We start from the raw sequence: 144,179 nt of genomic DNA, 5'->3' as shown, positions 1-144,179 counted from the left end.
TTTTTTTTTACCTTGATATATTATAGATTTAGGGCATAGAAATGTGGTTTTGTTACCCTGGAGGCCGTTACTTTAATTGAATCACGGAGACACAGAAAGTCAAACGCAGCGTGTTCTCACTTCTGAGTGGGAGCTGAATAATGTGTCCAAGTAGACACAGAGAGTGGAATCGTAGACACACCGCTGCTTTTTTCACACGTACCCATATCCCCATCCTCCTTCCTGCTGGAATTCCAAGCTGCACTTTTGAACTTGAAAGTTTACCTGGTGAGGCTGGGTGCGATGGTTGATGCCTATATTCCCAGCACTTTGGGAGGCAGGTGGATCACCTGAGGTCAGGAGTTCGAGACAAGCCTGGTCAACATGGTGAAACCCCATCTCTACTAAAAATTAAAAAAAAAAAAAAATAGCCAGGAGTGGTGGCAGACAGCTGTAATCCCAGCTACTCGGGAGGCTGAGGCAGGAGAATCACTTGAACCCGGGAGGCAGAGGTTGTGGAGATTCTGCCGAGATTGTGCCACTGCATCCAGCCTGGGAGACGGAGCGAGACTGTGTCTTGAGAAAAAACAAGTAGGCCGGGCGCGGTGTCTCACTGCTGTCATCCCAGCACTTTGGGAGGCCGAGGCGGGCGGATCACGAGGTCAGGAGATAAAGACCATCCTGGCTAAGACGGTGAAACCCGATCTCTACTAAAAATACAAAAAATTAGCCAGGCGTGGTGGCGGGCCCCTGTAGCCCCAGCTACTCAGGAGGCTGAGGCAGGAGAATGGCATGAACCTGGGAGGTGGAGCTTGCAGTGAGCCGAGATCGCGCCACTGCACTCCAGCCTGGGCAACAGAGTGAGACTTCATCTCAAAAAAAAAAAAAAGAAAAAACAAAAAAACGGAAGGAGCCCAGGATGGTCACCGTGACACAGGCCATACTCAACAGGGAAGTTTGATTTTTTTGCCTAAAAGAGATCCTGAGATCACAACTGAACACATGAGGCAAATCAGTTCAGAACTAAGTGTCATAAAGGGGTATGAATGAGAGAATCACACTTTCTCACTCCTATTTTGGAATAAATCCATTATTTTTCTGTTCCGCCAGGTGGAAATGAAATTCCTTGTGGATTTTTTATTTTTATTTTTTATTTTTTGTGAGACAGAATTTCACTCTTGTCACCCAGGCTGGAGTGCAATGGTGCGATCTCGGCTCACCACAACCTCCGCCCTCCGGGTTCAAGCAATTCTCCTGCCTCAGCCTGCTGAGTAGCTGCGACTACAGGCATGTGCCAACACGCCCGGCTAATTTTTGTATTTTTAGTAGAGACAGGGTTTCTCCACGTTGGCCAGGCTGGTCTTGAACTCCTGACCTCAGGAGATCCACCGGCCTCGGCCTCCTGAAGTGCTGGGACTACAGGGTTGAGCTACTGCACCCGGCCTACTGTGGATATTTTAAATGACCCATCATGAGATAATAATCCGAATCACTAGAAAGGGACTGAACACAAAATGCCCTAAATCACAAGATGAGAGAGACAAAGAGAGATTAAAATAGAGATAGGGAGAGAGGGCAAGCAGAGGTAAAGCTGGGCGAGAGGAGAGAAGGAAGGATTAAGAGAGGAGGAGAGACAGGCTGGGCGCGGTGGCTCACGCCTGTCATCCCAGCACTTTGGGAGGCCGAGGCGGGTGGATCACGAGGTCAGGAGTTCAAGACCAGCTTGGCCAATATGGTGAAACCTCGTCTCTATTAAAAATACAAAAAATTTGCCAGGCATGGTGGCACGTGCCTGTAATCCCAGCTACTTGGGAGGCTGAGGCAGAGAACTGCTTGAACCCAGGAGGCGGAGGTTGCAGTGAGCCGAGATCGCGCCATTGCACTGCAGCCTGAGCAACAGTGAGACTCCGTCTCAAAAAAAAAAAAAAAAAAAAAAAAAAAAAAAAAAAAAAAAAAAAAAAGAGAGAGGAGGAGAGACAGAGACAAAAACAGAGATTGGGAGAGAGGACAAGCAGAGGGGAAGCTGGGCGAGAGAAGAGACAGCAGGGAGAAACGGGAGAGTCTGAGGGGGGTTGAGAGAGGGAGAAGGGTAGGGCACGCACACACCAATCTCCTATGCTCACCCCAGAAATCTGCGGGGCAATATTCCTCGGGTTGAATGCTTCCCTTTCTTCCTTCCAGGCTCAAGCGTAAAGATAAAATCTAATCAGTAACACCCTTGCTTCAATTAATCTCCATTCTCACCTATCAGCCGCTACTTACTGCTACTGACCCCTAGAGCAAAGAAGAGAAGTTTCAGCCGGGTGCGGTGGCTCACGCCTGTAATCCCAGCACTTTGGGAGGCCGAGGCTGGTGGATCTCCTGAGGTCAGGAGTTCAAGACCAGCCTGGCCAAGATGAAGAAATCCTGCCGCTACTTAAAAATTCAAAAATTTTAGAATTTTTGAATTCGTCTCAAAAAATAAAAAAAGAGAAAGAAATAGGAAGGAGGGAAGAAGGAAAGAAAGGAAGAAAGAAAAAGAAAAGGAAAGAAAAGGAAAAGAAAAAAGGTGGGAGGGAGGGAAGGAAAGAAGGAAGGAAAGGGAGGAAAGAGAAAGGATGGAAGGAAGGAAGGAAGGGAGGAAGAAAGGGAGGAAGGAAGTGGGGAGGAAGGAAGGAAGCAGGGAGGGAGGAAGGAAGGGGGGAGGGAGGGAAGGAAAGAAGGAAGGAAAGGGAGGAAGGAGGAAGGAAGAAAGGGAGGAAGGAAGTGGGGAGGAAGGAAGGAAGCAGGGAGGGAGAAAGGAAGGGGGGAGGGAGAGAAGGAAGGGGGGAGGGAGGGAGGGAAGGAAGGAGAGAGAGAGCACGAGCGATAGAGAAAAGAGAAAACAGAGTAAGGGAGTTCAGATTCCTAAATCTCTTCCACAGACACCCAATTCTATATGCCTGGGGGTGGTGCTCTCCAGCTTTCCTAGACCGCCCACCCACATCACAAGGCAACACGCATTCAAGTTCTGCCACCTTCTCTCCCATCACCCCCTAGCCCAGTCCACCAGCACACCAAGCAGCCACACTCATCACACTCCCAGCTAACAGCCCTCTTGCTTCTCGTCCCAAAAGTCTGGAGTGGGTCAGCCTCGTGAGTGCGATCAGCTCCATGTCCACCTTTCCTGCTTCTTTTCTGCCTACTCCTTTCCCCAGCCACGTTCACTTCTTGACCTCAGACACCACGTCCACCCTTCTGTCTTGCGCACACAGCTCGCTCGAGAAGCTGTCACTGGGACTTCTCATCCCTCTTATCTACACATTCCTCAGCGTTGCAGGGACTGCTGTCTTTCCAGCACCATATCCCAGGTGCCCAGAGCAGCATCTGGTCCTGGCAACTTTGGTTTTTTTTTTTTTGAGAGGAGTCTCGCTCTGTCGCCCAGGCTGGAGTGCAGTGGCGTGATCTCGGCTCACTGCAACCTCCGCTCCCCAGATTCAAGCGATTCTCTTGCCTCAGCCTCCCGAGTAGCTGGGATTACAGGTGCCCATCCCCACGCCTAATTTTTTGTGTTTTTAGCAGAGACAGAGTTTCACCATGTTGGCCAGGATGGTCTTGAACTCCTGACCTCATGTGATACACCTGCCTCGGCCTCCCAAAGTGCTGGGATAACAGGTGTAAGCCACCATGCCCGGCCCTGGCAACGTTCTTATAACTACTGAACAGGCAAAAATCTCAGTGCTGGGCTGGACAGACTGACAGATACACAGACTTTTTTTTTTTTTTTTTTTGAGAGGAGTCTCGCTCTGTCGCCCAGGCTGGAGTGCAGTGGTGTGATCTCAGCTCACTGCAACCTCCGCTCCCCAGATTCAAGCGATTCTCTTGCCTCAGCCTCCCGAGTAGCTGGGATTACAGGTGCCCATCCCCACGCCTAATTTTTTGTGTTTTTAGCAGAGACAGAGTTTCACCATGTTGGCCAGGATGGTCTTGAACTCCTGACCTCATGTGATACACCTGCCTCGGCCTCCCAAAGTGCTGGGATAACAGGTGTAAGCCACCATGCCTGGCCCTGGCAACGTTCTTGTAACTACTGAACAGGCAAAAAGCTCAGTGCTGGGCTGGACAGACCGACACAGATACAGACTTTTTTTTTTTTTTGAGAGGAGTCTCGCTCTGTCGCCCAAGCTGGAGCGCAGTGGCGTGATCTCGGCTCACTGCAAGCTCCACCTCCCCGGTTCACGCCATTCTGCTGCCTCAGCCTCCCGAGTAGCTGGGACTACAGGTGCCCGCCACCACGCCCGGCTAATTTGTATTTTTAGCAGAGATGGGGTTTCACCATATTAGCCAGGATGGTCTCGATCTCCTGACCTCGTGATTCACCCACCTCGGCCTCCCAAAGTGCTGGGATGACAGGCGCTCAGTGAGCCACCGCGCCCGGCCAGATGCAGACTTCTGAGAGGCCCATGTTTGCAAACACTCTGTGTCTGGGCACATCTTGTCTGCTGGTCTCAGGCCAGCCAGAGCCATTTGAGAGACAGGTGTGTGTGTAGTGCTCATCTGTGTGCTAGTGATATGAGCTTGGGGATGGGACAGGCACGTGTCCAGCCCTCCAGTCCCGAAGGAGGCTTGTGTTTTAATTAAACAGAGGCACAGACTATTCCACCCTGGGTCAAGCAGGCAGCGCCGACACTACCTGTGACCACTACTGTAGGTGGGGAAAAGAACCGTCTTTGGCCGGGCGCGGTGTCTCACGCCTGTAATCCCAGCACTTTGGGAGGCCAAGGCGGGCAGATCACGAGGTCAGGAGATCCAGACCATCCTGGCTAACATGGAGAAACCCTGTCTCTACTAAAAAATACAAAAAAATTAGCCGGGCGTGGTGGCGGGTGCCTGTAGTCCCAGCTACTCGGGAGGCTGAGGCAGAAGAATGGCGTGAACCCGGGAGGTGGAGCTTGCAGTGAGCCGAGATTGCAGCACTGCACTCCAGCCTGGGCGACAGAGCAAGACTCCATCTCAAAAAAAAAAAAAAGAACAACCGTGTTTTAAATTTGCTTTAAAAACAGCTCCTTGGCTTTAAAAAAGATTGGTTTTGGGAATTTGGCTAAGTTTATGTTCTCAGCAAACAAATTAGATGCCTCTTAAGACCCAGGATCCTCCTCTCAGAAGGTTACTACCGTACGGCCGCGGGAGAGCTGTGTGATGTATGATCGTTGAATCAGCAGTTCTAGGAAAAGCGAACAATTTCTACTGGTTTTGGTTTGACACACATTTGGCTAGCCTGAGCCGAATAATGCAGTCCAAGGAACATAAAAACACAAAAATCGTAAGCGTGAAAAATTTTAGTTCATTGGAAAAGGATTTTATTTCACCATAAAAATGCAAACTGGAATAAACACCATCTTTCCTAACGCAAACGTTACAGCTATTTTTAAGTATTTCTGAGCTTCACTTGGAGAAGCAAACGATTATAAAACTTAACAAGTTTGCAGCCTGAAATCTGTTTGAAACATTCCAAGTAAAAATAATTTACCAAAACAGCTTCTTAAAAAAACCACACACACTAACCTTTACTAGAAACCAAAGCTTTTAACCAATCTTTTTTATGCTTAATTCCTTGAAGTTGTAAAAAGTGAATGTTTTTGAAGTTAAGGAGCATCAGACCATTTTGTACCACTCCCCACATACCGACACCTTAGAAAGAACGGCCCGTTTGAGTTTTGATCTTAAAGGACTTGTACCTCCCTCACCCGTGACTCAATGTCAGCATGACGATTCGGCATCCCACCCAAACTGCATTTCCCGATCAGTTAAAATTACAAACGGGGGGGGGGGAATCACCAGGGCAACGCTTTTTCTTTTTAGTGCTGGTGTGACTCTGGTGGCCCACACCTTTGGATGAGTCTCCCCTGCCGCGTTACGTGCACCTCCTAGGCCGTGCACGTGGGGAGGTTGCCAAGCAGACACAGAAATCCCCGTGTGGGGGAATGCAGCAGCTCTGCCATCCTCACGACTGTCGGTCTGTGCAATTTTCCTGACTGAGAGAGGACTGGCCGCATTAAAGCTATCGGATCAAGTTTTAAAGGACTACGTGTTTGAAACTGAAGTGCCAAGTATGCTGTGGTGAGTGGAGAAAGATGGATCTCTAAAGCATGGTGTCTTCCTTCCTGCCAGCGGGCTCCTCGGACATTCGTGGCTGGAGAAGGGTCTTGGCTTTGCAGGGGTGGACGGAGAGCGGCCAAGGAGCGGCCAGGACGCTCGAGCAGGTCCTGGTCTTTCCCGGACAGGCCGTGGGGAGGCCGTGTCCGTCATTACCTGTTCCAGGTACTGCGGTGCCTGCTCGGGGACCGGGAGCGCGACCGCTCGCTTCGGCGGCGGTGGCGACTGTGCTTCCTGCTGGAGCTGCCTCTCCGCTCCCGGCTCCGCTCCCTCCGGTGCCTGTCTTTGCTGTGGGACCTCCGGGACCGGGTGTGGTCCGGGCTCGTGCTGCGCCGGCGGGGGCTGTCATCCTTGTAGGCGTGCTTCTTGTGGGGCCGCCGCTCCTTGCGTGGCCTCCCGTCCTCCCTGCTGCCGGCCTGCCTGGCCCGGCTCCTCTCCCGCGTGTGCCGGTCATCGAGACCGTCTCCAGTGGCCCGGCCCCGGCCCTTGCTGGGCTCCCGGTTGCACTTGTCCTGTTCCGACCGGGTGTCCTTTTTGGAGACATTCTGCTCGCAGGCAGGGATGCCCTTGGCCTGTTGGTTGTTGTCAGGAATGCACGAGAGGACGCCGCCCGGGCACCTCTTCTCTGGAGAGCCATCCTCGGGGGCCACACGACAGGAGCTCTGACCCTCCTTGCACGGGGCCTCCTCGGCCACGCTCCCGTTCACGCTTTTGGGGGCGCCGTCGGCCTCTGGGTGGGCCGGGGTCTCCTTGGGGGCACTGGAAGGGGGCTGGCCCCCGAGGGGGTGCAGCGTGGTGGCGCTCACACAGCCAGACGACACGGTCTGCAGGATGTCCAGGACGGGCTGCAGCAGGTCGGCGTGTGCCACGCCCAGCTCGTCGTGTGCGTGGCTGTCGTCCGGCTTCTTGCTCAGCAGGATGCTCAGCAGCCGCTCGCGCAGCTCCCGCTCTTTCCGCTGCAGGCCCAGCGCGCGCTCCTTCTCCTCCTCCACCCGCCGCAGCTCGGCCTCTTGCAGCCGCCGCCGCTCCTCCTGCTGCTGGAGCCTCAGCTTCTCCTCCTTCTGCTCCTGTTCCTGTAGCTTCACCGCCTGCAGGGAAGAGGAAAGTGCAGCTGAGCCCGACTCCTGAGCCTGGCCGGACACGTGGGAAAGGAGCTGGGAAGGTGTTTGGAGGCCCCATGGTCTGGGGATGCAGGATCAGCGGCCTGGCTGGACTCCAGCCCTGGGGTGGGGGGCGTCTCCTACGGCGAGCCAGGTCCAGCCCGTCCATCCCTGGGCTCCCGCGGCCACACCTGGGGCCATCATGCGTCTGAGTGAGAAGGACACCCCTTGGCAAAGCGACTCGGCGCAGCCCTGGGGCGGGCCTCTTGGGCAGAGCCGGGCCTTGCCGGGAGCCCCACCACGTTGCACACAGGCGCCTGCGGTTAGGTCACAAGCGGCCGCCAGCAACAGGGAGCTGAGATGACGCCGCAGACACATGCCGCCGCCGTAGCTGCGGGGCGAGCCTGGCCTAGCCTGGGTTAGTGTCTTCAATATTCACCATGAGGTAAGGACTGGGCTGCCACATGTCTCAGCCTCTTGTCATGCTCCTTCCCGGGGACTTATCACAACTGTAATCAGACAACAGGTTATGGGGTCGCCCCGCGTTGGACTCCAGGGGGACGCAGCCCTCCTGAGGACAAGGAGCGTGCCGGGGACGTCTGTCCTGGGAAGGTCTGTCTGTCTGTGGGCCCTGGCCCCGGGCTCATGGGAGTTACCAGTCGCGCCTGCAGGAGGAGCAAGGAGGCTCTTGGTGCTGAGGGGGTCGTCAGTACCGGCGCTGGTGAGACCTGTCAGGTTCACACTGCGGAGGAGGGACCCGGGCCCATGGCAGGCCCCCTCTGTGTGCTCAGCCCTCCCTCCAGCCCACCTTGCCCCTCTGCTCTGGGCCACTGGTGAGGTCACAGCCAGGCCAGCTGACCACACACAGAGGCACGGGCCAGAGAGAGCGGCCCCCTGCACTCTCTGCCACTGCCCCGACCCAAAGGAAACACACAGCCTCTGCCCCGGCCCCCGGGAGGCTGCCAGCCTGCTCGGGGAACCTGGATGCACCAGCTTTGCAAAAGGAAACTGTCACAGCTCTGAAATCATCGGGAACGACAGACAAGCGCCACACCCTCCCGGGCAGGAGCCGTCATCCTCGGCCTTAAAGCTGGTTTTGCGGGTACAGCTGCAGCCGGCGGGGAAACGGCGCCGTGACGCCGCCCGCATTTCAGGGGAGGGCACCGAGGGCAGCCCGGGCGCGGCTGGCGGCTGTAGAGGGAGCCCCCGGGTACCTTGGCTCTGCTGAGCAGCTCGGCGATGAGCCGGATGGACTGCAGGTTCCTCTGCGCCAGCAGCAGCTTGCGCTCCTCCAGCTTGATCTTCTCCTGCAGCTGCTTCTGCTCCTCCGCCTGCAGCTTCTCCAGCTTCTTCTGATTCCGGCGCAGCTCACGGTCCCTCTGCTTCTGTTCCCTCTTGCGAAGCTTCTCTTCTCTTTTCCTCTCTCGCTCCAGCTCTTCCAGCTCCTTCTGTTTCCTGTGTGGAACACACCGGGGGCTCGTCACGGCGCGCTGCAGCCAACACACCACACACCATACACCACACACCATACAAGTGGCTTTTCACACAAGGTGGAAAAGGCTACAGTCGAACGATTAAGCATTTAACTCTTTGTCCCAAAGTGGACCTCGGTTGACTCAAAGCAGCCCGAGAGGTGGAAGGAGTGAGCTGGGCGAGGACGTCCGCGACCTTCCAACACACCGGCCTGCTAAGTGTGAGCCAACCCGGAAACCACGAAGAAAACGACCACTGGACCGAACACATCAAAAGCCACACCCCCAGCCAGGGGAAAGACAGACGGACGGATGGGTGAAAGAGGAACCCCAGCAGGCCCGACGAGGCCCTGGGATGCACAGCGGCGTGGAGGAGGCCGGTTCTGCCCACCAGGAACTGCGCTGGGTGACTCCGTGTCGTGCAGGAATCCTGTGAGGGCACCACACGGCACTGGCACAGGGGGACCTCTCTCTAAACAAATCCAACCATAGCCACGCCACTCACCTCCTTGCACTTTTCCTGTGGAGAGGGGCGTCCAGGAAGTGAGGATGAATGTGGCCGGGGAGGGGCACGGTCCCCAGAGAGAGTCCACAAGACACAGTAGGGAGTTCCCTAGCTCACCCTCCCCTGCCCTGCAGCTCTCAAATGCATTTAAACCAACACCGGACATGGGAACAAGTCACAGCTGTTCCTATGGAACACAACACGGAGGCGGAGACTTCTGAAGCCTGGGTGGGTGCCGCCAACTGCCTGATGAGGCCACAAAGCCCGCCGGGATGACACAGACCCACGCAGACACCAAGGCGAGAGAAGACACGGGGATGAGGAGGAGCAGGCGGGGAGAAAAGGCATCCCGCTCTCTGCCACCCCAAGAAGGGGGCTGGGCCACGTGCCGACGCCCAGGCAGTGATCCACAGGGTCCTCAGGCAGGAAGGTCCTCAGGCAGTTTCATGTGCTGAAGGTTTAACCGCCCTGTGAGCTGTCACCGCCCCACGAGCTTGGAGGGCGGCTCAGGGAAGCCCAGCACATAGCACGCCCTTGGGCGGGACTCACACCGACGCCTCAAGGCTGGGCAGCTTTCAGAGGACAGCTCTCATCAAGCTCCAAGTTACACGTGAGGGCCGAACAAGCAAACACGCCTCATCTCCACCCACCAGAAAGAAACGCCGGAGGCTGCCCTGGGCCTCCCCTCATGCTCAGCCTCTGAGGAAGGACAGTGGGGGCAGCAGGGGCAAGTACGGCCCTGTGTGTGGAGCCCTCCCGGCCAGCTCCCCCAGACAACAGGCCTGCCCCTCCCCAGGGCTCTGGACACCCCGTCCTGCTCTCGAGAACCTCATGGCCCAGCCCCACTTCCTCCGATCCCTCTGTGGTCTGGCCAGGCAGACGGGATCCCTTCCCTGCAGAGACACACCCCACTTCTCCAACGTCCATCTCTCCTCAGGGAAAGATCAAGGGTGCAGCTTCTCCTCACCCCCAAGCTGCTTTCTGAAATGTTGCAGGGACACTCCTGCAACACTGAGAGGTCCGAGGCTCTGAATCCCACTCCACACTTCCAGAACACGGACAGGCACATTCATCTAGGCCTGGGCTGTGTCTGCACCCTAGAAGAGTCCCTATAACGTCCCAGGACTGTCTCCCACCCCAACTGTCCTGGTCGGCCTGACAGCGGCTGGCACAGGGGACCCTGACTCAAGCCCACATCCGAACCGCCCCTCCCAGGGGCCACCTCCCAGGATGGCGACGCAGCAGCATGTCCCTCCCTCCCAGGGCGTCTGCCTCTCTGTGCTTCCTGCCTTGGGTCCCGGGACTCCTGACGGCTGACATGGGCCCCCCGCAGCACATTCACAGCCACTCGCTTACACGCTGCGCCTGCCTCATCTAAGGAGCCCTCGGGGTTCAGATTCAGAGGCTGACAGCCCGACTCTCCCCTGGGGAGGCAACGGGGGCTATGTAAAGAACACCAGGGGCAGGATGGACCTGCTCCCAGTTCAGTGCCAGGACTCTCGTGCAAACATCACCAGCCACACACATCAACACACTGGCACCAGCGTCACATAAAGCAGTGAGAAACGGAAACAAAACGGACCAACTTGGTCCCACCAGAGGCTGTCCAGGAGACCCCCAGCCAAGTCCAACACGTCCCAGACTTGATATCGGCGACATGAAGCGCAACAGACGTGCAGGACGCACCAAAGTCGTCAGAGGACACGGCGGGAGGGACGGAAGAGGAGGACTCCGCCTTACTAGGAGGGCACAGCGGGAGGGATGGAGGAGGAAGAGGAGGAGGAGGAGGAGGATTCCACCTCACGGGATTCACAGAAAGTTGTTGGTTCCCTCCTGCAATGCTAAGAAGATAAAAGGGGCTACAAAGAGTGACCTGAGGTTGTCTCTGGTACCCCAACCACAGTGAACGACCCAGACAATTGCTTTAAAGGCCTCTTATGTGAAAGTGGGTTTTTGTCTATCATTGGTTTTTTTTTTTTAAATCTGGCCATCACCATCAACCCTCTACTTCATTTTGTAAATGTAGCCTCAACCTAAATGCAAACTTGCAAACGGCCAAGGCATTCTGCTTGTTTCAGCAGGATGTGTGAACAGCGTGTAGAGGGAGAAGAGGTGGCTCTGCAGGAAAGGCGCAGTCCTGGAAGCCGGCAGAGATCGTGTCAGACCACGACGTGTGACAGGAAAAAGAAGAGAAACGTGCATATTCTGCTGTGTCTCAAACAGCTACTCACGCAGGACCTCACATGCACAGCTGCACACCCACAGGCAGGCACACACACCCATACATGCACACACAAGTACACACACGGGTTCACAGGCACACACGCATGCACACACGTACATATGTGCTATGTGCACAGATACAGAGGCACACACACGTGGGCACACATGCGCACATACACACACAGGTACACACATAAGCTCAGACACGCATGCACACACAGGCACGTGCACACAGATGCAGAGGCGCACACACACGTGGGCACACATGTGTACATACGCACACACGCACACAGGTACACACATGAGCTCACAGGCACGCATGCATACACACGGGCACGTGTGCATAGATGCAGAGGCACACACACGGCACACATGCGTACATACGCACACCGGTACACACATGCACACGGGTACACACAAGCTCACAGGCACGCATGCACACACCCACAGGCACGTGTACACAGACGCAGAGGCACATACACATGGACACACATGCGTACATACACACAGGTACACACATGAGCTCACACACATGCACGCACACACACATGCACGCACACACAGGCACGTGTGCACAGATGCTCAGGCACACACTCTTCGGCACACATACATACATACAAAGTACACACACCAGTTCACAGGCACGCATGCCTGCAGGCACACATGCATCCATGCACACAGGCACACACACAAGCTCACAAGCATGCATGCACACACACACGCACAGGAATACATGCAGACACAAGCACACGGGTCTGCACACACTCCCAGGTGCCGGACACCAACACCGAGGGCCCGCTCCTGCAGAAGGTACCTTTCCTCCGCTCGCTGCCTCTCCTCCGCTTCCTTCTCTCTGCGCTTTTGTTCTTCTCTTTGCTGCTCCAGTTCCTGAAGCTTCTGCCTCTCCAGCTGACGCTTCTTAATTGAGGCATCACTCAGATGTTTGGTCGAATCAAAAGAAACCTTTAAAAGCAAAAACAGTGTCAGACGGCCTTCCCCCAAAGCCCCCCAGACACACGGCCAGGCACCCTCTCCCGGGCCGTAGGGCCGAGTGGACTCAGAGCCTGAGCGCCCGCTCACCACTCACGTCCGATGCAGACGCAGACAGTGGGGCCCAGAAGCCGAACCAATCCCTTCAAGTCACCATCAGTGGCTCAAGACTTACCTCATCCCACAGAGTTACGACTCAACGAGGAACACCAACTAGCCCTTGCCACTTACTGAACACAAGTGACACACCACCGCTGCAAGACACGGCTCCCCTTCCGCTACCCGACTCCACCATGCCCTGTGGCCACGATCACTGAGCAGGCCACCCCGGGGCCGCCTGCCCACACCCACGGGGCACATCTTAAGGCCACAAAACCCCCTCCAGGAGGCTGGCTCATTTGTCACTGTGAAGCCAACACAGGTCAAAACACATGAGGCTAGGCGGGGCGCGGTGGCTCACGCCTGTAATCCCAGCACTTTGGGAGGGCGAGGCAGGCAGTTCACGAGGTCAGGAGTTCGAGACCAGCCTGGCCAATACGGTGAAACCCTGTTTCTACTGCAAATACAAAAATTAGCCGGGCGTGATGGCACGCGCCTGTAGTCCCAGCTACTCGGGAGGCTGAGGCAGAAGAATCGCTCGAACCCAGGAGGCGCAGGATGCAGTGAGCAGACGTCGTGCCACTGCACTCCAGCCTGGGAAACAGATCGAGACTCTGTCTCAAAAAAAAAAAAAAAAAAAGCACATGAGGCTAAAGGGAACATTCAGCCCTGGTTTCAAGGCGCATTCTGGGAAGGCCAGGTTCTCTTGGTTCTGACACGGTTCAAATCCCTGTCAGAGTTCCTGAGGCTCCACCCCTCACCTACTATACGACCTGTGTCTCCTCCACATCTTCCTTAAGATACCAAATTTCCAAAACCACAGCACGGGACCCCTACTCAACCTCACACCTGTGCCTCTGAAATTGGACAGGCACAGGATTGTTGCTGTCATTTTACTTAGGGGAGGTCCCCACAGCCTCAGGGGTGTGGCTGGGAGCGTGCTGCCGACCCTACTGGAAGGAAGCCGCCAGAGGGAGGAAACGCGTGGGTCTGGGCGCCCAGGGCTCACCTTGATGTTGCAGGCCACGGCCTTGCCGTCCTCGCCCTTGTACATGAGTTTCATCCCGCGCAGGGCGCTCATGGCCTGGATGAAGCCCACGTACTCGCGGTACTGCACGTAGGCCTCGAAGTTCAAGTGCCCCCCGAAACTGAAGGTGTGGAAGTTGCGGCCCGTCATCTCCTCCCGGTAGGGGTCCAGCATGGGGATGTCCACGTTCCGGATCTCCCCGAACTTCTCAAACACCTTGACCAGGACGTCCTCGCTGGGCTTCTCGGAGCCCGACTCCTTCAGGGCGAACCACTTGCAGGGCAGCCCCTCCAGGTGGATGGTGTCCGGCCGCTCCCCCGGCAGGGTCTCGTTCATGTCCTTCGCGTCGCGGAAGAAGGAGTCCCAGTCGTGGCGGGTGGGGAAGTCGATCTTGAACTCGGCTGCGCGCACCTTCAGGATGTCGGAGAAGCCGCTGAGCTTGATGGTCTTGCCGTCCAGGCAGGCCAGGAAAGACTTGACCAGGCTCTTGTTCTCCACCTCCCCCTCGAAGCGGATGAAGTCCATGGTGCTCTTGGAAATACGCAGCGTGGAGAACTGGTGGTTCTGCACCATGCCCTTCAGCCTCTCCATCACCTCCCAGTTGGAGATGGACTTCCCCGGCTGCTTCAGCTGCGGGAGCGCCACGCTGATGGTCATCTTGGTGATGGGCTTCAGGTACAAGCCGTACGCGGGGCAGAGCTCCACGGCCTCAGACGTGTCGTGCACGATGGTAGCCGCTGCCATAGCCTCCGGGACCTTGGGCCTGAAACATAAGACGCAGACGGTCAGCACCAGCACCCCCCACCTCCCCCGCCAATGAGGAGGGGCCACGCCAGCCGGCACTTTCTGGACCCGGAGAAGAAGGGAAACAGCAGTGTCTCTCTGCTGTGTCAGAGACTGGTCTCCACTTTGTTAAAAGCCATCTCAACGGAGTTTTTTACTTTTTGAAATCATTAAGACTACACCAAAGGAGAAAAAGTCGAGCTGATAAAGAACAGGTTAGCGTCAAAGCCTCGGTCAGCACTGCCCGACACGCTACAGCAAGCAGCCAGCAGCTCCCAAGGCCTGCAGAATAGGAAGCTGAGCACGACCAGGCCCCTTACAGAGGTCAAGTAGGGACGGGGACGCTACAAACGTGGGGAAGCTACAAACGCCTATCTGCACGGGAACGGAAGGGGCCAGGGAGAGCACAGCTGCAGGCATCTGGAAAGGTTTTGTGGAGGAGGCGGCGGCCCTGTCCTTGCCCTGATAAAACAGGAAGTCTCGGGCTACAAAAACAATCCAGAACCATGAACCCTAGTAATCTCCACGAAGGCCAGACGTATCCCAGCTTTAACCCACTCAAAGCCAAAAAAAAGTACAAGGAACTTTCCACAAGTTAGGGGTCGGAGTCCCCCATCTGCGCCTTCTTCCTGCACCCACCTTCTGTAACCCACCTCTTCCCTGCTGAGTTGACGGGCAGCCACCTCCTGACGGCCAAGTCCAAGCAGAGGAAGCTTCACTCACAGAAACCCAAACATCTCAGGTGACCGCCTCTGGCCCGGCCGCCCACCACATCCACCTGGAGGCTTCCTGCCGGGCCCAGGAGAGGGCCTCCTCGCCCAAGCCCCAGGTGGGAGGTGCGAAAGAAGGGAGGGAGGGTGGAGAAGCTACCAGAAAAGGTCAGTGGGGCACCAGGGAGGGGCTCCAGCCTGGACGGAGACCAGTGAACTCCTCCCCCAGAACCCAGGCGGCCCCAGCAACTTCACCACCGAGGAACCCTCCCCACTGTGGCGTCCAGCGCCCTCCGACCACCCCGGTACACCTGGCTGCCCAATCCCCACTACGCAGCATTGCTCCTGGTACTGTCACCTACCGCAGCCCCCCAGCATAGCCTCAGGCTGCCGCTGGCACCCCTTGCAGGGCCCCACACACGCTCAGGCCCTTGGCCACTCGGTACCCCCAGCTCCTCAGTCCCCCTCCGCCTCCACCGCCCTCCTGGATGAGCCCCAATACCCCAACCTACACAGCACTGCCCCAGCCTCCGAAAACCCCGGACAGCCCCTTGCTTCCCACTATAGACCGAGGAGGGACCGCAGCGCCACGTCCCCTAGTCCCAGGCCTCCTAGTCTCCCGCGCATCCGATCCCCCGAGCTCCCAGCCCTCCGACACCGCTCCAGGCCTCAGCTCCTTCGGTGGAGTCCCAGGAGCCGCTCCAGCCCCCAGCCCTACTTCCGGGGACCCCCGGACCCCGACCGCAGACCTCCCCAGCCCCCGATTCCCCCGTACAGCCCCAGGCGCTCCCAGCCCCCCCAACCCCACGCCCCCCAACCCCAGCCCCGTCACCTCCGAGACCCCTAGGCCCCGCCTCCCAAGCCCCGGCCCCCCGGGCCCGGCCCGAGAAGCGAAGCGCTCGCCGCTTGCAGCCAGGCCCGGGCGGCACGGGGGCGGCACTCACCTGCGCGGGGCTCCGCCTGCGTCCCAGGCCGCCGCCGCCGCCGCCGCCGGCCCAAGCTCCCGCCGTCCCCCGACGATCCCTGGACAGGCGCGGCCTCACCGCCGGGCGCCGCCACCGTCCCCTGGAGGCGCCTCCGACGCCGCCACCGCCGTCGCCGCCCGCCCTCTATGACGCATTTCCACTTCCGGCGCGCGGGCTCGCGGAAGAGGCCGCGCGGCAGCACCCGGTTTCTCCTTCTTGCCCTGGCTCCGCCCCTGGGAGGCGGGACTTCCGGGAGCCCGGCCTTTTGCACTGCGCGTGCGCGAGTCCGCTCCACCGCCCCCCGCCCCCCACCCCACCCATGGTGCCACCTGCCTGCGGGTAACCAGGGGACGTACTTGGGCCAGGGTCTGCGGTCATAGCCCTTAAGCCAAACAGGATAGGGGCCGGTGTGGGGTGTAAATTCCAATTTCGAAGCAAATATATATATTAAAATTCTAAAATGTAATAGGATCCTATAACGGGATTCTATACTATACTTGCAAATTATGGGTAATACACTTGAATAATATAATTTATGTATAAATTGGATATCATACTCGATGACGTGATTATAGAATTACATATACATTGCTAGTTAACTATTAATTGAATTGTTAATTATTTTATTAATAATGCGTACTATTACATAATGTAATTATGAAATAATAAATTATAACTTATAATGGTATTACGAAATTGATGATTTATATTGTAATTATGAAGTAAATGATAATTTGTAATTATAAAATAATAATTTATAATGTATGAAATAAATGATAATTTATAATGTAATTTAAAAATTAATAATCTAATGTAATTATAAAATAAATGCTAATGTATAATATAATCATAAAGTAAATAATTTATAATTTAGTTATGAAATAATAAATGATAATCTATAGTGTAATTATGAGATAAATGACAATACATAATGTAATTCTGAAATGAATGATCATTTATAATGTAATTATGAAATAATGAATGACTATTTATAATGTAATTATAAAATAATAAATGAGGCCAAGTGCGGTGGCTCACGCCTGTAATCCCAGCACTTTGGGAGGCCAAGGCGGGCAGATCATAAGGTCTGGAGTTCAAGACCAGCCTGGGGCCGGGCGGGGTGGCTCATGCCTGTAATCCCAGCACTTTGGGAGGCCGAGATGTGCTAATGATGAGGTCAGGAGATCGAGACCATCCTGGATAACACGGTGAAACCCCGTCTTTACTAAAAATACACAAAAAAATTAGCCGGGCATGGTGGTGGGCACCTGTAGTCCCAGCTACTCGGGAGGCTGAGGCGGGAGAATGGTGTGAACCCGGGAGGTGGGGCTTGCAGTGAGCCAAGATCGTGCCACTGCACTCCAGCCTGGTTGACAGAGCGAGACTCCATGTCAAAAAAAAAAAAAAAAAAAAAAAAGACCAGCCTGGCCAGCATGGTGAAACCCTGTCTCTACTAAAAAGACAAAAAACTAGCTGGGCGTGGAGGTGGGTGCCTGTAGTCCCAGCTACTCAGGAGGCTGACGCAGGCCAGAGAATCACTTGAACCCAGGAGGCAGAGGTTGCAGTGAGCCGAGATGGCGCCACTGCACTCCAGCCTGGGCAACAGAGCGAGACTCTGTCTCCAATAAATAAATAAATAATGATAATTTATAATGCATTATTCATTTTTTATTTATTATAATTTATTGTTTATTAAGTATGCCAGGCTCTATGTGAGAACTACATGCTTCTGACATCCCAAATGTGTCACAAGTCCCCAAACTGGATATCTAGGGTCAGATAATCAGAACAGGAATCTTGCATTGCTCAACATCAGCTGTCAACAAAGGAGAAAGCCAACACACCAGGGGCCCGAGCGAGGCGGACCATTCGGTAAACCCAGGCAGGCTTCAGAGAGGCTGGGCTGTGTGAGGGGGTTGCTATGCCTTCCATGTTTCTGTCCTTCCAAAACTCAAGTTCAAACTGAGTTCCCACTGCAAGAGTATTAGAGGTGGCGCTTTTAGGAAGTGGTTAGGTCATGAGTGGGCTTTGTGCTCTTAGAAGACGGGCCCCAGAGAGCTCCCTCGCCCCTTCCACCATGTGAGGACACAGCCAGAAGGAACCATTGGTGAACCAGCAAGCGGGTCCTCACCAGACACGGAACCTCCCACCCACTGATCTTGGACTCTCAGCCTCCAGAACCATGAGACATAAAAGTCTGCGGTTTAGGCCGGGTGTGGTGGCTCATGCCTGTAATCCCAGCACTTTGGGAGGCCGAGGCGGGTGGATCACCTGTGGTCAGGAGTTTGAGACCAGCGTGGCCAACATGGTGAAACGCTGTCTTTACTAAAAATACAAAAATTAGCCAGGCATGGTGGCGGGCACCTGTAATCCCAGCTACTCGGGAGGCTGAGGCAGGAGAATCGCTTGAACCCGGGAGGCGGAGGTTGCAGTGAGCCGAGATCACGCCACTGCACTCCAGCCTGGATGACAAGAGGAAGACTCCATCTCAAAAGAAGGGGAGGGGAGGGGAAGGGAGGGGAAGGGAGGGGAGGGGAAGGGAGGGGAGGGGAAGGGAGGGGAGGGGAGGGGAAGGGAGGGGAAGGGAGGAAAGAAGGGAAGGGAAGGGGAGGGGAAGGGAGGAAAGAAGGGAAGGGAAGGGGAGGGGAAGGGAGGGGAGGGGAAGGGAGGGGAAGGGAGGGGAGAGGAGGGGAGGGGAAGGGAGGGGAGGGGAGGAGGGGACGGGAGGAAAGAAGGAAAGGGCAGGGGAGGGGAAGGGAAGGGAGGAGAGGAGAGGGGAAGGGAGGGGAGGGGAGGGGAGGGGAGGGGAAGGGAGGGGAAGGGAGGGGAGGGGAGGAGGGGACGGGAGGAAAGAAGGGAAGGGAAGGGAAGGGGAGGGGAAGGGAGGGGAGGGGAAGGGAGGGGAAGGGAGGGGAGGGGAGGAGGGGACGGGAGGAAAGAAGGAAAGGGCAGGGGAGGGGAGGGGAAGGGAGGAGAGGAGAGGGGAAGGGAGGGGAGGAGAGGGGAGGGGAGGGGAGGGGAAGGGAGAGGAGGGGAAGGGAGGGGAGGGGAAGGAAGAAGGGGGCTTGTGGGTATTTGGGGGGTGTTTGCATTGTGTGAGACATGATGTCCATAAAGGCTAATATTAATATGATTATGAGTCCCTACTTGCCCAAGGAGAAAACAAACACACCAGGGTCCCCAGGACGGGGACCACTCTGTGAACCCAAGCAGGCTTCTCAGTGAGACACACCCCTTTGCTGCCTGCATGTACATTCTCCTTCTTCTTAGGGACACGAAAGCGTTTGGGGTTCTCTTTAAAGTTCTTCTCGCAGCTGCTGCTTTACATACCATTGGTGTGTGTTTCCCCGGGGGAGCTGTTAAATTCGGAAACCACTTTGCCACTCAGCTAGTTCCCTGAAGGTATTTACAAAGCAAATTCAGAAGAAGATATTCAGTCCTTCAGAATCAGCAAGCACCAAAGGATGGTTATAATAATCTGGAAAATCTTTAAGGAAAATGCTTGGCCTCCTAAAGCATTTTGGAGCGAAACATCCCTCTCCTGAATGTACCCCAGAAATAAAAAAACAAAGTTCTCGGATATCTGCAGCCATAATTCTTTGTCATAGGGAGGTAACCATGAGTCTTTGTTGTGTACCCAGTCTGTATCATTTCCATGAATTGAGCATGAAAGGCAAATAAAAAGACTCTGAGATATCAGTCTCATGATGCTACGGCAAAGGTGCCGGAACTTTCCAGATGCAATAAGCTCTCTAGTCAACAGACTTCAAGATAATCAAACAGGAGAGTATTCTAGGTGGGCCCGACCTCATCAGGTGAGAACTTTAAAAGAAGGTCTGGGGCTGGGCACGGTGGCTCATGCCTGTAATCCCAGCACTTGGGGAGGCTGAGGCAGGTGGATCACGAGGTCAGGAGTTCGAGACCAGCCTGGCCAAGATGGTGAAACCCCGTCTCTGTTAAAAATATAAAAAATTAGCTGGGCATGGTGGCACACGCCTATAATCCCAGCTACTCCGGAGGCTGAGGCAGAGAATTGCTTAAACCTGGAGGGGCGGAGCTTGCAGTGAGCCGAGATCGTGCCACTGCACTCTAGCCTGGGCGACAGAGCGAGACTCTGTCTCAAAAAAAATAAATACATAAAAAAAAATAAGAAAGGCTGGACGCGGTGGCTCATGCCTGTAATCCCAGCACTTGGGGAGGCTGAGGCAGGTGGATCACGAGGTCAGGAGTTCGAGACCAGCCTGGCAAACATAATGAAACCCCGTCTCTACTAAAAATACATTAACCTGGAGGGGCGGAGCTTGTAGTGAGCCGAGATCCTGCCACTGCACTCCAGCCTGGGCGACAGAGCGAGACTCTGTCTCAAAATAAATAAATAAATAAATAAACAGGCTCAAGCCTGTAATCCCAACACTTGGGGAGGCCGAGGCAGGTGGATCATCTGAGGTCAGGAGTTCGAGACCAGCCTGGCCAACATCGTGAAACCCCGTTTCTACTAAAAATATGAAAATTAGCCGGGCGTGGTGGCATGCACCTGTAATCCCAGTTACTCGGGAGGCTGAGGCGGGAGAATCGCTTGAACCTGAGAGGCTGAGGTTGCAGTGAGCCGAGATCACGCCACTGCACTCCAGTCTGGCAACAGGGCAAGACTCCCTCTCAAAAACAAACAAACAAACAAAAACAAACAAAAAACAAAAAACACAACAACAAAAACAAAAAAGCAAACAAAAATAAAAAAAAACAAGAAGAGTCCACAGCACATTCCTCAGACATTCAGCCTCATTGCCTCTGCTCTAGCTCTTCCAAAAGCATCTAGAAGATCCGGAAGCACCTAGAAGATCCGTGTGCATCATCCTGCTTGTCTATTCTTGGGTGACTTGATGCCTCTTAAGGAGCTGATTTCTGTGAAGTCCTCTTGGACTCTCTGCATCTCTTCACCTAAAAATGGAGAAAAAAGGTTTTCAGCTGTTTTGGGTTGACCTGGACGAATGTGAGGAATTTCTGCATGATGCTTCTGAGGTGGGCTGTTTCCCTGAAAAAATCTATTTTTTTTTTTTTTTTTGAGATGGAGTCTCGCTATGTTGCCCAGGCTAGAGTGCAGAGGTGCAATCTCGGCTCACTGCAACCTCTGCCTCCTGGGTTCAAGCAATTCTCCTGCCTCAAGTCCCCAAGTAGCTGTGATTACAGGCACGCCACCATGCCTGGCTAATTACTTTTTTTTTTTTTTTTTTTTTGAGACGGAGTCTTGCTCTGTCACTCAGGCTGAAGTGCAGTGGCGCGATCTCGGCTCGCTGCAAGCTCCGCCTCCCGGGTTCACGCCATTCTCCTGCCTCAGCCTCCCGAGTAGCTGGGACTACAGGCGCCCGCCACCATGTCCAGCTAATTATTTCGTATTTTTAGTAGAGACGGGGTTTCACCGTGTCAGCCAGGATGGTCTCGATCTCCCGACCTCGTGACCCACCCGCCTTGGCTTCTCAAAGTGCTGGGATTACAGGCATGAGCTACCACGCCCGGCCCATGCCTGGCTAATTTTTGTATTTTTGGTAGAGATGGGGTTTCACCATGTTGGCCGGGCTGGTCTTGAACTCCTGACCTCAAGTGATCCACCTGCCTTGGCCCCCCAATAGCTAGGATTACAGGCGTGAGCCATGGCACTCGCCCTGAAAAATCTGTTTCTTTCTTTACTTTACTTTTCTTTTTTTTTCTTTTTTTTAAATAAAGATGGGGTCTTGCTATGTTGCCCAGGCTGGTCTGAAACTCCTAGGCTCAAGCGATCCTTCCACTTTGATCTCCCCAAGTGCTGGGACGGCAGGCATGGAGCCACCGTGCCTAGCCTGCAAAGTCTGTTTCTGACTCTGTCCACCTGTTCAGAAGTATGCAATAGAAATGGCCCTTTTTGCCATTGAAAGTAATTAATTGGCATTACTTTCAATGGCAAAACCCACAATTACTTTTGCATGGACCCACAGAAACAGGAGAGCAGGTGCAATAAGCCTTTTCCTTCATGGTTTAACTGCTTGCTTCTGACTCTGCCCTTTGAAAGGAGAAATTCAGTGGTGGTTAGTGTACAACACACTGGACACTGACGAACTCACAGACAACCACATACACCTCTCTGTCTGCACCTTCCATCTGTAATACCTTGCCAAGATGGGGTACCCAGGCCTGTACCCCCAGTGCTGTCAGAGGCTGAGGCCAGAGGATCACCTCATCCCAGGAGATCAAGACCAGCCTGGGCAACCTAGCAAGACCCCATCTCTGCAAACATAAAAAATTAGCCTAGTATGCTGGTGCATGCCTGTAATCCCAGCTACTTGGGAGGCTGATTTAGAAGGATTGCTTCAGCCCAGGAATTCAGCACCAGCCTGGGCAACACAGCAAGACTCCATCTCTACAAAAAAAAAAAAAAAAAAAATACAAAAAGTTAGCCAGGTGTGGTTGCATGTGCCTGTAGTCTCAGCTACTTGGGAGGCTGAGGTGGGAGGACAACTTCAGCCCGGAAGGTCGAGGCTGCAATGAGTTATGATCACACCACTGCCCTCCAACCCGGGCAACAGAGCGAGACTTTTCTCAAAACAATAATGAAAATAATCATAATAACCACAATAATAATCATGCATTTTCTTCCAGAGACTTATAGAGGGGACGCTGGTACACTTCAAAAGAAAATTCCAGCTGGGCACAGTGGCTCATGCCTGTAATCCCAGCACTTTGGGAGGCCGAGGCGGGCGGATCATGAGGTCAGGAGATCGAGACCATCCTAGCCAACACTGTGAAATCCCGTCTCTAATAAAATACAAAAAACTTAGCTGGGCATGGTGGCATGTGCCTGTAGTCCCAGCTGCTCAGGAGGCTGAGGCAGAGGAATCATCTGAATACGGGAGGTGGAGGTTGCAGTGAGCCTAAATCACGCCGTGCACTCCAGCCTGGCGACAGAGCAAGACTCCATCTCACAAAAAAAAAAAGAGAGAGAAAGAAAAGGAAAGAGAGAAAGAAAGAGAGAGAGAGAGAGAGAAAGAAAGAACGGAGGGAGGAAGGAAAGAAAGAAAGAAAGAAAGAAAGAAAGAAAGAAAGAAAGAAAGAAAGAAAGAAAGAAAGAAAGAAAGAAAGAAAGAGAAAGAAAGAAAGAAAGAAAGAAAGAAAGAAAGAAAGAAAGAAAGAAAGAAAGAAAGAAAGAAAAGGAAGGAAGGAAGAAAGAAAGGAGAAAGAAAGAAAGAAAATTCCAGTCCTCATCTTGCTAAATGTTGGAAGAAAGATGGAGATTTAAGGAATACTGTCCAGAAGTCCCAGAGGAGATTTTAAGGTGTGGGACACTGACCCATTTGCCAAAAGAAACAGCAAACCATGCTGAAAATGCAGACTCTGTCTTTGAACCAGAGGAGGGCACTCAGTAAACAAACATTCCACTCCGGGAAGCGGGGTAATTCTCTCCACCATCGCGTGAGATGCCGTGCGGGCCAGAGGAAATGACAGATAAAAACAGACTTTTAACTCAGCACAACACAACCACAGGCTCTACCTGGACGCTATGAGCTCATGTATGACTCAGAGACTCATCTAGACCCACGGCCATTCCATCCTTCTACAGCAAAGCACTTTCAGCCCTGCCCCGAGAGCCCAGCCTCCCTTCAACTTCCTTCCACAAGCTCTTATCCACCCCCCGCTTAATATCCCTTCTCTGTCCTCCTCAGCAGACCACACCCTAGTCATTTTTTTTAATATCAGCGTTTTGTATTTTTCTACAAAGTGCTTATCATCAGCTGAAGCCATTTGTGCTTTGCTTTTCTGCAGTGAAGATTTCAGCATGCCCTTGGCCCGGTACAGTGTCTCACGCCTGTAATCCCAGCACTTTGGGAGGCCGAGGGGGGAAGATTATTGAGGCTGGAAGTTCAAGGCCAGCCTGGGCAACATGGTGAGACCCCCGTCTGTACAAAAGAAGAAAAAGAAAAAAATTAGCTGGGCGTGGTGGGACGCATCTGTAGTCTCAGCTACTCAGAAGGCTGAGGCATGAGGATCACTTGAGCCCAGGAGTTCCAGCCTGCAGTGAACTACGATTTTGCCACTGCACTCCAGCATGGGCAACAGAGTTGGACTCTGTCTCAAAAAGAAAAAAAAAAAAGAATTGTAACCATTTCCAAACAGACGTCTACCTCTTTTCTTGGAAGGATTGCTGGAGCTCAGGAATTCAGGACCAGCCTGGGCAATATAGCAAGACTCCATCTCTACAAAATAAATAAATAAATAAATAAATAAATAAATAAATAAATAAATGAAATACAAAAAGTTAGCCAGGTGTGGTCATCTTAAGCAGGCTTTGGCCCCAGAAGGGTCTAACAATGTAATTTATCAGTCAAGAAAAGAGATGCATAAAACAGAGACTCTACCTCAAAATCTATCAATCAATCAATTAATTAAATTAAATAATGTCAGCCAAGAAAAAATATATGAGAGACCCTGCCTCAAAAATCAATCAATTAATAACAGCCAAGAAAAGAGATGCCTAAGACAACAGTGAGACTGTGCCTCAAAATCAATTAATTAAAGTAAATAATATCAGCCAAGAAAAGAGATGTGAAAACAGAGACCCTATCTCAGAATCAATCAATCAATTTATTAAAGTAAATAATATCAGCCAAGAAAAGAGACGTGAAAACAGAGACCCTACCTCAAAATCAATCAATTCATTAAAGTAAATAATATCAGCCAAGAAAAAATATGTAAGAGAGACCCTGCCTCAAAATCAATCAATTAATTAATAACAGCCAAGAAAAGAGATGCCTAAGACAAGAGCCAGACTGTGGCTCAAAATCAATTAATTAAAGTAAATAATATCATCCAAGAAAAGAGATGCGAAAACAGAGACCCTACCTCAAAATCAATCAATCAATTCATTAAATAATAATATCAGACAAGAAAAGAGATGTCTAAGAGGTGGGCATCTTGGGACATGCAGTATCAGTTTCAACCTCCAGGAGGGACTGGAGAGTAAAGCTCAGTGGCAGAGACAGAAGGTGGTGGTGGCCCCGGTAAAAACCAGACACTGAGGATCTGAGCAGCTTCCCTGGTGGGCTGACTTGACGTCTGTCATCTCACATTGATGCTAAGAGGAGGGAACAGCACCAATGAGTCCTTGGGGAGAGGACTGTGGAAGCTGTGGGTCTCAGCTCCTCCTTGACTCTCTCTTATACATCTCTTTGCTTGGCTGATGTTACTTAATTAAATTAATTAATTGATTTTCAGGCAGGGTCTCATTCTGTCTTAGGCATCTCTTTTCTTGGCTGATATTATTTAACTTAATAATCGATTGACTGATTGATTTTGAGGTAGGGTCTCTGTTTTATGCATCTCTTTCCTTGACTGATATTATTTATTTAATTGATTAATCGGTTGGTTTCGAGCAGGGTCTCACTCTCTTATACATCTCTTTTCTTGCCTGATATTATTTAATTTAATTAATTGATTGATTTTGAGGTAGGGTCTCTGTTTTATGCATCTCTTTCCTTGACTGATATGATTTATTTAATTGATTAATCGGTTGGTTTCCAGCAGGGTTTCACTCTCTTATACATCTCTTTTCTTGCCTGATATTATTTAATTTAATTAATTGATTGATTGATTTTGAGGTAGGGTCTCTGTTTTACGCATCTCTTTTCTTGGCTGATGTTATTTACTTTAATTAATTGATTTTGAGGCACAGTCTGTCTCTGTCTTAGGCATCTCTTTTCTTGGCTGATATTATTTAACTTAATTGATTGACTGATTGATTTTGAGGTAGGGTCTCTGTTTTATGCATCTCTTTCCTTGACTGATATTATTTATTTAATTGATTAATCGGTTGGTTTCAAGCAGGGTCTCACTCTCTTATACATCTCTTTTCTTGCCTGATATTATTTAATTTAATTAATTGATTGATTTTGAGGTAGGGTCTCTGTTTTATGCATCTCTTTCCTTGACTGACATGATTTATTTAATTGATTAATCGGTTGGTTTCCAGCAGGGTTTCACTCTCTTATACATCTCTTTTCTTGCCTGACATTATTTAATTTAATGAAATGATTGACTGATTTTGAGGTAGGGTCTCTGTTTTACGCATCTCTTTTCTTGGCTGATATTATTTACTTTAATTAATTGATTTTGAGGCACAGTCTGTCTCTGTCTTAGGCATCTCTTTTCTTGGCTGATATTATTTAACTTAATTGACTGACTGATTGATTTTGAGGTAGGGTCTCTGTTTTATGCATCTCTTTCCTTGACTGATATTATTTATTTAATTGATTAATCGGTTGGTTTCGAGCAGGGTCTCACTCTCTTATACATCTCTTTTCTTGCCTGATATTATTTAATTTAATTAATTGATTGATTTTGAGGTAGGGTCTCTGTTTTATGCATCTCTTTCCTTGACTGATATGATTTATTTAATTGATTAATCGGTTGGTTTCCAGCAGGGTTTCACTCTCTTATACATCTCTTTTCTTGCCTGATATTATTTAATTTAATTAATTGATTGATTGATTCTGAGGTAGGGTCTCTGTTTTATGCATCTCTTTTCTTGGCTGATATTGTTTACTTTAATTAATTGATTGATTTTGAGGCACAGTCTGTCTCTGTCTTAGGCATCTCTTTTCTTGGCTGATATTATTTAACTTAATTGATTGATTGATTGATTTTGAGGTAGGGTCTCTGTTTATGCATCTCTTTCCTTGACTGATATTATTTATTTAACTGATTAATCGGTTGGTTTCGAGCAGGGTCTCACTCTCTTATACATCTCTTTTCTTGCCAGATATTATTTAATTTAATGAATTGATTGATTGATTTTGAGGTAGGGTCTCTGTTTTACGCATCTCTTTTCTTGGCTGATATTATTTACTTTAATTGATTGATTTTGAGGCACAGTCTGTCTCTGTCTTAGGCATCTCTTTTCTTGGCTGATATTAATTAATTGATTGATTGATTTTGAGGCAGGGTCTCTCTTACATATTTTTTCTTGGCTAATATTATTTAATTAATTGATTGATTTTGAGGTAGAGTCTGTTTTATGCATCTCTTTTCTTGGCTGATATTATTTACTTTAATTGATTGATTGATTTTAAGATAGAGTCTGTTTTATGCATCTCTTTTCTTGGCTGATATTATTTAACTCAATTAATTGCTTGATTGTGAGCCAAGGTCTCACTCTGTCTTAGGCATCCCTTTTCTTGGCTGATATTGATTGATTGATTGATTTTGAGCAGAGTCTCACTCTGTCTTAGGCATCTTTTTTCTCGGCTGACATTATTTAATATAATTAATTGATTTTCAGGTGGGGTCTCATACTTCACTTTCCTTAGCTAATATTATTAAATTAAATTAATTAATTGACTTTAAGGTAGGGTCTCTGTTTTATGCATCTCTTTTCTTCCCGATATTATTTAATTAATTAATTGATTGATTGATTTTTGAGTCAGAGTCTCACTCTGTTACCCAGGCTGGAGTGCAGTGACGCAATTACAGCTCACTACAGCCTCAACCTCTGGGGCTCAAGCAGTTTTCCCAACTTGGCCTCCTGAGTAGCTGGGATGACAGATGTGCACCACTAACCCTGGCTAATTTTTTATTCTTTGTAGAAATGAGGTCTCGCTCTGTTGGCCAGGCTGGTCTCAAACTCCTGGGCTCAAGCGGTCCTCCCACCTCGACCTTCCAACGTGTTGGGATTACAGGTGTGAGCCACTGCGCCCAGCTTGGCTGTTTTAATTTGTATCTATTCAGTATAATAAGACTTTATTCACAAACACAGAGTTTTTCTGAGTTCTTGTGAGTCATTCTAGGAAATTATTCACCCTGAAGGTGGTCACTGGGACCCTACAAGTTTTAGCCACCTGTTCTGAAGAGAGGATGCTTCCCTGGACCCCTGAATTTGAATTTGCGGCTGATGACCAAAGTAAAGGGAATTGGTGGGGACCGCAGAAATATAGGATCATGTGTTTAATGGGTGCTTGAATGCCCTGGGGCTGCCCTAACAATTTGCCTAAAACTCAAGGGTTTAAAACAACAGATGTGATTTAGCTCATGGTTCTGGAGTCCAGAAGTCTGAGGTTAAGGTGTGGGCAGGATTGTGCTCGCTCTGGAAGATCCAGGGAAGGATCTTTCCTGCCTCTCCCAGCTCCTGGGGGCTCCAGGAGTACCTGAATTTGTGGCTGCATCACTCCAGTCTCTGCCCCCGTCTCCACGTGGCCTTCTCCTCTGTGTCTGTGTCTCCTCTTCTGTCTCTTAGAAGGACACCTGTCACTGGATTAAGGGCCCACCCTACTCCAGGATGATCTCATCTCAAGATTCTTAATCACATCTGCAAAGACCCGATTTCCAAATAAGATCTCATTCACCAGGGGGTAGGACTTACATATGTCTTTTGGGGGACAAAATTCAACCTATTACGGTGAGTAACTGGAGATTGTGGAAACAAGTTTAAAAAAAAGCATTGGCCTTAATCAAACACAGATCTTAGAACCAAGTAGGGGACTTTCATTTGGAGATACAGAGTCCTAGGGGTGGTAGACAGGAGAGAGAAGCCATCCCATCACTGCAGATGACTTGGATGTCTTACTCATGTGTCTGTCACTTTATTCATCCATTCATCTATCCACCCACCCAACCATTCGGCCAATCATTAATCTGTCAATCTGTTCATCCATTTGTCCACCCATCCACCCATCCGTCCGTCCATCCATCCATCCGTCTAACCACTCACCCACCCATTCAGCCAGTCATCAATCTATCAATCTGTTCATCCATTTGTCCATCCATCCATCCATCCATCTATCCATCCATCCATTCATCTATCCACCCACCCACCCATTCAGCCAGTCATCAATCTACCTGTTAATCTGTTCATCCATTTGTCCACCCATCCACCCATCCATTCATCCATCCATCGATCCATCCATCTAGTCATGCATCCATTTATTCACCCATCCATCCATTAATCTACCCACCTATCCATCCATTTGCCCACCCATCTATCCATCCATCCATCCATCCATCCATCCATCCATCCATCCATCCATTCACCCACCCATCTATCCGTTCATCCATCCATCCAACCATCTATCCATCCAGTCACTCATCCATTTATTTACCCATCCATCCATTAATGTACTCACCCATCCATCCATTCATCCGTCCATCCATCCATCCATCCATCCATCCATCCATCCATCCATCCATCCAGTCACCCATCCATTTATTCACCCATGCATCCATTAATGTACCCACCCATCCATCCATTTACCCACCCATCTATCCATTCATCCATCCATCCATCTAGTCACCCATCCATTTATTCACCCATCCATCCATTAATGTACCCACCTATCCTCCATTCATCCACCCATCTATCTATACATTCCCCATTCAGACATTCGCAAATCTACCTATCAATCTATTCATCCCTCACTGCAAATGGCTGGATGACTTCTCTCTCCTATCTAACACCCCTTGGCCACCAGCAAAAAAGGGGAAGTCCAAGGCCAGCCTCATTCATAACATCATAAGAATCAAATACCTTCCAAAAGAAGGAACAGAGGCTACTACTCAGGTTTATCTGTGATAACCAGTGAGGTTGATACTCAGTTATTGGGCAGAAAATTTCATTGAAAACATAGCCTGCTGAGAAAATGCTGCTTTGTGGCGTGGGATGCATTTATTAAATGTTGATGTGAAAATGATATTTCAAGGAGATATACCACTGCACATCAGCATGTTATCTCCCATGTGAAGACTACAGAAACAGACGTTGTAAAGATCAGATAAAACGGCAGCCTCAAACAGGAAATAAAGATACAAAACAAAGATATGGGAGTGGGCCTCCCCCTTGAGGAAAATTACTTCCTTGCATTTCTTCTCATGCAATGGCCTTCCCTTTTCTCCTTAAAGTAATTGAGATTTAATTCAGAAAAGTGTGTACGATGCCAGGACAGGGTGAGCCACTCTGTGCAGAGCAGGCCATGCAGGGAACAAATCATCTGGAAGGTCCTAGCAGCAGGTGACAATGAGGGAGGCCCAGGACTGTGGTCCTTATCAAGATGCTTCCAAGGAGTGGGGTCTTCCATCGAGAGACTCCCAGGCAGGGTCCAGCACTGTGAGGTCAGTGAGCAAAGGCCTGACCCTCAAGCATGGGGACTCTTCTCCTAGAGCTACACCTTGAGGTAGGAGGTGGAGGGTTTTGCAAAGATTGAGAATCCCAGGGACCAGTTCACTAAACTAGAATCCAATGTCAGAGATCTTAGTTCTCCCGCGTTTATCATATCCATCCATCCATCCATCCATCCATGCTTCCATTGGTCAGTTCATCTGTTCATTCATCTATGCACCCATCCACCCATTCAGCCAGTCATCAATCTGTCAATCTATTCATCCATCCACTCATCCATGTATCCATCTACCACTCATTCATCCATCCATCCCTCCATCCATCCATCCATCCATCCATCCATCCATCCATGCTTCCATCGGTCAGTTCATCTGTTCATGCATCTATGCAACCATCCACCCGTTCATGTATCCATCTACCCACTCATTCATCCATTCATCCATCCATCCATCCATCCATGCTTCCATCGGTCAGTTCATCTGTTCATGCATCTATACACCCATCCACCCATTCAGCCAGTCATCAATCTGTCAATCTATTCATCCAACCACCCAGTCATGTATCCATCTACCTACTCATTCATTCATTCACCCATCCGTCCATCCATCTACCCATCCATCCACCTTCCATCCGTTAAACCATCTACCTGTTTATCTATATACCCATCCTCTATCCACCCTCCGTTTATTAACCCAGCTATCAACCTACCCACTTTCTACTTACCCATCCATTCATTAATCCATTAATTTATCCTCTATCCATTAATCCATGTATCCATCCACCTATCCAGCCATCCATCCATTCAGTCAGCCAACCCTTCATCCATTAACCCATCCATTCATTAATCCATTCATTCATCCTCTATTCATTAACCCATGTATCCATCCACCTAGCCAGCCATCCAGCCAGCCAGCCAGCCAACCCTTCATCCATTAACCCATATATCCATATATCCATCGATCTGTCCATTCATCCTTTCATCTGTCCACCCATGCACCCACTCAGCCGACCACCAACCCATCCATCCATTAACCTACTCATCGACGTATCCACTCATTCACTCATCCATCCATCCACCCTCAATACATTAACCTATCTATCTATCCATCATCTATCCACCCTCCATTCATTAACCCACCCATTTAACCACCCACCCATCCATCCATTCATCCATCCATCTATTCTGTATCCATTAATCCATCTATCCATCCATCCATCTACCATCCATTAACCCACTCATCCATCCATTTATCCACCCTCTATCCATAACCCCTATAATCCATATTATAAAATCAAATTCACTCAATATTTTAAAATCAAAATTAATTCAAATAAACAACCATGAATAAATCATCAGTATTGTGAACAAATACCAGATTCAGCAGTGCTCTGATAGTTTTGATTGAAGCCTGAAGCAAAACATATGGAAAAGGAAAAATTCATGCCCCTCTAGACATACTTCATGTGTTTTTTTCCAGAACATTGAAATAGTTGGAAAAATATTACAACAAGGAAACATGGGTATATGAAAATTCAGAGTATTACTTTAACTTTAAAATTTTTTTTTTTTTTAATCAAAACCAGACTTTTTGTGGAGTCATTCTACTTTTCTGGCTTGAATGAAAGCGTGCTTACCAAAACACTCTCAAAGTTTCATTTTTGCTTGTATCACTGTCAATGGATAGGATTGTCAGGTTTGTCAACTTCTCTTGACCAAGTGAACATCAAGCTTTCATGTTTAATTACCATCAGCATACTAGTCCCATCCTTATTTAAAATTTTTATGGTTTGTTTCTCATGGCATTTTTGCCTTAATATTTATGCCTATTTTATTTTATTTTATTTTATTTTATTTTATTTATTTGTTTGTTTGTTTTTTGAGACAGAGTTTCACTCTTGTTGCCCAGGCTGGAGTGCAATCGCGCCATCTTGGCTCACTGCAACCTGCACCTCCCGGGCTCAAGCGATTCTCCTACCTCAGCCTCCTGAGTAGCTGGGACTACAGGCATGCGCCACCACGCCCAGCTAATTTTGTGTTTTTAGTAGAGACACGATTTCTCAATGCTGGTCAGGCTGGTCTCAAACTCTCGACCTCTGGTGATCCGCCCACCTCGGCCTCTCAAAGTGCTGGGATTACAGGCGTGAGCCACCGCGCCTGGCCTTTATTGCTGTTTAAATATTGCATGAGGTTCGGGCACGGTGGCTCACGTCTGTAATCCCAGCACTTTGGGAGGCCGAGGTGGGTGGATCACTTGAGGTCAGGAGTTCGAGACCAGCCTGGGCAACATGGTGAAACCCCGTCTCTATAAAAAATAAAATAAAATAAATATTGCATGATATGATCAGTTATGTTGGTTACTGGGTTTGGGGAACTCCCTCAAGTTTTATATCATAGGCACATCCCTCAGTTCCCTCAGGCTAGTCCCTCCTCAGTGTGTCCCACCTTCCTGGAGTTCCTTGTTGTAATCCTCAGACATATTTCTTTGCCAGAGATGCCAGAGATTCCAGAGCTTGACCCCAAGGGTGACACCTTTTTTTTTTCTTTTTTTGAGACGGAGTCTTGCTCTGTAGCCCAGGCTGGAGTGCAGTGGCGCGATCTCGGCTCACTGCAACCTCCGCCTCCCAGGTTCACACCATTCTCCTGCCTCAGCCTCCCGAGTAGCTGGGACTACAGGCACCCACTACCACGCCCGGCTAATTTTTTGTATTGTTAGTAGAGATGGGATTACACCGTGTTAGCCAGGATGGTCTCGATCTCCTGACCTCGTGATCTGCTCACCTCGGCCTCCCAAAGTGCTGGGATTACAGGTGTGCACCACCACGCCTGGCTACTCTTTGTATTTTTAGCAGAGATGGGGTTTCACCATGTTGGCCAGGCTGGTCTCAAACTCCTGACCTCAGGTGATCCGCCCACCTCGGCCTCCTAAAGTGCTGGGATGACAGACGTGAGCCTCCACATCTGACCCAAAATGCCATTTTTGAGTTACAAGACAGAGAGACAGTGGAGAGATTTACCTTTTTCCTTCTTTTCTTTTTTTTTTTTTTGAGACAGAGTCTCACTCTGTCACCCAGGCTGCAGTGCAGTGGCACGATCTCGGCTCACTGCAAGTTCCATCTCCTGGGTTCACGCCATTCTCCTGCCTCAGTCTCCCCAAGTAGCTGGGACCACAGGTGCCCGCCACCACGCCCGGCTAATTTTTTGTATTTTTAGTAGAGACGGGGTTTCACCGTGTTAGACAGGATGGTCTCGATCTCCTGACCTCGTGATCCAGCCGCCTTAGTCTCCCAAAGTGCTGGGATTACAGGCATGAGCCACCGCGCCCCGCCCCAAGGCGACATATTTTTATGGCTTCCCCAAGGAGAGGCAATTGGAAAACAAGGAGAAATTCTCACCCAGTGCTTCTGGATTTGGGGTTTTTCAGCAATTGCATGGCCGTCCTTCTCTGCCACCTGGCTTTTCATGACTGCTGCGATGTGATTTTCACCAAGGTCAGAGGCAGTGATTCCTGGTGTGCAGCTCCTCCAAGGTGAAACACTTATGTCTGTTTTGCAGATGAATGAAATGGAAATGCATGTGTGTATCCTGGGTCATCCTATGTATGCATTCATCACTCTAGGATGAGGTTAGAAAACAAGTTGGAAGGCCAGGCACGGTGTCTCACACGTCTGTAATCCCAGCACTTTGGGAGGCCGAGGCGGGTAGATCACGAGGTCAGGAGTTCAAGACCAGCCTGGGTGATGTAGCAAGGCCCCGTCTTTAAAAAAGACACAAAAATTAACCGGGAGAGGTAGTACACGCCTGTGGTCCCAGCTACTCAGGAGGCTGAGGCAGGAGAATGGCTTGAACCCAGGAGGCAGAGGTTGCAGTAAGCTGAGATCATGCCACTGCACTCCAGCCTGGGCAACAGAGCGAGACTCCGTCTCAAAAAAAAAAAAAAAAAAAAAAAAAAAAAAAAAAAAAAAAAAACAGGCATGGTGGCTCATGCCTGTAATCCCAGCACTTTGGGAGGCTGAGATGGGTGGATCACGAGGTCAGGTGTTCGAGACCAGCCTGGGTGACGTAGTAAGGCCCTGTCTCTAAAAAAGACACAAAAATTAACCGGGAGAGGTAGTACACGCCTGTGGTCCCAGCTACTCGGGAGGCTGAGGCAGGAGAATGGCTTGAACCCAGGAGGCAGAGGTTGCAGTGAGCTGAGATCGTGCTGCTGCACTCCAGCCTGGGCAACAGAGTAAGACTCTGTCTCAGAAAAAAAAAAAAAAAAAGGCCAGGCACAGTGGCTTATGCCTGTAATCCCAGCACTTTGGGAGGCCGAGGCAGGTGGATCATGAGGTCAAGAGATCGAGACCATCCTGGCCCACATGGTGAATGAAACCCTGTCTCTACTAAAATTACAAAAATTAGCTGGGCGTGGTGGCGCGCACCTGTAGTCCCAGCTACTCGGGAGGCTGAGGCAGGAGAATCCCTTGAACCCGGGAGGCGGAGGTTGCAGTGAGCCAAGATCGTGCCACTGCACTGCAGCCTGGTGACAGAGCAAGACTCCATCTCAAGAAAAAAAAGTTAGAAAGCCAGCAGCCCGCAGGACAAGCTGTAAACTTACCTGTGAATTCTCATTATTTTATCAAGGAGTTTACTTTTGCATGGCTACATCTGGCACCATGATGCAAGGATTACATTTAATGGAGCCTGGGTTTTCTTTTTTCTGGTTAAGCAGCGCATGTAATACCGATCATTCAACAGGGGAAAACGAGCTTCCTATCATGTGTGTCATGTTCACAGCGGTACCCACTATACTGCTATGTTGCTATGTTGGGTTCATAGGTTGTCTTTCTCACCTGTCATCCTGCTGTCATCCCTCTCCCTTGACAAATGACAAAGCTGAAATCCCCCTGCAGACCGGGCATTGGGATACATGGTGTCAGTCGGAATCAGAGGTCTGGGCTCCGGACCCTTCCCTGCAGGCTCAAGTGCAAGAGCTCAGGCGCTTCTGTGAAGGCGCAGGTGTCAGGCTGGGGTAGCTGAGCAGGCCCCCATGGGGAGTTTCTTCAGATGTGCCTGTGCGACGAGGCAGGGGTATCAGAAGACTAGGAAACTGGCTGGTGTCACGACTCAGGCACGGTAAGCATTGACCCCTTTTACGGGAAGAACACGGGAAGGTAGGATGTGGCCCCCAACGCCTCGTTACAGATGTAAATGTCTCTACAATTCTGCCTGCCCATCTCAACACACAGGCTGCAGGATGCCTGCAGAATGATTCGGTACAAATAGGACAGGAAGGAGTCAGGAAACGGTTGGCCAGCAGCCATCCTCCCCTACAGTATTGCTTACCCTGTCCTCCAAAACTTTTTTGTATTGTGGTAAAATATACATGACTTAACAACGATCATCTTGTCCTTCTTTTGTGTGTGTGTGTGTGTGTGTGTGTGTGTGTGTGTGTGAGATGGAGTCTCACTCTGTCACCCAGGCTGGAGTGCAATGGCGCGATCTCAGCTCACTGCAACCTCCGCCTCCCAGGTTCAAACAATTCCGCCTCAGCCTCCCGAGTAGCTGGGATGACAGGCACCTGCCACCACACCTGACTAATTTTTTTTATTTTTTGTAGATATGGGGTTTCACCATCTTGGCCGGGCTGGTCTTGAGCTCTGACCTCGTGATCCATCCACCTCAGCCTCCCAAAGTGCTGGGATTACAGGCAAGAGCCACCGTGCCCAGCCATCATCTTGTCCATTTTTTTGTGAGTCTTGTCAGGTTTCTACAATTTTTTTTTTGAGACAGAGTCTCACTCTGTCACCCAGGCTGGAGTGCAGCAGTGCAAACTTGGCTCACTGAAGCCTCCGCCTCCCGGGTTCAAGTGATTCTCCTGCCTCAGCCTCCTGAGTAGCTGGGATTACAGGGGTGCACCACCATGCCCCACTAATTTCTGTATTTTTAATAGGGATGGGGTTTCACCACGTTGGTCAGGCTGGTCTTGAACTCCCAACCTCAGGTGATCCACCCCCCTCGGCCTCCCAAAATGCTGGGATTACAGGCACAAGCCACCGTGCCCGACCCAATTTTTTTTTTTTATTGTGGTAAAATACACGTACCTTAAAAACCATCATCCTGCCCACTTTTGGAGAGTCTTGGGACACTTCCGCATTTTTAATAAACTTCAAACTGCATCATTTCAAGTTAGCTTTTTTTCCTTTTTGATGTTTTAACTTTTATTTTAGGTTCGGGAGGTATGTGAGATGGGGGATTTTGCTATTGATTATTTCATGACCGAGGTAGTTAGCCCAGTGCTGAATAGGTATTTTTCCTGCTCTTCTCCCTCTTCCCACCCTCCACCCTCACATAGCCCCCAGCGTCTGTTGTTTTTTAATTTGTGTCCAAGTGTCATCATTATTTACCTCCCACTTATAAGAGAGAACATGTATTATTTAGCTTTCTGATCCTGTTAGTTGGCTAAGGATAATGGCCTCCAGCTCCATCCATGTTCCTGCAAAGGACGTGATCTCATTATTATTATTATTATTATTATTATTATTAATTATTATTAGATGGATTCTCACTCTGTCGCCCAGGCTGGAGTGCAGTGGCACAATCTCGGCTCACTGCAAGCTCCGCCTCCCGGGTTCACGCCATTCTCCTGCCTTAGCCTCCCCAGCAGCTGGGACTACAGGCGCCCACCACCACACCCGGCTAATTTTTTTGTATTTTTAGTAGAGATGAGGATTTCACCGTGTCAGCCAGGATGGTCTCGATCTCCTGATCTTGTGATCCGCCCGCCTCAGCCTCCCAAAGTGCTGGGATTACAGGCATGAGCCACCACTCCCAGCCCACATATATATACTATTTACAGTACAAATGCTTCTCACATAAACATGTATTCTATCCTCTATACATATCTAGCATATATACATATACATGCTATTTACAATACAAATGCATCTCATATATACACATTTTTTTTTAAGACAGGGTCTCTTTCTGTTTCCCAGGCTGGAGGGCAGTCGTGTGATTTAACGGCTCACAGCAACCTCAACTTCCTGGGCTCAAGTGATCCTCCCACCTCAGCCTCCCAAGCAGCTGGGACTACAGGTGCATGCCATCATGCCTGGCTAATTTTTGTATTTTTTTTTTTTAGGAGAGATGGGGTCTCATCATGTTGCCCAGGCTGGTCTCAAACTCCTGGGCTCAAGCTATCCACCCACCTTGGCTTCCAAAGTGCTAGGATTACAGGCATGAGCCACCTCACCTGGCACGTATGGAGGTGTTTGAACCAGAGAAGGGACCTCACTTATATATTCTATCCTATGCACTCAGCCCTCCATATCCACATGTTCCACATCTGCAGATTCAACCAACCTCAGATCAGAAATGTTTGAAAAACATAAAACTATAAATAAAAAACACAGTATAACAACTATATATACACACATATACATACATATATACACACACATATATACATATATACACATATATACATATATACACATATATACATATATACACATGTATATATTACATGTATATATATATATATATATATTTTTTTTTTTTTGAGACAGAGCCTTGCTCTGTTGCCCAGGCTGGAGTGCAGTGGTGCAATCTCAGCTCACTGCAACCTCCGCCTCTCAGGTTCAAGCGATTCTCCTGCCTCAGCCTCCTGAGTAGCTGGAATTACAGGTGCACACCACCACACCTGGCTAATTTTTGTTTTTTGTTTTTGTTTTTGTTTTTGTTTGGAGACAGAACCTCACTCTGTCACCAGGCTGGAGTGCAGTGGCACGATCTCGGCTCACTGCAACCTCCGCCTCCCTGGTTCAAGCAATTCTCCTGCCTCAGCTTCCCAAGTAGCTGGGACTACAGGTGCACGCCACCACACCCAGCTAATTCTTATATTTTTAGTAGAGATGGGGTTTCACCATGATGGCCAGGTTGGTCTTGATCTCTTGACCTCGTGATCCACCTGCCTCGGCCTCCCAGAGTGCTGGGATTACAGGCGTGAACCGCCACACCCAGCCTAATTTTTGTATTTTTAATAGAAACAGGTTTCACCGTGTTGGTCAGGCTGGTCTTGAACTCCTGACCTCAGGTGATCCGCCTGCCTCGGACTCCCAAAGTGCTGGGATTACAGGCGTGAGCCACCATGCCCAGCCTATAACAACTATTTATATAGTATTTACATTATATTCGGTGTTATAAATAATTTACAGATTATTTTAAGCATACAGAAGGATGTGTGTAGGTTATATGCAAATACTACACCATTTTATATCAGGCACTTCAGCATCCCTGGATTTTCCTGTCCTGAGATGGGTTCCAGGACCAATTTCCCAGCGTTACTGAGGGATGACTGTACTCGTAGCTACTACATATATATATATATAACAATTGAAACATAAATTTATCTCATGTATACATATATCATATTAGATATACACATCTACCATATAGGCAAATATATTTGCAACATTAATTCATGTCATGTATACATATATCATATATAGTATCTACCATATATAGCATATTTACAACATAAATTTATACCATGTATACATCTATTATAGCATATATACATGTCTACCACATATGTTATATTTGCAACATAAATTCATCTGATACATACATATATATAATATCTACCATATGTAGTATATTTACACCATAAATGTATCCTATATAGATACATATCTACCATATCTGTAACATTTGCAATATAAATTCATCTCATATATAAGTATATCATATATAGCTACCATATATGTTATATTTGCAATATAAATTCATCTCATATATGTGTATCATACATAATGTTTACCATATATGTTATATTTGCAACATAAATTCATCTGATATATATATATACATATATCATATATAATATCTACCATATGTGGTATATTTACAACATAAATTTATCCCATGTATAGAAATATTATAGCATATATAATATCTACCATATATGTTACATTTGCAACATATTCATCTCATGTGTACATATATTATATATTCACATATACACACATCATGTATCATATGTAATATCTACCATATATGTTATATTTGCAATATAAATTCATCTATATATAAATATATCATGTATAATATCTACCATATATGTTATATTTGTAACATAAATTCATCTCGTATATAAATATATCATATCATGTATAATATCTACCATATTGTTATGTTTGCAACATAAATTCATCTCATATATAAATATATCATATCTGTATAATATCTACCATATTGTTATGTTTGCAACGTAAATTCATCTCATGTATACATATATTATATATACAGATCTCCCATATATGGTATATTTTCAACATAAATTCCACAAAGAGAATAGAGCAGAAAGAATAATCAAAGAAATCAGAGAGAAAAATATCTCCGCAGTGAATAACACCATACAAACAAAAAGCCCTTTAAGTATCTTAATGAAAAGATACACATGGAAATTCCTGGAAATTTGTTTAAATATTCAAGATAAATCACATCCTGTAATGCCCAGGAGAAATAAGCAGATTATTTTACAAAGCAACACATCGTCAGCCGTCTACAGAGCAAAATAACTGAAGGCCTGAAGCGATAAAAAACAAAATAACTGTACTGAGGTTTATTTAACATACAAAAAGCTGTATATATTTAAAGTATACAAGCTGATAACTTGGGAGAAAAAGACACATCCTTGAAAGTCATATGTCACCTATGTCATAAACATATCTATGTCATAAACATATCTATCACCTCCAAAAGATTCCTCTTCCCTTTCGATATGATGATGATGTATTTTTATTATTGTTGTAATAAGAACGCTTCACATATGATCTACTCTTTTAGCACATTTTTATGTATACAATACAGTGTTGTTGACTCTGCACACTATGTCATATACAGTATATCATTTTGATAGAGAAAATTTCCCCTCCCCAAAATCCTACACTGAAAAAATCTGTCATCTTAGAGGCATGTATTTTCAAGGATGCAAATATGTTTTTTATATCCCCCAACTCCTTTTTTTTTTTCAGAGAGGGAGTCTCCCTCTGTCTCCCAGGCTGGAGTGCAGTGATGTGGTCCTAGCTCACTGCAGCCTGGGACCCCTGGGCTCAAGCGATCCTCCCACCTCAGCCTCCTGGGTGGCTGGGACCACAGGTGTGTACCACCACACCTAGGTCCCCTTTTGGGGAAAAAAAAAGTGACTTAAAAATAATTCCATCCAGTATTGCTTGAGAACAGGTAATCAAGGCTGCAGTGAGCTATGATGGCATCGCTGCACTCCAGACTGGGCGACACAGAGACTGTGTTTTTAAAAGCAACAACAGGCTGGGCACGGTGGCTCACACCTGTAATCCCAGCACTTTGGGAGGCTGAGACGGCTGGATTACCTGAGGTCAGAAGTTCGAGATGAGCCTGACCAACATGGTGAGACCCCATCTCTACTAAAAATACAAAAATTAGCCAGGCGTGGTGGTGCATGCCTGTAATCCCAGCTACTCGGGAGACTGAGGCAGGAGAATTGCTTGAACCCAAGAGGAGGAGGTTGCAGTGAGCTGAGATTGTGCCATTAGCCAGGCATGGTGGTGGGCGCCTGTAATCCCAACTACTCCGGAGACTGAGGCAGGAGAATTGCTTGAACCCAGGAGGAGGAGGTTGCAGTGAGCTGAGATTGTGTCATTGCACTCCAGCCTGGGCAACAAAGAGTGAATCTCCATCTTAAAAAAAAAAAAAAAAACCAATAACAACAGCCAAAGTAACTCCAGCCAAACCAGAAATGAATGAAATTAAGAATTTTAAAATGGGGAAGCTGTGGTACAAAATGATTGGCAGTTAACCATAAAACATAAGAAGGTTCATAAAAAATGTTTTCAAGGCAGAATGTATGAAAATTAGTATTAATTAGTATCAGCACAATACATTCTAAGACAAAATATATTTTTAGAAAATAGAGTTTGGAAATCAAAGATGTGAAATGCTCAAATAAATACAGACTCCGGCAGCATCGGAGAGAAGGAGGGTGAGGAAGCAACCCACACCATTGTAAATCCTTATCTCAACCAATGCAAATAAAGAGTTTCAGTTTTCACCATAATGTTTAGAAAAACATGAGTTTTATACAGTTATTTTTGCTGCATATGTAACTATTAGCAAAGAAAGGTTGCTATTTGCAGAATGCTGCTGTAGTCATTACTGAAAAACAATTCTAGCAAATGTAGCATTATCCATAGACAGTGTGCAACAATGTAACAATTCTCAGGATTAAATGCAAGGTTGTCTTAGTCCTTTTGTGTTGCTGTCACAGAACGCCATACCCTGGGCAGCCTATCAAGACAGACCTTTATGTCTCTCGGTGCTGGAGGCTGCAAGTCCAAGATGAAGGTGAGGCTGATTCAGTGTCTGGTGAGGACCCGTCTCCTGGTTCATAGGTGGTGCCTTCTCTCTGTGTCTCACATGTTGGAAGGGGCGAGGGAGGTCTCTGGGGTTCCTTTTATGAGAGCATGATTCCCATTCATGAGGCTCCACCCTCACAACCTCATCCCCTCCCAAAGCCTCTTAACATCATCTTGTTGGCAGTTACATCAATGTGGAAACTGGGGGAGGACATTGACCTTCTGACCACAGCGAAGATCCACTGGAAGAGCTGAGGCTGTTCATGAGCTTCCCCACCCACACTCTCAGCCCCAGTTTATTTTTATTTTTTTTATTATCATACTTTAAGTTCTAGGGTACATGTGCACAACATGCAGGTTTGCTACATATGTATACATGTGCCATGTTGGTGTGCTGCACCCGTTAACTCGTCATTTACACTAGGTATATCTCCTAATGCTATCCCTCCCCCCTCTCCCAATGCCCCACGACAGGCCCTGGTGTGTGATGTTCCCCACCCTGTGTCCAAGTCTTCTCATCGTTCAATTCCCACCGATGAGTTAGAACATGTGGTGTTTGGTTTACTGTCCTTGCGATAGTTTGCTCAGAATGATGGTTTCCAGCTCCATCCATGTCGGTACAAAGGACATGAACTCATCCTTTTTTATGGCTGCATAGTATTCCATGGTGTCTATGTGCCACATTTTCTTCATCCAGTCTATCGTTGTTGGACATTTGGGTTGATTCCAAGTCTTTGCTATTGTGAATAGTGCCGCAATAAACATGCGTGTGCCTGTGTCTTTATAGCAGGATGATTTATAATCCTTTGGGTATATACCCAGTCATGGGATGCCCTCAGCCCTAGTTTTTGTCCACGTGCATTCTTGTTACAATCGAAAGAAAGGTGGGAAAAAAAAAAAAAAAAAAAAAAGAACCAGAGAGCAAAACAAGCAGACAAAAGGGAGATGCTGAGGCAGAGGAAGTGATTGTGGAAAAGCGTAATCACCATCAAAACCCTATACAATTGCAAATATTACTATAAACACTTTGTGTTTTGTTTTGTTTTAGAGTCAGGGTCTTGCTCCATTGCCCAGGCTGAAGTGCAGTGGTGCAATCTCAGCTCACTGCAGCCTCCACCTCCTGGGCTCAAGCAATCCTCCTATATCAGGCTCCTGAGGACCTGGGACTACAGACATATACTACCATGTAGGGCTAACTTTTTTTTAAATTTTTTTGTTTTTAATTTTTTGATAGCAAGAGATGGGGTCTTGCTATCTTGCCCAGGCAGGTCTGAAATTCCTGGCCTCCAGCTGTCTTTCTACACTGACCTCCCCAAGCACTGTGATTACAGGCGTGAACCACTGCACCTGGCACTATAAACGTTTATTCTTTTCTTTCCTTTCTTTTCTTTTCTTTCTTTCTTTCTTTGTTTCTTTCTTTCTTTGTTTCTTTCTTTCTTTCTTTCTTTCCTTCTTTCTTTCTTTCTTTCTTTCCTTCTTTCTTTCTCTTTTTTTTTTTTTTGAGATGGAGTTTCACTCTTGGTGCCCAGGTTGGAGTGCAATGGCACGATCTGGGCTCACTGCAACCTCTGCCTCCTGGGTTCAAGCAATTCTCCTTCCTCAGCCTCCTGAGTCGCTGGGATTACAGGCGCCCACCACCACACCCAGCTAATTTTGTATGTTTAGTAGAGACGGGGTTTCTCCATGTTGGCCAGGCTGGTCTCGAACTCCTGACTTCAGGTGATCCACCCACCTCGGCCTCCCAAAGTGCTGGGATTACAGGCATGTACCACTGCTTCTGGCACTATAAACATTTTTTCTTTTCTTTTCTTTTCTTTTTTCCTTCCTTCCTTTCTTTCTTTTCTTTCTTCTTTCCTTTCTTCTTTCTTTCTTTTTTTTTTTTTGAAGGCATTTCGCTCTTGTTATCCAGGTTCGTGTTCAATGGCGTGATCTCAGCTCACTGCAACCTCTGCCTCCCGGGTTCAAGGTAGTCTCCTGCCTCAGTCTCCTGAGTAGCTTGATTACAGGAATGTACCACCAGGCCCAGCTAATTTTGTATGTTTCGTACAGATGGGGTTTCTCCATGTGGGCCAGGCTGCTCTAGAACTCCTGACCTTAGGTGATCCACCCGTCTTGGCCTCCCAAGGTGCCGGCATTACAGGCGTGAGCCAATGCGCCCAACCATAATCTTTTCATTCATTCCTCCAAAGCTTATTTTGGAGATGTCATAAATCAAAATCTTATGCAACTTTTAGTGTAAAATAACTTAGATCTTTCATCATAGTTATAGTAAACAAATATAGCTCTTGTTTTCTTTCACTTTGATGAAGTAAAAAAATACCCAACTCCGTGGATCACGAGGTCAGGAGATCGAGACCATCCTGGCTAACACGGTGAAACTCTGTCGAAAGAAAGAAAGAAGAGAAAAGAAAGAAAAGAAAGAAAGAAAGAAAGAAAGAAAGAAAGAAAGAAAGAAAGAAAGAAAGAAAGAAAGAAAGAAAGAAGAAAGAAAGAAAGAAAGAAAGAAAGAAAGAAAGAAAGAAAGAAAGAAAGAAAAGAAAGAAGGAAGGAAGGAAGGAAGGAAGGAAAGAAAGAAAGAAAGAAAGAAGGAAAGAAAAAGAAAGAAAGAAAAGAAAGAGAGAAAGAAGGAAGGAAGGAGAGGGAGAGAAAGAAAGGAAGAAAGAAGCAAGGAAGGAGAGAGAGGGAAAGAAAGAAAGAAAGAAAGGGAGAGAGAGAGAAAGAAAGAAAGAAAGGAAGGAAGGAAGCAAAGAAAGAAAGAAGGAAGGAAGGAAGGAAAGAAAGAAAGAAAGGAAGGAAGGAAGGAAAGAAAGAAAGAAAGGAAGGAAGGAAGGAAAGAAAGAAAGGAAGGAAGGAAGGAAGGAAAGAAAGAAAGAAAGGAAGGAAGGAAGGAAGGAAAGAAAGAAGGAAGGAAGGAAGGAAGGAAGGAAGGAAAGAAAGAAAGAAAGAAAGGAAGGAAGGAAGGAAAGAAAGAAAGAAAGAAAGGAAAGAAGGAAGGAAAGAAAGAAGGAAGGAAGGAAGGAATGAAGGAAAGAAAGAAAGAAAGAAAGAAGGAAAGAAAGAAAGAGAAAGAAAGGAAGGAAGGAAGAGAGGGAGAAAGGGGGGAGGGAGGGAGGAAGGAGAAAGATAGAGAGAGGGAGGAAGGAAGGAGAGAGAAAGAGAGAAAGAAAGATAGGAGAGACACAAAGAAAAAGAAAGAACAAAGAGAGAGAAAGAAAGAAGAGAGAAAGAAAGAAGGAAAAGAAAGAAAGAGAGAGGGAGGGAGGGAGGGAGGAAGGAAGGAAGGTAGGGAGGGAAGAGAGTACGGGCCAGGCACAGTGGCTCACACCTATAGTCGCAGCACTTTGGAGGGCTGAGGTGGATGGACCACTTGAGCCTAGGAGTTCGAGAACAGCTTGGGCAACATAGTGAGATCCCATTTCTATAAAAAAATACAAAAATTGTGTGGGTGTCGTGGTCTGTGCCTGTAGTCCCAGCTACTCAGGAGGCTGAGGCGGGAGGATCGCTTGAGCCCGGGAGGTCAAGGCTGCAGTGAGCCGAGACTGCACCACTGTACTCCAGCCTCGGCAACAGAGTGGGCACACCTTCACAAGGTGGCAGGGGAGACAGAGAGAGAGAGAGACCAACCACAGGGGGAACTGCCAAACACTTTTTTCTTTTCTTTTCTTTTCCTTTTTTTTTGAGACGGAGTCTCGCTCTGTCGCCCAGGCTGGAGTGCAGTGGCGCAACCTTGGCTCACTGCAACCTCTACCTCCCGCGTTCACGCCATTCTCCTGCCTCAGCCTCCCAAGTGGCTGGGACTACAGGTGCCTGTCACTATGCCCAGATAATTTTTTGTATTTTTAGTACAGATGGGGTTTCACCGTGTTAGCCAGGATGGTCCCGAACTCCTGACCTCGTGATCCGCCCGCCTCGGCCTCCCGAAGTGCTGGGATGACAGGCATGAGCCACCGCACCCAGCTCTTTTTTTTTTTTTGAGACAGAGTCTCACTCTGTCACCCAGGCTGGAGTGCAATGGCATGATCTCGGCTCACTGCAATAGAAAGCAGGCTGAGGCGGGAGGATCGCTTGAGCCCGGGAGGTCAAGGCTGCAGTGAGCTGAGACTGCACCACCGCACTCCAGCCTGGGCAAAAGAGTGAGATCCTGTCTCCAAAAAAAAAAAAAAAAAGCATACATTGCTTTGCAAGTGCCGAGCTCTAGGGCCCAAGTGCCCGCCAGTCCCTCATCTGCTGTCCTGATAGAATCCGTGAATCCCTGAAGCTCAGCTGCTCCCCCTAGTTGCACTCAAAGACGCAGCCTGAGGAGGCAGCCTAATGTCCCACCTGCTGGGTCTCTATGACAATAGCCTCCAGTGGTGGGTACCTGCAGCAGCCTCTCTGCTGAGAGCCGTGGGACCCCACTCTCTCCATCCTCTTTTCCAGCACATCCCTTTTCCACCCCTTCGTGCCTGTTTGGGGTCTCCGCACTCACAAACCTGTAGAGTATCCTACAAACAATACTGCATGATTATAAGAAAAACTAGGCCGGGCGCGGTGGCTCACGCCTGTCATCCCAGCACTTTGGGAGGCCGAGGCGGGCGGATCACGAGGTCAGGAGATCGAGACCATCCTGGCCAACGCGGTGAAACCCCGTCTCTACTAAAAATACAAAAAATTAGCCGGGCGTGGTGGCGGGCGCCTGTAGTCCCAGCTACTCGGGAGGCTGAGGCAGGAGAATGGCGTAAACCCGGGAGGTGGAGCTTGCAGTGAGCCGAGATCGCACCACTGCAGTCCAGCCTGGGCGACAGAGCGAGACTCCTTCTCAAAACAAACAAAACAAAAAAACAAACAAAATAAACTAAACAGCATTCAACTTTTCTGTAGTTTTACTGTGTGGATGAACTCCCCCAAACAATGGGGACATAAATGTCTTGATTTCTAAATAGCAAGGAACATCGGTGGCCTGGGTTTGTAGCCCAGACACCATCTCACCATATGGGGACCTGGGTTGGTTGCTCAAACTGTCCCTGTAAATCGGAGACAACGTAGCACCCTCCAGCAGGTACAAGGATACAGGGAGATGCCTGGTGGGTCTGTGGAAGCCATCCATTCCCCAGATGGGTATGATGGGGAGTAAGCAGAGGGTGACCCTCCTCAGGAGCCTGGCAATGGTTAGGGGCTGCCCATGGTGATCTGTGCTGGGGTCCAGGACAGAGGCATTCCTGGGAACTCAGAGGGAAACTCTCTACCCAGATGGTCTCCAGTGTCTTCATTCACTCATCCCCTACTTGAAAAGATGATGAAGGCAGCCACAACAGGGCATCCTGGAAAGGATGTGGGGAGAGGGGGTTATCCAAGAACACACCAGCCCTGGAGCTGCTGACATTTGAGGCTGGAGGAGCCTCTGTGGTGGGGCCGTCCTGTGCACTGTACGATACTGAGCAGCGTCCCTCAGCTCCACTCACCAGATGCCAGGAGCACCTCCTGCTCCAGCCAGTGGTGACAACCAAGGATGACTCCATATTTTACTGATTGTCTCATGGACAGCAAAATCTTCTCCAGTTGAGAACCACTTTAATACAGAAGATAGATAGATAGATAGATAGATAGATAGATAGATAGATAATAGATGATAGATAGATAAATAGATAGATGATAGGTAGATAGATTAGATACATGGATAGAGGATGATAGATAGATGATAGATAGATAGATGATAAATAGATAGATAGATAGATACATAGATACATAGATACACAGATAGATACAAGATACTCCAGTGTCTTCATTCACTCATCCCCTAATTCAAAAGATGATGAAGGCAGCCACAACGGGGCATCCCAAAAAGGATGTGGGGAGAGGGGGTTATCCAAAAACATGCCCGCCCTGGCACTCCTGACATTTGAGGCTGGAGGATCCTCTGTGGTGGGGCCATCCTCTGCACTGTACGATATTGAGCAGCATCCTTCAGCTCCGCCCACCAGATGCCAGGAGCACCTCCTGCTCCAGCCAGTGGTGAGAACCAAGGATAACTCCATATTTTACTGATGTCTCATGGACAGCAAAATCTTCTCCAGTTGAGAACCACTTTAATACATAAGATAGATAGATAGATGGACGGATAGATAGATAGATAGATAGATAGATAGATAGATAGATAGATAATAGATAGATTAGATGATAGATACATACATAAATACATATATAGATACATAGATAGATACATAGATGATAGGTAGGTAGATAGATAGATGATGGATAGATAGATAATAGATAGATGGCAGATAGATACATAGATACATAGATAGACACATAGGTTAGATAGATAGATGATAGATAAATAGACACATAGATAGATACATAGATGGATAGATTAGATAGATAGATAGATAGATGATAGATACATAGATACAGAGATAGATACATTAGATAGATGATAGATAGATAAATGATAGATAGATGGATACATACATACATAGATACATAGATAGATACATAGATACATAGATAGACAGATACGTAGATAGATAAGATAGATGATAGGTAGGTAGATAGATAGATAGATGATAGATAGATACATAGATATATATATATAGATAGATAGACAATAGATAGATGAATGAATGGATGCATGGATGGATGGATGGATGGATGGATGGATGGATGAATGGATGAATAAATGGATGGATAAATGGATGGATGAATAGAAGATGGATGGACAAATGTCCAAGTCTGGACATTGTGGCTCGCACCTGTAATCCCAACACTTTGGGAGGCTGAGGTGGGAGATTGCTTGAGCTCAGGAGTTGGAAGCCAGCCTGGGCAGCATAACAAGACCCCATCTCTAGAAAGAAAAATTAGCTGGGCATGGTGGTGTGTGCCTGTAGTCCCAGCTACTTGGGAGGGTGAGGTGGGAGGATAGCTTTAGCCCAGGAGGTTGAGGCTGCAGTGAGCTAAGACTGCACCACTGCACTCCAGCCTAGGCAACAGAGCAAGGCTCTGTCTCAAAAAAAAAACCCCAAAAAACAAAAAAACAGCTAAAATGGAAAAGATGTTTGATCTAAGGGCAAAAACAAACAAACAAACAAAAAAACCATGCTCATTCCGACAGAATGAGTAAGCTGAGGAGATCTATGGTACAACACAGTGACTATAATGAATAACATTGAATTGTGTACTTAAAAATCTCGCAGACCGGGCGCGGTGGCTCACGCCTGTAATCCCAGCACTTTGGGAGGCCGAGGTGGGCGGATCACGAGGTCAGGAGATCAAGACCATCCTGGCAAACACGGTGAAACCCCGTCTCTACTAAAATAAAAATACAAAAAATCAGCTGGGTGTGGTGGCGGGTGCCTATAGTCCCAGCTAGTTGGGAGGCTGAGACAGGAGAATGGCGTGAACCCAGGAGGCGGAGCTTGCAGTGAGGCAAGATTGCACCACTGCATTCCAGCGTGGGTGACAGAGTGAGACTCCATCTCAAAAAAAAAAAAAAAAAAATCTCGAAGACAGTGGATGTTAAGCGTTCTCACCACAGACACACAAACAGATCATGTCTGGCTGGGTGCAGTGGCTCAGCCTGTCATCCCAGCACTTTGGGAAGCCGAGGCAGGTGGATCACTTGAGGTCAGGAGTTTGAGACCAGCCAGACCAACATGGTAAAAGCCCGTCTCTATTAAAAATACAAAACTAGTGGGGCGTGGTAGTGCATGTCTATAATCCCAGCTACTTGGGAGGCTGAGGCAGGAGAATTGCTTGAACCCAGGGGGTGGAGGTTGCAGTGAGCCAAGATCGTGCCACTGCACTCCAGCCTGGATGGCAAGAGCGAAACTAAAAAAAAAAAAAAATGCAGCTGGGGAAACAAGAGCATTGGCCCCTTGCTCAATTTATGTGAATACCTGAAACAATGAAAACAGAAGCAGAGGGAGAAAATTGTGGTGTCCTGATAACATTTTTTGTTTGTTTGTTTTTTTAAGAGACAGAGTCTCCCTCTGTCACCCGGGCTGGAGTGCAGTGGTGTGATCATAGCTGCCTGCAGCCTTAACATCATGGGCTCAAGCAATCCTCCCACCGCAGCCTCCTGAGTGGTTAAAACCCTAGGTGCACACCATCATGCCTGGCTTTTTTTTTTTCCTTTTGAGATGGAGTTTTTGCTCTTGTCACCCAGGCTGGAGTGCAGTGGCACGATCTCGGCTCACTGCAACCTCCGCTTCCTAGGTTCACGCCATTCTCCTGCCTCAGCCTCCTGAGTAGCTGGGACTACAGGTGCACCCCACCACGCATGGCTAATATTTTGTATTTTTAGTACAGACGGGGTTTCACCGTGTTAGTCAGGATGGTCTTGATCTCCTGACCTCGTGATCTGCCCGCCTTGGCCTCCCTAAGTGCTGGGATTACAGGCGTGAGCCACCACACCAGGCCAAAATTAACCATTTTGAAGAGTGTGATTCAGTGGCATTTAGCACATTCAGAACATTGCGCAACCATCACTGCTCACATTCTCATCACCTAAAAGGACACTCTGTACCCATTAAGCATGAATTCCCAATCCTCACTCCCCAGCCCCTCACAACCACAAATCCACTTTCTATTTGTGTGGATCTGCCTGTTCTGGACATTTCACAGAAATGGAATCCTACAAAGTGTGTCCTTCTGTGTCTGGCTTCTCTCACTGAGCATGATGTCCTAAGGTTCATCCGTGTGGCAGCCTGTGTCAGAACGTCATTCCTTTTTCAAGGGTGCATAGTATTCCATTTTCATGGATGCAGAGTATTCCATTGCATGGCTGTGTAATATTCCATTGCATGGATTTATCCTGCATATCCACTCCTGTGTGTGCATGGATATTTGAGTTGTTTCCACCTTTCAGCTATTGTGTGCTGCTATGCATATTCCTCAGTGGTTCTGCCTCTTGATAGATTTAATTTAAAAAGAATAAACAACCATAAAGTGTTTTCCTCCTGAGTTCTAAATCACAGACTTGCTTGCCTGGGATCCTACAAAGTGTGGCCTTCTGTGTCTGGTTTCCCTCACTGAGTGTGATGTCCTCAAGGTTCATCCATGTGGCAGCCTGTGTCAGAACCTCATTCCTTTTTCAAGGCTGCATAGTATCCCATTTTCATGGCTGTGTTGTATTCCATTGCATGGGTTTATCCTGCGTATCCACTCCTGTGTACATGGAGTTGTTTTCACCTTTCGGCTATTGTGTGCTGCTATGCATATTCCTCAGTGGTTCTGTCTCTTGATATATTTAATTTAAAAAGAATAAACAACCATAAAGTGTTTTCCTCCTGAGTTGAAGGTCACAGACACGCTTCTCTTTTTTGACCCCCTTCCTGACACTGGAGCATCACGTTCAAATCAAGACCCCAGAACTGAGTTTATAAGGAAATGAAATTGGTAGCCTGGGCCTCCTGTAGCCAGTACTTTGGTGTTTTGTTTTGTTTTCTTCAAGATTGTAGTGCCAACTTCTGCAGAAAAACAGCACCCCTAGATGAGGAGGGTCAGATAGGGTTCGTGATGCAGAAAGTTGGAGGGTGTGGTACTTCCTCTTTCCGTATCACCTTTGTAGTCAACAACAGACCTACCCAGGGCTGCCAACAGCCAGAGAGACAACTGGGCTACTGAGGAAAGCCTCATGAGAGGTGAGAGGCGGTGTCTACACAGCCCCGGCAGAGTTTCACAGGGTTCCTGTGAAAGCCAGGCACTGGGTCCCAGGACGGCCCGAGTGCCTGGGTCTTTACGGCACGGATGAGAAAGCGTGCCCATCTCCATTCCCCCGTACACATTCTCTACGCACGGCATCTGGCCCTAAACGCCAACTCAAGAGGGCCCTGGTAGCATCGGCTTCAACCCTGACCCTCCCTGGACGTGGATGACTCTTTCCTTTCCCTCATTTGCTGGGGCTGGAACCTTCACATTTCAGGAAAGTGTCTTAGTTCGTATGTGTTGCTATCATGAAATACCACAGCCTGGGGGCCTTATCAACAACAGGCATCTATGTCTCACGGTTCTGGAGGCTGGAAGTCCAAGATTAAGGCGTGGCAGATTCAGTGTCTGGTGGTCTACGAACCAGCGGCTTCCTGGTCCACAGACAGCACCTTCTTGCTGTGTCTTGTGTCTCACATGGTGGTGGAAGGGGAGAGGGAGCTCTCTAGAGTCCCTTTTATTTTATTTTATTCTGTTGTTGTTTTTGTTTTTTGAGATGGAGTCTCGCTCTGTCGCCCAGGCTGGAGTGCAGTGGCACGATCTCGGCTCACTGCAACCTCCGCCTCCCGGGTTCAAGCGATTCTCCTGCCTCAGCCTCCCAAAGAGCTGGGATTACAGGCACCCCCCACCACGCCCTGCTAATTTTTTTGTATTTTTAGTAGAGATGGGGTTTCGCCATGTTGGCCAGGCTGCTCTCAAACTCCTGACCTTGTGATCCTCCTGCCTCAGCCTCCCAAAGTGCTGGGATGACAGGCATGAGCCTCAGCCTCCCGAGGAGCTGGGATTGCAGGCACCCACCACCACGCCTGGCTAATTTTTGTATTTTTATGTAGAGATGGGGTTTCACCATGTTGGCCAGGCTGCTCTGGAACTCCTGACCTCGTGATCCACCCGCCTCGGCCTCCCAAAGTGCTGGGATGACAGGCGTGAGTCACCGTGCCTGGCCTGGGGTCCCTTTTATAAGGGCACGAATCCTATTCATAACACTCCACCCGAATGACCTCATCACCTCCCAAAGCCCTCACCACCAAATACCATTGCCTTGGGGGCTGAGGATTTCAACATGGGAATTGTGAGGGGTTACAAACTTGAGTAAGTAAACATCATTCCCCCATTCCCTGGGGCTGGAAGTTTCATGTTTTAGGATGACATCTTAGTCCGTTTGTTTTGCTATAACAGAATACCATAGCCTGGGTGGCTTAGAAACGACAGACATTTGCCGGGCGCGGTGGCTCACGCCTGTAATCCCAGCACTTTGGGAGGCCGAGGCTGGCGGATCACAAGGTCAGGAGATTGAGACCGTCCTGGCTAACACGGTAAAACCCCGTCTCTATTAAAAATACAAAAAAATTAGCCGGGCGTGGTGGTGGGCACCTGTAGTTCCAGCTACTTGGGAGGTTGAGGCAGGAGAATGGCGTGAACCTGGGAGGTGAAGCTTGCAGTAAGCTGAGATCGCACCACCGCTCTCCAGCCTGGGCAACAGAGCAAGACTCTGTCTCAAAAAAAAAGAAAAAAGAAAGAAACAACAGAGATTTGTTGCTCACAGCTCTGGAAGCTGGAAGTCCAAGATCAAAGCGTGCCAGATTCAGCATCTTACTGAAAATCTGCCTCCTGGTTCCTAGATGGTGCCTTCTCACTGTGTCCTCACATGGTAGAAGCGGCGAGAAAGCTCTCTGGGGTCTGTTGTATGAGATCGCTGATCCCATCCATGATGCTCCATCTCCACGACCTCATCACCTGCCAAAGGTCCCGTGTCCTGACACCATCACTTTGGGAGTGAGGATTTCAACATGGAAATTTTAGGAGGACACGTTCTCCTAAAGAAAGAAAGAAAGAAAAGAAAGAAAGAGAGAAAGAAAGGAAAAAAAGAAGGAAGGCAGGAAAGAAGGAAGGGGAGAGAGAATGAAAAAGAAAAGAAAGAGAGAAAGAAAAAAAGAAAGAAAGAAAAGAAGGAAGGCAGGAAGAAAGGAAGGGGAGAGAGAATGAAAAAGAAAAGAAAGAAAGAAAGAAAAGAAGGAAGGCAGGAAGAAAGGAAGGGGAGAGAGAATGAAAAAGAAAAGAAAGAAAGAAAAAAAGAAAGAAAGAAAAGAAGGAAGGCAGGAAGAAAGGAAGGGGAGAGAGAATGAAAAAGAAAAGAAAGAAAGAGAGAAAGAAAAAAGAAAGAAAGAAGAGAAGGAAGGAAGGAAGGGGAGAGAGAATGAAAAACAAAAGAAAGAAAGAAAGAGAAAAGAATGTAAGAAGGAAGGAAGGGAGAGAAAGAAAGAGAAAAAAGAAAGAGGAAAAGAAAAGAAGGAAGGAAAGAAGCTCACACAGGAGCAGACAGGAAGCAGACCCTCTCTCCACTGGAAAGACCCCAAGTGGATGGGCCTTAGGATTTCAGATGAGCGAGGCTGTGCTGGTGGCTGTATGGCCATCCGGTCATATGCTGAAGCTGTCTGTAGCAACCAGGTCACCCTACACCGTGTGAATACTGAAGAACCAAATTCTCTGTTGCTGAGACTGGATGTGAAAGGAAGTCCCTGGACTCGTGTGCGTTGGGAAAATCAGAGACTCTTTTCTGTCCCAAATCAGTTTTCTCCCATGTCACCCTTTCTCCCACAAACTATAGGAAGGTACTCCTGGAATAAACGATTTTTTGGTGTTCCATTTATAGAATGTCTTCATTTCTCCCACAAACTGTAGGGGAAACCTGGTGGAGGAAATGATTTCTTGTGTTCCATACTTTCTCGCATACAAAACGTCTTCACCCGTCTGCACTCACTTTACCGTGAAAAGGTGTGATGCATGCACCGTTTCCAAGATGTACCAGGTTAATGTTCAGCCCGTCAGTCTGAGGAATAGTCCCCGGGGGGTGCCTCCTACGCAGTCAGGGCCCTTCCTTCCTTCCTTCTTTCCTTCCTTCCTTCCTTCCTTCCTTCTTTCCTTCCTTCCTTCCTTCCTTCCTTCTTTCCTTCCTTCCTTCCTTCCTTCCTTCTTTCCTTCCTTCCTTCTTTCCTTCCTTCCTTCATTCCTTCCTTCCTTCTTTCCTTCCTTCCTTCTTTCCTTCCTTTCTTCTTTCCTTCCTTCCTTCCTTCCTTCTTTCCTTCCTTCCTTCCTTCTTTCCTTCCTTCCTTCTTTCCTTCCTTCCTTCTTTCCTTCCTTCCTTCTTTCCTTCCTTCCTTCCTTCCTTCCTTCTTTCCTTTCCTTCCTTCCTTCTTTCCTTCCTTCCTTCTTTCCTTCCTTCCTTCCTTCCTTCCTTCTTTCCTTCCTTCCTTCTTTCCTTCCTTCCTTCTTTCCTTTCCTTCCTTCCTTCTTTCCTTCCTTCCTTCCTTCCTTCTTTCCTTCCTTCCTTCTTTCCTTCCTTCCTTCTTTCCTTCCTTCCTTCCTTCTTTCCTTCCTTCCTTCCTTCTTTCCTTTCCTTTCTTTCTTTCCTTTCTTTCCTTTCTTTCCCGTTCTCTCTCTCCCGTTCCTTCCTTCCTTTTCTTTTCCTCTTTCTTTCTCTCTCCTTCCCTCCTTCCTTCTTGTATTCTTTTCTCTTTCTTTCTTTTCTTTTTCATTCTCTCTCCCCTTCCTTCCTTCTTTTCTCTTTCTTTTTTTTCTTTCTTTCTTTTATTTTTCATTCTCTCTCCCCTTCCTTCCTTCCTGCCTTCCTTCTTTTCTTTCTTTCCTTCCTTCTTTCTTTCTTTCTTTCCTTCTTTCTTTTTCTTTCTTTCTTTTCTTTCTTTCTTTCTGTCCTTCCTTCTTTCTTTCTTTCTTTTTTCTTTCTTTCTTTCTTTCCTTCTTTTTTGTTCTGTCTCTCCCCTTCCTTCCTTCTTTTCTTTTCCTCTTTCTTTCTCTCTTCTTCCTTCCTTCTTGTATTCTTTTCTCTTTCTTTCTTTTTCTTTTTCATTCTCTCTCCCGTTCCTTCCTTCCTGCCTTCCTTCTTTTCTTTCTTTCTTTTTTCTTTCTCTCTTTCTTTCTTTTCTTTTTCATTCTCTCTCCCCTTCCTTCCTTCTTGCCTGCTTTTTCTTTTCTTCTTTCTTTTCTTTCCTTTCTTTTTTGTTCTCTCTCTCCCCTTCCTTCCTTCTTTTCTTTTCCTCTTTCTTTCTTTCTCTTTCTTTCTCTCTCCCTCCTTCCTTCTTGTATTCTTTTCTCTTTCTTTTCTTTTTCATTCTCTCTCCCCTTCCTTCCTTCCTGCCTTCTTTTTCTTTCTTTCTTTCTTTCTTCTTTCTCTATTTCTTTCCTTTTTCATTCTCTCTCCCCTTCCTTCCTTCCTTCCTGCCTTCCTTCTTTTCTTTCTTTCTCTCTTTCTCTCTCTTTCTTTCTCTCTTTCTTTCTTTCTCTCTCCTTCCTTTCTTGCTTCTTGTACTCTTTTCTCTTTCTTTCTCTTTTTATTTCTTTCTCTCTCTTTCCTTCCTCCTTTCTTGTCTCTTTTTTTTTTTTTTGAGACAGAGTCTCACTCTGTCACCCAAGCTGAAGTGCAGTGGCGCAATCTCAATCTCAGCTCACTGCAACTTCCCCCTCCCAGGCTCAAGCGATTCTCCTGCCTCAGCCTCCCAAATAGCTGGGATTACAGGCACCTGCCACCACACCCAGCTATTTTTTGTATTTTTAGTAGATACGGGATTTCACCTTGTTGGCCGGGATAGTCTCGAACTCCTGACCTCAGGTGATCCACCTGCCTCGGCCTCCGAAAGTGCTGGGATGACAGGTGTAAGCCACTGCGCCCGGCCGACATGCTCTATTTCCTGCTTTATTCCCATGCAGAAATTAGTGATGGGGTATCTCTGGCGTGCCAGACACTGTTCCGGGTGCATAGGGAAGAGTGGAGAAATATTTTGGCCTCCACCGGCCTGAAGGATGTGTTTGGGGGTAGAAGAAAGCACATAAGTCATTTACATCAGCCAGGCATTAGCAGAGGCTATGGTTTGTCTCGGTGTCTCCACCCAAATCTTGTCTCTAATTGTAATTCCCACGTGTTGAGGGAGGGACGTGATTGGATCATGAGGGAGGTTTTCCCCACTCTCTTCTCAGCACAGTGAATGAGTTTTCGAGAGACCTGCTGGTTTTATAAGTGATTGACAGTTCTCTCTCCACATGAGCTCTCTTTGCTGCCACCTTCTGAAGCAGGTGCCTGCTGCCCATTCACCTTCTGCCGTGACTATGAGTTTCCTGAGGCCTCAGCCGTGTGGATACGTGAGTCAACGTAACCACTTTGCTTTTTTTTTTCTTTTTTTTTTTGAGACGGAGTCGCACTGTGTCGTCCAGGCTGGAGTGCAGTGGTGCGATCTCGGCTCACTGCAGCCTCCACCTCCCGGGTTCATGCCATTCTCCTGCCTCAGCCTCCCGAGTAGCTGGGACTACAGGCACCCTCCACCACACCCGGCTAATTTTTTATATTTTTAGTAGAGATGGAGTTTCACCATGTTAGCCTCTCACCTCCTGACCTCATGATCCACCCACCTCGGCCTCCCAAAGTGCTGGGATGACAGGCGTGAGCCATTGTGCCCAGCCCTCTTTTGGGTTTGTTTTGAGACAGTCTCGCTCTGTTGCCCAGGCTGGAGTGCAGTGGCTCCATCTCGGCTCACTGCAAGCTCTACCTCCCGGGTTCACGCCATTCTCCTGCCTCAGCCTCCCGAGTAGCTGGGACTGCAGGTGCCCGCCACCACGCCAGGCTAATTTTTTGTATTTTTAGTAGAGATGGGGTTTCACTGTGTTAGCCTCTCGTCTCCTGACCTCATGATCCACCCGCCTCGGCCTCCCAAAGTGCTGGAATTGCAGGCGTGAGCCACCGCGCCCGGCCTGCTGGTTTTATAACTGACAGTTCTCCCTCCACACGCTCTTCCTCTGCTGCCACCTTAAGAAGAAGGTGCCTGCTTCCCGTTTGCCTTCGGACAGGACTGTAAGTTTCCTGAGGCCTCCTCAGCCATGTGGACCTATGAGTCAATGCATCCTCTTTCCTTTATCAATTACCCAGTCTCAGGCCAATCTTTATAGCAGTGTGACAATGGACTAATACTGCAGGCACAGAACAGGGACCCCCATCCCAGGAAGGAGATACGGAATGCCAGGGTGGGGTTCTGTGGGACCTTGGAGTGGGATTTGCCACGAGAAAGGAAATCACGCCATTAGAAAGAAACAGACTTTGGGATCCACCAGGGCTTTGGGCCAATGGCACAACAATTCTGAGTGTTTTTGTTTTTGTTTTTGTTTTTGTTTTGAGACAGAGTCCTGCTCTGTCACCCAGGCTGGAGTGCAGTGGTGCGATCTCGGCTCACTGCAACCTCCGCCTCCCAGGTTCAAGTGATTCTCATGCCTCAGCCTCCCGAGTAGCTGGGACTACAGGTATGTGCCACCACACCTGGCTAATTTTTGTAATTTTAGTAGAGACGAGGTTTCATCATGTTGGCCAGGTTGGTCTCGAAGTCATGACCTCAGGTGATCTACCTGCCTCAGCCCCCCAAAGTGCTGGGATTACAAGCATGAGCCACCGCGCCTGGCCTTTTTTTTTTTTGAGATGGATTTGTGCTCTTGTTGCCCAGGCTTGGAGTGCAGTGGCGCGACCTCGGCTCACTGCAACCTCCACCTCCCGGGTTCAAGCCATTCTCTCACCTCAGCTTCTCAAGGAGCTGGGGTTATAGGCGCCTGCCCCAATGCCTGGGTAATTTTTTGTATTTTTAGTAGAGACGGGGTTTCACCATGTTGGTCAGGCTGGTCTCGAACTCCTGACCTTAAGTGATACGCCTGCCTCGGCCTCCCAAAGTGCTGGGATTACAGGCATGAGCCACCGCACGTGGCCCTGAGCGTTCTTGTAACACAAATGTTTGATGACAGAAAGTCTGTGCATTCACCTGGCACATCAGAGGCCAGTAACTATCGGTAACCAATACCGCCTCACTCACACGAGGAACGGCCCCAAGGCATCGTACCTCCAAAATACACTCGGCTTCTCACCCCACAAGCATCCACCAGCCTTTCGCTGCAATAGGCTTGGCCCTCAATCATGCAAGATTAAGAGGTTAATAGTGCACACAGATCGGTAAAGATTCATCTCATAAGACAAGGATCCCAGAGGCTCAGTGAGACCTGCGTCTGCCAAAAACACCCCCGGGGTGACCTGCAGTATGGTGCCAGATAGGCCTCGCATAGTCACATCCATCTCTTCTGCTGCCCCAGGTTCAGAGGAAACCAGCTCAGCCCACAATGTCCATCCTTCACTTGTCTCAGAGGGAGAGCTCTGAGGCGGGTCCCACATGATCCCTCAAAGGTCTCAGGGCGATGGAGCCCTGGGTGACTCTTTGGACCCCACCCATGCTGTGTTTTCTTCTCTTTCTCTTTCTTTCCTATTCCCCATCTCTATCCATGCCCAGAATCTTTTTTTCTTGTGTGTCAGTGTGTGTGTGTGTGTGTGTGTGTGAGAGAGAGAGAGATAGAGTTTCACTCTTGTTGCCCAGGCTGGAGTGCAATGGTGCAATCTGGGATCACTGCAACCTCCGCCTCCCAGGTTCAAGGGATTCTTCTGCCTCAGCCTTCCGAATAGCTGGGATGACAGGCACGTGCCAACATATCTGGTTAATTTTTGTATTTTTAGTAGAGATGGGGTTTCACCATGTTGGTCAGGCTGTTCTCGAACTCCTGACCTCAGGTGATCCACCTGCCTCGACCTTCCAAAGTGCTGGGATTACAGGCGTGAGCCACCGCACCCGGCCTTTTTTTTTTTTTTTTTTTTTTTCCTTTTTGAGACTAAGTTTCTCTCTGTTGCCCAGGCTGGAGTGCAATTGCAACCTCTGCCTCCCAGGTTCAAGCCATTTTCCTGCCTCAGCCTCCTGAGTAGCTGGGATTACAGGTGTGCGCCAGCACGCCCGACTAATTGTTGTATTTTTAGTAGAGACAGGGTTTCGCCATGTTGGTTAGGCTGTTCTCAAACTCCTGACCTCAGGTGATCCACCTGCCTCGACCTCCCAAAGTGCTGGGATTACAGGCATGAGCCATCCCACCTGGCCTTTTTTTTTTTTTTCTTTTTGAGACTAAGTTTCACTCTGTTGCCCAGGCTGGAGTGCAATGGCATGATCTCGGCTCACTGCAACCTCCGCTTCCCAGGTTCAAGCCATTCTCCTGCCTCAGCCTCCTGAGTAGCTGGGATTACAGGTGCATGCCAGCACGCCCAACTAATTGTATTTTTAGTAGAGACAGGGTTTTGCCATGTTGGTCAGGCCGGTCTCGAACTCCTGACCTCAAGTGATCTGCCCGCCTCAGCCTCCCAAAGTGCTGGGATTACAGGCGTGAGCCACTGTGCCTGGCCTATTCCCGGGATTTTGCTTAGGACGTGTTGCAGGAAGAACTGAGCCTACAGCCCTCTAGATCCTAACCTTTCTCGCATCTACAAAGACCCTATTTGCAAATGAGCTTCATTTCCCACATTCAGGAGGTGAACCTACAAGTATTTTTAAAAAGGGGTATGAGAAGCAGCATTAAACACACTCTCCATCCCTAAACCGATTGCTGCAAATAGACTAACATCTCCACACTTGGCCTGCACGGGTATGCTTTGATTTTGGGACTGGGATTCTATTCCTGGGACTGCCTGGGCCACCCAGGCCTGAGTGAACACCCCCCAAAAATTCAGGGCATACTCAGCCCTGAAACCTTGCATACTCAGCAGAGAAGCTGGCACGATGGCTTGGGCCCCACCACAACCCCAGGCCACCTTGTCTCTCTGTCCCTTGGGTGGGCACATTGGGAGGGCAGCTGCTAACAGCCAGGAACCTACGGGTCAACAGCAGGCTTTACAGGATCCCCTGGAAGCAGGCAGCCTTGTTTCCCAGGGCAGACGTGGGGGCCTGGCCGGGGCTGCTATTTCTGTCCCTCTCTTCCTCCAGGCCCTGTCGGTTTTCCGTTCCTCTCTCAACATCAGGCCCTCAGCTCTCCTGGGACATGAACACATCCTGTTCCTGGTTTCCTTCAGAGAAACAGCTTCAAACAACCTTACGGCGGTCACTAAACTCACTGGGGTTCAGCTGGCGTCCTCGGATCAGCTCAGATTGGCTCAGACACCTTCAAACCCCATGTCAGAGAGATGAACACATTTTTCCCTGCAACCTGCAACCTGGACTCACAAAATACGACGCATGGCCCCATGAGAGGCTGAAATGAGCCTGACTTAACCACATCAGTCTGTAGCACCCGGCCCGAGGATCTGCAGCTGCCCCACAGAGAGGTCAAGCAGGTGGACAGCTATGCACAGCCGTCTCCCCAGAAACTAAGAGGGAATTCCTTCTGCCTGATGGGCTTTCAGCTGTGACGTTGGTCTCCCTAGGCCTTCAGACTGGAACTCACACCCTCAGTTATCCTGGGTCTCAGGCCTTCAGACTGGAACTCACAGTCTAAGCTCTCCTGGGTCTCAGGCCTTCAGACTCACACTAGAACTCACACCCTCAGCTCTCCTCGGTCTCAGGCCTTCAAACTCAGACAGGAACTCACACCCTCTGCTCTCCTGGGTCTCAGAAATTCAGACTCACACTAGAACTCACACCCTCAGCTCTCCTGGGTCTCAGGCCTTCAGACTCACACTAGAACTCACACCCTCAGCTCTCCTGGGTCTCAGGCCTTCAAACTCAAACAGGAACTCACACCCTCTGCTCTCCTGGGTCTCAGAAATTCAGACTTACACTAGAACTCACACCCTTAGCTCTCCTGGGTCTCAGGCCTTCAAACTCAGACAGGAACTCACACCCTCAGTTTTCCTGGGTCTCAGGCCTTCAGACTCACACTAGAATTCACACCCTCAGCTCTCCTGGGTCTCAGGCCTTCAGACTCAGACAGGAACTCACCACCTCTGCTCTCCTGGGTCTCAGAAATTCAGACTCACACTAGAACTCACACCCTCAGCTCTCCTGGGTCTCAGGCCTTCAGACTCACACTAGAACTCACACCCTTAGCTCTCCTGAGTCTGAGGCCTTCAGACTCACACTAGAACTCACACCCTTAGCTCTCCTGAGTCTGAGGCCTTCAGACTCAGACTGGAACTCACACTCGGCTCTCCTCGGTCTCAGGCCTTCAGATTCAGACTGGAGCTCACACCCTCAGCCCTCCTGGGTCTCAGGTCTTCAGACTCAGATGGGAACTCATATCCTCGGCTCTACTGGGTAGAAGTTCAGACTCAGACTGGAACTCACACCTTTGGTTCTTCCAGGTCTCCAGCTTTTCACCCAGCAGATTGTGGGACACCTCAATCTCCCATAATGCTGTGAGTCGATTTCTTCCAAGAAGCCTCATATATTGTATAGTTGTTAAAATATATATATGTATGTATTTATAAATAAGTAAATATGTGTAGAATTTATAAATATTTATAAATTATATAAAGAAATATATAGGCATATGTCCTTATCTACCTAAAGATATATATAATAAAACACATATATTTATATATATAAACCTTGCACACACAGATAAAAATTTATCTCTTATGTATATATAAAAATATATTCTATTGGTTCTTTTCTCTGGAGAACACCAATTCATGTAACAATATATCTTTTTTGGGGGGGTAAACAATTTTATTTTTTAAAATGTTATGCTGCAACATTATATTACGCACATGAAAAAATAATAAACTTGTCTTTAGGACATTATCAGAATTTTTCACCTGACTCACATACTTTTTTCTTTTAACTTGCTATTGGGTTAACTGATATTTAGCACTTTGATGAAAAAGAAACACATTAATCTATTACGAGACAGTTTACATCTTTTGGTAAGTGTTCTGTTGCTTACACATACTCCTGACCAAACAAAACACCCTTGGCTCCATACTCTAAACTATTTTTGTAGCCTACGTTATGAGATAGTGAAAATCAACACTAATCTTTTTTTTTTTGAGATGGAGTCTCTCTCTGTCACCCAGGCTGGAGTGTGATCTCAGCTCACTGCAACCCTGCAACCTCCACCTCCCAGGTTCAAGCGATTCTCCCACCCCAGCCTCCCGAGTAGCTGGGACTACAGGCGCCTGCCACCACACCCAGCTAATTTTTGTATTTTTAGTAGAGATGGGGTTTCACCAGCCAACATGAGTCTTTTTTTTTTTTTTTTTTTTTTTTTTTTTTGAGAGAGAGTCTCGCTCTGTCACCCAGGCTGGAGTGCACTGGCGCGATCTCGGCTCACTGCAAGCTCCAACCCCTAGGTTCAAGCAATTCTCCTACCTCAGCCTCCCGAGTAGCTGAGACTACAGGTGCCTGCCACCACTCCCAGCTTATTTTCGTATTTTTAGTAGAGACAGGGTCTCACCAGCTAACATGAATCTTTAAGATTGGAAGGACCCTTCAAACACCATGACGGAACATTTCATAGTTTATCTTTAGACTTAGAGAAGGAAAATAATAATAATAATTAGTCCCATACTGCATTTCACAACTCTGAAAAATACTGTTTTAGCAGCTTAAGACTTTTTAGTTATATAACCTACTACACTAAGCTCTATCTTGAAATATGGTTTATAACCAAATCAAGTATTACATACATACACTGGCACTTTAGCACAAGGGCAAACTTTAGAAACAAATGATTTTGGACTTTTAAAATTAGACCACAGGGCTGGGTGCAGTGGCTCACACCTGTAATCCCAGCACTTTGGGAGGCCGAGGCGGGCGGATTACCTGAGTTCAGGAGTTCAAGACCAGCCTGGCCAACACAGTGAAACCTCATCTATACTAAAAATACAAAAATTAGCCAGGTGTGGAGGTGGGCGCCTGTAGTCCCAGCTACTCAGGAGGCTGAGGCAGAGAATCACTCGAAACCAGGAGGCGGAGTTTGCAGTGAGCCAGGATCATGCCACTGCACTCCAGCCTGGGCAACAGAGCAAGAAAGACTCCATCTCAAAAAAATAAAAATGAAGAAAGGCTGCAGGACTTTCACTACCTGTCCTCTTGTTTGCTGCCAAGCCCAGGATAATAGCTGTTGCTTTCTGGTGAGTCCTTTCCTTTGTTAATACAGAAGTTTTCACAGGACGACCTGTTGAGTTCAGCCTAGGAGCTAAGCCCGTCTGAGTTTCCTCAGCACAAAGCTTCAGAGGTGTCCTAGCAACTTCCAGCTTGGAACAATGGCAGCAGTGGCGTTCTCAGGACTTTGAAGCCTCCTTCCTTTTCTTTTTTTTTTTTTTTTTTTTTGAGACAGAGTCTCACTCTGTCACCCAGACTGGAGTGCGTGATCTCTGCTCACTGCAACCTCCGCCTCCTGGGTTCAAGTGATTCTCCTGCCTCAGCCTCCCCGGTACCCGAGATTACATGTGTCTGCCACCATGCCCGGCTAATTTTTGTATTTTTAGTAGAGACGGGGTTTCACCATATTGGCCAGGCTGGTCCCGAACTCTTGACCTTGTGATCTGCCCGCCATGGCCTCCCAAAATCCTGGGACTACAGGCGTGAGCCACTGCGCCCGGCTGCCTCTTTCCCTTTCTATGGGGAAAGAAGAGGCACGGATCCCACAAATGGCACCAATGAGCCAGCTGCTGACCACCCCAGTACCTGCAACTGGATCTCCTCTTTCTGCCTCTCCCGACACAGTCCAGGGTTATGTATCTTAGAGACCGTGGATCTGGGCTGGGCAGCCCAAGCCCTCCTGGTCATACTCCTCTTCCCTCTGAATGTCCAGCCCGTAACCTCCACAAGCCATAAGCTTCGTGTCTTTCTGACGGGAGCTGTCCCATCTGTGCACAGCTTTGCAAGGCGAAACTACATGATTCCATTACGTAATTACACGATTTCGAGGTGCAAGGACATTACTTCGTTCTTTTTCACTGCTGCATACTATTCCATGGTGTCTATGTACCCCATTTTCTGATTTATTTATTTATTTATTTATTTTTGGACAGAGTTTCACTCTTGTTGCCCAGGCTGGAGTGCGATGACGCAATCTCAGCTCACTGCAACCTCCACCTCCCAGGTCCAAGTGATTCTCCTACCTTAGCCTCCCTAGTAGCTTGGATTACAGGCACCCGCCACCACACCTGTAGTCCCAGCACTTTGGGGGACCGAGGTGGGCAGATCACCTGAGGTCAGGAGTTTGAGATCAGCCTGGCCAACATGGCAAAACCCCATCTCTACTAAAAATACAAAAAATTAACCAAGTGTGGTGGTGGGCACCTGTCATCCCAGCTACTCAGGAGGCTGAGGCAGGAGAATTGCATGAACCCAGGAGGCGGAGGTGGCAGTGAGCTGAGATCACACCACTGCACTCCACCCTGGGTGACAGAGTGAGACTCCATCTCAAAAATAATAATAATAATAATACATAAGTGCTGGGATTACAGGCCACATCCTCCTACTCCATCGGTCATCCTCACAGGAAGCTGAAGAAGGTGTCCAAATATTCCTATGACATCCACTTATTTGAACAACACTTGGGCAGAGAGAACATCGTAGCTTTCGCTGTGAAGAGCCCATTTTCAAAGGACTCTCTTCCAAATGCCCTGTGACCCTGAGTCTGCCTTGGGACAGCTGTTTCACTTCTTTCTGATTTCTGGTTAGCAGTAAAGATAATCAATTCTCATGATTCAGTCCATCCAGTGCGGTGGCTCATGTCTGTCATCCCAGAGTTTTGGGAGGCCAAGGCAGGAGGATGGCTTGAGCCCAGGAGGTCAAGACCAGCCTGGGCAACACAGAGGATCCCATTTCTACAAAAAAATTTTTTTTTTTTTGAGACAGAGTCTCGCTCTGTCGCCCAGGCTGGAGTGCAGTGGCACGATCTTGGCTCACTGTAAGTTCTGCCTCCTGGGTTCATGCCATTCTCCTGCCTCAGCCTCCCGAGTAGCTGGGACTACAGGCGCCTGCCACCACGCCCAGCTAATTTTTTGTATTTTTTAGTAGAGATGGGGTTTCACCGTGTTAGCCAGGATGGTCTCGATCTCCTGACCTCGTGATCCGCCCGCCTCAGCCTCCCAAAGTGCTGGGATTACAGGCATAAGGCATTACGCCCAGACTCTACAAAAAAAATTTTTTTTTTTAAATTAGCCAGGTGCGGCCGGGCAAGATGGCTCACACCTGTAATCCCAGCAGTTTGGAAGGCCAAGGCAGGTGGATCACCTGAGGTCAGGAGCTCAAGACCAGCCTGATCAACACGGTGAAACCCCGTGTCTACTAAAAATAAAAAAAATTAGCTGGATATGGTAGCACATGCCTGTAATCCCAGCTACTCCAGAGGCTGAGACAGGAGAATGGCTTGAACCCTGGAGGCGGAGGTTGCAGTGAGCCAAGATTGTGCCACTGTACTCCAGTCTGGGCGACAGAGTGAGACTCTGTCTCAAAAACAAAAAAAAATTAGGTGTGGCGGTATGCTCCCGTAGTCCCAGCTACTTAGGAGGCTGAGGAAGGAGGATCACTTGAGGCTAGGAGTTGGAGGCTGCTGTGAATTATGATCACACCACTGCACTGCAGCCTGGGTGAGACAGACTGAAAAAAGAAAGAAATGCAAATTATCCTCGAATTCTGTATCTGTGAATTCCTCCACGCACTAACATTTATTTGGAACCCCAAAACCAGGACTCATGATGGTTTTGCAAACGTTCAAAAACAGGCACACAGTGGTGAAAAATGGGGGCCTTCTGGGATCAGCTCACATTGCAAACAAATGTCCTTTTGGGGGTATACTGAGTGCCAGGTGTTTTTACATTTTTGTGCATTTTGTTGGCGATTTCTGCTTCAAATGCCCCACAGGCTGCAGAGCTGCCTAGCATCCCTAACTCCATGAAGACTGCTGTGCATCTTATGGAGAAAAGAGGTGTGTTAGAGACACTTTGCCCAGGCATGAGTTATAATGCCGTTGGCTGTGAGTTCAATGTGAATGCATCCACAATATCGACTCCGGAAGGCTTTTTAAACAGAAACACACGTAAAATCAGGTTATGTATGGATCGGCTGTGAAAAATTTGGGGACCAGAGGTACAAAAGTTACAGGCGTCTAAGTGTGGACTCTTTGCAGGATGGTTTGTATTTGTTAACTCAGTGTTTGCTCCGACTTTATTGACTACGTCTACCGTGAAGAAGGAGGGACTACTGTAATCCTGAAGACAAACACTTCATAAACTGATGAATAGACTCTGCCTTTGATTTTCTTTCCTTTTTTTTTTTCTGAGACAGAGTCTCACTCTGACGCCCAGGCTGGAGGGCAGTGGCGCGATCTCGACTCACTGCAACCTCTGCCTCCCGGGTTCAAGCGATTCTCCTGCCTCAGCCTTCCGAGTAGCTGAGACTACAGGAGTACGCCACCACGCCTGGCTAATTTTTGTATTTTTAGTAGAGACTGCAACCTCCACTTCCCGGGTACAAGCGATTCTCCTGCCTTAGCCTCTGGAGTAGCTGAGATTACAGGTGTCTGTGACCACACCCAGCTAATTTTTGTATTTTTAGTAGAGACAGGATTTCACCATGTTGGCCAGGCTGGTCTTGAACTCCTGACCTCGGGTGATCCGCCTACCTCGGCCTCCCAAAGTCCTGGGATTATAGGCATGGGGCACCATGCCCGGCCTTTACTTTATTTTAGATTCTGGGGGTACATGTGCCGGTTTGTTACAAGGGTATATTGTGTGACGCTGAGATTTTGGGTATGAATGATGTCTGTGATGTAGCTACTGAGCTCAGCACCCAATAGATAGATTTTCAGCCCTTCCTCTCCCTCCCTCCCCTCTCTAGCCGTCTGTAATACCTCTTGTTCCCATCTTTTTTCTTTTTTTTGAGACGACGTTTTCTCTGTTGTTGCCCAGGCTGGAGTGCAGTGGCGCGATCGTGGCTCACTGCAAGCTCCACCTCCAGGGTTCAAGCAATTCTCCTGCCTCAGCCTCCTGAGTAGCTGGGATTACAGGCATGCACCACCATGCTCGAGTAATTTTTGTACTTTTAGTAGAGACTGCAAACTCCGCTTCCCAGGTTCAAGTGATTCTCCTGCCTCAGCCTCCCGAGTAGCTGAGATTACAGGTGTCTGTAACCACGCCCAGCTAATTTTTTTTATTTTTAGTGGAGACAGGGTTTCATCATGTTGGCCAGGCTGGTCTCAAACTCCTCACCTCAGGTGATCCACCCACCTCGGCCTCCCACAGTGCTGGGATTACAGGCGTGAGCCACCACGCCTGGTCTGTTGTTCCCATCTTTATGTCCACTAGTACCCCATGTTTACCTCCTGCTTATAAGTGAGAACATGTGATATTTGGCCTTCTGTCTGTGTATTAATTCACTTTGGAGAATGGCCTCTGGCTGGATCCAAGTTGCTGCAAAGGAGATGATTTCATTCTTCTTCATGGCTTCACGCTATTCCTTGGTGTCTATGTACCCCATTTTATTATTTTTATTTTTATTTGTTTATTTATTTATTTTTTGAGACAGAGTTTTGCTCTTGTTGCGCAGGCTGGAGTGCAGTGGCGCCATCTCAGCTCACTGCAACCTTCACCTCCCGGGTTCAAGCGATCCTCCTGACTCAGTCTCCCAAACAGCTGGGATTACAGGTGTCTGCCACCACGCAAGCTTATTTTTTGTATTTTTAGTAGAGACGGGGTTTCTCCATGTTGACCAGTCTGGTCTCGAACTCCTGACCTCAGGTGATCCACCTGCCTCGGCCTCCCAGACTGCTGGGATTACAAGCGTGAGCCCCTGCACCCACCGGTCACGGACCCTATTTTCTTTATCCAATGCACGGTGGATAAGCACCTGGGTTGACTCTGTGTCTTTGCTATCCTGAACTGTGAGTGTGGGTGTCCTTTTGCAGAACGATTTCCTTCATAAGGTGTTTTCAAACAGAAACGCACATAATATAAAGCTGCTTATTGATCTGTTGAAGAAAACACTGTGACCAGGGGCCTGAAGGATTATTTCGATTTTTTTGTTTGTTTGTTTGTTTGAGACAGAGTCTCTCTCTGTTGCCCAGGCTGGAGTGCAGTGGCATGATCTCGGCTCACTGCAACCTCTGCCTCTCTGGTTCAAGTCTTTCTCTTGCCTCAGCCTCTCCAGTAGCTGGAACTACAGGCGCCCACCATCACACCCAGCTAATTTTTGTATTTTTAGTAGAGACGGGGTTTCGCCATGTTGGCCAGGCTGGTCTCGAACTCCTGACCTCAATTGATCCTCCCGCCTTGGCCTCCCAAAGTGCTGGGATTACAGGCATGAGCCACCAGGACTGGCCTTTTTTTTTTTTTTTTTTTTTTTTGAGACAGTCTCACTCTGTCACCCAGGCTGGAGTGCAATGGCCTGATCTTGGCTCACTGCAACCTCCACCTCCCAGGTTCACGCATTTCTCCTGCCTCAGCCTCCCCAGTAGGTGGGATTACAGGCATCCACCACCATGCCCAGCTAATTTTTGTATTTTTAGTAGGGACGGGATTTCCCTATGTTGGCCAGGCTGGTCTCGAACTCCTGACCTGAAGTGATCCACCCGCCTTGGCCTCCCAAAGTGCTGGGACTACAGACGTGAGCCACCACACCCAGCCTGGCTTGAGGGATTCTCCCATGTCTTTTCCCTGAGCATTGGTTCAATATTCGCTCATTCTTTGTCGGTGACAGATCCTTCCCTCTCAACCTCCTCCCACGAGCGACAAGAACCAACCGTTGCTCCTCACGAGCCAGGATGCCAGAGCTCGGAAACCTGGTTCTCACTCGTGAAACTGGCCGATCCCCCATGGGATGTTGAGGATATGAGCCCGCAGCACCCGTGACCAACTGTGAGAGCCGGAATGATCAGTGCCCAAGGTCTGTTCGCTTGTCACCGTCTGGCTGTGTACCAAGAGATGTCGCAATGAGCACAGCTTTAGAGTCTAAAAGGAAACGTGTGCTGTTCTTGTTTTGTTTTGTTTTGTTTTAATTTCAGAAGAAACAGGAATCTGTTCTGGAGAATGCCACAGCTCTTCACCGCTGGTTACAAAATTTAGGAAAATCATTCTCCCTCTTTTCCTCACTCTCAGGGTTGTCTTAGAGCAGGGCCCCCCTGCGAGCCAGTGATACGGAGGTGGGCCGTTAACGGTACTGCCCAGAGACAGAGCGACGTTACTCCAGTGGGCTCAGCCCTGCACATGAGTGTTCAGACGGTTACAGAGGAAATTTCACAGCAGACTTCCTTTCCACCTAAGCCTGAGTGGCAACCGTGGTTGCGCGCTCGGAGGTGGAGTTTGCAGAATTTGCATTCGGAGACGGTTGTGCCAACTGGTGGGTCACCCAGTGAAGCAACCGCCTTTGCAAGGTTGCTGCACAGATGGAACTGGAAGGGCAGCCGTCTGCTGCCTGCGAGCACTTTCTCAAGCACTTTGAGTGGCTACGGCTTGCAAGCTGGTGGCTGGCCCCCTGAGTCCCGGGCTCTGAGGCACGGCCGTAGACTTAAGCGTTGGATCCTGCTACCTGCAGACCCTCTGAGCTCTCACCCGCTACTTCTGCTGCTGCTTCTGCACAGGTGAGCTGCTGAGCTGGCCTTTTATTCTTGTCCTGCATTGTCAGGGGAGAAGAGAGGGTGGCTGGGAGGGTCCGTGTAGGGTGAGAACATGGGGGAAGACGGTGCAAACTCCATGAGGCATGTTCTCCTCACGCTAGAGCAGAGCAGGAGTGCAAATTCCCTGGGAGGAAGACTTTGCACAGCTGCTTCATCACTTAGGGGAGAAATGCTCAAATTTTCCAGGGCTGCAAGCCACCCTTCCTTTAAAAACTCATTCCATGAACTTTGGGAGGCCGAGGCAGGCGGATCACGAGGTCAAGAGATCGAGACCATCCTGGCTAACACGGTGAAACCCCGTCTCTACTAAAAATACAAAAATTAGCCGGGCTTGGTGGCGGGCGCCTGTAGTCCCAGCTACTCGGGAGGCTGAGGCAGGAAAATGGCGTGAACCTGGGAAGTGGAGCTTGCAGTGAGCCGAGATCGCGCCACTGCACTCCAGCGTGAGCGACAGAGCGAGACTGTTTAGAGAAAAAAACAACAAAAAAAACCTCATTCCATGAAATGCGCCTCTCTTGAGGTTAACCTTAGAGAGGGTAAGCAGCTGCGGCTGCCACACGTAACCCATTTATGCCTGAGGTTGCCGGTTTTTTAATGTTTGCAATGAGACCTTGGCGATGACCTTGAGCCGTGGGATATAAATAACTCCCAAATGCTTAGCGTTCCAATAATGGAACAGTAGGCATAAATTAAATGTGTTTTAAAGCCATTTATGGGTGCCTGGATGAGCACGGTGGCCCCTAGTCACCCCCTCAGTGCCAGGGAGACCCCAGACCCGGGTCTCACAGCCACCTCAGACCTCATTTGTATAGGTCCACTTAGAAACCCCAATTCCTTGGGCCTTGTCAGATCTGCCCCCTAAAAAGCTGAGAAAAGGCGGAGGGAGCTCTTCTGGGAATCCCAGGCCACACACACAAGGCCGGCTGTGGCGCTTTAGGTCCCATTTCTATAAAGAGGAACCATGGTCACGTGGCTCTGTTCCCAAAAACAAAAGGGTTTGTGTGTGTGTGTGTGTGTGTGTGTGTGTGGTTGTTTCTTCCCATGTTGTTATCTTTACGTAACGTGGATGAGAAGTCTGAAGCGCGAGAGCCCTAAGTGAAAACCACTGAGGAGCTGAAGCCCGTGGGGAAGCAGGTGCACCTGACTCTGCCGTTCAATCTCTCCTTCCCGTTCCGTTCCTCCTTGCATAGCCCAGTTGACTTTGGCAAGCAGCGCCAGATAGTAGCATATTTTGTGTTTATGGCGGTGACACACGCCTGTAATCCCAGCACTTTGGGAGGCCGAGGTGGGCGGATCACTTGAGGTCAGGAGTTTGAGACCAGCCTGGCCCACATAGTGAAACCCCGTCTCTACTAAAAATACCAAAATTAGCCGAATGTGGTGGCGGGCACCTGTCATCCCAGCTACTCGGCACGCTAAGGCAGCAGAATCACTTGAACCCAGGAGGCAGAGGTTGCGGTGAGCCAAGATCGTGCCACTGCACTCCAGCCTGGGTGACAGAGTGAGACTCTGTCTCAAAAAAAAAAAAAAAGGAATTATCCCACGTTGGAAAAACAGTACTTTCATTTAGGCACTGCCAGACAGGTGCCAGCATCCTACGTGCACCAGGATGCTGCCCCCTTTCCCAAATATTGGCGTCCCCCACCCCCAGGGGGACAATTAGGTCAGAGGCTGAGAGAGGTGTGCATGGGCCTCACAGGACGGTGGGCAACCCTGTGTTAGTAACAGCACGTGCTTTTCAGATGCCTTCTGCCAGGTCCTCACCTGGCTGCACCATTCAGACTGACCAACCTTGGGGTGGGTGGGAGAGGTGAGGTCCCCTTGGAGAACCACAGACACGCTCCCTCCCTCCAACCCTACTCACACTGCAGTTCTGAGTTTGTCCCTTAAGGTTCTGGGGGAGAAGCGATGGCTTAGGATTAACAACAGCAGAATAGCTGTTGACAGTAGCGCATAGGTACAGCCCAGGGCTTGGAGAGGCCCCTTCCCTGGGCAGATGGCCCCCTCTCGTCTGAATCTCTCTCCTGCAGCCCTCTCCTTCAGCCCTGCCTCTCCATCAGCGCCTCCTTGTTGGCTGTGTTTGGGCATGGTCCCCAACCTCCCTCCCACAGCCCCTCTTCTGTCCCTAGAGAAAGTGGGGTGGGTGGGGCAGGGTCCAGGGATCCCAGTGTCCACCTGGAACCCTGCTCTTCCTCTCTCGGGTTAGGAGTTTCTGCACGGCCCCTGGGAGACACACGACCCCCTGCCCACACGTGTTAAGGTACGGAAAGGGCGTGGGCGGGGTGGGTGGCCCCAGGATTACCCCCAAGGACCAGACTGAGCTCAGGGGACTCCAGGGAGGGTTCTGCGGTTCACACTGTCGCTCCCTACCGACGCAGTATCTGTGTTCATTTAGGATAAAGCAACAGATACACCTATCTGTGTGTGTGTGTATATATATATGTATTACATATATAATTATATAAATAATTATATATAAATAATATATAATATATAAATAATAAATATAAAAATATATAATATATGTAAATATATTATATAAATAATAAATAATCTATGAATAATAAATATGTAAATATATAATATATGTAGATGTGTAATACATAAATAATAAATAATATATAAATATATTATATATTTAAGTAATAAATATATAATATATTATATATTTAAGTAATAAATATATAATATATTATATATTTAAGTAATAAATATATAATATATTATATATTTAAGTAATAAATATATAATATATTATATATTTAAGTAATAAATATATAATATATTATATATTTAAGTAATAAATATAATATATTATATATTTAAGTAATAAATATATAATATATTATATATTTAAGTAATAAATATATAAATATATACTATGTAAATAATAAATAATATATAAATATATAATGTATTTAAATAATAAATATATAAGTATATAATATATAAATAATAAAATATAAATATACAATATATTTAAATAATAAATATATAAATATATAATATATTTAAATAATAAATATATAAATATTTAATATATAAAAATAAATATATAATATATAAAAATACATAAATATATATTGAAATAATAAATATGTAAATATATAATATATGAATATATTTATTACTTATGGCTCCAATCTCTTTTATTTGCCTCAAGAAAGCACACTCAGAAGATTTTTTTCAGAAGTCGATGTGTGTTTTTGTTGGTTTGTTTTACACTTTTTACTTCCGTAGGTTTTGGGGAAAGAGGTGCTATTTGGTTACACGAGTAAGTTCTTTAGTGCTGATGTGTGAGATTGCGGGGTATCCATCACCTGAGCAGTATACACTGAACCCAATTTGTGGCCTTTTATCCCTCATCCTCTCCCCAGTCTTTCCCCTGGAGTTCCCAAAGTCCCTTGTGTCATTTTTTTTTTTCTTTTTTTCTTTCTTTCTTTTTTTTTTTTTTTTTTTGAGACGGAGTTTCACTCTGTTGACCAGGCTGGAGTGCAGCGGTGCGATTTCGGCTCACTGCAACCTCCTCCTCCTGGATTCAAGCAATTCTCCTGCCTCAGCCTCCTCCTGAGTAACTGGGATTACAAGCATGTGCCACCACACCTGGTTAATTTTTGTAGTTTTAGTAGAGACGAGGTTTCACCATGTTGGCCAGGCTGGTCTCAAACTCCTGACCTTGTGATCTACCCGCCTCGACCTCCCAAAGTGCTGGGATGACAGGCGTGAGCCACTGCGTCCAGCCATTGTGTCATTCTTATGCCTTTGCATCCTCATACCTTAGCTCTCACTTATGAGTGAGAACATACGATGTTTGGTTTTCCATTCTTGAGTTGCTTCACTTAGAATAATAGTCTCCAATCTCATCCAGGTCACTCCAAATGCTATTCTTTTTCATGACTGAGTAGTATTCCATCATATATATATGTGTATATATATATATATACACACACATCATATACATATGTATATATATACACATCATATATACATATATACATATGTGTGTATATATATATATGGCACACATATATATGACATATATGTGTGTGTCTTTGTGTGTGTGTCAGTGCCGGCATTTATATATATAAATATACCACAGTTTCTTTATCCACCTGTTGATTGATGGGCGTTTGGGTTGGTTCCACATTTTTGCTATTGCAAATTGTGCAATTTGCACAGGCTATAAACATGCCTGTGCAAGTATCTTTTTCATATAATGACTTACTTTCCTCTGCGTAGATATCCAGCAGTGGGATTGCTGAATCAAATGGTAGTTCTACATTTAGCTGTTTAAGGAATCTCCACACTGTCTTCTTTAGTGGCTGTACTAGTTGACGTTCCCTCCAACAGTGCAGACATGTTCCCTGTTCGCCACATCCACACTAGCATTTGCTATTTTTTGATGTTCTGATTATGGCCATTCTTGCAGGAGTGAGGTGGTATCACATTCTGGTTTTGATTTGCATTTCACGGATCATTCGTGATATTGAGCGTTTTTTCATGTCCCTGAGCCGGGCTGGGACCTTGAGGGCTGCGTTGATGCTTTTGTGCAGATTGCTGTGCTCCAGGAGAAGGGTGCTGGTGCCCTGACCAGAGGGACGTTGTGGAAGCAGGATGTGTGATTTTCTAGCCAAGGAGGTCTCCATGGGAGGGAGGAGTCCTATGAGACTCTCTATGGCTGGGAAGGGAGTGGCACGGAGAGAAGCAGGTGTCAGGCACCAGGCTGTGTTGGTTTCGGATGATGAGTTGGCGGAGTGGCAATGTGCTGTCCAGGCTCCCCAGGAGTTCATGAGCTGGGGGTGGGCTGAGCATGCTGATCCCTTGGGCTGGGCACCGTCAGTCTGGAAGGGGGCCTGGACATTGTTTATGGGGGACTCTCTAAGCAGGGGGACCCCTGATGGAGACGGCATGCAGGAAGATGGGGCTAGGACAGATCTTGGGATAGAACCAATCATGAGACACAAAAGGCACAGGCTGTCTGCTGGGGCATTAGTGACATTTGGGGCAAGGGAATTCCCTGTGGTAGGGCCATCCTGGGGACTGTAGGGTGTTGAGCAGTATCCCTGAGCTCCAGCCCCAAGGTGCCAGGAGCACCCACAGTTGTGACCATCAGAAATGTCTCCAGATATTACTCAATGTCTCCAGGTAGCAAAATCACCTGCTTATCTGTCACTGTCTTAAAGATAGATGGGGGACAAATTAGATAAACAGATAGATAGACAGATAGATAGATACATAGATACATAGATAGATACATACAATCGATGAATAGATACATAGAATAGATAGATAGATACATATATACATACATACATAAATTAGATAGATACATACATATATACATGGATAAATAGATTAGATAGATAGATACATAGATACATACATAGATAGATGATAAAGAGACACATAGATAGATGAGAGATAGATAGATAGAATAGACACATACAGACATAGATATAGATAGATAATGGTGATGATAGAGAGATAGAGAGATAGATAGAGATAGAGATAGATAGAAAAGATACATACATAAATTAGATAAATAGATATATACATATATAGATTTGATAGATACATACATACATACATGGATAAATAGATTGGATCGATAGATATATAGATGCATAGATTAGATAGATGATAGATTAGAGAGATACATAGATAGAGATAGATCAATAGGATAGATAGATACACACATACATATAGATAGATAATGGTGATGATAGAGAGGGAGATAGATAGATCAATCAGATAGATAGATAGATACATAGATAGAATATATACATACATACGTATGTACATAAATTAGATACATATATACATACATACATAGATCAGAGAGAATATTGGGGACTAGAGAGATTATTGGAGACCAGAGGGATTGTCGGGGATCCGAGAGATGATTGGAGACCAGAGGGATTGTCGGGAACCAGAGAGAATATTGGGAATCAGAAAGATGATTGGGGACCAGAGAGAATATTGGGAATCAGAGAGAATATCGGAATCAGAAAGATGATTGGGGACCAGACAGATTATTAGGGACCAAGGAGGTAATTGGAGATCAGAGAGAATATTGGGGAGCAGGGAGATTATTAGGGACCAGAGAGATTACTGGAGACAAGAGAGAACATTGAGACTCAGAATATTGAGGCTCAGAGAGAATATTGACATCTCAGAGAGTACTGGGGATCAGGGAGGTGATTGGGGACCAGAGAGATTATTAGGGACCAAGGAGATGATTGGGGACCACAGAGAATATTGGGGATCTGAGAGAATACTGGGGACCAGGGAGATTATTGGGGGCAGGAAGATTATTGCAGACCAGATAAAATATTGGGGCTTAATGAAAGTATTGGAAATTAGACAGGCTTTGGGAGTTAGGCAGGATTTGGGGGACTAGAGAGATTTTGGGGAACCAGAAAGAATACTGCAGACTGGAAAGATTATTGTGAACTGCAGAGAATATTGAGGATTAGAGAGAATATTGCCAGCCAGGGAGATTATTGAGGGCCAATGGGTATATTGAAAACCAGACAGATTTTTGGGCACCAAACAGATTTGAGGGGACTGGAGAGATTTTAGGGAACCACAGAGAAGATTGGGGACAAACAAGATGATCAGGGCCCAACAAGGATATTGAGGATCAGGGAGACCACTGGGCCCAGCAGAATATTAAAGACCAGAAAGATTTTGGGGAATCAGACAGGTTTCGGGGGACTAGGGAGCTTTTGGGGGAATCAGAGAATATTACAGACCAGAGAGATTATTATTATTATTATTATTATTTATTATTTTTTTTTGAGATGGAGTCTCGCTCTGTCACCCAGGCTGGAGTGCAGTGGCGTGGTCTCGGCTCACTGCAAGCTCCGCCTCCTGGGTTCACACCATTCTCCTGCCTCAGCCTCCCAAGTAGCTGGGATTACAGGCGCCTGCCACCACGCCTGGCTAATTTTTGTATTTTTAGTGGAGACAGGGTTTCACCATGTTGGCCAAGCTGGTTTCGAACTCCTGACCTTGTGATCCGCCCGCCTTGGCCTCCCAAAGTGCTGAGATGACGGGCGTGAGCCACCGTGCCTGGCCAAGATTATTTTTATTTATTTTTTATTTTTTTTGAGACGGAGTTTTGCTGTTGTTGCCCAGGCTGGAGTGCAGTGGCGCAATCTCAGCTCACTGCAACCTCTGCCTCCCAGGTTCAAGCAATTCTCCTGCCTCAGCCTCCTGAGTAGCTGGGATTACAGGTGTGCACCACCACGCCCGGCTAATTTTTGTATTTTTAGTAGAGACGGGGTTTCACCATGTTGGCCAGGCTGGTCTCGAACTCCTGACCTCAGGTGGTCTGCCCACCTCAGCCTCCCAAAGCACTGGAATGACAGGCGTGAGCCACTGCATGTGGCTGAGAGATTACTAAGAACCAGAAAATATTGGGGACCAGGGAGAATATTGGGGGCCAGATACTACCGAACCAGAGACACGTGTGAAGATTGAACTTCCCTTAAATCTTCTGAGACCTCGCTTGAGTCTGAATATGTTTCCTGTTAATATTACCTAGCCCCACAGGCTCAGGCAGAAGGACCCTGACACCAGGCTTCTTCTCTGCCCGAGCTCAACAGACTCACTCACTGCAGATCCTCTTTTCCCACCGAAATTAGTTTTCATTTTGCTCAGAGCCCTCAGATGACTTCCTTAATACCTACCAGTTCATCCTGAGACTCTGGAGGGCGGAACAGCAGTCTAAGGCCATGTACTGGGGGCTGCCCACAAGGCACACAGAGGCAGACAAGGCTGGGGGTGTTTGTGGGATAGGGCGGGGGCCCAAGCTGAAGGCTGCTACCATAAAGGACCATAGACGAGGTGGTTTAAACGCCAGACTTTGATTCTCCTGGAGGCTGGACATCAGGTGTGGACAGGGCTGGTTCCTCCTGAGGCCTCTCTCCTGGGCTTGTAGACTCCGTCTTCTCCCTGTGTCCTCACGGTGTTGTCCCTCTGTGTGTGTCTGTGTCCTCATCTCCTCTTCTTATGAGATGTCTTAGTCCATCTCAGGCTGCTATCACAGAATACCATAGACTGGGTTGCTTAGAAACAACAGACATTGATTCTCCCACAGTCCTGGAGGCTGAAAATCCAAGAGTAAGGTATGGGCAGGGCTGGTTCCTCCTAAGGCTTGTCTCTTTGGCTTGTAGATGCTGTTTTCTCCCTGTGTCCTCACAGAGTCATCCATCTGTGTGTGTCTGTGTCCTCACCTCCTCTTGTTATGAGGTGTCTTAGTCCACTTCAGGCTGCTAACACAGAATACCATAGACTGGGTGGCTTATACACAACAGACATTGATTCTCCCACAGTCCTGGAGGCTGGAAGTCTGAGATCAATGAATGGGCAGGGCTGGTTCCTCCTGAGGACTCTCTCCTTGGCTTGTGGATGATGTCTTCTCCCTGTGTCCTCACAGGGTCACCCCTCTGTGTGTGTCTGTGTCCTCATCTCCTCTTCTTATGAGATGTCTTCGTCCATTTCAGGCTGCTAACACAGAATACCATAGACTGGGTGACTTATACACAACAAACATTGATTCTCCCACAGTCCTGGAGCTGGAGGTCTGAGATCTAGGTGTAGGCAGGGCTGGTTCCCTCTCTCCTTAGCTTGGAGATGCCATCTTCTCCCTGTGTCCTCACAGAGTCATCCCCCTATATCTGTGTCCTCATCTCCTCTTCTTATGAGGTGTTTTAGTCCATCTCAGGCTGCTATCACAGAACACCATAGACTGGGTGGCTTAGAAACAACAGACATTGATTCTCCCACAGTCCTGGAGGCTGGAGGTCTGAGATCCAGGTGTGGGCAGGGCTGGTTCCTCCTGAGGCCTCTCTCCTGGGCTTGTAGACACCATCTTCTCCCTGTGTCCACACAGGGTTGTTCTCTGTGCTTATATTTGTGGGAGAGGGGTGAAGAAGGGAGGAATGGAGGGAGGGAGAGAAGGAGGGAGTACATGGATGTTCTGCGGTCTTTTCCTGTTTTTTTTTGTTGTTGTTGTTTTGTTTTGTTGAGGTGGAGTTTCGCTCTTGTTGCCCAGGCTGGAGTGCAATGGTGCGATCCTGGCTCATTGCAACCTCCGCCTCCTGGGTTCCAGCAATTCTCCTGCCTCAGCCTCCTGAGTAGGTGGGATTACAGGTGCTTGCCACCATGCCCGGCTAATTTTTGTTTTGTTTTGTTTCGTTTTGTTTTAGTAGAGACAGTGTTTCGCCATATTGGTCAGGCTGGTCTCGAACTCCTGACCTCAAATGATCTACCCCTTTTGGCCTCCCAAAGTGCTGGGATTACAGGCATAAGCCACCATGCCTGGCCGTCTTCCTGTTCTTATAAGGAAACTTGTCTCATCATGGAGCATCTCTGCTGTAAACTCATCTCACCCTAATCTCCCCCAAAGCTCTCACCTCCTGACAGCATCCTGAGGCTTAGGGTTGAAACCTATATATTTTGGGGTGATATAAACCTTCAGACAATAGCAGGGAGTAAGAGCCAGAGGGTATAGGATTTCCTTTTGGGGTGATGAAAATATCCTAAATGGCCGGGTACAGTGGCTCTCGCCTGTAATCCCAGCACTTTGGGAGGCCGAGGCGGGCAGATCACGTGAGGTCGGCAGTTCGAGACCAGCCTGGGCAACATGGAGAAATCCCATCTCTTCTAAAAATACAAAATTAGCTGGGTGTGATGGCGGGCACTGGTAGTCCCAGCTACTCAGGAAGCTGAGGCAGGGGAATCGCTTGAACCTGGGAGGTGGAGGTTGCGGTGAGCAGAGATTGTGCCATTGCACTCCAGCCTAGGCAATAAGAACAAAACTGTCTCAAAAAAAAAAAAAAAAAAAAACCCAAAAGAAAATATCCTAAAATAGACTGTGGAGTGTTTGCACAACTCAATGTTCTAAACCCAATGAACTGTAGATGGGTGAATTGCATGCTATAGGAATTCTATCTCTACAAAGTTGTTTTTATCTTTAAAAAATAATAATAATAAAAGAAAAGAAAAAGGCAGGTTGGGCGCGGTGGCTCACGCCTGTAATCCCAGCACTTTGGGAGGCCGAGGTGGGTGGATTGTTTGAGGTTAGGAGTTCCAGACCAGCCTGGGCAACACGGTGAAACCCCGTCTCTACTAAAAATACAAAAATTAGCTGGGTGTGGTGGTGGGTGCCTGTCATCTCAGCTACTCTACTCAGTAGGCTGAGGCAGGAGAATTGCTTGAACCAGGGAGGCTGAGGTTACAGTGAGCTGAGGTAGCATCACTGCACTCCAGCCAGGACAACAGAGCAAGTCTCTGTTAAAGGGAAGGGAAGGGAAGGGAAGAGGAGGGGAGAGGAGGGGAGGGGAAGGGGAGGGGGACGGGGAGGGAAAGGGAAAGGGAGGGAAGGGAAGGAAAGGGAAAGGGAAGGAAAGGAAAGGAAGGGAAGAGAAGGGAAGGGAAGGAAGGGAAGGGAGGGAAGGAAAGGGAAGGGAAAGGGAAGGAAAGGAAAGGAAGAGAAGGGAAGGAAAGCAAGGGAAGGGAGGGAAAGAAAGGGAAGGGAAGGGAAGGAAAGGGAGGGGAGGGGATGGGAGGGGAGGAAAGAGAAGGGAAGGGAGGGGAGGAAAGGGAAGGGAAGGGAAGGGAAGGAAGGGAAGGGAAGGGAGGGGAGGAAAGGGAAAGGAAGGGAGGGGAGGAAAGGGAAGGGAAGGGAAGGGAAGGGAGGGGAGGAAAGGGAAGGGAAGGGAAGGGAGGGGAGGAAAGGGAAAGGAAGGGAAGGGAAGGGAGGGGAGGAAAGGGAAGGGAAGGGAAGGGAGGAAAGGGAAGGGAAGGGAAGGGAGGGGAGGAAAGGGAAAGGAAGGGAAGGGAGAGGAGGAAAGGGAAAGGAAGGGAAGGGAAGGGAGGGGAGGAAAGGGAAGGGAGGGGAGGAAAGGGAAAGGGAAGGGAAGGGAGGGGAGGAAAGGGAAAGGAAGGGAAGGGAAGGGAGGGGAGGAAAGGGAAGGGAAGGGAAGGGAAGGGAAGGGAGGAAAGGGAAGGGAAGGGATGGGAGGGGAGGAAAGGGAAGGGAAGGGATGGGAGGGGAGGAAAGGGAAGGGAAGGGATGGGAGGAAAGGGAAGGGAAGGGAAGGGAGGGGAGAGAAGGGAAGGGAGAGGAGGGAAGGGAAGGGAAGGGAGGGGAGGAAAGGGAAAGGAAGGGAAGGGAAGGGAGGGGAGGAAAGGGAAGGGAAGGGATGGGAGGAAAGGGAAGGGAAGGGAAGGGAGGGGAGAGAAGGGAAGGGAGAGGAGGGAAGGGAAGGGAGGGAAGGGAAGGGAGAGGAGGGAAGGGAAGGGAAGGGAGGGGAGGGAAGGGAAGGGAAGGGAAAGGAGGTGAGGAAAGGGAAGGGAGGGAAGGGAAAGGAGGGGAGGGAAGGGAAGGGAAGGGAAAGGAAAGGAAAAGGAAGGGAAGGGAGGGAAGGGAAGGGAAAAGGAAAGAGAAGGGAGGGAAAGGAAGCAAAGGAAAAGGAAAAGAAAAGGGAAGGAAAGGAAAGGAAAAGGGAAGGAAAGGAAAGAAATGGAAAGAAAGGAAAAGGAAAGGGAAGGAAAGGAAAGGAAAAGGGAAGGAAAGGGAAGGAAAGGAAAGGAAAGAAATGGAAAGGAAAAGGAAAGGAAAGGGAAGGGAAGGAAAGGGAAGGAAAGGAAAGGAAAGGGGCAAGTGTCCATACCAAGCACAGAACTCAGCTGTGGTAGGCAGAAGAGCCAGCCTGAGCAGACATCAGGATTAAACAGAATTGTACTTACCTGTGCAGGTGTTGGGTGCAGGAAGATAATCCATCTTGGTTTGCCCTGGATTTATAAGGTATTTTCAGGACACAAGAACCTCAGGGCTAAAAGTGGGACAATTAAATGAAAATGGGCACAAGTTGTTAGGCTATGTGTAGTGGATTCAATGGTGCGTACCCGCAAAAGATAGGACCATGTCCTAACCCCCTGGAACCTGGAAACAGGCCTTTGTTTGCTGAAAAAGTCTTTGAAGATGTGATTTAAGGGTTTGGGATGAGATCATCCTGGATTAGGGTGGGCCAAAAATCCAATGACAGGTGTCCTTATCAGAGACAGAAGAGGAGACACAGACACAGAGGAGAAGGCCACGTGGAGACGGAGGCAGAGACTGTAGTGATGCGGCCACAAGCCCAGGGATGCCTGGAGCCCCCAGGAGCTGGGAGAGGCACGAAGGATCCCCCCTTAGAGCCTCCCAGAACGAACTGGATACAATTGTAGTGGATTGAATAGTGGCCACCAGAAGCATTTGTCCATATCCTAATGCTCAGAGTCTGTAAGACCTTATTTGGAAATAGGGTCTTTGCAGATGTGATTAAGTTAAGGACCTTGAGATTGGATCATTCTGGGTTAGAGTGGGCCCAAAATCCAATGACAGCTGTCCTTGTAAGAGACAAGAGGAGACACAGACACAGAGGAGAAGGCCACGTGCAGATGGAGGCAAAGACTGGAGTGATGCAGCCACAAGCCCAGGGATGCCTGGAGCCCCAGGAGCTTGGAGAGGCAGGAGGGATCCTCCCCTAGAGCCTCCAGAAGGAGGATGGTTGATATGGTTTGACTATATCCCCACCCAAATCTCACCTGGAATTGTAATAATCTTCATGGGTCTATGTTTATTGTAGCAGTATTTACAATAGCAAAGACTTGGGACCAACCCAAATGCCCATCAATGATAGACTGGATAAAAAAAAAATGTGGCACATAGACACAATGGAATACTATGCAGCCATAAAAAAGGATGAGTTCATGTCCTTTGCAGGGACATGGATAAAGCCAGAAACAGTCACTCTCAGCAAACTAACACAAGAACAGAAAATGAAATGCCACATGTTCTCACTCATAAGTGGGAGTTGAACAATGAGAACACACAGACACAGGGAGGGGAACATCACACACCAGGGCCTGTCAGGGGGTCGGGGGCAAGGGGAGGGAGAGCATTAGGACAAATACCCAATGCATGTGGGGCTTAAAACCTAGATAATGGGTTGACAGGTGCAGCAAACCACCAAGGCACATGGATACCTATGCAACAAACCTGCACATTCTGCACATGTATCTCAGAACTTAAAGTAACATTAAATAATAATAATAACAATAATTTCCACATGTCAATGGCAGGATCAGGCAGAGATAATTGAACCTTATGGGCAGTTTTCTCCCATAGTGTTCCTGTGATAGTAAATAAGTCTCAGGAGATCTGATGGTTTTATAAAGGGGACTTTCCCCTTTTCTCTTGCCTGCCACCATGTAACACGTGACTTTGCTTCTCCTTTGCCTTCCGCCATGATTGTGAGGTCTCCCCAGCCATGTGGAACTGTGAGTCCGTTAAACCTCTTTCCTTTATAAATTACCCAGTCTTGGGTATGTCTCTTTTTTTTTTTTTTTTTTTTTTTTGGGAGATGGAGTCTTGCTCTGTTGCCCAGGCTGGAGTGCAGTGGCGTGATCTCAGCCCACTGCAACTTCCACCTCCCAGGTTCAAGCAATTCTCCTGCCTCAGCCTCCCGAGTAGCTGGGATGACAGGTACCCACCACCACGCCTGGCTAATTTTTGTATTTTTAGTAGAGATGGGGTTTCACCATGTTGGCCAGGATGGTCTCGAATGCCTGACCTCAGGTGATCCACCCGCCTTAGCCTCCCAATGCGCTGGGATGACAGGCTTGAGCCACTGCGCCCAGCCAGGTATGTCTTTATTAGCAGTGTGAGAACAGACTAATACCATGGGCCTACCTGCACCTTAATCTCAGACTCTTCACCTCCAGGACTGGGGGATGATGAATTTCTGTTATTTAAGTACGCCCAGTGTGGGGTCATTGTTTGCTATACCCCCAGGACACTCTTACACATGAGGAGACCCTGGACAGGAGACCCCCCAAGCCTGGGAGCCTCTTCTCTTTGCTTACATATCTGGTGTGATGAGCCCTGGACAAAGGAGCTAGGAAAAAAGGCAGGGGAGTGGGTGGGCCCCCATATCACCAAAGGCAGAACACTTGCTCACCTGGAATTCCAGAAGGACACACCTGGCCACTGTGGATGTTGTCAGGCAGTGATGTGGGACAGATGAGAGGACTCAGGTGGGGGAAGTTATAAAGCAGGAGGCCATGTGTCGATCAGGAAGAACTCTCAGACAACAGACAGCTAAGAGAATTGTGTCTGGAGCCCCAGAAGGGACCCAGCTGGCCATCCGTAGACATGCTGTTGAAGGCAAGTGCTCAGTGCCATCAACAGAACAGAAGGTGTCAACTTAAAATCACGAGATCGGTTGGGCAAGGTAGCTCCTGTCTTTCTCCCCAGTGCTTTGGGATGTTGAAGTGGGAGGACGGTTTGAGCCCAGGAGTTGGAGGCTGCAGTGAGCTGTGATCACACCACTGCATTCCAGCCTGGGTGACAGACCGAGATCTCGTCGCTAAAGGGAAAAAAATGACAAGATGTACACATTTGGAGAGGAGAGCTTGATTTGTGTAGCCTAACAGGCTGGGAAATGTAGCCTCTGGCAGAGACTAAAAATAGACATTTCAAAGGAGAAAAGACAGAGCTGGGAATTTATGTTGAATGAGATGACCAAGCATACTTGTATTCAACGGGTTACAGGAGGAGCTATGAATTTTAATGAAGGGTGTCCTGACACGTGGATACAGGACAAACAAGCGTGTGACAAAAGTTCCATGTTCACTTGGGGGTGGAAACTTTTAACACTTAATGCATCACAATGAGGCTATCTATATCAAAAGGTGTTCTCTTTTTTCTTTTCTTTTTTTTTTTGACACAGTCTCACTCTGTCGCCCAGGCTGGAGTGCAGTGGTGTGATCTCGGCTCACTGCAACCTCTGCCTCCCAGGTTCATGCCATTCTCCTGCCTCAGCCTCCTGAGTAGCTGGGACTACAGGCACCTGCCACCACATCCGGCTAATTTTTTTGTATTTTTTAGTAGAGATGGGGTTTCACTGTGTTAGCCAGGATGGTCTCAATCTCCTGACCCCACGATCTGCCCGCCTTGGCCTCCCAAAGTGTTGGGATTACAGGCGTGAGCCACTGTGCCTGGCCTCTTTTCTTTTTCTTTTTGAGATGGAGTCTCACTCTGTTGCCCAGGCTGGAGTGCAGTGACACGATCACGGCTCACTGCAACCTCCTCCTCCCAGGTTCCAGCAATTCTCCTGCCTCAGCCTACTGAGTAGCTTGGACTGCAGGCGCACACCACCATGCCTGGCTAATTTTTGTGTTTTTAGTAGAGATAGGGTTTCGCCGTGGTCGCCAGGCTGGTCTTGAACTCCTGACGTCAAGTTATACACCCATCTCAGCCTCCCAAAGTGCTGGTATTACAGGCATGAGCCACTGTGCCTGGCTGTCAAAAGGGACTTCCAGGACACAGATGCAGTGAGTGTGCAGCCTCTGTCAACCATCCAGAACCAGCCTATTGTCGGAGTCTCTTACCAGGAGAAAGTGGCTGAAATTAATCTCCTGTGCAATCGAAGCTGTAGTTATGGGTGATGGAGCAGGGGGTCCGTGAGTGAGCGTTTGTGAGCTGGATGAGCTTCACCAGTTTTCATATTGCTCATCTCCAAGCCAGGGCTTGTTTAGCTGCTAGAGAAAAACAAAAAGCTTGTATCAGTGAGGACACTGGTGGTGTTCCTCGCAGCTACTCTCCCAGAGTAGTGAGCCCATCGTGCTCTAAGCCAGGTGTAGATAGATAGATAAATAGATACAGCTATTCGATGATTGATAGACATTGAGATAGATGGATGAATAGATTAGATGATAGACGATTGATAGCTAGCTATTGAGATAGATAGGTAATACATACATATAGATGATAGATTGACAGATATTGAGACAGATAGGTGGTAGATGATAGATGTATATAGATGATAGATGAGATAGATAGATGATAGATAGAGGATAGTTAGATACATGGTAGATACAATGAATGGATAGATACATAGATACATAGATGATAGAATGGATGGATGGATGGATGGATGGATGGATACATAGATAATAGATACATAGATGGATGGATACATAGATACATAGATGATAGATAGAGAAGATAGATAGATACATACATAGATAGAATGGATAGATACATGGATGATAGATAGATAATAGAGATAGACAGATAGATAGACAGACAGATAGATAGATAGATAGATAGATAGATAGATAGATAGATAGATAGATAGATAAATAGATGGATAGATAGAATGGATGGATACATACATACATAGATGACAGATAGATAGATAGATAGATAGATAGATAGATAGATAGAATAGATGGATGGATAGATGGATGGATGGATGGATGGATGGATAGATAGATAAATACATACAGGATAGATAGATGGATGAATAGATGGATAGATACATACATGATAGACAGATAGATAATAGATACATGATAGATACAATGAATGGATGGATACATAGATACATAGATGATATAATAGATGGACGGATGGATGAATGGATGGATGGATGGATGGATACATAGATGATAGACACATACATGGATGGATAGATACATAGATACATAGATGACAGATAGATAATAGAGATAGATAGATAGATAGATAGATAGATAGATAGATAGATAGATAGAAAGAATAGATGGATGGATGGATGGATGGATGGATGGATGGTTGGATAGATAAATACATACAGGATAGATGGATGAATAGATGGATAGATACATAGATGATAGATGGATAGATAGATGGCTAGACAGATAGATAGATACATAGATGATAGAGAGATAAATAGATGGATGGCTAGATAGGTAGATACATAGATGGATACATAGATAACCAATATACAGAGTCTCTCATGTGAGGATAACCGATATACAGAGTCTCTCAGCCTCAGCACTGCTGACATTTTGGGGCTGGATGACTCTCTGTGGCGGGGCCGTCCCATGCAGTGTAGCATGTTGAGCAGTGTCCCTGGGCTGCACCCACCAGATGCCAGGAGCTCCTCCATCCTGTCGTGACAGCCAGAGATGTTGCTGCTGCCAAGCGTCCCCTGGGGACCGCAATGGCCCCAGTTGAAAACCTTTGATCAACACTCAGCCTGGTTAATGGCAGCATGAACGCCACCTCCCCAGCTGACTGCCTGCAGCTCTGCCAGCCCCTGGGGCTTTCCATGGTTTTAGAGACACTCAGCAATACTGCCAGAACATCAGAGTCTGTTGTGAGAAATCTTATGTGACCTGACCTAGGCCATTGCTGGATTTTTCCCCTAAACCCACAGGGTGTCGGGGGGGCAGGGGCATAGTGATGAGAGGTCATCAGGCACACGCCCTACGGGGTGGAAGAGGTGCAGGAGGCAGCAGGGAGGTCTCCTGAGGGGTGGCGGCTTGGGTCCTGCCTCGTCCCGCCCGGCTGCAAAGACGTGGGGTGAGTGTTGAGTGCCAGATGGGGCTGGCTTGATTCAGGCGTGCCTTTAAATGTTATCAGCCGTGGGTCTGACCATGGCCATGCCATGACCTAATAGCTAACCTCAATTTCCTCTTCTGTCAAGTGAGAAAAACCTTTACTTTCCCTCCCGTCACCACAGGGGTGGTGTACCCAGAAACAGGCTCAAACTCAACATGAAGCTACTCATCAATGTGGTATGGAGACGTGGGAAGTCAGGCGGGGGGTCGGAAATCGCGCATCGCCAACAGGAGGGGCCGGCACGTGGGGACTCTGCCGGGTGCTGTGACCGGGTGTCATCACGGCCCCGAGCCTCAGTTTAGCAATCCACACAACAGGAATGTTGCCAGTACTGCAGGGGCTCATGAGCCACCCCAGCTCCGAACCACCGTCGGCAGTCACCGGGGATATGAGTGACAGCTTTTCTGGCTCAGTGATGATTTTCTGCTAGGAAGGCTTGGGTGGGGTCCTGGTGTGTCTCCCGGGACAACTCATCCAACGAGACATGAGGTTGATTTTTTCTAGGACTCAGGAAGTAGTGGGTGCTGACTGCCAGGTGTTCAAGGACAATGTGGAATGTCAGGTCTCATCTCGTCCGGCGAAATCTAGGGGACTTCATCTTGGACACACAGAGAGAGTAAGTGAGGACGCCTGCCCTGATCATGCCTCTGAACTTAGACCCTCTTTGCTCAAGCGATTCTCCTGCCTCAGCCTCCCGAGTAGCTGGGATGACAGGCGCCAGTCACCACACCCAGTTAAGTTTTGTATTTTGAGTAGAGATGGAGTTTCACCATGTTGGCCAGGCTGGTCTCCAACTCCTGACCTCAGGTGATCGACCCACCTCGGCCTCCCAGAAGGCCTTTTGTATCTTATTAAGCTAGTGGATAATATTCTGAAATTGTTGATGAGACACCAAGCTTCATCTTCAGTTGTCTGCAGACACTCATCCAGGGCCTCTGTGTGCAGTGGTTCCATTTTTCAGCCCTGTCCTTGCTGGACACGAGGAAACTCAGTCCGTGGACACTATCTGTGCTTATTAAGACGCCAAGGCCAACGGAAAGGTCGGTGACGAGGCCCTCTGTTGCTTCCTTTTCAGAAAGATAAAGATCTGCTTTCCACAGTCTCATCCGTTTTTGCGATGGGCAAGCGGCCAGAGCACCACGTCAGTCACAGAAACCCAGCTCAGGTCCTCTGAGATGCCCTGATTGACGTTTGCAATTTGAGGTTGAGCATGAGATTTTCTTTCTTTCTTTCTTTCTTTTTTTTTTTTTTTTTTGAGACGGAGTCTTGCTCTGTCGCCCAGGCTGGAGTGCAGTGGCGCGATCTCAGCTCACTGCAAGCTCCGCCTCCCAGGTTCATGCCATTCTCCTGCCTCAGCCTTCCGAGTAGCTGGGACTACAGGCACCCACCACCACACCCGGCTAATTTATTTTTGTGTTTTTTTTAGTAGAGACAGGGTTTCACCGTGTTAGCCAGGATGGTCTCGATCTCTTGACCTTGTGATCCGCCCGCCTTGGCCTCCCAAAGTGCTGGGATTACAGGTGTGAGCCACCGCATCTGGCCAATGCCTGGCTAATTTTTGTATTTTTAGTAGAGACAGGGTTTCAGCATGTTGGCCAGGCTGGTCTCGAACTCCTAACCTCAGGTGATCTGCCTGCCTCGGCCTCCCAAAGTGCTGGGATTACAGGCGTGAGCCACCACACCCGGCCTAATTTTGTATTTTTAGTAGAGATGGGGTTTCACCACGTTGGCCGGGCTGGTCTCAAACTCCTGACCTCAAGTGATCCGCCTGCCTCAGACTCCCAAAATGCTGGGATGACAGGCATGAGCCACCGCACCCAGCCTGATCAGTTTTGACCACAGAGAACATTTCAACACAGGAAAGTTTCTAGCACGTGGGATCCTTATGGTACCAGGAAGTGAAACCCATGTTTAAATTTCAACACATGAACTGTTTTGCTATCATGAGATGGAGAGGGTCACTACTAAAAGGCTTTTCAAATCCAGGTCTACATCACATCAGGAGGCAATAAGATTGAAACAGAAGCTTCAAGGAGGGCAAAGAAGCATATGGAATTCCCAAATCTTTTTTTTTTTTTTTTTTGAGACAGAGTCTTGGTCTGTTGCCCAGGCTGGAGTGCAATGGTGCCATCTCGGCTCACTGCAACCTCCGCCTCCCGGGTTCCAGCGATTCTCCTGCCTCAGCCTCCTGAGTAGCTGGAACTACAGGTGTCCGCCACCATGCCCAGCTAATTTTTGTATTTTTAGCAGAGACGGGGTTTCATCATATTGGCCAGGCTGGTCTCGAACTCCGGACCTCATGATCCGCCCGCCTCGGCCTCCCAAAGTGCTGGGATTACAGGTGTGAGCCATCGCACCCGGCAGAATTCCCAAATCTTTAAAGACAGTTCGTTTACAGGTTATTTAAGTGGATAATTGCCTGTATAACACCAACATTATTAGAGTCTATTCACTTCCTCCAGAACAGTGACAAAGCAGCTGTGTATTGTTTTTTGTTTTGTTTGAGACTGAGTCTCACCCAGGCTGGAGTACAGTGGCAGGATCTCAGCTCACTGCAACCTCTGCCTCCTGGGTTTAAGGGATTCTCCTGCCTCAGCCTCCTGAGTAGCTGGGATTACAGGTGCCCGCCACCACGCCCAACTAATTTTTGTATTTTTATTAGAGACGGGGTTTCACCATGTTGGCCAGGCTGGTCTCGAACTCCCGACCTCAGATGATCCACCCACCTCGGCCTTCCAAACTGCTGGGATTATGGGCGTGAGCCACTGTGCCCCGCAGGCAGTTTTTTTGTTTTGTTTTGTTTTGGTTTGGTTTGGTTTGTTTGTTTGTTTTTGAGATGGAGTGCCACTTTGTTGCCCAGGCTGGAGTGCAGTGGTGCAATCTTGTCTCACTGCAACCTCCGCCTCCCGGGTTCAAGTGATTCTCCTGCCTCAGCCTCCTGATTAGCTGGGACTACAGGTGTCTGCCACCGCGCCCAGCTCATTTTTGTATTTTTGGCTGAGATGGGGTTTCGCCACGTTGGCCAGGCTGTTCTCGAACTCCTGTCCTCAGGTGATCCACACGCCTCGGCCTCCCAAAGTGCTGGGATTACAGGTATGAGCCACCACACCTGGCTAATTTTTGTATTTTTAGTAGAGACGGGGTTTCACCACGTTGGCCAGGCTGGTCTTGAACTCCTGACCTCAGGTGATCCACCCGCCTTGGCCTCCCGAAGTACTGGGATGACAGGCGTGAACCACTGCGCCTGGCTGGCAGTCATATTTTAAGAGTGCCTGCATCTTTCAAACTTGTTTGGTAGCAACATTAAAATTATTTTAGGGGTGCAGAGACAAAGCCATTTCTGTGAGTCCCCTGAGGCTGACACAAAAAATGCCGCAAACTGGGGACTTCGACAACAGGAATTTACTTTCTCACAGTTCCAGGGGCCAGAAGTCTGAGATCAAAATGTCTCAGGTCCGTGCTCCCTCAAGGAGCTCTAGGGGAGGATCCTTCCTGCTTCTTCCAGCTCCTGGGGGCTCCAGGCATCCCTGGGCTTGTGGCCACATCACTCCAGTCTCTGTCTCCGTCTCCATGTGGCCTTCTCCCTCTGTGTCTGTGTCTCCTCTTCTGTCCCTTACAAGGACACCTGTCACTGCATTTAGAGTCCAGCCTAAATTCAAGATGATTTCAATTTGAATCTTTCACATAATGGCATCTGGAACCATCCCATTTCCAAGTGAGGTCTCATTCCAGGATCTAGGCATTGGGTTGTGGACAGATCTTTCCAGAAGCCTTTGTTGAATCCACTACAATTGTTTCTGGTTCCCTCTGGAGGTTCTAGGGAAGGGTCCTTCCTGCCTCTCCCAGCTCCTGGGGGCTCCAGGCATCCCTGGGCTTGTGGCCGCGTCACTCCAGGCTCTGTCTCCATCTCCATGTGGCCTTCTCCTCTGTGTCTGTGTCTCCTCTTCTGTCTCTGATAAGGACACCTGTCATTGGATTTAGGGCCCAGCCTAATCCAGGAGTATCTCATCTTGAGATCCTTAACTCATTAAATCTGCAAAGTTCTTTATTTCCAAATAACATCTCATTCCAGGTTCTGGGCTCTAGGATATGGACATATGTTTCCAGGATCTGCTGTTCAACCCATTACAATTGGACCCAGTTCCCTCCAGAGGCTCTAGGGGAGGATCCTTCCTGCCTCTTCCAGCTCCTGGGGGCTCCAGGCATCCCTGGGCTTGTGGCTGCATCACTCCAGTCTCTGCCTCCGTCTCCACGTGGCCTTCTCCTCTGTGTCTGTGTCTCCTCTTCTGTCTCTTAGAAGGACACCTGTCATTGCCTTTAGGACCCACCCAGACAGTGCAGGATTATTTTCTCTCAAGATCCACAACGGAATGAATCTGCAAAGACCCTTTTTTCCAAATGAAACCCCCTCCCCAAATAGCAGGGCTCAGGACACGGACATATCTCTGGGGGCCGCCATCCAACCCAGCTGGGAGGCCCTCGATTTGGGTTTGCAGGTGGGGAAGGCTGGGGACAGGGGCCGCTCACGTGGCAGCCAGCAGAGAGGCTTTTCGGCAAAGAGTGTTGCAGGGAGGCAAACAGGGTCCCCAGAGAGTCAGCAGAAAGAGGAACCTGGTTCGCAGTGGGGCCCTGTCCCTGGCCGAGTGTCACCAACACTCACTCTGTGTTCGAAGTGGGGGAGGGAGGGGAGGAGGTTTGCCACCCCCACCCGCCCCCCGAGAGGACGTGACCAAAACAGAGAAAAGCAAATCCATGTTCTTGCTCGTGTATCTTCAGTGATGTGGTCCCACTCCTCATAAACCTAGACAGGACTTTATTTCCAAATAGAAAAATGAGGCCAGGCGTGGTGGCTTATGTCTGTCATCCCAGCACTTTGAGAGGCTGAGGCGGGCGGATCACCTGAGGTCAGGAGTTCAAGACCAGCCTGGCCAACATGGTAAAATCCTGCGTCTACTAATAATACAAAAATTAGCCGGGTGTGGTGGCGCATGCCTGTAGTTCCAGATATTCAGGAGGCTGAGGCAGGAGAATGGTTTAAACCTGGGAGGCGGAGGTTGCAGTGAGGCAAGATCACAGCACTGCACTCCTTCCTGGGTGACAGAGGGAGATTTCATCTCAAAAAATAATAATAATAATAATAATAATAATAATAAATAAAAATGAAAACTCGCTGGGCGCGGTGGCTCACGCCTGTAATCCCAGCACTTTGGGAGGCTGAGGTGGGTGGATCATGAGGTCAGGAGATCGAGACCATCCTGGCCAACACAGTGAAACCCCATCTCTACTAAAAACACAAAAAATTAGCTGGGCGTGTTGGCAAACGCCTGTAATCCCAGCTACTCGAGAGCCTGAGGCAGGAGAATCACTTGAACCTGGGAGATGGAGCTTGCAGTCAGCCAAGATCGCAGCACTGCACTCCAGCCTGGGCGACAGAGTGAAACTTTGTCTCAAATAATAATAATAATAATAATAATAATAATAATAATAAATGAAAACTAAGACAGGGCAATATAGTGAGACCCCAACTCTACGAAAATAAATAATCAGCCAGCCATGGTGGTGTGCACCTGTGGTCCCAGCTGCTCAGGAGGCTGAGGTAGGAGGATTGGTTCAGGCCAGGAGGTTGAGGTTGCACCTATATAATGTCACCACAGCACTCCAGCCTGGGGCAACAGAGCAAGACCTTATGTCTCCATAAATAAATACAGAAAAATGAAAATGAAAATGAAAACGCATCAGAAAGTCAAACACAGGCCAAAATTCTGCAAAGCACCAACACAGGGATGCACAGAGCGCTTCCAGGGGTCTGACATTTACGTCCCTTGAAGTCAGATTGAAAAGATTCAGATGTAAGCCTGGACATGGTATCTGAGAAGACGCAGCCACCTCCTTCCAGGAGGGTCCCCGGACTCTCTGGCCAGCTGTGTGAGCTTTGGAAGATGGGTGTAGAGTCTGTCACATGCAGGAAGGCTGGATAGCAGCCCTGTGGTAAAGTTAAAAGATCAGGCTTAAAAATCCCCACCTCTCCCAGGACAGAACTGAGAGATTCAGGCCACCCTGGGCCAGACAGGCGGCCCCAGCTGCCTGGCCTGGAAAACCACCCAGGGGATTGTAATGGGTCATTTCCCTCTGGCGGGGAGGTTGTGTCTCTCACACCCCGTCTCCCAGAGCCTCGGAGCCTGGGTGCTCCTGGGGGCTTTCCTGGTTTTAGCACCCAAAATCCTACGTCCACGGAAGCCCACTGGTCGTCACAAACAGGGCCGGGGGTGGTGGCAGCTCAGAGCAATGGGCCTCTGTTGACTTCTAAAGAATTAATATGGCCGGGCGCGGGGCCTCCCGCCTGTAATCCCAAGACTTTGGGAGGGCAAGGTGGGTGGATCACCTGAGGTCAGGAGTTCAAGACCAGCCTGGCCAACATTTAGTAGAAACCCCGTCTCTACGAAAAATACAAAAATTAGCTGGGTGTGGTGGTGTGTGCCTGGAATCCCAGCTACTCAGGAGGCTGAGGCAGGAGAATCACTTGAACTCGGGAGGCAGAGGTTGCAGTGAGCCGAGATTGCACCACTGCACTCCAGCCTGGGTGACAGAGCGAGACTCTGTCTCAAAAAAAGAAAAAAAATTAGCTGGGCATGGTGGTGCACGCCTGTAGTCCCAGCTACTCGGGAGGCTGAGGCAGGGAATCACTTGAACTCAGGAGTTCAAGGCTGCCATGAGCCATGATTGTGCCACTGCACTCCAGCCTGGGCAACAGAGTGAGACCCTACCTCAAAATAAGTACATAAATAAGAGAATAAGAAAACAATTACATTAACAATAACACCAAAAAGAATAAAACACTTAGAAATTAATCGTGAGAGTAGATTTGTACACTGAAAACTAAAAAACAAAACAAAACAAAACAAGAACAAAAACAAAAACAGGCCGGGCGCGGTGGCTGACACCTGTAATCTCAGTACTTTGAGAGGCCGAGGCGGGCGGATCATGAGGTCAGGAGATCGAGACCATCATGGCCAACATGGTGAAACCTCGTCTCTACTAAAAATACAAAAATAAGCCAGGTGTGGTGGCGGGCACTTGTAATCCCAGCTACTCGGGAGGCTGACGCAGGAGTATCGCAGGAGAATAGAGACATGGTGAAACCCCGTTTCTACTAAAAATACAAAAAAGTAGCTGGGCGTGGTGGCGGGCGCCTGTAGTCCCAGCTACTCGGGAGGCTGAGGCAGGAGAATGGCGTGAACCCGGGAGGCGGAGCTTGCAGTGAGCCGAGATCACGCCACTGCACTCCAGCCAGGGCCACAGAGCGAGACTCTGTCTCAAAAAAGAAGAAACAAAACAAAACAAAAAACAGATTCAAAAAATTAGAGATATAAATAAATAGAAAGACATCCCAGGTTACCCCTTGTCTGGGTCCCAAGTTACTTATGGCTCTGTTTCGGGGAAATCGTTTACAGAGTTTTGGTCAGGTTGTCTGAATGTAGTATTTTAAATTATAGGGTTTTTGTTTTGTTTTTATTTCTTTTTTTTCCTTATTCACACGTTTCACCTAATGACAAATTTCCCATAAGTTATAGTTTTAATATAGGCAGTAAATACGTAGTACATGAAACATTGTATTAAAGTTTGGGCGTAAGAGGCGATCTGGTGATAGTTTGCAGGAACATAACCAGTAACTGTGGCAAGCATTACCACGTCTGTAATCCCAGCATTTTGGGGGCCAAGGCAGGAGGATCACCTGAGGTCAGGAGTTCGAGATCGGCCTGGCCAACATGGTGAAACCCCTATATCTACTAAAAATACAAAAATTGGCCAGGCGTGGTGGCACACACCTCGTGTAATCCCAGCTACTCAGGAGGCTGAGACAGGAAAATCCCTTGAACCTGGGAGGCAGAGGTTGCAGTGAGCCGAGATCGTGCCATTGCCCTCCAGCATGGGGGACAAGAGCAAAACTCTGTCTCAAAAAAAAAAAAAAAAGAAAAAAAAGAAAAAGAAAAAGAGGGTTGAGTGCAGGGGCTCATGCCTGTAATCCCAGCACTTTGGGAGGCTGAGGAGGGTGGATCACGAGATCAGGAGTTCGAGACCAGCCTGGGCAACATGGTGAAACCCTGTCTCTACTAAAAATACAAAAATTAGCCAGGTGTGGTGGCAGGCGCCTGTAATCCCAGTTACTCAGGAGGCCGAAGCAGAAGAATCGCTTGAACTCAGAAGGCGGAAGTTGCAGTGAGCTGAGATCGTGCTGCTGCACTCCAGCCTGGGTGACAAGAGTGAGACTCCATCTCAAAAAATAACAGAGGGCCGGTCGTGGTGGCTCGCACCTGTCATCCCACCACTTTGGGAGGCTGAGGAGGGTGGATCACGAGATCAGGAGTTCGAGACCAGCCTGGGCAACATGGTGAAACCCCATCTCTACTAAAAATACAAAAATTAGCTGGGTGTGGTGATGCATGCCTGTAGTCCCAGCTACTCAGGAGGCTGAGGCAGGAGAATCGCTTGAACCCAGGAGGCACAGGTTGCAGTGAACCAAGATTGTGCCATTGCACTCCAGCGTGGGTGACAAGAGGAAAACTCTGTCTGAAAAAAAAAATACAGAGTTGGCTGTTGCAGGTCCCATAGTGTTGGGAGGTCGCCTCTTGGGGGCTGTAACCAAGATGGGCTGGCCCTCTTCAAGTTTTCTTTCTTTTTTTTTTTGAAACGGAGTCTCACTCTGTCGCCCAGGCTGGAGTGTAGTGGCGCGAACTCGGCTCACTGCAAGGTCTGCCTCCCAGGTTCATGCCATTCTCCTGCCTCAGCCTCCTGAGTAGCTGAGACTACAGGTGCCCACCGCCACACCCAGCTAATTTTTTGTATTTTTAGTAGAGACAGGGTTTCACCGTGTTAGCCAGGATGGTCTCGAACTCCTGACCTCGTGATCCGCCCGCCTCGGCCTCCCAAAGTGCTGGGATGACAGGTGCGAGCCACCGCGCCCGGCCACATCAACAGTTTTCTAACACTGTGGGTGCTGTTTAAAGTTCAGAAGCAGCTTGAATCTCCAGGGCAAACCACGAATCAGCTCGCAGGGAGCAGCTGGTCTTTTGTTTTTATCCTTCATGCTATCCGTGTCTGCTGGCTGGCATCCAGTGGAGTTGCAGCCCATCCCTCTCTGCTTCTTACCTCCTCAGTCCTGCTTCCTGGGTTCAGCTGCCCCAAACCAAATACTCACAGCTTCCTGGATGGCAAGGACCCGCTAGGCTGCAGGTCTGACACCCACAGGCATCCAAGCCGGTCCCAACAAGCCCCTCGCTGCCCCACAGCCCCCCAAACCAACCATCTCCCACCAGCCTGGATGCCACTCCACACCTCAGCAAGTCCGGTACCTTCTTGGAGATGCCAGGTGTAATAACAAACAGAAAAAGCCATATTTGCTTGTCAGCATACTATTTATTTATTTATTTGTTTTGAGACAGAGTTTACTCTTGTCACCCAGGCTGGAGTGCTGTGGCACGATCTCGGCTCACCGCAACCTCCGCCTCCCGGGTTCAAGTGATTCTCCTACCTCAGCATCCTGAGTAGCTGGGATTACAGGCACCCGCCACCATGCCCGGCTAATTTTTGTATTTTTAGTAGACACGGGGTTTCACCATCTTGGCCAGGCTGGTCTCAAACTCCTGACCTCAGGCGATCTGCCCACCTCGGCCTCCCAGAATGCTGGGATTACAGGCGTGAGACACCACGCCCGGACTGCACTCCAGCTTGGGCCACAGAGTGAGACCTTGTCTTGAAAAAAAAAGAGAAAACCCTAATTAACATGCTGTTTTTTTTAAAAAAAAATTGATCTCTCTCTGTGATGTTTGAGTTTCTTTTTTTTCTTTTTTCTTTTTTTTTTTGAGATGGAGTCTCGCTCTGTCCCCCAGGCTGGAGTGCAGTGGCATGACCTCGGCTCATTGCAACCTCCGCCTCCCGGGTTCAAGTGGTTCTCCTGCCTCAGTCTCCTGAATAGCCGGAATTAGAGGTACCCGCCACTATGCCTGGCCAATTTTTGTATTTTAAGTAGAGACGGGGTTTCACCATGTTGATCAGAGTGGTCTTGAACTCTTGACCTCAAGTGATCCACCCGCCTTGGCCTCCCAAAATTCTGGGATTACGGGCATGAGCCACCACGCCCGGCCTGATGTTTGCGTTTCTATCCATGCTGGTTTACTAGTGGAATGACTGAGTTTCTAAAATACTAATATTAAAAATACTTGGCCAGGTGCAGTGGCTCACACCTGTAATCTCAGCACTTTGAAAGGCCGAGGCGGGTGAATCACGAGGTTAAGAGATAGACACCATCCTGGCCAACATGGTGAAACCCCGTCTCTACTAAAAATACAAAAATTAGCTGGGCGTGGTGGCGGGTGCCTGTCATCCCAGCTACTCGGGAGCCTGAGGCAGGAGAATTGCTTGAACTAGGGAGGCAGAGGTTGCAGGGAGCTGAGATCATGCTACCGCATCCAACCTGGGAGACAGAGTGAGACTCCATCTCATAAAAAAGAAAGAAAGAAAGAAAGAAAAAATACTCATGGGAAGCAGTGTTGAATACGACCCCATGTCCTAGTTATCTACAAATGACTGCTCCGTCTGAAGCGGCGGCTGACTGAATGTTTTAAGGGGACACCACCCTCCTTCCCAGCCTGTTCCCTCCAGGAATATAGTAGAGGACAGAGGCTCCAAGAAGTAGATTTGGGAACTGCAGACAAGTTGCTTCCTGCGAACTGAGCGGAGAGAGAGAGAAACCCTCTGAAAGGGCACAGGGCAGAATCCCGGGGACACTGAACGACTGTGAACAACCATTTCCCACCCCGTAACGTGCTGTCTCTACTGAGAAGCCTTGAGGGGAGAGCATGACTCCAGATGGCCTCGAGATGGTCTTTGGGATTCGACAGCAGGGACAAGCCAGTGGTACCCAAGTTCACGTCCATTCAGCCTAGGTTTCAGCAGCATCTCCGACGTCTGCCTCCTCCCGCCTGCTTCAGAGTGAAGGGGTAGTCAGCTCAGCCACCCTAATAAAACCCTGCAAACCGGGTGGTTCTAAACAACAGACATTGATTCTCCCACAGTCCTGGAGGCTGGAAGTCTGAGATCCAGGTGTGGGCAGGGCTGGTTCCTCCTGAGGCCTCTCTCCTGGGCTTGGAGATGCCGTCTTGTCCCTGTGTCCTCACAGGGTTGTCTCTCTGTGTGTGTCTATGTCCTCATCTCCTCTTCTTATGAGATGTCTTTGTCGATTTCGAACTACTATCCCAGAATACCATAGACTGGGTGGCTTAGAAACAACAGACATTGATTCTCCCACAGTCCTGGAGGCTGGAAGTCTGAGATCCAGGTGTGGGCAGGGCTGGTTCCTCCTGAGGCCTCTCTCTTGGGCTTGGAGACGCCGTCTTCTCCCTGTGTGCTCACAGGGTCGTCCCTCTGTGTGTGTCTGTGTCCTCATCTCCTCTTCATATGAGGACACCGGTCCTATTGGATCAGAGCCCACCTTAGTGACCTCATTTTACTGTAGTTAACTCTTTAAAGAAGTAATCTCCAAATACAGCCACATTGTGTGGTCCTAGGGGTTAGGACTTTAACGTATGAATTTGGGAGGGTGCAATTCAGACTGTAACAGATACAAAACTCAGAAAATATATACTGAACTCGCTGTTTGTAATAAAGGGCCCTCCCTTTAATTTTTAAGACAGGGTCCTGCTCTGTCACCCAGGCTGGAGTGCAGTGGTGTGAGTTCAATTCTGTTCAGAACAGTGAGTACAGTGCAGTTCAGCTCACTGCAGCCTCAAGCTTCCAAATAAAAAACTGCCTTAGCATCATCCAATGAGTACTGACTGCTTTTAAATAGTTAATACGCAGCCAGGCGCGGTGGGTCACGCCTGTAATCTCAGCACTTTGGGAGGCTGAGGTGGGTGGATCACCTGAGGTCAGGAGTTTGAGACCAGCCTGAGCAACATGATGAAATCCTGTCTCTACTAAAAAAAAAAAATACAAAAAAAAAAAAATTAGCCGGGTGTGGTGATGTATGCCTGTCTTCCCAGCTACTTGGGAGGCTGAGGGAGAATCATTTGAACCTGGGAGGAGGAAGTCACAGTGAGCCGAGACTGTGCCATTGCACTCCAGCTTGGGAGGCAGAGCGAGACTCAGTCTCAAAAGAAAACAAATAGTGACTAAGGACATACGTATTTTTAAAAATTAGTATTTTCACATAAAGCATAAAGTAATATCCAATATATCCAAGAGAAGCTGTCCTTAAGTTTAACCCATTTTCTAATCCTAAACTAACCCTTCTGAGGCAATGGTCCCACATACATGGAGGCCAAACTCATTTTTTTTAAAAGCCATATTGAAAAATACTGCGTTAGGAGAAAAACACATAAAATCCCCCTCTGATTACCTGACCTCGCTCCCTGGGGCCCAGGGCCAAAAAGAGGAAGCTTTTCCATCTATTGTTGGTCTGGCTGGTTTCATAACCACTGTGCACCAAGCTCAGTCTGCACATGACAGATCGCAGCTAAGAGCCGCTCGCTGGGTCTCTGGAGGCTGCTGGTGTCTGTCTCAGGGTGTGGTGCAGGCACAGCCAGTGGGATTTTTTTCCCAGCAGAGCAGAGAGCTGGCCCTCCACTCCTGCTCCTGTGCAGCAGTCACTCCCATAGGGCAGCCGTCTCTGGACCAGGAGGAGGGTCCCCGAGGACCTCCTGCCCAGCTTGACGGCTGCTCAGACAAGCACCACCAGACCAGCATCACCCAAGACGTCTGCCCTCCCTGCAGCCACCGTTGTAAGTCACGGGAACTTGGGGGTGTTCGGGTAGGAGAGGCTGCCCTGCAGAAATACCCCAGCAAGCAGGGCATATCCAGGCCAGAGACGCTGTTGAATGGCAGAGAAAGCCCTCAGCTCAATCTCCCTTTGGGGTACATACCCCGGGCTCACCAGAGTCCTGCAAAAGGACACACAGCCTCCAGATACGAGCTGTGCAATTTGCACAAGCTCTGGAGGGTCGCACAGAGGGCTGAGGTTGGCCTAAAAAATACCCGTTTCCTGCACATCTTCAGACGTTGCCACAAGAAAAGAGCAAAATCATCTTGTCTGTTTTAACAGAGATTCCCAGTTTGCACGCCAATTGTTCCTTTGATGAGGGGTACAGGCCGGCCCACACCAAGATGCTGGGTTGGGTGGCTCTCGAGATGAAGAAAGTCACCTTCTTTAAAATGCGCTCTCCCAGAAATCTTCTTGACACCTGTCTTTGGCTTTTATTTTGCTTTTGTTTTGTAGTGAGGAGAGGTTGTTCTTGGTTTTTCGCTAATAAAAATAGTTGACGTCGATTGAGTGAGGAGGAAGCAGCAGCCACTTTTACAAGGGCTTTATCTCTGGGATCTTTCCTTCCTTCCTTCCCTCCCTCCCTCCCTCTTTCCTCCTTCCTCCTTCCTCCTCCTTCCTCCTTCCCTCCCTCCCTCCTTCCTCCTTCCTCTTTCCTCCTTCCTCCTTCCTCCTGCTTTCTCCTTCCTCTTTCCTCCTTTCTCCTTCCTCCTCCTTCCTCTTTCCTCCTTCCTCCTTCCTCCTCCTTCCTCTTTCCTCCTCCTTCCTCTTTCCTCCTCCTTCCTCCTTCCCTCCCTCCCTCTTTCCTCCTCCTTCCTCCTTCCTCTTTCCTCCTTCCTCCTTCCTCCTCCTTCCCTCCCTCCCTCCTTCCTCCTTCCTCTTTCCTCCTTCCTCCTCCTTTCTCCTTCCTCTTTCCTCCTTTCTCCTTCCTCCTCCTTCCTCCTTCCTCTTTCCTCCTTCCTCCTCCTTCCTACTTCCCTCCCTCCTTCCTCCTTCCTCTTTCCTCCTTCCTCCTTCCTCCTCCTTCCTCTTTCCTCCTTCTTCTTTCCTCTTCCTCCCTCCTTCCTCCTCCTTCCTCCTTCCTCTTTCCTCCTCCTTCCTCCTTCCTCCTTCCTCTTTCCTCCTTCCTCCTCCTTCCTCCTTCCTCCTTCCCTCCCTCCTTCCTCCTTCCTCTTTCCTCCTTCCTCCTTCCTCCTCCTTCCTCTTTCCTCCTTCTTCTTTCCTCCTCCTTCCTCCTTCCTCCTCCTTCCTCCTTCCTCTTTCCTCCTCCTTCCTCCTTCCTCCTTCCTCTTTCCTCCTTCCTCTTTCCTCCTTCCTCTTCCTTCCTCCTCCCTCCTTCCTCTTTCCCCCTCCCCTCCCCTCCCCTCCCCTCCTCTCCTCTCCTTTCTTTCCTTTCTTGTCTTGCACTGTTGCCCAGGCTGGAGTGCAATGGCGCGATCTCTGCTCACTGCAACCTCTGCCTCCCAGGTTCAAGTGATTCTCCTGCCTCAGCCTCCCACATAGCTGGGAACACAGGCGCCCACCCACACGCCCGGCTAATTTTTTGTATTTTTTAGTAGAGATGGGGCCTCACTATGTTGGCCAGGCTGGTCTCGAACTCCCGACCTCATGATCCACCCGCCTCGGCCTCCCAAAGTGCTGGGATTACAGGCGTGAGCCACTGCGCCCAGCCTGATCTCTGGGATTTTCGAAACTTCGTGAGACAGGTGCTATTATGATCATCCCTGTTTCACCAGTAACAGAAACTGAGGCAGACATGGAGGCGGGGGTGTGTTCAAGACCTACAACCAGAAAGAGGCAGAGGTGGGTGCTGAGTGCTGCTTGTTAGCCTTGAACCACTGTGCTGGGGAATTAGTGATGAATGATACGTGACTGCCTTTGAAACAACCATGTCTCAGCCCAGGGCAGGTGGCCTGGGCTCCGTGGGCCCTCTCTCTGGAACTAGGACCATTCTGTCCCTCAACTGGGAGCCCAACCTGCCTACCCCTAGTGCTTGAGGCATAACTGTCTTCTATGGCCAGCAATAGAAACTTGAGTCGAGCTAGCTGAAGTGAAGGTGGAAATTGTCAAATTGGATAATTAGGATTTCTGTGGGGGCTTCATGGCTGGATCTAGGAGTTTAAATGATCGTCGTTTTCTCCTCTTTCTCTCTTCCCACGTTTCAGCCCCACCTTTTTCTGCCTCCCTCAGCTGCAGGGTGTGGAATCACTGGAGGAAGACCACTTTCTCTATAGGGATGGAAAGAGGGTCTCTGGTAGCCTGGGGTCCCCATCTTTTCAGAGCAGAATCAAACGGGAAAAGAGACACCCTCTCTCTCCTGGCACCCACAAGTCACACCTCCTGAAGGGTTCCGACCAGCCATGTCAGAAACAAATGACCACTGCTTGCGATAATTTTTATGAACAGGGTGAGGGGGACCCCTAACTGGCCAGGCTTTGGCCACACCCCTCTCGGGTGATTGACAGGCTTGGGCCACACACCCCCAGCTTCAGTGATTGACAGGCTTGGACAATAACCCCCTACCCTCAGTGATTGAAAGGCTTGGACCACACCCCTCTCCTCATTGATTGGCAGTCCTGGAGAACCACACAGCCCAGAGAGGGAGTGACCCCACGGGGGAGGGGTGCTGGGCACACAGTTTACATGGATGCAGCAGAGAGGTCAGGGCCAGTAGCAAGCTGGACCAAAGTGGGCCAGAGGGAGGCTGTGGGGCCAACGTCCACACTGCCCCTGCCACCTGCTGTCCATTCCATCACTCATTCACTCTGCATTCTCAGAGTGGCATTCATTCATTCATTCATTTCCTCATTGGCTCCACACATTCCATCACTCATTCACTCTGCATTCTCAGAGTGACATTCATTCATTCATTCATTTATTCATTTGCTCCACACATTCCATCACTCATTCACTCTGCATTCTCAGTGGCATTCATTCATTCATTCATTTCCTCATTTGCTCCACACATTCCATCACTCATTCACTCTGCATTCTCAGAGTGGCATTCATTCATTCATTCATTTCCTCATTGGCTCCACACATTCCATCACTCATTCACTCTGCATTCTCAGAGTGGCATTCATTCATTCATTCATTTCCTCATTGGCTCCACACATTCCATCACTCATTCACTCTGCATTCTCAGAGTGGCATTCATTCATGCATTCATTTCCTCATTTGCTCCACACATTTCATCACTCATTCACTCTGCATTCTCAGAGTGGCATTCATTCATGCATTCATTTCTTCATTTGCTCCACACATTCCATCACTCATTCACTCTGCATTCTCAGAGTGACATTCATTCATTCATTCATTTATTCATTTGCTCCACACATTTCATCACTCATTCACTCTGCATTCTCAGAGTGGCATTCATTCATTCATTCATTTCCTCATTTGCTCCACACATTCCATCACTCATTCACTCTGCATTCTCAGAGTGACATTCATTCATTCATTCATTTATTCATTTGCTCCACACATTCCATCACTCATTCACTCTGCATTCTCAGTGGCATTCATTCATTCATTCATTTCCTCATTTGCTCCACACATTCCATCACTCATTCACTCTGCATTCTCAGAGTGGCATTCATTCATGCATTCATTTCTTCATTTGCTCCACACATTCCATCACTCATTCACTCTGCATTCTCAGAGTGACATTCATTCATTCATTCATTTCCTCATTGGCTCCACACATTCCATCACTCATTCACTCTGCATTCTCAGAGTGGCATTCATTCATTCATTCATTTCCTCATTTGCTCCACACATTCCATCACTCATTCACTCTGCATTCTCAGAGTGACATTCATTCATTCATTCATTTCTTCATTTGCTCCACACATTCCATCACTCATTCACTCTGCATTCTCAGAGTGGCATTCATTCATTCATTCATTTCCTCATTTGCTCCACACATTCCATCACTCATTCACTCTGCATTCTCAGAGTGACATTCATTCATTCATTCATTTATTCTTTTGCTCCACACATTCCATCACTCATTCACTCTGCATTCTCAGTGGCATTCATTCATTCATTCATTTCCTCATTTGCTCCACACATTCCATCACTCATTCACTCTGCATTCTCAGAGTGGCATTCATTCATGCATTCATTTATTCATTTGCTCCACACATTCCATCACTCATTCACTCTGCATTCTCAGAGTGGCATTCATTCATTTCCTCATTTGCTCCACACATTCCATCACTCATTCACTCTGCATTCTCAGAGTGACATTCATTCATTCATTCATTTATTCATTTGCTCCACACATTCCATCACTCATTCACTCTGCATTCTCAGAGTGGCATTCATTCATTCATTCATTTCTTCATTTGCTCCACACATTCCATCACTCATTCACTCTGCATTCTCAGAGTGGCATTCATTCATTCATTCATTTCCTCATTGGCTCCACACATTCCATCACTCATTCACTCTGCATTCTCAGAGTGGCATTCATTCATTCATTCATTTCTTCATTTGCTCCACACATTCCATCACTCATTCACTCTGCATTCTCAGAGTGGCATTCATTCATTCATTCATTTCCTCATTTGCTCCACACATTCCATCACTCATTCACTCTGCATTCTCGAGTGGCATTCATTCATTCATTCATTTATTCATTTGCTCCACACATTCCATCACTCATTCATTCTGCATTCTCAGAGTGGCATTCATTCATTCATTCATTCGTTCATTTATTCATTTGCTCCATACATTCCATCACTCATTCACTCTGCATTCTCAGAGTGGCATTCATTCATGCACTCATTTCGTCATTTGCTCCACACATTCCATCACTCATTCACTCTGCATTCTCTGAGTGGCATTCATTCATGCATTCATTTCCTCATTTGCTCCACACATTCCATCACTCATTCACTCTGCATTCTCAGAGTGGCATTCATTCATTCATTCGTTCATTTATTCATTTGCTCCACACATTCCATCACTCATTCACTCTGCATTCTCAGAGTGGCATTCATTCATTCACTCTGCATTCTCAGAGTGGCATTCATTCATTCACTCATTTCCTCATTTGCTCCACACTTGTCAGGAACTAGTGGGCATCATGCATTCACTCTTTCATTTATTCACTCCATGTTTAGGGAGAAAACCCTGCATGTCATTCATTTATGCATTCACCCATTCGTTTATCAAGCAAGGCCTGCGTGCTACTCATTTGTTCATTCCCTCCACATTTGCAGGAATGAATCTCTGGGTGTCATTCATTCATTCCCTCCACACTTGTGGGGAATCCTTAGGTGTCATTCATTCATTCCCTCCACATTTGCGGGGAATCCCTGGATGTAATTCATTCATTCCCTCCACATTTGTGGGGAATATCTGGGTGTCATTCATTCATTCTCTCTACATTTGCAGAAGTGAATCCTGAGTGTCATTCATTCATTCCCTCCACATGTGCAGGGAATCCCTGGATGTCATTGATTATTCCCTCCACATTTGCGGGGAATATCTGGGTATCATTCATTCATTCTCTCTACATTTGCAGAAGAGAATCTTGGGTGTCATTCATTCTTTCCCTGCACATTTGTGGGAATGAATCTCTGGGTGTCATTCATTCTTTCCCTGCACATTTGTGGGAATGAATCTCTGGGTGTCATTCATTCTTTCCCTCCACATTTGTGGGGAATCCCTGGGTATCATTCATTCATTCCCTCCACATTTGTGGGAGTGAATTCTAGGTATCATTCATTAATTCCCTCCACATTTGTGAGAGTGTACCCTGGATGTCATTCATTCATTCCCTCCACATTTGTGGGAGTGAATCCTAAGTATCATTCATTTATTCCCTCCACATTTGCAGGAGTGAATCTCTGGGTATCATTCATTCATTCCCTCCACATTTGTGGGACTGAATCCTGGATGTCATTCATTCATTCTCTCCACATTTGTGTGGATGCTCTGAGTGTTATTCATACATGCACCCATTCATTCCCTCCACAGTCATTGGGAATGTCCTGTGTCTCACACACACACACACACCCTGCATTTACCAAGACCATCCTGGGTGCACAGCTCTAAGCTAAGGACAGCAGACCCAAAGGAGTTTGCAGTAGGTACCTGGTGGGGAGGAGAGGGTCTTCATGGAGGCAGGAGCTGGCACCCATGGGCTGGAATGAAATGCAGATTTCCAAGAGGCTCTGGCAGGTCCGTGGTGGGCTGATGCCCCAAGAAGGAGGGTTGAAGGTGTCACTCAAGACCGTGCTGGGTGCAGGCAGGCATAAGGAGCTGTGTGGGGCAGAGGCATCACAGGAGCTAGGGCAAGGAGATATCTGTGAGTTGGTCCCACCGCTGTGGGAACACAGCCTTCTGCAGGGCCAGGTAGACCACTGTACCAAGGAAACTGGCATGAGCACATCATCTGTGCCTGAGAGCAAGCAGGGGAAACACCACCCCAGCCTTTGAGTTGTAGTCACTTGGTAGCTTTGCATTCACCCCTTCCCAGGAGGGTGGTTTAGAGCAGAACCAGGCAGTGAGATTCCTCAGCTCGTTCTGCCTCTCCATGAATAACTCAGGCAGGCTGAGGGGCTTCTGAGGGGCTCAGCTGTTAGTGATACACTGGGGACCCTGTTGAGACCCACTTCTCTTCTTTTTTTTGAGACAGAGTTTTGCTCTTGTTGGCCAGGCTGGAGTGCAGTGGCGCGATCTTGGCTCACCACAACCTCCACCTCCTGGGTTCAAGCGATTCTCCTGCCTCAGCCTCCCGAGTAGCTGGGACTACAGGCATGCACCACCACACCTGGCTTATTTTTAGTTGAGACGGGATTTCTCCATGTTGGTCAGGCTGGTCTCGAACTCCCGACCTCAGGTGATCCACCCGCCTCGGCCTCCCAAAGTGCTGGGATTACAGGTGTGAGTCACCGTGCCTGGCCTCCTCTTTTTTAGCTGTATTCTGACTTGTCCCCAACCCCTGCGAAGAGCAGGTGCAAATGCACCTGCCCAGCAGGCCAGGACTATGCCCCAGCCTCAGGGAGCACCAGGATGATACACCTCAGGTCTCTTCTCCTTGGGGAGCTCTCAGTGTGCAGTATGGTCCGTGAAATCCCCTTGGGAGGGCAGGGAGGATGAAACAGGCAGCCGGAGACAGGTGCAGAGTTCAGGCTCAGAGGCGCAGGTGTGTTTCCGCTCAGATGCGTGTATTTGGAGATTATTGCAAAGCAGAGTGTGGCATCTTCTACATGCCCAGAAAACCTAGGGCCTGAGTCCCAAGCACCATGTCCCTTGTCACTCACGGCTCAGGTTCCTTGTGCCCTCTGCACCTCAGTGTCCCCATATGTAAAGCAAAGATGATAAGCGCGTCTTCCTAGGATGGGTGCACAAGAAAACGTTTGCAAACATTCAATGCGACGTCTGCTCCAGGAACAGGCGATGTCACCTGAGGACTCAAGCACACTTGACCTTCTCCTTCCCTGTCATCTCCTGGTAGCTAGGAAGGAAGCTCCGTGTGGCCGGGAAAGACAAGGAGGAAATTGAAACAATGCTGGACTTGAGAACTTGGCTGCCTTTCACTGTGACTTCCTGACGGACACCATGAGGTCACTGGTTCACACAGTGGTGGCCACTGCTTCCCCTCCACTCACGCCCAGCCAAGGTCCAATCGGCCATAGCGACCTCTCTGGGGGACAGGAAGACCCAAGAAACAATGGGTGGAGCATTAAGAATGCAGGAGCATTCAGGACTCAGCGTGGGCGGGGAGTCAGCCAGGAGGGTGTAGGAGAAGGCCAGCTCAGACACAGAAAGTAAAACAGAAACCTGAGGAATGTCCTTCCTGCTTCAAGAGACAATTATTTCTTGTTGAGATTCTGCTTTACATCAACTCATCGTTGTAAAGCGAATAACTGGGGGACATTTAGGACATTCACAGGAAACATCCTCTTTAGGGGGAAAGTCACTCCCCGTTTCCCCATCCGCAGTCCCAGCCATGCTCATCTGCTTTCTCTCTATATGGATCAGCCTGTTCTGGGCATTTTATTGAAATGGAATCCTACACCATGTGGTCTTCTGTGTCTGGCTTCTCTCCCTGAGCGTGATGTCTTCAAGGTTCATCCACAGTGTAGCCTCGGTCAGAGCCTTGTTCCTTTTCATGGCTGTATACTATTCCACTGTGTGCATGGGGGGGCCACGTTGTGTTTATCTGTCTGTCTGTTGACAGACACTTGGGCTGTTTCCACCTTTTGGCTGTTGTGAAGAGTGCTGCAGAGAACGTTCATATGCAAATTTTTATGGGTGCAACCATTTTTTGTTGTTGTTGAGACAGAGTTTCACTCTTTTCACCCAGGCTGGAGTGCAATGGCACGATCTCGGCTCACTGCAACCTCCGCCTCCCAGGTTCAAGCGATTCTCCTGCCTCAGCCTCCCAAGTAGCTGGGATGACAGGCACCCACCACCATGCCCAGCTCATTTTGTATTTTTAGTAAAGACAGGGTTTCACCATGTTGGCCAGGCTGGTCTCAAACTCCTGGCCTCAGGTGATCCACCTGTCTCAGCCTCCCAAACTGCTGGGATTATAGGTGTGAGCCACCACGCCCACCCTCACCCCTTTTTATATGAGATATTTTCTAATGCTACCTTCACTTACCAAAATGACATGCAGAAATAATGTATTATACATATAATTATATATACACTATATATACACATAAGGTGATCTATAAAATATGTTGTACATAATTTTATATATGCTACGTTCAATATGATACATATAATACACAAATTAACATATAAATGATACCATACAATATATTGTATATAATTATTAAATATGCATACTATAACATGTTTAATGTATTATATAATAACTTGTAAATTATTATATAAAAATATCATATATAAATAATATATGTAATATTATATAATAAAATTTACATATCTGTATAGCCTTAATTACAATATAAAAGAGAAACAAAAGTAAATAAAACGTTAATAAGGTAATATTTAATTTAATGTGTACACAATTTAGCCATAATTTACATTAAGGCATCATTAAGGGGCTGGGCGCAGTGGCTCGTGCCTGTAATCCTAGCATTTTGGGCGGCCAAGGCAAGTGGATTGCCTGACCTCAGGAATTTGAGACCAGCCTGGGCAACGTGGCAAAACGCCCATCTTTACTGAAATACAAAAGTGTAGCTGGGCGTGGTGGTGCACACCTGTAATTCCAGCTACTCGGGAGGCTGAGGCACGAGAATTGCTTGAACCCTAGATGTGAAGGTCGCATTGAGCCAACGTGAAGCCACTGCACTCCAGCCTGGAGGAGCGAGTGAGAATCTGCCTTCAAAAGAAGAAAAAAGACATTATTAAGGGCTGCGTGCAGTGGCTCAGACCCATAATCTCAACACTTTTGGAGGCTGAGGCGGGAGGATTTCTTGAGTCTAGGAGTTGGTGACCAGCCTGAGCAACAAAGTGTGATCCTGTCTCTAAAAAAAAAAAAAAAAAAAAAAAAGACATTATTAAATCATTAAGGAATCAGATGTTTGCTTAACAAATTCTCCACCTGTCTTTATTTGTCTTTATTTGTGCATGACATGGTTAACTATTTGAGGACCCACCAGGTGATTTTTGGAGTCAATTTGCAAACACTCAGGACTTGAATGGGACACGGAGGATTCTAGTTTTTGCTCAGGAAGGTGCCCCAGCTGCCGCTTCTTCTTCTTCTTCTTTTTTTTTTTTTTATTTTTTTTTTTTTGACAGGGTTTTGCTCTGTCGCCCAGGCTGGAGTGCAGTGGTGCGATCTCAGCTCACTGCAACCTCCGCCTCCCGGGTTCCAGCAATTCTCCCGTCTCAGCCTCCCGAGTAGCTGGAATGACAGGCACCTGCCACGACACCTGGCTAATTTTTTTTTGTATTTTTAGTAGAGACGAGGTTTTGCCATGTTGACCAGGCTGGTCTCGAACTCCCGACCTCATGATCTGCCCGCCTCAGCCTCCCAAAGTGCTGGGATGACTGGTGTGAGCCACCGCGCCCTGCCTGTAATGTTAATTTCTTGTGCTGAGGGGTAGCCTAGGATGGGTACTGCTTTCAAATCTTTTAAAATATCCTTTTCTGTTGGCCTCAGAACCTCCCTTAGGTCACAGAGAGAACAAAGAAATGAGTCTCTGTCTATGATCACTGCTACCTTGGGATCCTTTCATGTTTCACAGGAGAGAGATTGAAACTGGCTCACACGTGGGGAAATACATATACTGGAGGCTTGTCACAGCTGAGGGTTCCCGTCACTGGGGGTTTGGGTCCAGGGAGCAAGAGAAAAACACACTCCTTTGTGTTCAAAGAAAAAAATCTTCCCTGGGTTTAGGGGAGCCCAGCTTTGGGTGGAAGGGAGCCCAGCTTTGGGTTTAGGGGAACCCAGCTTTAGGTCTATAAGGGCCCAGCTTTGGGTTTAGGGGAGTCCAGCTTTGGGTCTAAGGGAGCCCAGCTTTGAGTTTTAGGGGAGCCCAGCTTTGGGTTTAAAGGAGCTCAGCTTTAGGTCTATGATGGCCCAGCTTTGGGTTTAGGAGAGTCCAGCTTTGGGTTTAAGGGAGCTCAGCTTTGAGTTTTAGGGGAGTCCAGCTTTGGGTTTAGTGGAGCTCAGCTTTGGGTTTAAGGGACCCCAGCTTTGAGTTTAGGAGACCCTAGCTTTGGGTCTAAGGGAGCTCAGCTTTGAGTTTTAGGGGAGCCCAGCTTTGGGTTTAGGGGAACCCAGCTTTTTAAGTCTATGAGGGCCCAGCTTTGGGTTTAGGAGACCCCAGCTTTGGGTCTAGGGGAGCCCAGCTTTGAGTTTTAGAGGAGCTCAGCTTTGGGTTTAAGGGAGCCCAGCTTTGAGTTTTAGGGGAGCCCAGCTTTGGGTTTAGAGGAGCTCAGCCTTGGGTTTAAGGGAGAACAGCTTTGAGTTTTAGGGGAGCCCAGCTTTGGGTTTAGAGGAGCTCAGCTTTGGGTTTAAGGGGGAACAGCTTTGAGTTTTAGGGGAGCCCAGCTTTGGGTTTAGTGGAGCTCAGCTTTGGGTTTAAGGAGCCCCAGCTTTGAGTTTAAGGGGAGCCCAGCTTTGGGTTTAGGAGAGTCCAGCTTTGGGTTTAAGGGAGCTCAGCTTTGAGTTTAGGAGACCCCAGCTTTGGGTCTAAGGGAGCTCAGTTTTGAGTTTTAGGGGAGCCCAGCTTTAGGTTTAGGGGAACCCAGCTTTGGGTTTAGGAGAGTCCAGCTTTGGGTCTAAGGGAGCCCAGCTTTGAGTTTTAGGGGAGCCCAGCTTTGGGTTTAGAGGAGCTCAGCTTTGGGTTTAAGGGAGCCCAGCTTTGAGTTTTAGGGGAGCCCAGCTTTGGGTTTAAAGGAGCTCAGCTTTAGGTTTATGAGAGTCCAGCTTTGGGTTTAAGGGAGCTCAGCTTTTAATTTTAGGGGAGCCCAGCTTTGGATTTAGGGGAACCCCGCTTTTTAGGTCTATGAGGGCCCAGCTTTGGGTTTAGGGGAGTCCAGCTTTGGGTCTAAGGGAGCCCAGCTTTGAGTTTTAGGGGAGCCCAGCTTTGGGTTTAAAGGAGCTCAGCTTTAGGTCTATGATGGCCCAGCTTTGGGTTTAGGAGAGTCCGGCTTTGGGTTTAAGGGAGCTCAGCTTTGAGTTTTAGGGGAGTCCAGCTTTGGGTTTAGTGGAGCTCAGCTTTGGGTTTAAGGGACCCCAGCTTTGAGTTTAGGAGACCCCAGCTTTGGGTCTAAGGGAGCTCAGCTTTGAGTTTTAGGGGAGCCCAGCTTTGGGTTTAGGGGAACCCAGCTTTTTAAGTCTATGAGGGCCCAGCTTTGGGTTTAGGAGACCCCAGCTTTGGGTCTAGGGGAGCCCAGCTTTGAGTTTTAGAGGAGCTCAGCTTTGGGTTTAAGGGAGCCCAGCTTTGAGTTTTAGGGGAGCCCAGCTTTGGGTTTAGAGGAGCTCAGCCTTGGGTTTAAGGGAGAACAGCTTTGAGTTTTAGGGGAGCCCAGCTTTGGGTTTAGAGGAGCTCAGCTTTGGGTTTAAGGGGGAACAGCTTTGAGTTTTAGGGGAGCCCAGCTTTGGGTTTAGTGGAGCTCAGCTTTGGGTTTAAGGAGCCCCAGCTTTGAGTTTAAGGGGAGCCCAGCTTTGGGTTTAGGAGAGTCCAGCTTTGGGTTTAAGGGAGCTCAGCTTTGAGTTTAGGAGACCCCAGCTTTGGGTCTAAGGGAGCTCAGTTTTGAGTTTTAGGGGAGCCCAGCTTTAGGTTTAGGGGAACCCAGCTTTGGGTTTAGGAGAGTCCAGCTTTGGGTCTAAGGGAGCCCAGCTTTGAGTTTTAGGGGAGCCCAGCTTTGGGTTTAGAGGAGCTCAGCTTTGGGTTTAAGGGAGCCCAGCTTTGAGTTTTAGGGGAGCCCAGCTTTGGGTTTAAAGGAGCTCAGCTTTAGGTTTATGAGAGTCCAGCTTTGGGTTTAAGGGAGCTCAGCTTTTAATTTTAGGGGAGCCCAGCTTTGGATTTAGGGGAACCCAGCTTTTTAGGTCTATGAGAGCCCAGCTTTGGGTTTAGGAGACCCCAGCTTTGGGTCTAAGGGAGCCCAGCTTTGAGTTTTAGGGAGCTCAGCTTTGGGCTTATGGGAGCCCAGCTTGTGGTCTAAGGGAGCCCAGCTTCGGGTTTAAAGGAGGTCAGCATTGGGTTTAGGAGAGCACAGCTTTGTGGTTAAGGGAACTCAGCTTTGGGTTTAGGGAAGTCCAACTTTGGGTTTTGGGGAGCTCAGCTCTGGGTCTAAGGGAGCCCCTCTTTGGGTTTTAAGGAAGCCTTTTTTTGAGTCTAAGGGAGGGCAGCTTTGGGTTTTAATGGAGCTCCTGTTTGGGTTGTTTTTTTTTTCTTTAGACAAAGTTTTGTTCTTGTTGCCCAGGCTGGAGTGCAGGGGCGCGATCTCAGCTCACCGCCACCTCTGCCTCCCGGGTTCAAGCAATTCTCCTGCCTCAGCCTCCCAAGTAGCTGGGATTACAGGCATGCCCCTCCGTGCCCAGCTAATTTTGTATTTTTAGTAGAGATGGGGTTTCTCCATGTTGGTCAGGCTGGTCTCGAACTCCCAGCCTCAGGTGATCCACCCGCCTCAGCCTCCCAAAGTGCTGGGATTACAGGCGTGAGCCACCACGCCTGGCTCCTGTTTGGGTTTTAAGGGAGCTCCTTTTGGGTTTTAAGGAATCCCTGCTTTGGATCTAAGGGAGCCCAGCTTTGACTTCTGGCAGGAACAAGGTAGTTGAGACCATCTCGGTTTCTTCTCCAGGGATCTTTCTCTTTGACTGCTTTGCTGAGCACATGGCTGGAAACAGGATGAGTAGAATCCACTGAATCACAATTAAACTATCCTAAGGCGAATCAGCATTAACTCACCCTGAGCAACAATCTTTATTTATGTATTTATTTAAATTAAAATAATTGATTTTATCTCTTCTTTTTATTATACTTTAAGTTTTAGGGTACATGTGCACAGCGTGCAGGTTTGTTACATATGGATACGTGAGCCATGTTGGTGTGCTGCACCCATTAACTCGTCATTTAGCATTAGGTATATCTCCTAATGCTATCCCTCCCCCAGCCCACCCCACAACAGGCCCCAGTGTGTGATGTTCCCCTTCCTGTGTCCATATGTTCTCATTGTTTAATTCCCACCTGTGAGTGAGAACATGCGGTGTTTGGTTTTTTGTTCTTGCGATAGTTTGCTGAGAATGATGGTTTCCAGCTTCATCCATGTCCCTATAAAGGACATGAACTCATCATTTTTTATGGCTGCATAGTATTCCATGGTGTATCTGTGCCACATTTTCATAAATGGTGCTGGGAAAACTGGCTAGCCATATGTAGAAAGCTGAAACTGGATCCCTTCCTTACACCTTATACTAAAATTAATTCAAGATGGATTAAAGACTTAAATGTTAGACCTAAAACCATAAAATCCCTAGAAGAAAACCTAGGCAATACCATTCAGGACATAGGCATGGGCAAGCACTTCAGGTCTAGAGCAACGATCTTTAAACAGAGAGCAGCTGTTAGGAAGTCAAGCCTGCAAACCTTCCTGTCACCTCTCTCTCATCTGTTAAACGTATCTGTCTGCCATAACCCGCTAAAACCATTGGCACTGTGGCTCAGTAACGGCAGAAGTGCTTAAATTTCAGCATACGTGCTATTTCCACACTCTTCTTTTGCCGCAGGGCAGGACCCACACACTCAACCACTTTGGGGTTTTTTTTTTTTTCACCCAATGGCATTTCATGTTAATTAGCTTAATTCCACGTACAGTGGCTTCCTGCCTTCCAGAGTAAGGCCAATTTTGCAGCTGCTGTTCAGACATTCCCACCCATGCACACACACACACACACACAAATTAATTTTGTTTCAAAAAGGGGCTTCTTATGTTTCTCAGAATCTGCTCTCTGGCCAGTGATGAAGCCCTGTGCTATATACTCTGAGAGTGAGATACAGAAATCAGAGAAACGCAGCCGCTGCCTTTGCAGAAGACACAGATCAAAATCTACACGGGGTGTCTGCGGATGACAGCATACAAATCTCGCTGGGCAAACCGTCTGCTTGGTTGGGTGATGCAATAGAGGAAAATCAACACACAGCGACAGAGCTCAGAGCATTTCCTACGCATTTTTGTGCTTAGCTAGGAGGATTCTTGCCTTGTGATCTGAGGCCGACACCAGCAGGTCTTCTACCCCCTGACGCCTGCCAGCTGCCAGTTCACTGAGGCTGATGGGTCACTTTGAAGTCAGTAGAACACAGAGTTCGTTCAGAGGCAGGTGTTATCACAGAAACAGGGGTCACTGGGTCTACAAAGATGGGAAACTTTGAGGGTGCGAGGGTTGGAAGCTGAGCTCCACTAAACCCAAAGCTGGACTCTCCTAATCCCAAAGCTGAGTTCTCCTAAACCCAAAGCTGGGATCCCTAAACCCAAAGCTGAGCTCCCCTAAACCCAAAGCTGGGATCCCTTAAATCCAAAGCTTGAAGAAAATGTGACTACATGGCCAGGCATGGTGGCTCACGCCTGTAATCCCAGCACTTTGGGAGGTCGAGGCAGGTGGATCACCGGAGGTCGGGAGTTCGAGACCAGCCTGGCTAATATAGTGAAATCCCATCTCTGCTAAAAACACAAAACTTAGCCAGGCGTGGTGGCAGGTGCCTGTCAGCTACTCTGGAGGCTGAGGCAGGAGAATGGCTTGAACCCGGGAGGCGGAGGTTGCAGGGAGCCAAGGTTGCGCCATTGCACTCCAGCCTGGACCTCAGAGCAAGACTCAGTCTCAGGAAAAAAAAAAAATGTATTGCATGCTGCAGAGTGATCTAAAGGTCAGAGAGTGCAGGGATCCTCTTCTTGTGACCAGCATTCAATGAGAGTTCCGGTACTTCATCTGTTGGTATCTCTAGATCTTAGTCACCCCAAGACCTGTCGGCTGGCATGTCTCGGCGGTATTAATTTGCAATTCCCTGATGAGCTACGACGTGGAGTGATTTTTTCTTAAGTGAATTTGCCTACGAACATCTTGCCTGCAAACATCTTTGGTGAGGCGGCCCATGTTTAAATGGGGTTTTTTTTGTTTTTTTTTTTCCAGTGGTTGAGTCTTAAGAGTTTTTTTGGCAAATTTTGCATACGGGTTCTTTGTTTTAAAAAAAGTTATTTTCTTTCTTTTTATTATTATTTTACTTTAAGTTCTGGGGTACATGTGCAGAACGTGCAGGTTTGTTACACAGGTATACACCTGCCATGGTGGTTTGCTGCACCCATCAACCCATCATCTACATTAGGTATTTGTCCTAATGCTCTCCCTCCCCTTGGCCCCCAGCCCCTGACAGGCCCCGGTGTGTGATGTTCCCCTCCCTGTGTCCCTGTGTTCTCATTGTTCAACTCCCACTTATGAGTGAGAACATGCGGTGTTTGGTTTTCTGTTCCTCTGTTAGTTTCTGAGAATGATGGTTTCCAGCTTCATCCATGTCCCTGCAAAGGACATGAACTCATCCTTTTTTTTTTTTTTTTTTTTTTTTTTTGAGACAGGGCCTTGCTCTGTCAACCAAGCTGGGAGCAGTGGTGCAATGACCACTCACTGCAGCCTCAAACTCCTGGCCTCAAGAGATCTCTCTGTCTCAGCCTCCTGTGTAGCTCGGACTCCAGGGGTGCGCCTCTATGCCCAGCTAATATTTTAAAATTGTTCGTATAGACAAGCTCTCCCTTTTTTTTTTTTTTCAGATGGAGTCTTACTCTGTTGCCCAGGCTGGAGTGCAGTGGCGTGATCTCAGCTCACTGCAACCTCTGCCTCCTGGGTTCAGGCAATTCTACTGGCTCAGCCTCCCGAGTAGCTGGGATTACAGGCGCCCACCACCCCACCCAGCTCATTTTGTATTTTTAGTAGAGATGAGGTTTCATCAGGTTGGCCAGGCTGGTGTCGAACTCCTGACCTCAGGTGATCCGCCCACCTTGGCCTCCCAAAGTGCTGGGATTATAGGCATGAGACACTGTGCCTGGCTAAATTTTGTATTTTTAATAGAGACGAGGTTTCTCCATGTTGACCAAACTGGTCTTGAACTCCTGACCTCATGATCCACCGCCTCGGCCTCCCAAAGTGCTGGGATGACAGGCGTGAGACAGACAAGCTCTCACTTTGTGGCCCACGCTGCTTTCTTTTTTTTTTGTTTTTTTAGACGGCGTCTGGCTTTGTCGCCCAGGCTGGAGTGCAATGGCGCGATCTCGGCTCACTGCAATCTCCGCCTCCTGGGTTGACGCCATTCACCTGCCTCAGCCTCCCGGGACTACAGGAGCCTGCCACCACGCCTGGCTAATTTTTTTATGTTTTTAGTAGAGACAGGGTTTCACCGTGTTAGCCAGGATGGTCTCGATCTCCTGACCTGGTGATCCACACGCCTTGGCCTCCCAAAGTGCAGGGATTACAGGTGTGAGCCACCGCGCCCGGCCCCCACGCTGCTTTCAAACTCCTGAGCTCAAGCATTTCTCCTGCCTGGGCCTCCCCAAGTGCTGGAATTATAGGCATGAGCTACTCTGCACCTGGCCACATACTGGTTACCACGTACATGTTTTGAAAATATCTTCTCCCAGTCTGGGACTTCTCATTCCATTCACAATGTCTTTTGCAGACCAGACGTTTTTGGTTTTGTTTTTATTATTATTATTATTTTTTGAGACAGAGTCTCACTCTGTTGCTCAGGCTAGAGTGCAGTGGCGCAATCTTGGCTCACTGTAACCTCCACCTCCAGGGTTCAAGCGATTCTCCTGCCTCAGCCTCCCAAGTAGCTGGGACTACAGGTACCTGCCACCACACCTGGCTAATTTTTATATTTTTAGTAGAGACGGGGTTTCACCATGTTGGCCAGGCTGGTCTTGAACTCCGGACCTCAGGTGATCCACCTACCTCGGCCTCCCAGAGTGCTCAGATTACAGGTGTGAGCCACCGCACCCAGCTCAGACCAACTTAACCCGAACAAAGTCCAACTTTTCAATTATTTCTTTCTCGATGCTGCCTTTGTTCTGGTGTCTAAGAAGTCATCACCAAATCTGAGATCAATTAGATTCTCTTCTCTACTATCTTCTAGAAGTTTTAAAGTTTTGCATGTTCTATTCAGGTCTGTTAGCTGATGCCCGTAATCCCAACCTTTTGAGAGACCAAGGTGGGCGGATCGCTTGAGCCCAGCTGAGATGGCACCACTGCACTCCAGCCTGGGTGACAGCGTGAAACTCTGTCTCAACAACCAAAAAAAGGACAGTGGAGTATTGGCTAAAAGACACACAGATTTAAGCATAGAGAGCCTAGAAATAAAACCACACAAATATAATCAGTTCCTGTGACATATAAATATTTATGGCCAGGCGTGGTGGCTCACGCCTGTAATCCCAGCACTTTGGGAGGCCGAGGAGGGCGGATCACAAGGTCAGGAGATCGAGACTATCCTGGCTAACACGGTGAAACCCCATCTCTACTAAAAATACAAAAAAGTAGCCAGGCGTGGTGGTGGGTGCCTGTAGTTCCAGCTGCTGGGGAGGCTGAGGCAGGAGAATAGAGTGAACCCGGGAGGCGGAGCTTGCAGTGAGTGCAGATCGCGCCACTGCACTCCAGCCCAGGCAACAGAGCAAGACTGTCTCAAAAGAAAAAAATATAAATATTTATTACCATCCCATTACAAGAGAGAGTCAAAAGGCCCAGCAGACAATGTCTAACAAAGACATCTCCCCAAAGGACACCAGTGGTCAATCAATGTAAAAATATGCCAGCCTGTCTGGGCACAGTGATTCATGCCTGTCACCCCAGCACTTTGGGAGGTTGAGGTGGGCAGATTAGCTGAGGTCAGGAGTTCGAGACCAGCCTGGCCAACATGGTGAAACCCCATCTCTATTAAAAATACAAGAATTGGCCAGGCGCCGTGGCTCACGCCTGTTATCCCAGCACTTTGGGAGACTGAGGCAGCTGGATCACGAGGTCAGGAGATCGAGATCATCCTGGCTAACACGGTGAAACCCCATCTCTACTAAAAATACAAAACATTAGCCGGGCGTGGTGGCGGGTGCCTGTAGTCCCAGCTACTCGGGAGGCTGAGGCAGAAGAATGGTGTGAACCTGGGAGGTGGAGCTTGCAGTGAGCCGAGATCCTGCCACTGCACTCCACCCTGGGTGACACAGTGAGGCTCCATCTCAAAAAAAAAAAAAAAAAAAAATTACAAGAATTAGCTGGTGTGGTGGAGCACACCTGTAATCCCAGCTACTCAGGAGGCTGAGGTGGGAGCATTGCTTGAACCCGGGAAGTGCAAGCTGCAGTGAGCCAAGGTCGTGCCACTGCAGTCCAGCTTGAGTGACAGAGGGAAACTCTGACTCAGCCAATTAAAAAAAAAAAGAAAGAAAAGAAAGAAACATGTCAACCTCTGTTGCTGTGATGAAAAATATGAGTTGAAACCTCTCACCCTTTAGGCAAGTTGCTGTCACCCTTGTTGATGACGGTATGAGAATGAGTGTTGCCCTTGTCTATTAGCTGTAAGTACATATTGGTGAAATTTATTGGGTGGATATTTGGTGATATTCCCTCTGTTTCTATCTTCTGGAAGGAATTATAGAGAATCAATATAATTTCTTCCTTAAATGTTTGGGAAAATTCATCAGTAAACCCATCTGGGCCTGGAGCCTTTTGTTTGGGAAGGTTATTAAATTATCGATTCAATTTCTTTAAGAGATATAGGCTTACTCAGATTGGCTATTTCTTCTTGTGTGAGTTGTCAGATTGTATCCTTTTGTTCTTTTTGTCTAGGTGATCAATTTTATGGGCACAGAATTTATAATATTTCTTTATGATCTTTTTAGTGTCCATGGGATCTGTAGTGATGTCTCCTCTTTCATTTACAGTATTAGTAACTCGTGTTCTCGTTCTTTGTTGTTGTTGTTGTTAGCCTGGCTAGAAGCTTATTACTCTCATTGATTGTTATTTCAAAGAACAAGCCTATGGTTTTGATTTTTGTCTATTGACTTGCTGTTCTCAATTCCACTGATTTCTGTCCTCTATGGATTTCCTATTTTCAAATCCACTGATTTCTCCTCTAATCAAATATTTATGATTTATTTCTTTCTTCTTCCATTAGATTTAATGCTCTTCTTTTTCTAGTTTCTCGAGGTGGAAACAAATTATTGATTTTAGATCTTACTTCCTTTCTAATACATGCATTCCATTTAAAATATGCACACCCTTCAAATCAGCAGATCTTCTCCTAGAAATCGATCCTAGAAAATGTTCTCACAGATACGCACAAAAATACTTACAGAGGAGTGTGTGTAAGCACAGGCTGAAGCAGAGTTGATCCATCCAAATCCCCTCACTGGGGGGCATATGGTTAGAGACACCACAAGACATTCACAAAGGTGGTGACGAGTGTATGTCCTACTATGCAAAATAAAACTTACCTGTGTCTGAAAGGAGGCTCCGGAGCAAACGAACTCCCAGAGGTTACTCCCAAAGGGAAGTGGGACCTGGAGGGGAGAGATACGAAGACAAACACGAATACAGAGCTCTCTATTTCTCTTTATTCTTTTACTCATAACAAGTGTGTGTGTGTGTTCTGTAATTGAAAGGTCTAAAAATTAAACCAAAGTTGAAAACTCAATGGTGTCTGGAAGTTCAGAAGAGGTTGTATCTGTTTCTGTGGCTGAGGGGACTTGGAATGTGAGAACCTGGAAGTGGTGGTATCAACCCCGGTTTTATTAGGATAAGTTGCAGTTCAGTGGCGATGGACCACCAGAAAAGCACACAGCAGGGGACGGGAGGCTTCTGGTATGTTCCATGATAGTCTTTGCACCCTGAGCCCACCACCTAGCCTTTCTGTTTTCCCAGCCCCTGCTATCTATGGTCACGTAAAAAGATACCTGTGCCGGGCACAGTTGCTCACACCTGCAATCCCAGCACTTTGGGAGGCCGAGGTGGGTGGATCATAAGGTCAGGAGTTCGAGACCAGCCTGGCCAACATGCTGAAACCCCCATCTCTACTAAAAATACAAAAATTAGCCGGGCATCGTGGCAGGCGCCTGTAGTCCCAGCTACTCAGGAGGCTGAGGCAAGAGAATCGCTTGAACCTGGGAGGCGGAGGTTGCAGTGAGCCAAGATCGTGCCACTTCACTCCAGCCTGGACAACAAAGCGAGACTCTGTCTCAAATAAATAAATAAATAAAAGATACCTGTGCCACTTCAGCTTCCCATACTGAAAACCTCCAATTCTCTTCCTACTTTCTCCCTCCCAAAAGGACCTGTCTGTCACCCTACAACCTCTCTGCAATCTCTTATCTACAGTCTGCCTTCTGCAATCTCTCCAGTTTATAGGATCCTTGTTTGCAAAAGATATGTTGGTAATAATTTCTGCTTCCCTGCTGTGCACACACACACACACACACACACACACACACACCTGCAAGCGCCATTTTCATTTTAAAAACATTGGTGTCCATCATACAGAGAAATGCTTAGGATTGGAAACAGGAGATACAAATGGAAGGTTCCACATGAGTCAAGAACTTCTCTTTGTCATTGCTTCTGGCCACAGCTGTGACGTCTGACCCCACCCCAGCCCAGGGGCCCAAGAGATGCTTTAGCTCATGTTCCATCTGTCTTCCTGAAGGCCAGGTCTCCTCCTCTGTGATGGGGTGGGAGGTCCGTGACGGCAAGGCAATGAGGGGCACGTGCAGGCATTTTAAGGAATCGCTCTTCATCCATAGCTGGTCACTAACCATGATGAGACCACTGTCCCTTTCCATGACACCAGCTCCTTGCTAGGAACATCTGCCTGGGGTCTTTTGTCCCTGAAAGCCTCTTGCAGACATTCTTTGGAAAGTACTCCTGAGCTCTGTGTGTTGTTGAAGGTTGCTCTTGTCACACATTTGCTTTAGGGCAGGTTTGTCAGCCTCAGCACTGCTGACATTTCACACCAGATGATCCTCTGTGGTGGGGCCATCCTGTGTACTGTAGGGTGTTGAGCAGTGTCCCTGGGATCTACTCACCAGATGCCAGGAGCATCTTCCCAATTATGATACCTTTCCAATTATGATCATTCACATTTGCAAACCATTGAATGGATAAATAATTGATGCATAGACAAATAATTGATAGATGATTGATGAACACGTATATGTGATTGTTAGATAACTGATACACAGATGGTAGATGTAATTAATAGATAATTGATTGATAGGTAATTGATATGAATAGATGACAGATCCATAGAAAGATGATTGATTCATAATTGATAGATGATAGATATGATTGCTAGATAGATAAGTAATTGATAGAAGATTGATAGGTAGATAGATGATTGATTGATAGATAATTGATATAGATAGATGATAGATCAAGGGTTGCAAGACGATTGTCTGATTGATAGATGATTGATATAGACAGATGATAGATGATGGATGGATGACAGGGGTTAAAGCGACAAATGGATTCATGGATAGACAGATGGTGAATTTCTTCTTTTTTTCTTTTTTTTTTTGAGTTGCAGTCTTGCTCTGTCACCCAGGCTGGAGTGTTATGGCACGATCTCAGCTCACTGCAACCTCCTGCCTCCCAGGTTCAAGGGCTTCTCCTGCCTCAGCCTCCCAAGTAGCTGGAATTAGAGGTGCCCGTCACCACACATGGCTAGTTTTTGTATTTTGAGTAGAGACGGGGCTTCACCGTGTTGGCCAAGCTCGTCTCAAACTCCTGACCTCAGGTGATCCACCCACCTCGGCCTCCCAAAGTGCTGAGATTACAGGTGTGAGCCACTGCTCCAGACCGATGGTGAATTTCTTACGCTCAGGCCAGGTTGTCAACCTCAGCACTGTAGATATTTGAGGCTGGATGCTTCTGTGTGGTGGGGACCCTCCTGTGCACGGTAGGGTGTTGAGCGCCATCCCTGGGCTCCACCCACCAGATCCCGATAGCATCCTTCCTTAAGTTGTGACAACCAGGGGTGTCTCCTTCATTTCCAACTATTCTTGAGGGTAGGGAAAGCCTTCTAGGTGACCCTTGTTCTTCTAGACCTGGCATCAGCCGCCTTTGGCTACCTCTTAAACATCTACATGACCCATTATATTTCTTTTTTTTTTTTTTTTTTTTTTTTTTTTTTTTTTTTTTTTGAGACAGAGTCTCGCTTTGTTGCCCAGGCTGGAGTGCAGTGGCGCGATCTTGGCTTACTGCAAGCTCCGCCTCCTGGATTCACGTCATTCTCCTGCCTCAGCCTCCCGAGTAGCTGGGACTACAGGCACCCACCACCACACCCGGCTGTTTTTTTTTTTTTTTTTTTGTATTTTTAGTAGAGACAGGGTTTCACCGTGTTAGCCAGGATGGTCTCAATCTCCTGACCTCGTGATCTGCCCACCTTGGCCTCCCAAAGTGCTGGGATTACAGGCGTGAACCACCGCACCCGGACGACCCTTTATAGTTCTAAATTGATATCAAGGACTCTTGCTCAAACACGTCTGGGTGCAGTAACAGTGACTCTGAGACCACATTGTAAAATCCTGAACAACCTGGTCATAGGAGGTGTCCTGAAGCTGGATTCTTCCCATGACCCTTGTAGGTCAGCATCAGGTGTACACATGTACCTCCTCCCTCCTGGAGCTGGAAGGGGTCTGATGTCTGGGTCATGGAGAGCTCTGGGCAGCTCCTGTGCCATAGATCCACACGTCAAAGGTCAAGAAGATGTCTTGGCCCCTGCAGGGAGATGCTTGAGCAGGGAGCTCTGAACCTTGCTTCTTTCCCTACCCTAGTTGTTCAGTGCTACCATGGCAGGTGAGGAGAGGGTCCTATGCAACCATTCCTCCTGGGCTTTGGCAAATCACATCATAATCTATATGCTCCACTCTGCTAGTGTTGGACGTTTCTCAACAGTAAGTCAACCAAAGAAAGGGGGACTGGGGGACTGCATGAATACACGTTGTTGTTATTGCTTTGCAGTGCCATCTTTATATCTTCAAGTCTTGATATCCTTGTCTTCCATTGAGTTTCTGAGGCCCATTGGCTTGTTCCTCATTTCTTTTTCTTATCCCATAATCTTGTGCTTTTCATGCTTTATCTTTCTTTTAAGGTTCTTCCTCTCTTTTATTTGGTATGAGGACGCTTTCTCGAATTTCTTTGAAGTCTGTTGGTTAAAACTTTTCCTCTCTTTTCTCGGTGTGTTGGTTTGTGACAGCTGCCATAACTAACTGCCACTAATGTGGTGGCTTAAATAACAGCGATGCATTCTCTCCCCATCCTGGAGACCAGAAGTCTGAGATGAAGGTGTCGGCAGGGTTGGTTCCTCATTAGGGCTCTGAGGGAAAATCTGTTCCAAGCTTTGCTCCAGCTTCTGGTGATTTTCTGGAAACAATTGGCATTTCATGGTGGATAGAAGCATCCATCCATGCATCATCTATTCATCCATCCACCCATCTACCCACCCACCCATCTACCCACTCATCCATCCGTCCACCCATCCATCCACCTACCCACTCACCCACTCATCCATCCACCCATCCATACATCCGCCCATCCATCTACCCATCAACCCATCCACTCATCCACCCACACATCCATCCACCTAAACACTGATCCATCTATCCACCCACCCACCCACCCACTTATCCATCCACCCAGCCATCCATCCACACACCCATACACCTATTCATCTATCCATCCACCCATCTATCCATCCACCCATCCATCTACCCATCCTCATCCATTCATCCTCCATCCACTCACCCATCCTCCCACTCATCCATCTATTCATCCATCCATCCACCCACCCATCCACCTACTTGTCTGTCCATCCACCCATTCATCTACCCATCAACCCATCCATTCATCCACCCACACATCCACCTATCCACTCATCCTCATCCATTCATCCTCCATCCACTCACCCATCCTCCCACTCATCCATTTATTCACCCATCCATCCACCCACCCATCCACCTACTTGTCTGTCCATCCACCCATCCATCTACCCATCAACCCATCCATTCATCCACCCACACATCCACCTATCCACTCATCCTCATCCATTCATCCTCCATCCACTCACCCATCCTCCCACTCATCCATTTATTCACCCATCCATCCACCCACCCATCCACCTACTTGTCTGTCCATCCACCCATCCATCTACCCATCAACCCATCCATTCATCCAACCACACATCCACCTATCTAAACACTGATCCATCCGTCCACCCATTCACCCACCTACCCACCCATTCACAAACCCACCTACCATTCATCCACCCATCCACCCTCCCATCCACCTACCCATCCATCCACTCATCCATGCATCCATCCATCCACCCACTCATTCATCTATCTACCCATCCATCCACCCATCCATCTACCTACTCATCTATACATCCACCCATCCATCTACCCATCAACCATCAATTCATCCACCCACACATCCACCTATCTAAACACTGATCCATCTATCCACCCATCCACCCAGCCACCCACTCACCCATTCACAAACACACCCACCATTCATCCATCCACCCATCCATCTACCCATCCCCATCCATTCATCATCCATCCATCTACCCATCCACCCACTCATCCATCTATTCACCCATCCATCCACCCACCCATCTACCTACTCATCTATATATCCACCCACCCATACATCCACCCATCAATCTACCCATCAACCCATCAATTCATCCACCCACACATCCACCTATTTAAACACTGATCCATCCATCCACCCATCCACTCACCCACCCACTCACCCATTCACACACCCACCCACCATTCATCCACCCTTCCACCCACCCATCCATCTACCCATCACCATCCATTCATCATCCATCCACCCACTCATCCATCTATCATCAATCACCCATCCATCCACCCACCCATCCACCTACTCATCTCTACATCCACCCATCCATCTACACATCAACCCATCAATTCATCCACCCACACTTCCATTCATGTAAACACTGATCCATCCATCTGCCCATCCACCTACCCACTCACTCACCCATTCACAAACCCACCCACCATTCATCCACCCTTCCACCCACCCATCCATCTACCCATCCCCATCCATCCATCCATCCACCCACCCATCCACCTACTCATCTATACATCTATACATCCACCCATCCATCTATCCACCAACCAATCAATTCATCCACCCACACATCCATTCACGTAAACACTGATCCATCCATCTACCTGTCCACTCACCTACCCACCCACCATTCATCTACACATTCACCCTCCCACCCACCCACCCATCCATCCACTCAATCCATCCATCCATCCACTCCATCCATCCATCCATCCATCCATCTACCCATCCGTCCACCCATGCACTCAACCACTCACCCACCCATCCATCCATTCATCCATCCATCCACTCACCCATGTACCCATTCATCCACCCATCTATGCATCTACCCATCCATCTACCCACCCATCCATCCGTTTATTCACCCATCTACCCATCCATCCACGCTCATCTCTGTCTTCATCTTCCCATGCCTTCTCTCTGTGTCTGTTCCTAAATTTCTCTTTCTCCTAAGGACACCAGTGAATTTTATTAGGGCCTCTCCCTACTGTATTATGACCACATTTTGACTTCACTAATGACATAGACGCAGGCCCTATTTCTAAGTAAGAAATGGCCATAATAACGAGAGGATCAGCCAGGGTGTGGCCCACGATAACTTCCTCCTACGTAATCAAAGTAGGTAATTGAAGCCAGCGTCTGTTTTGATTGTCTTCCAGCACCACAGCTCCAACAGAGAATGCCATTTGCTGCCTTTGGGGTTGAGGGCCTCCTGAGGCAGCCCTATCAAAAGAACCACAAACTGGGTGGTGCAAACATCCCCAGAAAACCAGAAAGGAGAGCAGACGACAAGCACGGGGCTGGCTTGTGGTTCCTTAGGGCTGGGTCCTCTCACTCCCCTGTGTGTTCAACAGCTGGGACAGCCCCCAGCACTCAGGAAAGAGGGGTGGTTATAGCCAGAAGACAATAGCTGGCAAAAAAGGGTCTGTCACCGGCATGCAATCCCTGCTGCCCATGAGGAGATGACTTTTGTCTCTTTCTCATCCCAACCCTGTAAGGTCCACCCCGAACAAGACTGTAGGATCACTGTACTCAGCATCTGAACCCTTTAGAAAGGGGTTTCCAGGGCTGGGAATGAGGGGAGAGCAGCTTTATTCACAATAGCCAAGAATCAGGAACACGCCAGGCGCGGTGGCTCACACCTGTCATCCCAGCACTTTGGGAGGCCGAGGAGAGTGGATCACCTGAGGTCAGCAGCTCGCAACCAGCCTGGTCAACATGGTGAAACCCCATCTCTACTAAAAATACAAAAATTAGCCGGGTGCGGTGGTGCGTGCCTGTCATCCCAGCTACTCCAGAGGCTGAGGCAGGAAAATCACTTGAACCGGGGAAGAAGAGGTTGCCATGGGCAGAGATCACACCATTACACTCCAGCCTGGGAAAAAAGACCAAAACTCCCTCTCAAAAAAAAAAATTACAAAAAAATTAGCCAGGTGTGGTGGCAGGTTCCTGTAGCCCCAGCTACTTGGGAGGCTGAGGCAGGAGAATTGCTTGAACCCAGGAGGCAGATGTTGCACTGAGCTGAGATTGTGTTACCACACTCCAGCCTGGGCAACAGAGCAAGACTCCATCTCAAAAAAAAAAAAAAAAACCAGAAAGAACCAAAATGTCCATCCACAGGATAGACCACAGAATGTGGTCTATCCACTGAAAGGACTGAAACTCTGACACAGGCTGCAGCGTGGATGAACTTTGAAGACCCCTGGCTCAGTGACAGAAGCTAGACACAAAACACGACATATTGTAGAATTTTATTCTTACAAAATATCTAGAATAGGCAAATCCACAGAGGCAGGAAGCAGATTTGAGGTTGACAGGGGCTGCGGACAGCAAAGAACAGGATTAACAGTTGTGGGGTTCTGAAGGGTTTTTGTTTTGTTTTGTTTTGTTTTGAGATGGAGTTTTGCTTTTGTTGCCCAGGCTGGAGTGCAATGGCGTGATCTTGGCTCACTGCAACCTCTGCTCCCCACCCAGGTTCAAGCGATTCTCCTGCCTTAGCCTCTGGAGTAGCTGGGATTACAGGCACGTGCCACAACACCCTGTTAAATTTTTTTTGTATTTTTAGTAGAGACAGTGTTTCACCACGTTGGGCAGGCTGGTCTCAAACTCCTGACCTCAGATGATCCACCCGCCTCGGCCCCCCAAAGTGATGGGATTACAGACGTGAGCCACCACACCTGGTCCATTTTTGTGTGTGTGTGTGTGTGTGTGTGTTTTTGTAATTTTAGTAGCAACAGGATTTCACCATGTTGGGCAGGCTGGTCTCGAACTCCTGACCTCAGGTGATCCACCCGCCTTGGCCTCCCAAAGTGCTGGGATTACAGGCGTGAGCCATGATGCCTGGCCAGGTTCTGAGTTTTGTTTAGGAAGAAAAATGGTTCTGGAATTGCATTATGGTGTTGTTTGCACATCTGTGAATACGTTAAAAACCACTGAACTATATGAATGAGTGAAAGCTTATGGTATGTAACTCACATCTTGGTAAAGCTGTTTTTTTGTTTCTTTTGTTTTGAGACAGAGTCTTGCTCTGTTGCCCAGGCTGGAGTGCAGTGGCGCGATCTCGGCTCACTGCAAGCTCCGCCTCCCAGGTTCACGCCATTCTCCTGCCTCAGCCTCCCGAGTAGCTGGGACTCGCCACCACGCCTGGCTAATTTTTTTTTTTTTTTTTTTTTTTTTAGTAGAGACGGGGTTTCACCGTGTTAGCCAGGATGGTCTCGATCTCCTGACCTCGTGATCTGCCCACCTCAGCCTCCCAAAGTGCTGGGATTATAGGTGTGAGCCACTGCACCTGGCCGGTAAAGCTGTTTTAAGAAGAAATAAATGAGAGGGCTGGGGGAGATACACACAGACCCTCAAGAGGAGACAAACATTGCTGGATGCATTGCTGCCAGACAGGTGTGCATTTTCCTGCAAAGCATAAGAAAAAGGGTCCAACCTGGCCAGGTGCAGTGGCTCACGCCAGTCATCCCAGCACTTTGGGAGGCTGGGGCTGGTGGATCACCTGAGGTCAGGAATTCAAGACCAGCCTGGCTAACACGGTGAAACTCTTTTTGGGGCTACAAAAAATAAAAAATCAGCCGGGCGTGATGGTGCATGCCTGTAATCCCAGCTACTCGGGAGGCTGAGGCAGGAGAATCACTTGAAGCAGGGAGGCAGAGGTTGCAGTGAGCCGAGATCACGCCATTGCATTCCAGCCTGAATGACAGACTGCGAAAAGAAAAGAGGGGAGAGGGGAGAGGGAAGGAGAGGAGAGAGGGAAGGAGAGGAGAGAGGGAAGGAGAGGAGAGAGGGAGGGAGAGGAGAGAGGGAAGAAGAGGGGAGAGGGGAGAGGGGAGAGGAGAGAAGAGAGAGGAGGGGAGGGTCACACCTACAGCCCCTGAGCGCCCACCTGTGGTCGGTCCATTGCTTCAGACAATTCAGTGCCCAGATATTTCTGGAGAGCCATCTCTGCAGGCCAGACACCGCCAAGAACAACCGTTGTGCTGATTTTCTAAAATTTCCATCCTGCCCCCTCCAGCCTCGGCGGGGCCCAAACCGCAAGCCGGTGCCTCCTGTGTCAGGGCAGCTGGCGTCAGTTAGAGGTAATTTCTTGATTAATCATCTGCGTTGCTCAGCAGTCCTGTCTGTCTGTCTTCCCTGGGGGCTGTCCGGTGGCCACAGGGGACAGACTCGAAATTGCAACAGATCTGGCTGCTAAGAGGCTGCTTGCTGGATCCTCAGACCACACAAGTACAGACATGAGGGTGACTGGGTGAGGCCGCCATTCAGGACTTTCAACAGCACGTGGTGTTTAAATGTGTGCGAGGCACAGCTGCCTACCTGGGGAGTTAAAACAACAAGTTCCAGCCCAGGTGTGCTGGCTCACGCCTGTAATCCCAATGCTTTGGGAGACCAAGGCAGGAGGACTGCTTGAGGCCAGGAGTTTGAGACCAGCCAGGGCAACATAGCAAACTCCATGTCTGCAAAAAATAAAAATATTAGCTGCGCATGGTGGCATGAACCTGCAGTCCCAGCTGCTCAGGAGGATTGCTTGAGGCCAGGAGTTTGAGACCAGCCTGGGAAACATAGCAAAACTCCGTATCTATAAAAAATAAAAATATGAGCTGGGCATGGTGGTCATCTCACCTGTAGTCCCAGCTACTCAGGAGGCTGAGGCAAGAGGATTGCTTGAGGCCAGAAGTTTGAGACCAGCCTCAGAAACACAGCAAAACTCAGTATCTACAAAAAATAAAAATATTAGCTGGGCGTGGTGGCATGAACCTGCAGTCCCAGCTAGTCAGGAGGCTGAGGCAGGAGGATTGCTTGAGGCCAGGCGTTGAAGGCTGCAGTGAGTTACGTTTGCACCACTGCCCTCCAGCCTGGGCAACAAGGCAAGACCCCATCTCTATAAAACAAACAAACAAAAACAAACAAACAAAAGAACAATTCCAGGGCACCCCTGTTTCCAGCTGTGTCCCCTTTACATTCTCAAAATAAAAATAGTGTCCCTTTGACAGACACTTTTTCATCATCAGTTGATGGATAAAGCGTCTCTCCTTCCAGACGTCCCCCACGGCCACACCAAGCAGAACCCCAAGAAGCAAGGGTCTGCTTTTCCTCCTGAAGCCATAGGTGGCTGGCGGTGCCCAGCTGGCCGTGGGGGGCGGTGCTGACTCGTGCATAACCATAGGTTTCACACCTGGGCACGTACCGGCGGGGCAGAAAACTTCTCCCTGAAACTGAAACGAAAATTCTGGGCCATTTTAAAACCAGTTTGAGGAAGCTGTTTGTACAGTAGTTGGTAAGAAGTCACAGGTCTCCTCTGGAGGAAGAAAGAGCAGGGAGGAGCTGTGGGTTGACATGGGTGTTAAAAGCTAGAAAGACTTTGGAGGCTGTGGGTTCGTCTCCTGGCACTCGGATTGTGTGTTTTCTGCTGATAGACGCTTTGTGGGAGGATGTCCCCAGACTAATGCTCCTGGGGTGTCAAGAATTCCCATTTAGACCACTCTGGGGGCTGACAGTGGCCTTGTGGTTTCCATCCACGGGGGACACGGAGTGAGTCGTGAGGTTTGTATGACAATGCGTTCAACCTGCCCAGGGCAGCCACGAGCCCCACTGTGGATCTTCTAAGAGTCTCAGCCTCTGACATGGGCCGAGGTCTCCAATGACCTCCCTGATCCAAGGAAGGAGGGGATGGAGGGAGGGGGGGAGGGAAGGAAGGAAGGGAGGAAAGAAAGACGGAGGGAAGGAAGGAACGAAGGAGGGAGGGAGGGAAGAGAAGGAAGGATGGGAGGGAGGAAGGAGGGAAAGGCGGGAGGGAGGGAGAGAGGGAGGGAGGGAGAGAGGGAAGGAGGGAGGAAGGAAGGAAGGAAGGGAGGGAGGAAGGAGGGAAAGGCCGGAGGGAGGGAGAGAGGGAAGGAGGGAGGAAGGAAGGAAGGAAGGGAGGAAGGTAGGAAAGAGAGAGGGAGGGAGGGAAGGAAGGAAGGAGGGAGGGAGGAAGGAGGGAAAGGCTGGAGGGAGGGAGAGAGGGAAGGAGGGAGGAAGGAAGGAAAGAAGCAAGGCAGGGAGGAAGGGAGGAAAGAGAGACGGAGGGAGGGAAGGAAGGAAGGATGGGAGGAAGGAAGGAGGGAAGGGAGGAAGGGAGGAAAGAGAGATGGAGGGAAGGAAGGAAGGAGGGAAGGGAGGAAGGGAGGAAAGAGAGATGGAGGAAGGAAGGAAGGAAGGAGGGAGGGAGGGAAGAGAAGGAAGGATGGGAGGAAGGAAGGAGGGAAAGGAGGGAAGAAGGAAAGAAGGAAGGAAGGAAGGGAGGAAAGAGAGAGGGAGGAAGGAAGGAAGGAGGGAGGGAGGGAAGAGAAGGAAGGATGGGAGGAAGGAAGGAGGGAAAGGCCGGAGGGAGGGAGAGAGGGAGGGAGGGAGAGAGGGAAGGAGGGAGGAAGGAAGGAAGGAAGGGAGGAAGGGAGGAAAGAGAGAGGGAGGAAGGAAGGAAGGAGGGAGGGAGGGAAGAGAAGGAAGGATGGGAGGAAGGAGGAAAGAAAAGAGGGAGGGAAGGAAGGAGAGAGGAGAAAGAGGAAAGACAGAAGGAAGGTAGGAAGCAAGGGGAAAGGGAGGAAGGGAGGGAAAGAAGGAAGGAGGGAAGGAAGAAAGGAGGGAAGAAAGAAAGGGAAGGAAGGAAGAAAGAAGAGAAGGAATGGAGGGAGGGAGTGAGGGAAGGAAGGATGGGAAGAAGGGAGGGAGGAGAAAAGAAAGGAAGGGAATGAGGGAGGGAAGGAAAGAGGGAAGAAGAGAAGGAAGGAGAGAGGAGGAAGGAAGAAGAAAGGGGAGAAGACAGGAAAGAAGAAGAGAATGACAGAGGGTGAAGAAAGGAGGCGGAGACGGAGGGAGGGAAGGAGGAGAGGGAAGGAGGAAATAAGGGAGGGAGGGATGGAGGAGACAGGAGACCCTGCTAAAGCATTTCCCCCGCCTTGGTCCCCGGGGAGCGGCGCTCAGGAGCCCTCCCGACAGCCACCTCCTCACCTGCGCCCCTGATCCGTGCACCCTTCCCTTGCAGAGCCCGGGCGAGGATCCCTCCAGGATGCAGGTCCCGAACAGCACCGGCCCGGACAACGCGACTCTACAGATGCTGCGGAACCCGGCGATCGCGGTGGCCCTGCCCGTGGTGTACTCGCTGGTGGCGGTGGTCAGCATCCCGGGCAACCTCTTCTCTCTGTGGGTCCTGTGCCGGCGCATCGGGCCCAAATCCCCGTCGGTCATCTTCATGATCAACCTGAGCGTCACGGACCTGATGCTGGCCAGCGTGTTGCCTTTCCAAATCTATTACCATTGCAACCGCAACCACTGGGTATTCGGGGTGCTGCTTTGCAACGTGGTGACCGTGGCCTTTTACGCAAATATGTATTCCAGCATCCTCACCATGACGTGTATCAGCGTGGAGCGCTTCCTGGGGGTCCTGTACCCGCTCAGCTCCAAGCGCTGGCGGCGGCGTCGTTACGCGGTGGCCGCGTGTGCAGGGACCTGGCTGCTGCTCCTGACCGCCCTGTCCCCGCTGGCGCGCACCGATCTCACCTACCCGGTGCACGCCCTGGGCATCATCACCTGCTTCGACGTGCTCAAGTGGACGATGCTCCCCAGCATGGCCATGTGGGCCGTGTTCCTCTTCACCATCTTCATCCTCCTGTTCCTCATCCCGTTCGTGATCACCGTGGCTTGTTACACGGCCACCATCCTCAAGCTGTTGCGCACGGAGGAGGCGCACGGCCGGGAGCAGCGGAGGCGCGCGGTGGGCCTGGCCGCGGTGGTCTTGCTGGCCTTTGTCACCTGCTTCGCCCCCAACAACTTCGTGCTGCTGGCGCACATCGTGAGCCGCCTGTTCTACGGCAAAAGTTACTACCACGTGTACAAGCTCACGCTGTGTCTCAGCTGCCTCAACAACTGTCTGGACCCGTTTGTTTATTACTTTGCTTCCCGGGAATTCCAGCTGCGCCTGCGGGAATATTTGGGCTGCCGCCGGGTGCCCAGAGACCCCCTGGACACGCGCCGCGAGAGCCTCTTCTCCGCCAGGACCACGTCCCTGCGCTCCGAGGCCTGTGCGCTCCCGGAGGGGCTGGAGGGAGCCCCCAGGCCCGGCCTCCAGAGGCAGGAGAGCTTGTTCTGAGTCCCGGGGGCGCCGCTTGGAGAGCCGGGGGCGCAGCTTGGAGATCCAAGGGCGCATGGAGAGGCCACGGTGCCAGAGGTTCAGGGAGAACAGCTGCATTGCTCCCAGGCACTACAGAGGCCGGGTGGGGAAGGGTCTCCAGGCTTTATTCCTCCCAGGCACTGCAGAGGCCGGGTGGGGAAGGGTCTCCAGGCTTCACTCAGGATACAGAAACAAGCAAAGCCCAGCAGTGCACAGGGCGCTTTGTTATCCTGCAGAGAGTACCTCTGCCTCTCTCTGCCGCGGGACGGCTTGTGCCACCATGCCCGGCTAATTTTTGTATTTTTTTAAATAGAGCCGGGGTGTCACCCCCGAGCTCCTTAGACACTCCTTCTCACACCTGTCCATACCCGAGCGTGGATATTCAACCAGCCCCACTGCCTCCCCGACTCGGTTTCTGGGTATCCTCCCTGGGCGACCTGCGAGCCCCATTCCCAGCTCTTCTCCTTGCTGATATCCTCCCTTAGCTGTGGTTCTGGCCTTCTCCGTTCTCCTCCAGGGGTTCTGGTCTCCGTAGCCTGGTGCACACCGAAATTTCTGTTTATTTCACTCAGCAGCACTGTGGGTTGCAGTGTTTGGAATTCTTCTTTCAGAGGAGCACCTGGGACTCCTGCAAGTCAGCTACTCTCCGTCCCCACTTCCTCCCCACACACACACACACACACACCCCACCCCCTCAACCCTGGAGCTGACCAAGGTGATTTTTGGCACAGTTGTTCTGACCTGGCTTGGTGGGACCCCACCCCTATTCTGCTTCTGTGCATCCCTGATAGAGAAGGAGGTCCCATCAAGCCCCTGGAACACACTCAGGCCTCCCTGACTCAGGACAAGGACCACGGGAGGCACAGGTGTGGAAAGGAGGCTCCGTGAGATGGGCCCCAGCCCGTCCCAACTCAACGGTGCAGCTTGATTCGGGAGTTCCACACCTCCTGCCCATTCTCTGCGTCCTTTTCCCCCACGGAGAGCCTCAGCCATGGCAAGTCCATCCGGAGTCCGGGGAGCAGACAACTGGTCTGACCCATGAGACCGTTTGGAGACCAAGCAGCAGATGTAGGTGTGGACCCCAGGAACTTACAGTGGTGTCAGCCGCTGAGCCCCCTCCATGCTGTGTGGGTGGTGAGCAGGCTGTGTCTTTGTCTTTCTTCTTCTGCAAGGGGTATGCCTGCACCAGCCCCAAGACCTGAGCTGGTTTAGTGCAAAGAAGAGCTCTGACTCCCCATGGGTGTGGGAACATCACGTGGAGTTGGATCCCAGGCTCTCTTGGGTGAGAAAGATCATTCTGGAGGTGGGAATGGGAGAGCTGCCTGTCTGCCCAGGGGCTCTGCGTCTCCATGGTGGGTGGCCTTGGATGTCCAGCCCCTCCCTTTCTGTGCACTGGGGACACTGATGGAGGCTGAAGCTGCTGTTCAGAGGCCCTCTATTGGTGCCTCTCTCCTGCTGTCATCACTATGGCAGGAAAACAGAGATGGTTTAGTAATGAATTATCATTCCCAAAACCCGTGTCCACCTGGAACATCACGATGGGACCATGTTTGAAAATCGGGTCTTTACAAATGTAATTAAGTAATGGGCCCAATCCAGTGTCCCTATGAGAGACGGAAGAGGAGACACAGACACAAAGGAGGAGGCCACATAAAGACAGAGGCAGAGACTGCAGCGATGCGGCCACAAGCCCAGGGATGCCTGGAGTCCCCAGGAGCTGGGAGAGGCAGGAAGCATCCTCCCCTAGAGTCTCTGGAGGGAACTGGATATAATTGTAGTGGATTGAATAGTGGCCCCCAGAAACATTCGTCCCTATCTAATGCTCAGATTCTGTGAGTAAGACCTTATTTGGAAATAGGGTCTTTGCAGATGCGATTAAGTTAAGGACCTTGAGACTGGATCATTCTGGATTAAGGCGGGCCCTAAATGCAATGACAGATGTCCTTCTAAGACACAGAGGAGGAGACACAGACACAGAGGAGAAGCCCACGTGGAGATGGAGGCAGAGACTGGAGTGATGCGGCCACAAGCCCAGGGACACCTGGAGCCCCCAGGAGCTGGGAGAGGCAGGAAGGATCCTCTCCTAGAGCCTCCAGGGGGAACTGGAGGATGCGTAAGAGACCCAGAACTTCCACAGAAGGAGGAAAATTAACCTCCTACTTCTCTAGACTGTTCCAAAGCTGAACCCTAGAAAGCAAAGCTGATACAGAAGCATCCAGGACAGAAAGTCCTCAGTCAGCAACAGACCCCGCAGGAGCACAGGCCGCAAGTGCTGAGCGTGGGCCTTGGGTGTGTCTCATGGGGGAAAAAAAAAACTGTGAAAAACCTCAGAGTAGCAACTTCACAGCAACATACGGACGATCCCTAAACTGCCTTGTAAACAAAAATGAGAGCTGTGTCAGAGGAAGCCGAGACAATATCCTTCCTCGACAACGTGCGAGAACCCTGATGTCCCCCAGCAAATGAAGACGTTGCAAGCAGGCAAAATGCATCGATTTTTTTTTTCTCTCAGTATGATGATTTTTGCAGCCACTTGGCTATGGAGAGCAGCCGACACCCCCTCTTACAGCCGTGGATGTTTCCTGGAAGCTGACTCAGTCTGTTCACTGGCTGAGCTTTGAGTGAAAAGATAACACAGGTCTATTGACTCACACACATGTTTTAAGATGGAAAACTTTACTTCTGTTCTTGGCAGGACGTGGAGAGAGGAAGGTATTCCAAAAAGTCTCAGCCTCCATCAAGGCGTGGCGTCTCATGCCGGTAATCCCAGCACTTTGGGAGGCTCAGGCGGGAGGACTGATTGAGTCCGGGAGTTCAAGGGCCAACCTAGGCAACGCAGTGAGACCCTATCTCTGTAAAAAATAAAAATAAAACATAAAAAAAACCATGAGCTTTGATGCTGCTTCTATTTTTTCCCAGTGCACAGGGCAAATGTGTTTCTGTCTCTGATTTCTGCAGGACTTGCATTTTAAACACACATCCCATTTTATGCTGGATCCAATGTCTTATCCTCTTCATAGGCTCCTTGTCTTGGTCCGTTTATCCTGCTGGAAACAAACAAAAAAACAAACAAACAAACAAAACACCATTGCATAACTCAGAGATCTCTAGAGGGACAGAACTAATAAGATAGATAGATAGATAGATAGATAGATAGATAGATAGATAGATAGATAGAGGGTAGATTAGATAGATAGATAGAAGATAGACTAGATAGATAGATAGATAGTAGATAGATTAGATAGATAGATAATAGATTAGATAGATAGTAGATAGATTAGATAGATAATAGATTAGATAGATAGTAGATAGATTAGATAGATAGTAGATAGATTAGATAGATAGTAGATAGATTAGATGGATAGATAGATAGATAGATAGTAGATAGATAGATAGTACATAAATAGTAGATAGATTAGATAGACAGATAGATAGTAGATAGATTAGATAGTAGATACATTAGATAGATAGATAGATAGAAGATAGATTAGATATATAGATAGTAGATAGATTAGATAGATAGATTAGATAGATAGTAGATAGATTAGATAGATGACAGATAGATAGATAGATGATAGATAGATAGATAATAGATTAGATAGTAGATAGATTAGATCAATACATAGATAGTAGATAGATTAGATAGATAGTAGATAGATTAGATAGATAGATAGTAGATAGATTAGATAGATAGTAGATAGATTAGATAGATAGATAGATAGTAGATAGATTAGATAGATAGATAGTACATAGATTAGATAGATAGTAGATAGATTAGATAGATAGTAGATACATTAGATAGATAGATAGATAGATAGATAGAAGATAGATTAGATATATAGATAGTAGATAGATTAGATAGTAGATAGATTAGATAGATGATAGATAGATAGATAGATAGTAGATAGATTAGATAGATGATAGATAGATAGATGATAGATAGATGATAGATAGATAGATAGAGGAGTTTCAGGCCGGGCACAGTGGCTCACACCTGTAATCCCAGCACTTTGGGAGGCCGAGGCAGGCGGATCACCTGAGGTCAGGAGTTCAAGACCAGCCTGACCAACATGGTGAAACCCCATCTCTACTAAAAATATAAAAATTGGCTGGGCGTGGTCGTGTGCACCTGCAATCCCAGCTACCTGGGAGGCCGAGACAGGAGAATTGCTTGAACCTGGGAGGCGGAAGTTGCAGTGAGCAGAGATCGCTCCACTGCACTCCAGCCTGGGTGACAGAGTGAGACCCCATCTCAAAAATAAATAAATAAAAATAAATAAATAAATAAAGGGAAGTTTATTGAGTATTAACTCACACGATCACAAGCTCCCACAATAGGCCGTCTGAAGGCTGAGGAGCAAGAAGAGCCAGTCCCAGTCCCAAAACTGAAGAACTTGGAGTCATATGTTCAAGGGCAGAAAGCATCCAGCACGGGAGAAAGACGGAGGCTGGGAGGCTAGGCCCATCTCTCCTTTTCACATTTTTCTGCCTGCTTATATTCTAGCCTCGTTGGCAGCTGATTAGATGATGCTCACCCAGATTAAGGGGTGGGGGGCCTGCCTTTCCCAGTCCACTGACTCAAATGTTCATCTCCTTTGGCAACACCCTCACAGACACACCCAAGATCAATACTTTGCATCCTTCAATCCAGTCACGTTGACACTTGGTATTAACCATCACAACCATCAGCTGGGTGGCTTACAAACAATAGACATTGCTTGCTCACAGTTCTAGAGGCTGGGGCCGGGTGTGGTGGCTCACGCCTGTAATCCCAGCACTTTGGGAGACGGAGGTGGGCGGATCATGAGGTCGGGAGTTCAAGACCAGCCTGGCCAACGTGGTGAAACCCCGTCTCTACTAAAACTACAAAAATCAGCCGGGCATGGTGGCGGGCACCTGTAATCCCAGCTACTAGGGAGGCTGAGGCAGGAGAATCACTTGAACCCGGGAGGCGGAGGTTGCAGTGAGCTGAGATCGTGCCACTGCACTCCAGCCTGGGTGACAGAGTGAGACTCCGTCTCAAAAAAAAAAAAAAAAAAGATAGACAAATGGATAGATGATAGATGAATAGATAGATACATACATGGGTAGATAGATGATAGATTGATAAATGGATGATAGGAGATAGATAGATAGATGAATGATAGGTAGATGATAGATTGATAGATGATAGATGAATATATAGATGATGGATAGATGGATAACAGATTGATGATGGAAAGACAGATAGATGGATAGAAGATAGATAATAGATTGATGATGGAAAGATAGATGGGTAGATGGATAGAAGATAGATAGATAGATAGATAGATAGATAGATAGATAGATAGATAATAGATGGATAGTTATACAGACGATAGATAGATGGATACATAGATAAACAGAATGGATGGATAGATAGATAATAGATGATAGCTAGATAGATGATAGGTAAATAATGGATACACAGATGGATAATAGATACATAGACAACATAAGAGGGGGGATAAATGATAGATGAGATAGGTAGGTAGATACAATAGATAGATGATAGGTAGGTAGAATAGATAGAAAGATAGACGATAGATAGATGGGTAGATTGATGGGTAGATCTAATGATAGATGATAGATACATAGATGATAGATTGACAGATGATAGATAGACAGATGAATGATAGATAAATGATAAAACATAGATACATAGATGGATAGATTGATAGATGATAGATAGACAAATGATAGATACATAGATACATAGATGGATAGATATATAGATAGACAGATAGATGATAGACAGATACATACATACATACAGATGGATAGATACATAGATAGATGATAGATAGATACATACATAGATGGATAGATAGATGATAGACAGATATATACATACATACGTACATAGATGGATACATAGATGATAGATACATACATAGATGGATACATAGATGATAGATAGACAGATACATACATAGATAGATAGATGGATAGATAGATATAGATACATACATAGATAGGTGGATAGATAGATGATAGATACATACATAGATAGATGGATAGATAGATGATAGATACATACATATATACATAGATGGATAGATAGATGATAGATACATAGATAGACAGATAGATAGATAGATGATAGACAGACACATATATAGATAGACGGATAGATAGACAGATGATAGATACATACATAGACGGATAGGTAGATGATAGACAGATACATACATACATACATAGATGGATAGATACATAGATGATAGATAGATACATACATAGATAGATGGATAGATACATAGATTGATAGATGATAGATAAACAGATACATACATACATACATAGATGGATAGATACATAGATGATAGACAGATACATACATACATACATACATGGATAGATACATAGATGATAGATTGACAGATACATACATACATAGACAGATGGATAGATACATGGATGATAGATAGATAGATACATACATACATAGATGGATAGATAGATGATAGATACATACATACATAGATAGATGGATAGATACATACATACGTAGATAGATGGATAGATACATAGATAGATGATAGATACATACATACATACATAGATGGATAGATAGATACATACATACATACATAGATGGATGGATAGAGAGATACATAGATATTATGGCTAAATAGATGGAAGGGTAATAGATAGATACATAGACAAGATAGATGGATACATGATAGATGGACAGCTGGATAAATGATGGATAACATGGATACATAGATGGATGATAGATAGACAAACCCTCTCATGCTAACTCAGGGTTCCTCCACCTCAGCACAGCTGACATTTGGGGCTGGAGGACTCTCTGTGGTGGGGCCATCCTGGGCACTGTAGGGTGTTGAGCAGAGACCCTGGGCTCCACCCACCAGATGGGAGCAGCACCCCCGCACTGCATGCACACCCCCAGATGTGACGGCCAAAAATATCTTCAGACATTGCCAGGTGTCTCCTGGACGGTAGGATCTCCTCAGTTGGTGGCAACTGAATCACACAAAACCCAGACACATGCACACATTTGAAAATCTTTGAACCTCCAACCATGCAATGCTGGCTCAATGCAAAACAGAACGTTAAGGAGGGAAGCCCGGCCTGGTGGGATGGGGTGTATGAGTTTGCTGAGGTTGCCATAGCAAAGTCCTGTACGCTGTACAGCTTAAACAACAGACGTTGATTCTCCCACAGTCCTGGAGGCTGGAGGTCTGAGATCCAGGTGTGGGCAGGGCTGGATCCTCCTGAGGCCTCTCTCCTGGGCTTGGAGATGCCGTCTTCTCCCTGTGTCCTCACAGGGTCGTCCCTCCATGTGTGTCTGTGTCTTCAGCTCCTCTTCTCATCTTATGAGATGTCTTAGTCCATTGCAGGCTGCTATCACAGAATACCATAGACTGGGTTGCTTATTAACGACAGGCATTGGCAGAGCACGGTGGCTCACGCCTGTAATCCCAGCACTTTGGGAGGCCAAGGCGGGTGGATCATGAGGTCAGGAGATCGAGACCATCCTGGCTAACATGGTGAAACCCCGTCTCTACTAAAAAATAGAAAAAAATTAGCCAGGCATGGTGGTGGGTGCCTGTAGTCCCAGCTACTCGGGAGGATGAGGCAGGAGAATGGTATGAACCCAGGAGGCGGAGCTTGCAGTGAGCCCAGATGGCGCCTCTGCACTCCAGCCTGGGTGACAGAGTGAGTCTCCGTCTCAAAAAGAAACAAACAAACAAAACAAAACAAACAAATAAAAAACAGGCATTGGCCGGGCACAGTGGCTCATGCCTGTAATTCCAGCATTTTGGGAGGCTGAAGTGGGTGGATCACCTGAGGTCAGAAGTTCAAGACCAGCCTGGCAAATATGGAGAAATCCCATCTCTACTAAAAAATACAAAAAATTAGCCGGGTGTGGTGGCGGTCCCAGATACTTGGGAGGCTGAGGCAGGAGAGTCACTTGAACCTGAGAGGTGGAGGTTGCAGTGAGCCGAGATTGTGCCACTGCACTCCAGTCTGGGCAACAGAGCAAGAGTCAGTCTAAAAAAAGAAAAAAAAAAAAGCAAAGAAAGATCTGAAAGTCACTGAAGGGACATCGAGAGCAGGAGGAGGCTGCAGTAGCCAGGGCTTCAGAGCAGTTAAAGCTCTGCCTGCTGGGGTTGCAATGATGTGGCCGTAATGGAGAACTTACAGGGATAAATACAGGCGTGTTAAAGGCTGCTGGACCTCATCTCTGGTTAGCACTCCTTCTGGAATGCTGGTATGGAGGACCGGGTTGATTCGTTTCTTCCCATAGATATCTCCACCTGGTGAATGGCACCTTATTTGGAAATAGGGTCCTCACATGTGCAATTAGTTCATGATTTCAAGATATCACGCTGGATTAAGGTGGACCCTAAGTCCAATGACAGGTGTCCTTTTAAGAGACAGAAGAGGAGACACAGACACAGAGGAGAAGGACACATGGAGATGGATGCAGAGACTACAGCGATGCGGCCACAAGCCCAGGGATGCCTGGAGCCCCCAGGAGCTGGAAGAGGCAGGAAGGATCCTCCCCTAGAGCCTCAAGCGGAAGCAAACACAATTGCAATGGTTTAGATGGTGAGCTCCAAACAATATGTCCATGTCCTAAGCCCCAGAACATGGGAACGAGACCTCATTTGGAAAAAGGATCTTTGCAGATGTGATTAACAATCTGGAGATGAGATCATCCTGGAGAAGGATGGGCCCTAAACACCATGACAGGTGTCCTTGTAAGAGACAGAAGAGGAGACACAGACACAGAGGAGAAGGACACATGGAGATGGATGCAGAGACTACAGCGATGCGACCACAAGCCCAGGGATGCCTGGAGCCCCCAGGAGTTGGAAGAGGCAGGAAGGACCCTCCCCTAGAGCCTTCGGAGGGAGTGTTGCCCTGCCTATTCCTTGATTTCTAATGTCTGGCCTCCAGAGCTGTAATGCAATTAATTTTTTGCTGTTTTAAGCCCCAGGGTTTTGAGTGACAGTTACCAGCAACCCCCACTCTAGGTCACTAAACCCTCCAGCTTTGCCTGTACCCGTGTAGGAAGTGGCAGCTTTCACTTCATCTTCTATAGAGAATTACTGTAATGTCCTTTGCTATTTATCTTTATGATTTAATATCTCACCCGCAGCTGGGCCCAGTGGCTCACACCTGTAATCCCAGCACTTTGGGAGGCTGAGTCGGGTGGATCACCTGAGGTCAGAAGTTCAAGACCAGCCTGGCCAACACAGCGAAATCCCATCTCTACTAAAAATACAAAAATTAGCCCGGTGTGATGGCAGGTGCCTGTAATCCTAGCTACTCAGGAGGCTGAGGCAAGAGAATCGCTTGAACCTGGGAGGTGGAGGTTGCAGTGAGATGAGATTGCACCATTGCACTCCAGCCTGGGCGACAGAGTGAGACTCAGTCTCAAAAAACAAAGAAAGAAAGAAAAGAAAAGAAAGAAAGAAAGAAAGAGGAAGGAAGGAAGAAAGAAAGAAAACAAACAAACAAAAACCTTCACCTGCATGGAGTTTATGTTATATACAGTAGTTTGTAAACTTGTGATTCTTTCTATTGCTTCAAAACGAAGAAAGTTACTTCTCCAAAATTCTGAAATGTGAATCTATGTGCTTTTTAAAATTTTTTTTCAAAAACTCACAATATTGAAAATCAGACATCACATGGTTTAGATGTTTTTTTCCTCTCTTTTATTTGAGTCTTCTGTAACTTCTCTGACTACAGTTTTTCGTTTTCTCCATAATGTGTTGGATACCTTCAGATGTCATTCCACAGTTAACAAAATTAACTGTAGGATTCCATTTTCTGTATCTACACATCACTGGCATAGGCTCTGGGTATATTATTATTTTTGACATTTTATTTTAAAATCTTTTGAGTCACAAAGGCTGGGGAAACAGTGCCGGAGTCTCCACGCCAAGCTGGGTTTATGTGGAGCAGGTGCGGCTGGGCTCTGGGGTTTAAGAAAAATCCTCGCACAGCTCACGCGCGCCCCCTGCAGTCTGCGGCGCGCAAGGGACCCGCTGCCCTGGAGGTGGGGTCCATTTAGGGAGGGAAGGTACAGCCGAGACCACCAGGGCGCCCCCCACCTCACAGCGCCGGCTCTGGTCCCATCCCTGCGCCCCCCGCACTGCGCCCACAGGGGGTCCCCACGCCGCGCCCATCGCCACGCCCGCGCGGATCCCCAACGTCCACGCCCCTCCCACAAGGACCCCCACCTTCTCCACGCCCCTCCCACCAGGCCCGAGGGGACCCCCATCTCCCCGCCCTTCCCACCCGGCCCACGGGGACCCCCATATCCCTACCCCTCCCAGCATTCTCGCGGGGACCCTCATCTCCAAACCCCTCCCACCATCCCCGCGGGGATCCCCATCTCCACGCGCCTCCCAGCATCCCCGCGGGGACTTCCATCTCCACGCCCCTCCCACCAGGTCCGTGGACACGCCCATCTCCACGCCCCTCCCACCAGGCCCACGGGGACCCCCATCTCCACGCCACTCCCACCAGGCCCTCGGGAACCCCTCTCCCATCTCCACGCCCCTCCCACCAGGTCCGTGGACACCCCCATCTCCACGCTCCTCCCACCAGGCCCACGGGGACCCCCATCTCCACGCCACTCCCACCAGGCCCACGGGGACCCCCATCTCCACGCCACTCCCACCAGGCCCTTGGGAACCCCCCCATCTCCACGCCCCTCCCACCAGGTCCGTGGACACCCCCATCTCCACGCCACTCCCACCAGGCCTGTAGGGGCCCCCATCTCCACGCCACTCCCACCGGTCCTGGAGGGATCTTCCCCATCTCCATGCCCCTCCCACCAGGCCCGTGGACACCCCCATCTCCACGCGACTCGCACCGGGTCCGCGGGGAACCCCCCATCTCTACCTTCCCCGACATGGCACCCACAAGACCCCCATCTCTGAGCCTGGCCCCCCCTTGTGCGAGTAAGAACACCCCCACCCCCACAGCTGCCCACAACCGCAGCCGCGGGAACTCCAGCATTTCCACTCCCAACGCCGCGCCTGCAAGGAACCCCAAGTATCCACGCAGCCTTTCCTCCCTGGGACCCCCCAGCTGCCTGCGCGATTGTAGGTCTTGGCGCCGCA

The 144,179-nt window shown here is 48.4% G+C and overlaps 2 protein-coding genes across 3 annotated transcripts; one reads left to right on the top strand and one right to left on the bottom strand.

Moving 5' to 3' along the window:
* Positions 1 to 5,274: 5,274 nt before the first annotated feature.
* On the bottom strand, positions 5,275 to 16,108 carry LOC100457067 (A-kinase anchor protein 17A). Of its 2 annotated transcripts, none has more exons than XM_054545396.2 (5): positions 15,947 to 16,108; positions 13,492 to 14,272; positions 12,208 to 12,356; positions 8,408 to 8,648; positions 5,275 to 7,181 (listed from the first exon to the last, which is right to left on the bottom strand). In XM_054545396.2, exons 2-5 carry the CDS (start codon positions 14,251 to 14,253, stop codon positions 6,246 to 6,248), a joined length of 2,088 nt encoding a protein of 695 aa, XP_054401371.1. In that variant the 5' UTR covers positions 14,254 to 14,272; positions 15,947 to 16,108; the 3' UTR covers positions 5,275 to 6,245. The 2 variants fall into 2 exon arrangements, with proteins under 2 accessions (XP_054401371.1, XP_063577540.1); XM_063721470.1 differs by lacking the exon at positions 15,947 to 16,108 and adding an exon at positions 14,946 to 15,263.
* A 52,921-nt stretch (positions 16,109 to 69,029) lies between these two features.
* On the top strand, positions 69,030 to 134,247 carry LOC129047333 (P2Y purinoceptor 8). The gene is made up of 2 exons (XM_054545444.1): positions 69,030 to 69,533; positions 131,926 to 134,247. Exon 2 carries the CDS (start codon positions 131,950 to 131,952, stop codon positions 133,027 to 133,029), a length of 1,080 nt encoding a protein of 359 aa, XP_054401419.1. The 5' UTR covers positions 69,030 to 69,533; positions 131,926 to 131,949; the 3' UTR covers positions 133,030 to 134,247.
* Positions 134,248 to 144,179: the final 9,932 nt, after the last annotated feature.

The sequence above is a fragment of the Pongo abelii genome, chromosome Y, assembly GCF_028885655.2.
Source record: "Pongo abelii isolate AG06213 chromosome Y, NHGRI_mPonAbe1-v2.0_pri, whole genome shotgun sequence".
Lineage (NCBI taxonomy): Eukaryota > Metazoa > Chordata > Mammalia > Primates > Hominidae > Pongo > Pongo abelii.
Note: the sequence above shows the minus strand (reverse complement) of the source record. Positions and strands in the feature narration are given on the sequence as shown.

What these genes read in the sequence shown, in the direction of transcription:
- LOC129047333 (XM_054545444.1), top strand. Translation starts at nt 131,950, where the DNA reads ATGCAGGTCCCGAACAGCACCGGCCCGGACAACGCGACTCTACAGATG.
- LOC100457067 (XM_054545396.2), bottom strand. Translation starts at nt 14,253, where the DNA reads ATGGCAGCGGCTACCATCGTGCACGACACGTCTGAGGCCGTGGAGCTC. An exon ending in CCGTGGCCTGCAACATCAAG is followed by an intron (nt 12,357 to 13,491) that starts GTGAGCCCTGGG and finishes TTGCTTTTAAAG; the next exon opens with GTTTCTTTTGATTCGACCAA. An exon ending in AGGCAGCGAGCGGAGGAAAG is followed by an intron (nt 8,649 to 12,207) that starts GTACCTTCTGCA and finishes TGTTCCACACAG; the next exon opens with GAAACAGAAGGAGCTGGAAG.